At 45.7% G+C, this 139,723-nt stretch overlaps 1 protein-coding gene across 2 annotated transcripts; it reads left to right on the top strand.

Annotated features, from left to right (window-relative positions):
• The first annotated feature begins 31,674 nt into the window (after nucleotides 1–31,674).
• HNF1A (HNF1 homeobox A) lies at nucleotides 31,675–136,891 on the top strand. Of its 2 annotated transcripts, none has more exons than XM_086942841.1 (10): nucleotides 31,675–32,363; nucleotides 56,228–56,427; nucleotides 59,418–59,604; nucleotides 70,456–70,694; nucleotides 101,568–101,725; nucleotides 103,612–103,825; nucleotides 105,265–105,456; nucleotides 126,723–126,844; nucleotides 127,028–127,166; nucleotides 135,837–136,891. In XM_086942841.1, exons 1-10 carry the CDS (start codon nucleotides 32,026–32,028, stop codon nucleotides 135,992–135,994), a joined length of 1,947 nt encoding a protein of 648 aa, XP_086798967.1. In that variant the 5' UTR covers nucleotides 31,675–32,025; the 3' UTR covers nucleotides 135,995–136,891. The 2 variants fall into 2 exon arrangements, with proteins under 2 accessions (XP_086798967.1, XP_086798968.1); XM_086942842.1 differs by having other exon boundaries at nucleotides 31,825–32,363; nucleotides 103,624–103,825.
• The last annotated feature ends 2,832 nt before the right edge of the window (nucleotides 136,892–139,723 follow it).

Below are 139,723 nucleotides of genomic sequence, written 5' to 3'. Positions count from 1 at the left end.
CCATCACCTGCTGCATAATCAGCAGATTTTAACAAAAACAAAAATTGTTTCGAGCTCAAACGGATCAAAAGTTATAAAGACGTTCCTGAGTGGTGGGAGCCCCTTTGCAAAGGTTGACTAGTCCCTTTTCAGTTGCTTATTGCTGTACGTGAGTATTAAGTTGGTACTAATAGGGCGACATCTTTGGCCAGACAGTATTACCATGTGTGAAAACGACAAGATAGTGAAGTAATACTATCACAAAATGTGCCCAATTTGCCTTTTTCTGCATAATCTAGTCAGCACTACCACATACTTTTGTCCCCTCCTGCCTCATAATTTTGCAGCCCTGCAGATAACGTAGGTTTATTCTTAGATAACTCAAAGGTACTCTTTTTATCGACCTCGAAAGGATAAAATGCTGAGTGGACCCACCAAGACTCAAGGACAAGGGTATTTGGGCATACGGTGGGCAGGAGTATGAGAGTTACCAAGGACAAGGGTATTTGGGCATACTGTGGGCAGAAGTATGAGAGTTACAGAGGAAAAGATGGGGTTACCCTGGACAGAAGTAGGAGTTACCAAGGACAAGAATGTTGGCATTACCCTGAAAAAGGAGTAAGAGAGTTACCAAGGGCACAGGTATTGGGAATGTCCTGGACAGGGGAATGAAATTTACTTTTACTAAGGACACAAGTATTAGGGATCCCCTAGATTGAGTAACAGGTAGTGAGAGTAAGAGTACTGGGGCTCTCTATCCAGGGAGTATGAGAGTAACTAAGGACTTGAGTACTGGTGCTTTCTGCACAGGAGTGTGAGAGTTACTGGGTACAGCAGTACTCATTCTCTCTGGACAAGAGTTTGAGAGTCTAAGGATAATAGTACTGGGATTACCCTGGGCAGGAGCATGAGATTTATGAATGGCAAGTACTAAGGCTCTCGATACAGGAATATGTGAGTTGCTGATGAAGGAGTATTGGGGCTTTCTTGACAGGCATAGGAAAGATTCTAAGGACATGAGTACATGGATTACCTTGGACAGGATTATGGACCTTACTCAGGACAGAGTCACAGGCGTCTCCAGAAGGGAGCCACAATTGGGCCCCACCACCTCACCTGGTGAATGTGCCAGGAGGTGGCACAGAAAAACAGACAGAGCACCTTGTCACATAGATTAGATTGCATCAACACCTTTAATATTATATATGTATATATATATATATATATATATATGTATATATATATTTGTATATATATATATATGTGTGTGTGTGTGTGTATATATATATATATATATATATATATATATATATATATATATATATATATATATATATATATTATAATATTATAATAATATAATATATATATATTACACCTATATTACACCGTAGCAGTCGGCACTGTGTATTTATATGCCAGACGGAGTAACTACAGAGCGTTTTATAATTTGCTAATGTCTTTCGCACCATTTCACATATGTTCACAAAGGATTCCAACAAAAAAAAGTTAATTTACCTCAGTTCCTTTCTGAAATGCTTGGGACGAACCATCAGGCGGGAGCCGAAAAAAGGAGGGGGGCCCAAAACACTTCTTTCCTCATGTATATTCCATAGGGAAATGAGACAAGGATACAAGCTTAACAGAATTGCACCAAATTTTACAGAAAGCTATATCTTTACTCAGAAAGTGTTTTTTTTTGTGATTCGGTGTAAATCTGTTGAGTAGTTTTTGAACAATTCAGGCAAAAAAATGTGTAGATATAATGACAGTGGCTCCCCAAGACTTCTGGGGGGGCGCACATTCAAAAATTGGAGTGATCTGATTGGTCGCAAGTGCTTTTTTTCCCATTGGCCAGCTCCCTCGCGTGGGACTCACAGTCCCACTGGAGTGATCGTTCTGAAAGAAAATGTTGAGGCCGCTATTACAGTACATGGAGACTCGGTTCCCTTGTTCTAAACTAGTGATCAATTTAAGGGGGATGGGGGAAGGGTAGCAGTACCCTAACCCCCTGGCCCTTATGGGGCCACAAATAAAAACAAATGTTGGCTTTTCATGATTCCGCAGGGCACCCTCGAGGCCAACATGGCCTCCTGTGTGCTCCTGTGGAGTTCCTCAGGAACAAAAAAAAGAAAAGAGGAGTGGAGGTCTGTGGCCAGATGGCTTAAAGCAGTGCGTGATGGGGTGTTGGCTGCTTGTGGAGGGTTGGGCACAAGCCCTGCAGCCAACTCACCCCAACACAGACTATAGCTGTGTGCGCTGATGGGCTGGGCCCTGCCCCTGTGACCGGCTCCCCATATCCACTCAAGGCCAGAGGGCATATGCGCCGATGGGGTGGGCACTGCTGCCAAACTCCCCTTGCTGTGCCAAAGGAGTTGGCCGCAAACGTATCGTATTATGTTGTAGAGGTTGGGCGAAAATGTATTGTAATACAATATTACTTTACATTTAAAAAAAGCTCACATTTGCTGAAAAAAAACACAAAGGTGAAAGTGGAGTTATCCAAGAGGAAGGTAGTAAAATTTTATCTTACGTTAAAAAAAACCTTAGAAATTCCCTGGAAAAGCACTACCGTTTAAAAACAAAAAAAGCAGGGCAATTCGCCAGTTATATGTATGACATAAGTAGAAATTGCACTGCTGTAATGCTCTGCTTATGACCTCAGATATTACATCCTGGTTGACATCTGGATTCAATAGGGGTGCAAGTTATACTTATGTCAGTTACATATAACTGGCATTTTTTTTTTGTTTTTATAAATTGCAGTACTTTTTCAGTTAATTTCTAAGTTTTTAATGTAAGTTAACTTGATTAGTAGAGACTAGAATAAATGAGACACTCAAAACAGAACAGGAGTTTTGGAGTTATCGAACACTGGTTATGTCAGTAGTGCTGAAGGATGAACTGAGTTGAATGTAATTGCCTTTTGTACAGCGCAAACAGCTGCTTTACAGGAAGCGTCCTGATGCTGACCTGCAGATAGTACACAGGGGGTCCTACTTTTATACTTAAAGGAGGGTCTTCAGCCTCTGTCTGAACAGAGCTTCCGATTCGAACATTCTTAAATCAACTGGAAGCCCATCCAACAATTTAGCTGCTAAAAGCCCAAAGGAGCAGCCGCCCCACCTGCAGTGCTTAATTTATAAAATATGAAGTCCAGGTGCTCCAGTTTTTGACGTAGGCCACACCCACTTCCACAGGATCTACCCACTTCCTTCACTGACTCCACCCACTAACTCTATTGGCTCCACCCACACCCTCAACTGGCACAGCTGAAAGCCACATGCAATACCCACCCGATCTGAAATCCTACCTAGGTAATATGATGGTTGACTTGATACTTGTTGGTTTTCAAGCTCCTTGGAAAGTATATCTTAATAAAAATTAAGGCAAAGCCGCAAAAGAGACTGGATGTCATGACTTTTGGAACTGAAGATAATGAACTTTTTTTGACCATTAACGGTCTGACTCCAAACTAATTCTGATATGGTCTTAAAGACTCTAGGTACATGGCATAGTCCCTGATTGGACGAGTGAAGGCCCTCCTCGGTTGATATTCACACAAACTACTCCCATGGTAAATGGGTCCCTTTTGCCAAACCACTCAAAAGGCAATTAACAGGCCCTTGAACTGAATCCGTTCATTTACCAGCACCCTATGTAATTGCTTTAAACTGGCATGAATAGGTTGATTCCTTGGAAAGCTGAGAATGAGCCATGTGGTTACGCTTTGAACCAGCTGTAATTTATTTACCAAATAATCCGGGGCTCGAAGATAAAGTGAATTGGCATAATCTAATCAAATACAGAAGTCACTAGAGCTAGCACAATTGACTTCCGAGTCTGCGCTGGTAAACATTTTTGAACCTTTTTTTAGAGATTTCGGTATGCCAAAACAGGTCGTTGCGATTGCCCGAAGTTTGGCATAAGAGAGAGGTCTTGGTTTAACTTTACTCTTAAGTTTCTTACCTCTGTGGATGGGACTGGCAGTGTCCTGAGACCAATTGGCCACCATTGCAATAGGTCATAAGGACAATAGCTACCAAAGAAAAGTAGCTCAGATTTTCCAGAGATCATGAAGCTTTACGCATCTCAGTTTCATCCAATGTGCTACATCAGCTCTGGATCTTGTTTGTGCTCTATATAAAACTTTATATATAAATAAATAAATAAATAAACCAGAGAGACAACCCTGGAACCTATTGATCAAGAAATGGTCACTCTGCAGAAAAGAAAGCATTCATTGAGTTTCGTCTGCATAGGCCACTATATTGAAACCCCAATGTTCCACCACCTTGACCAAAGGTGCCACGTAAATATTAAGTAAGGTGGGACTGAGTGCTGAGCCTTGAGGAACCCCACGTTTTAGCTCTTCATAGCTTGAGGTAAAGTAGGGGAGATGGGGATGGCCTGCATCCTGACCACCAGAAATGATTGGAGCCATAGTTTGGTTCCGCCGACCACACCTCCTAGCTCCAGACATTCCATCAGAATGCCACCGATAAATCTAAAAGAATCACAACAGCTTCCTTCCACCAGGTCAAGATTGGATTGTGTAAACTCTTAGACCTCAACAGTGCTCCCTTAGTTCTGAACACTAGTGAAAGCCTGAATGCCTAGTAGTCAAGATGATGTTGTTCTTGATAAACTGGGAAAGCTGTTTGTTCACAAGCTTTTCGCACATTTTCCCTAAAGCTGGGAGCGGAGAAATTAGCCTGAATTTGCTCGAGGTGGAAGGGTCAGCATTCAGCTTCATCAAGTGAGGAAGGGCCTGCTCTTTTCCCCATTTATGAGGAACAGGTTCCTGATTCAAATGGTTGATTACACAACTTATTCATTACTGGATTTACCTGAAGACACCAGTTTTAGGATACTACAGGGATCCAAAGGTGACCCATAACACACCTTACAAATAGCTGATTCGGAACCACCCAAAGAAATATGCTCAAAGGTGTTCAATACCGGGCCATACCTCATGGACTGGCCATTAGGGTGAAAGTCACAAATGCCAACCTTTGTAGTAATATGAGCGGATGTATGACATTACACACATGCTTTTACCACGCATGCCTTTACAACGCGGTTTTTACAACGAAAACCTTTACAACGCATAGTGCTTTGGGGTGCTGGATAGTGAATAGTTTAATTTACTATTCCAACTCCAGTCCCCATGGACACTAGGGAAGGTGTTGGATAGTGAATTAAACGTATTCCCTATCCTAGAGCGCCCCCCAGCGCAATGTGTTGTAATGGTTTGCGTTGTAAAAGATGCGTGGTAAAGGCACTGCGTGGTAAAAGTTGCGTTGTAAAGGATGTTTCCCAATATGAGCCTGTGTGGTAGGTACACTGTTGATACCCTTGATTGCGCTGATGTAATTGCTGCCGAATACCTTGTTGTATTATCAATAGAAATGAATTAAAAATAAAAATGCCAACCCTTTTCAGATTATCAAAGTGGAAGTAAATGAACTCCAGACCCACTCAGTTCTTTTGAAGGGAAGCTATGTAAGCTACCTTGGAAAGGAGTAAAGGAATTACTCAGGAAAGAAGTATGAGAGTTTCCCTGGACATGAGTGTGAGAGTTATTTAGGACAGGAGTCATGGAGTTGTGTAGGACACTGGTTATGGGGTTTCCCAGCAAAGGTGTATGGGAAGTACCCCTGACTGGAGTGTAGGTGTAACTTAGGACAGAGTATGGAAGTTACACTGGACAGCAGTATTAGAGTTACAAAGGACACAAGCCATGGGAATGGATAGGACAGGAGTAGCGGGGTTTCACCGGAAAGTCGTGTGGGATTTACCCCAGACTGAAGTATAGTGGTAAGTAAATAAAAAATATGAGGGTTGCCCTGGATTGGGGTATTAGCTACAGAGGACACAAGTCATGGGATTGCTTAGGACAGGAGTTGCTGGCTTTCCAAGGAAAAGAGCATGGAAGTTCCCCCAGACCTAAGTATAGGTGTTACTAAGAGCAGAACATGGGAATTACTCCAGAATAGGTGTTTTTACTATGGGCAGAGTATGGGATATCCCAGATAGTACTTTGGGAGTTACTCTGGAATGGTGTGTGCGGTTAACACTGGACATGAGCATGAAAGTTAGTAAGGGCAGAATTGTGAAAGTTACTCCCGGCGCTTATCCCAAGCGGGAGCATTGAGGTCACCCAGACAGGAGAGTTACCCCAGGCCAGGGTATATAGGTTTTTAGTAGGCAAGCAATGTGTAAGGATTGCACTAGCCTGGAGACTCACTCCTCTCAAGCTACTGCCAGCTTCTGTTCATGGGGATCCTAAAACACGTCCAGGACTTTAATATACTTTAAGCGCTGTTCAGGCGGATGACCAATACATGAATGCAGGGTGCAGTGCTAGGAAGGCATGATGAGCCCAGGCAGAGGTGGAGCAAGCAAGAGAGAGCCTGTTCTTTGCCACTGATAAGTGAGTAGAAGGACAGCATCACCTGACACAGAATGGGACAGGCTGGACAGGGTCACATGTAGTCTGGATAGTGAATAGTCACAGATGTTCTCCCTTGATGAGGAATGGAATTCCATCAGTTCTGCAAAATTCCATGCCTGCTACTGCACCAAAGACCCTACATTGCCTCCAGTTCTGTCTTTGCTCTTACACAATGGTTACCTCCTGCCTAAATCGATTCCCCTTACAAAGCAAAGAAAGTCATGCTCACCCCAGGTGGGACTCAAACCCACAATCTCTGGCTTAGGAAGTCAGTGCCTTGACCATTAGGCCGCAAGAGATCCATTTTGAGCCTTGATCATTTGATGGTGAGATGGCCCTCTGGGGATGTGAAGCACAAGGAATGAAGGGGACAAGATAAGGGACCAAAGGGATAGCAGTGGCACAAATAAAGCTGTAAACTAAGGTGATTTATGGGCTTCGACTGCAGGGCGCAGTGCTTTGTATTTGAATGTAGATGTGAGCAGGACAAAAGTGAAATAGGGAAAATAAATTGGCCAGCTGGTGCCAGTACTACCTTAAAGTCAAGTAAGGGGCTGAAGTTGAGCCAACCTCATGTCACCAGAGCTGTAACGCAGAAGGAAACCTTTCTTCCCCAGGACCGAAAATAACAGGGTTTCTTCATCACAAGGGCTCTTCATTGCGAGGTCCTTCATCACAAGGGCTCTTCGTTGCGAGGTCCTTCATCACAAGGGCTCTTCGTTGCGAGGTCCTTCATCACAAGGGCTCTTCGTTGCGAGGTCCTTCATCACAAGGGCTCTTCGTTGCGAGTTCCTTCATCACAAGGGCTCTTCATTGCGAGGTTCTGCATCACAGGAGCTCTTCGTTGTGAGGTTCTTCATCACAAGGGCTCTTCACTGTGAGGTTCTGCATCACAAGAGCTCTTCATTGCGAGGTTCTGCATCACAAGGGCTCTTCATTGTGAGGTCCTTCATCACAAGGGCTCTTCGTTGCAAGGTCCTTCATCACAAGGTCTCTTCATTGCGAGGTCCTGCATCACAAGGGCTCTTCATTGCGAGGTTCTTCATCATAATGTCTCTTCATTGCGAGGTTCTGCGTCACAGGGGCTCTTCGTTACGAGGTTCTTCATCACAAGGGCTCTTCACTGTGAGGTTCTACGTCACAAGAGCTCTTCATTGTGAGGTTCTGCATCACAAGGGCTCTTCGTTGTGAGGTCCTTCATCACAAGGGATCTTCGTTGCAAGGTCCTTTATCACAAGGGCTCTTCGTTGCGAGGTCCTTCATCACAAGGGCTCTTCATTGCGAGGTCCTGCATCACAAGGGCTCTTTGTTGCGAGGTTCTTCATTACAAGGGCTCTTCCTTGAGAGATTCTGCATCACAGGGGCTCTTCATTGCAAGGTTCTTCATCACAAGGGTTCTTCATTGCGAGGTTCTGCATCACAAGGGCTCTTCGTTGCGAGGTCCTTCATCACAAGGGCTCTTCATTCCGAGATCCTGCATCACAAGAGCTCTTCGTTACGAGGTTCTTCATTACAAGGGCTCTTCCTTGAGAGATTCTGCATCACAGGGGCTCTTCATTGGAAGGTTCTTTATCACAAGGGCTCTTCATTGCGAGGTCTGCATCACAAGGGCTCTTCGTTGAGAGGTTCTTCATCACAAGGGCTTTTCGTTGCGAGGTTCTTCACCACAAGGGCTCTTCGTTGGAAGGTTCTTTATCACAAGGGCTCTTCGTTGTGAGGTTCCCCATTACAAGGGCTCTTCACTGCGAGGTTTTCCATTACAAGGGCTCTTCATTGTGAGGTTCTTCATCACAAGTGTTCTTCATCACAGGTGTTCTTCATCGCACGTTTATTAGAGGTGTTGGTTCTTGCTGGAATTCTTCATTACAGGTTTTTTTTTCTTGGCAGAGGTTCTTTGTGCAGGGGTTCTTCATCACACCCGTTTTTAGCTGAAGGAGTTCTACATCACAGGCATTCTTCGTCTGTTGCATTTCTTCCATGCAGGAATTTTTCATCACAGGGGTTGTTCATTGCAGATGGTCTTCTTCGTAGGGGGTCTTCATCACTGGGGTTGTTCATCGCAGGGGTTGTTCATTGCAGGGGTTCTTCATTGCGAGGGTTCTTCATTGTGGGGGATTCTTTATCCCAGGATTTCTTCATTACAGGGGATCTTTTCTGTCTGGGTTGTTTGTTGCAGGGGTTGGTCGTTGTGAGGCTTCTTCATCATAGTGGCTCCTTGTGGCAGTGTTCTTCCTTGCAGAGGTTCTTCGCAGCAGAGGTTGTTCACTGCACGTGTTGGTCGTTGCGCGGGTTCTTCATCACAGTACCTCCTTGTAGCAGTGGTTCTTCCGTGCAGGCAGGGGGTCTTCGTCACAGGGGTTGTTCATTACAAATGGTCTTCTTTGCAAGGGTTCTTTATTGCAAGGTTCTTCATTGTGAGGGTTCTTCATTGTGAGGGTTCTTCACTGTGGGGGTTCTTCATCACAGGAATTCTTCACCACAAGGGGTTCTTCGCTGCAGAGGTTGTTCACTGCACGTGTTGGTCGTTGCAGGGTTCTTCGTCACAGTGGCTCCTTGTGGCAGCGGTTCTTCCTTGCAGGAGTTCTTCATCACAGGTGTTGTTTGTTGCAGAAGTCCTTCATCACAGGGGTTCTTCATCACAGTCTAGAAGACAAAAACAAGGTATTAGCCCAGCTGAATACATGACTGGTGCATTCACATGGTGCTCTCCATCATATAAAACAGTGACATCTAGCAGATTCTCCAGGGCAAGACAGCTCTGGCATTACTCAGATGATGCGGATAATACACCCTAAGATCTATCCCCAGATCTGCTCATCTCCAAAGAAGCATATCCACTAATTACATTTATTTCTACCCCTATGTAGTGTGTGTGATGTCAAACCTATGTACGACGTAAGAGCGTCCCATGGGAACATTCCTATCAACTGCTCCATTCCCAGTTAGCAGAACAGAAGGAACTTCTGTCTATTTCCTGGTTTCTCTTTGCAGCAGTTCAGAGTGCTGCTGTCCATTTGTCAGTGTATACTTGTCCCAGTGCCAGAGTATTCCTATTCCAGCTTCATCTATGTAACCATTTCAGAGTGTCTCTGTCTTATTGTCAGTGTCTCTACGTCACAGTGTCCATATGTCACAAGGTCTTTGTTGCATTGTAGGGCTTTCCTGTCCCATCGTCAGTATCTCCATGTCACAGTGCCATTTCATGTAACAGTGTTTCCCTTTCCCTCTATACCACCATGCTTTAGGCAGTGGCGGCTGGCATCTACGAAAGAGAGGGGGCGGGTGCGCGTGTGCGCGAAAATAATATATTTTAAAAAATACCTGGGGACGAACATGACCCCCTCCAGTGCGGACATCTTTTTCCTCCCACAGCTGCCCAGACACCAGGTCACTCCCTTACCCTGAGGAAAAAGAAATTTTACATGGCCAATATGTCCCCTGCGTGTAGCCTTTCTGTCTCCGTTTAAGTGATTTGCAGAGCTCGCGTCCATAGAAAACTCAAGGCCCCCACGCAATGAACGAAGAAATAGATGCCCACACTGACTCTTGGTGATGAGCGACCTTTGCTTCAGATAATACATCCCCGGACTTAAGATATCAGATAATACCAGATGTGCTGGTCGCCCTGACACTGAAGGCCTCCCTACCAGACCGAAAGTCAGCTCCCCCCAGTTACACGTCAGTTGCACGTCATGATCAAGTTGCGCACACAAGTAGGGCAAAGTTCCAGCTGGCCATGCAACCCCCCTCCATGCATCCACCCACCTATGACTCACCTATGACTCCTCAAGTGAACGCTCACATGTACGCCCACATGCACGCCCACATGATCTTATCTCTCTTTCTCTTGCTTTGCTTGGAGCGCTCCTCCCTATGTGCGAAATTGAATGTATAAATATTGTACTCTGTGAATAAAGTTTAGAAGACCCTTCCTGAACCTTCGTGGTGATGGAACCGATTCTCCCCTAACTCGAGTTATTGAAATAAAGCCCTTTTGAATCGGACACCACGGACTCTGCCTCTCATTTTATACAAGACCCTTTGTTTAATTATAGAAATTATGACAGGGTAATACTTTATTTACCACATAAATCTGGCGCCCGAATAGGGACAAATCCCCTTCCCCACGCGCCTGAGATGTAGGTCCAGCCCTTGCCCCCTTCTACAGCCGTGACGGACTTCAAAGTGTACACGCCAGCGGGACTTCCCGCTTACTCCCTCAGGCCCACGGAGGAGACGGACTGCGACCAGGCATCCACACGAGGTGGTGAGGATCGCGGATCATCAACCAGAGCCCAACCCGTGAGAGAGCACGGTCCGAGGTTTCCAGAGGTCCACCTGTTCCGCGCATGCGCAGTATCAAGTATCCGAGGCCTTCAAGTTCTGCTTCCCGGTGAGTACCACTATTGGGAACGCATAAAGATAAAGACGGGTTCATTTACATGAACACGGTAAAGACGGGTTCGTTCACACGAACACGGTAAAGACGTGTCTCATTTACGAGACCGGTATGGTTGTGCTGTATTCCAGTGCATAAAGTTAACTGTTTTCAAGTACATAGAGTTAAACTGTATCTGTTTTAGTGTTTTAGTGTTTTAGTGTTAATGATTGTTTCAGTCAGACTATTTTGGTGTGTATTGTGTTTTCATTAAGTTGGTTTCAACATGCCACTGTTTTCAAAATTACGTCAGATAGGGACCAGAAAAGGCATACTAGAAGAGCCAGTTAACATCCCGCCTAGAGACACACCTGGTCATTATATGTATAATAAGCACGGGCTAGATGCCATATTGTATTTAGAACTATGGGTAGATTACACAAAGGATTTAGAGGAGAAGTACAGATGGCCTGTCTCGGGAACGTGGGATTCTGAATGCATTATGAGAGTAGAGGAAGCGCTATGGAAAAAGAAATCAAGACCCTCTCAGAAAGATGCCATTGAGTTATGGCGCAAAGAAGCACATAGGAGAACAGAGAAAGAATTCAACAAAGCAGAGAGAACTAAACAAGCAGCGGAAAAAGCCAAAGAAAAAGAGCTGCGGGAGGAGGGGGAACGGATCAAAGCAGAACAGGCTGATAGAGAAAGAAATGCCGTCGTTACTGGTATTTATCCCGTCCTCTCAGAAGAACTAGCTAGAGTGACCCCCTCAGAAACACCCCGTAGGTCGCGAACGCCACCACCTGTACCCTATAGAGTACGTAGAATAAAGCCGACAGCCTACGAGGCATTTATTTCCTCCTATCTAGAAGAGTCCCCACCTGACTACGCAAACGCAGATTTCCCTCCGCCCCCACCAGCGGAACAGCTCCAACAGCTCCAGCAGCTCGTGAAAGACGACGTAGGGCCCGGGGCCGTAGGGGGACAGGGGCCTACTATAGATGTAGAAATCCCCCACTGTATATACGATCCAGAACCAGGAAAGGGCTCAATGCTTGTGATTTCACTAAGACTAAGACAGGCCGTCGCATATTTGGACAAACTACCAGATATGAAAGACCACCTAGATAAAATATACCGTTTCATTAGAACGGGGGAGGGACCCGAGAGTATAGCACAGGCCATGCAAAACAGAAAGGTGGGGGTTAAGAACTACATCCTCCGTTTTATTATTAACTGCCTGATCAGGGAAAAAGACGAAGGAGACGGGGATGTAAAGCCTGGTTTGATAGAATGGAGTGATCACATAGATGCCGGACGGCATGATAAAACGGGACAGACAGACAGCATGATGATCAAAATACGAAAGGAAATAATAGCAACACACAAAGTAGAGCCTGACGAGAAGGGTGAGTCATCAACGGAAGAGCTAGACGAGGGGACAGAATAAATTATGTAGGCAATGCATGACGGTTTGACAGGCCCAAGTGCCTCGACTACCGTAAACAGGGGCCGGCTATAAAAGAAAGATATTCCCTTGAAAATCTATTCCAAGCTACTGAAAAAGCACTGGATCGACGGATAAAGAACGAGCGATCTCACACCCCACACGAAATGGAGTTGGCCCGGTCAGTCACCCAGTGGGTGTCCAATTCTAATATATATAGCAATGATATAGTGGCCCAAACGTTCTTGAGCCTCCCGCCGAACGAACAGCGTTTGGCCGGTATTTACATGGTCCAACATTTAATAACGTTGTATGAGAATCAATATTCCGATCCCGGTCAATTGTATAAATTACTGGACGATGTAGTTCTAGACAGATGGACAGGCCTAGGTACTGAATTAATTAACGTCATCCTGGATCAACGACATAAGTACGTAAATTTTCTGACCACATGCATGCTTCCCGCCCCACACTACGACTGAAAGCACCTATACGTAGACAGACAGAACCCCCTACGAGAGGTACATCCCGTCAAAAATGCAAACAATGAGCTTCAACGGGTGTATGTTTACACCCCCTTGACGAAATTAGAAATACTGGAAATGAAAAAGATGTTGCCCTCCCATGATAAAGACCCGGGGGGGTTTCACCGAGAATTAAAGGACATTCTCCGCATCGGAGATTATACGTACGCTGACATTCTGAAACTATTAAAAGTACTATTGCCAGCAGGCATTTATGAAAAGCTTAAAGAAAAAGACTGGGAGGTGGGAGAGAAAAAGTTAAGCTGGGAAGCATTGGAAACAGAGGATAAAGACAGGGGCCCGGGGGTTGGTCTTGGTGACAAAGCTAAAGAACTACCTGAACTCCTAATACAGGTTTTGCCGAGACTATTGACTACTAAAAAGGAAGACTGGGATGCTATTTCAGCCTGTAAACAAAAACAAGAAGAGGACACAAGCGATTTCTATTCTAGATTCGAGAAATGTTTTACTATTAATAGTGGCCTTAAGCCCGGTAGCGAATCATATCCCCATCTTTTCGTGAGCAAATTAGTAGAGAATTCCCAACCCCAGATCAAGAATAGAGTACTGAAGGTTGAGAGTACTTGGCAAGCAAACAGCCCTTCACAAATGTTGCAGATGCTACAATATCACCAGAACAGGATTAGAGAAGAGCAGGATCAGGAAAAGAGATGCCTGAAAGAGACAAAAATGAAGGTGCTGGTTGCCCAAACGGTACCGGCAAACACGAACAAAAATGGCACGACACCTGTCAAAGGGAACTGTAATTATTGCAAACAACCAGGTCACTATGTAAAGGAATGTGCTGTCCTGAAACACAATATAGCTACAGGCAAAACGAAAGAACGACCACACACTCCTAGGCAAAATAGCACCCAACAGAGCACACAACAGACAGTAGCGACTTTTCCACCCCCACCACCGCCTGTTCATGCCACACCACAAATGTATCAGTACACACAGTCAGACTATCCAGAATACCAATCATTCTCATGAAACAGCCTTGAGAGGGAAGATGGCTTGCCCCTTATTCAGGTTCCTGTAGATCAAGAGGGTCCCTATGTACATGCTCATATACTGGGACAGGATAGAAAGTTTCTGATTGACACAGGGGCGAGCAGAACTACCATCAGCCATGACGAGGTTCCAGGGGCACCTCTCTCGGGCTCACGGAATATTTCCCTGGGATTTTCAGGAAAGCCTATTGTTAATGAAGTATCGAAACCAGTCTCCCTCGGGGTTGGTCCACTGTCACGTACCACAGACTTGCTACTTACTAAATCATGTCCAGAAAACTTACTTGGTATAAAGACATTAAAAGAACTAGGAGCAGTTATCTGTTGTTCTCCGGAGGGAGTGCGACTGTTCTTACGTGATTTTAAGGGACATTATGTGTTGACAGATTTTGACCACAGACTTAAGAATGTACCACAGCACCTATGGGCACAAGGTCCGACTGACGTAGGTTACATGAACATAACACCACACCATGTCACTCTCAAAGCAGGAGTAGTATTACCACGTATACGACAATACAGAATACCACCTGATGCCGAAGTGGCCTTATTAAAAATTATTGACGAACTCATTGCACAAGGGGTGGTGGTGGAGACTGACTCGAATGTGTGTAACTCACCTGTCCTTCCTATCCTTAAACGATCAGACCCTAATGCACCACCAGTTTACAGACTAGTTGTTGACCTTCGAGAATTGAATAAATGCGTAGTCCCACAATACCCAGTGGTCCCGGACATTTCTTCATTACTGACTGCTATTGATTCTGAGGCAACGTTCTTTACAGTCATTGACTTGAAGAATGCCTTTTTCAGCGTTCCAATTCATCCAGTCAGCCAATACCTTTTCGGATTCAGTTTAAAAGGACGCAGCTTTAGATTCACGAGAGCACCACAGGGCTTCACAGAGAGTCCTAGCGTTTACAGTCAAGCATTAAAAAGACAGCTGGACAGTATCAATATGCCTACCAACACAGCACTGATACAGTACGTAGACGACATACTAATTACAGCACGATCAGAAACTGACTGCGAGGATGCATCACTGACGGTTTTACACTTTCTGGCAGACAAGGGGCACAAAGTGTCCCCTTCAAAGTTGCAATTCTGTGCACAGCAAGTGGTGTACCTTGGACACTTGCTGTCCAAGAGGGGTAGACAGCTGACACAAGAACGTATTCAGTTAATTTCTAACCTTTCACAGCCCAAGACACAAAAGGAAGTGCAGGCCTTCATTGGCCTCACTTCATACTGCAGGCAGTGGATTCCCCAGTACGCCTATCTAGCCAAACCACTCATACAGTTGACAACACAGGAGGCAGCGTCTTTGACTGTCCTCCCTTGGACACAAGAACACACCTTGGCATTTGAGGAATTAAAAAGAGCCTTATGTCAAGCGCCAGTTTTAGCGACTCCTAGTTACAGCAAACCCTTTATGCTTTTCGTAACTGAACGGGATGGAACAGCATTATCTGTCCTCACACAAGATCAAGCAGGAAAACATAAGCCTTGTGCTTATTTTTCTAGTACACTGGACCCAGTGGCCCAGGCTCTGCCTGCGTGCCTGAAATCGCTTGCGGCAACAGCCCTAGCCATAAGACAAAGTGACTCGATAGTGCTGGGCACCCCCTGACAGTACAGGTACCGCATGCAGTGGAAGTTCTCTTGAACAGGACACAGACACAACACTTGACCGTAGCGAGACTGACAGGATATGAACTGACGTTATTTCAACCACACATAGAGATCAGACGATGTAACATACTAAACCCTGCAACACTTTTGCCCTCAAGTACAGTAGACACCGCACCACATGACTGTGTAGAAATAATGAATATAGTGACGAAACCAAGACAAGACCTGACAGATGTTGCACTCCCAGACCCTGACCTAACACTCTATGTAGATGGATCATGCATGAGGACAAGGGCGGGAGAATTAGTGGCAGCATATGCCGTGACCACTGCTACTGAAGTCATAGAGACACAAAGAATAGCCATACTATCAGCACAAGCAGCAGAGCTCATCGCTCTGACACAAGCCTGCATAAGAGCTAGACACTTGAAAGTGAACATTTATACAGATTCACAATATGCTTTTGGCGTAGTTCATGATTTTGGAGTATTATGGAGGGAGAGAGGTTTCTTCACCTCTCATGGGGCCAAAATTCAGCACGGCCCGCTTATTCAGGCCCTGTTGGAAGCAATACATTTACCTGCAGCCATAGCTATCCTGAAATGCAAAGCACACACCAAAGTTACAGACACCATTTCCCAGGGTAATGACCTGGCAGACCGAACTGCTAAACTTACAGCCCAGACGCCAACAGACACGACAAAGACAGAGGTACCATTACTGACAAAAACTATGACAGTCAGGGATCCTTCTCAAGATGTACTCGACATACAGACACATGCCACTTCAGATGAAATAAAGAAATGGACTGAACAAGGAGGGGTCCAGACTGACCAGGGTTGGATGACTAAGGGCAAAGCATCATGGTTTCTTCCTGATTCAATGGTACAAGTGATCATAAACACAGCACATAGTCCAGCACACTTGGGAGAGAAGGCAATGATAGACAGCTTACAGAATATCTGGTTTAACAAGTACCTGCGTGCAGCAGCGAAACAAAAAGTAAGAACATGCATGATCTGTTGTCAATTCAATCCAGGTAAAGGCATCCCGGTGGAACAAGGCGGATTTCATCCTCCGTACCACCCTTTTGAGGTCCTCCAGATGGATTATATCCAAATGGACAGATGTAGAGGTTACAAGTATGTCCTGGTAGTTGTGTGTGCACTAACTAGATGGACAGAAGCGTATCCAGTCCCAGATTATACTGCTGTGACAACAGCCAGGCAATTGGTGCGTGAATTCTTTCCTAGATACGGATTGCCCCGTGTCGTTTACTCAGACAATGGTCAGCCTTTTTTTTCTGAATTAATGAAACAAGTGTCTCTTCTGTTAGGATATAACTGGAAGTTCCATTGTGTGCGACACCCTGAAGCAGCAGGCCTTGTAGAAAGACATAATCACACAATAAAGACGAAACTAGCAAAGATCTGTGCAGAAAAAGGCGTGGATTGGATGGTAGCCTTGCCGGTTGCCCTCTTTTACATGCGTATGGTAGCCCATTCCAGAACAGGCCTATCACCATATGAAGTGGTTTTCGGTAGACCGCCGAACATGTGGGGAACGCCTATGCCTAAGAAAATAACTGATGTTGACAGTAACATGCTTACAGATTACCTGGCTTCCTTGATGTCTGCACTACTCTCTTGTCGTTCACAGGTTGCCGCCGCCTTCCCTGACAACACCCAGGTCAAGGAGCACGCCATAGTCCCAGGAGACTATGTGCTCGTCAGGAATTTTGATCGATCAAGCCCCCTTGAGCCGCGTTGGAAGGCGCCGAAGTTAGTGTTACTAACAACGAGGACAGCCATCAAAGTCGAAGGGAGAAAAGGGTGGCTTCATGCCCATCATTGTAAACAGTACTTTGGAGACTCTGGAACTTTGGTAAAGAAAAAAGACATTACAGACTTTGAGCCCCCTTTGCTAGAAAAGACTCCACAGCAAGAGTACAGGTCCAAATTACGATCTAGAAAGCCAGACAACGTTTAATCATTTAAGTCCACTAGGTGGTGAATCGGTTGAACAAGATTTCTGACATGCATAAGATCGCGGACAATAATAGTAAAAAGAGCAAAATGAAAGAAAAATACTGCAAGATATTACGTAGTAGATGTATAGTATCTCTGATTTTTCTGTCTCTTCTGTGCATCACTATAATCTGTGTCAGCTTAATATTACATGTTTTCTTTCCTCCTATTGCCTCACATATACACTCTTCCATTAATGACACCGTAGAGCAACATTTAGTGATCTGCCACCCCATGAACTGTCATATCGACTGGCCCTGCGCAACAATACTTTTATTTAGATGTTGCACCGTTCTCATCAGACCAGCAATGCGACAGATTGCTGGGTATGTGGCCGACTCCCACCTTATCAAAAGATGAAGGGAGTTCTGCCCCTCTTCCCTTTTCCGTTCTCCCACAATGGTTCGTGCGGAGCATGGTTTGCCTTAATGACATCAATAGACAGAAAGTCCACAGTTTACCAGGGTGACTGGATATGGGGAGACTTGAATAAAGTAATGAATGAGGTATGTTTTCCAGACGAAGACGGACTCCCCCAAAGGAAGGGGACCGATCTAGAAAATGAAGAGTACGAGCAAGGAAATGCTTCCCTCAGCTTTATAATGCTGAATGTTCAGCCCATGCAAAATGCGGGTCCACCGTTTATTTCAGTCCTACCAGTAAAAGGTGAATTGTGCGTTAGAAAGAAAGGATCAATAATATGGGACACAGCGAGTGTAATGCTGTGGTAGAGTTTAATGATAAAGGAAAGTCTTCTTTCAAAGCATCTCGCCATACCTATTTCATTTGCGGTCAGACAGCCTATGTACATCTGCCTTTAGACTGGGGTGGGACATGCTATATAGCGTTCCTGCTGCCACCCGTCTTTTTGGCCCCATCCAATTATCATCGAGATTCACGACTAGAGCATGTTAGACACAGGAGAGAGACCGATGCCTCAGGGATTGATCAGACTGAGACAGCCTGGGAGCAATATACAGATTTCAACAGAGGATTCTTTTTCTTCATAGGTCCCGTCCAAAACAGTAAACTCATACGCAGGTTAACAAGGACTCTGGAAGCAGTTGTGAATGAGACTGCATCTGCCCTGGGGAACTTAACCCAGGAGCAGTCTGCCATGAGACTGGTTGTTCTTCAGAACCGCCTTGTTCTTGACGTCATCCTGGCGGATAGGGGCGGGCCTGTAGAGTGATCGGCTCCAGTTGCTGCGTTTTCATACCTAATAACGCGCCATCTGTGTACGCAGCAATATCAAGGCTCCACAAGATTGCTCACGATATACATCAAGACCCAGGCACATGGACCTGGTCCAGTTGGCTCTTGGGTGTAATATCGGCATGGGGATGGAAAGTGTTGTCGTTCCTAGGAATGATACTGCTTATGATATTCGGCTGCTGTCTCTGTCTGCAGTGTGGCCCGGCCATTTGCGGCCTGTGTGCGACTGCCTGTGTTCCACATCCACGTATACAAAGGATCAAAGATGAACAAATGATGCTGTATGAACAAATAGACGGTATCATGAGAATAGATGTGACCTGAAGGGTACAGTAGGGGACAAGGAGGGAATGAGGAAAAAGAAATTTTACATGGCCAATATGTCCCCTGCGTGTACCCCAACGTTCAGTGTACTTGCATGTCACCCATGCATTTTCCCTCTATGGCCTGCAATAATGATGCCTCTGCATTTGCGTCCCACATTAGGATGCCAGTCACCAAGTCTCCCATAAAAGAAACGTTAATTCTGCACTGAGGCCCATGTGGCCCATGTGTTTGCATTGTGCATTTTCAATGTATCACGAAAAACCCATTTCTCCATTTTGTGGCTCAGCTCAGCCAGTTCCCGAATTCAGGTTTTCATGCCTCCAGACGCTCTGAGGGCTGCAGCTACGTATCCCTGACCTTGCATACTTTTGGCTAAGCCGAGAGGGGCCCAGCCCGGGGTGCCAAGACAGTATTGTGCATAACAGTTATCTGCTTGCTCTACAGAATCACATTCCTGCCTGGTGAAGAAGGTAAACAGAACCCATCTGCAGAGATAGGGCCTAGCCTTTCTGTCTCCGTTTAAGTGATTTGCAGAGCTCGCGTCCATAGAAAGCTCAAGGCCCCCACGCAATGAACGAAGAAATAGATGCCCACACTGGCTCTTGGTGATGAGCGACCTTTGCTTCAGATAATACATCTCCGGACTTAAGATATCAGATAATACCAGACGTGCTGGTCGCCCTGACACTGATGGCCTCCCTACCAGACCGAAAGTCAGCTCCCCCCAGTTACACGTCAGTTGCACGTCATGATCAAGTTGCGCACACAAGTAGGGCAAAGTTCCAGCTGGCCATGCAACCCCCCTCCATGCATCCACCCACCTATGACTCACCTATGACTCCTCAAGTGAACGCCCACATGTACGCCCACATGCACGCCCACATGCTCTTATCTCTCTTTCTCTTGCTCTGCTTGGAGCGCTCCTCCCTATGTGCGAAATTGAATGTATAAATATTGTACTCTGTGAATAAAGTTTAGAAGACCCTTCCTGAACCTTCGTGGTGATGGAACCGATTCTCCCCTAACTCGAGTTATTGAAATAAAGCCCTTTTGAATCGGACACCACGGACTCTGCCTCTCATTTTATACAAGACCCTTTGTTTAATTATCGAAATTATGACAGGGTAATACTTTATTTAGCACAACCCAATCCTGGCGCTGCTCACATGCAGCATGTGAGCAGCGCCCTGAATGGAGAGAGCGACTCTCCACAGCGCTCTGGAGGCCTGCACTTACTCCCAAACCAGCTGTCTTAAGACAGCTGGGTTGAGAGGTTTAAAGTGCGCATGTATGGCTGTCCGTCGCAAGATGGCCGTCCAAAAAGACATGCACACTTTAAACAAGTGCAAAAGGCAGCCCACCCGCCTCCCTGCTGTTGTCACGCATAAGTGGCCCGCCCTTGTCCTGACGCTGTGTTCAGGAAGGGGGTGAAAAACAAAATGATAATGAATGACCATTTTATTTTTCATCTCTGTGGCTTTGGAGGTGATGTAAGTGGGGCGACGCTCCTCCACTCTAGGAGAAAAGGCAAGGAGAGAGCGGTGAAAATGAGGTAAAAGCAAGGCGAAGGCTCTCAAAAAACAGGGGGAAAACAAGGTGAAAGTAGTGAAAAGAGGAAAACGGAGGAGAAGGCTTTACAAAAAAAACAGGGGAATAGAGGAAAAAGGCTCACAAAAAAAGGGGCAAATAACTGGAGAAAGCTGTGAAAACGAGGGAAGAGCAAGGAGAAGGCACTCAAAAAATGGGGAAAGAAGTGAGGAGTCTATTGGCAGCTCTGTCTGACAGGAGGTTGCTGTAGGATGCTTTAGTGCAGCTTCTACTTCTTCATACATGTATATCTCTTCCTATGGTGACAAGGATTGCGCAATGTACAAGCATGGAATAGAAAAATCACAGTTCTCCGTTCAATCTCTCTGTCAGCCTACATGTGCCAGTAGCAACAGTGCCCTGGTTGTGCTTGGCAGATAACGTCGCAGCGTGCTCTCTTAAGGGCACGCTGTTAATCGTGTCGCCGCGCTTTATAAATAATTGACTGATTGGTTGATTGAAGAGCATAGATTGAAAAAGGGGTTGTGTCCTGATTCTGTCATTTTGCTTTTGCACCACAAATGTTCTGCTGATATGATGTATCCTACACTTCATCAATAATTCTTTTCATCCACTTTTTTTTTTTTTAAGGCAGACCGTATGTTTGTTCCAGCTCTGGAGAGACACAACAGTTTATTGTCTGTCCACTGTACAGGCTTCTGATAGGCCAAGACACCCTGAAGGCGTTTGGTACCCATACACACACTACTACCCTCCAAGGATGATCCAGTGCATTGCATCAATGCCATGTTGATCTATAGCTGCTGTCTAGTGGGAATTCATTAAACACATTAATGCCTGTTTGCATATTGGTGCCAAGGTGACATCAGAGGATAATGTCATCAGCAAAGAGGCCTTGCTCACACACTGATTTGGCAGGAAACATTCTGGCGCATGTTATTTTAGGTTCCAAATCACAGATATAAATTCAATGAAAGGGGGATAAGAACATGTCCCTTCTTAATCCTTTTCTGTGTTGGATAAATCTCTTCAAATATAATTTTACACAGCACACAAAATGCAATGATCATGATCCCACTCTTGATGAGACAAATGCAATTACAAATGTTGTGAATCAATAAATCAATCAATACATTTATAGAGCGCGCTGCTAACCCGTGAGGGTCTCAAGGCGCTGAAGGGGGGCGGGGGGTGTCTTTTACTGCTCGAATAGCCAGGTCTTGAGGTGCTTCATGAAGGTGAGATGGTCTTGGGTCAGTCGAAGGTGTGCTGGGAGGGAGTTCCATGTCTTGGTGGCCAGGTAGGAGAACGATCTTCCTCCGGTTGTGGTTTTGCGGATCCGTGGGACGATGGTGAGGGCGAGGCCGGCGGAGCGGCTCGCCCCCACAGCTGAGATTACTTACCTATGAGTCTAGTGGACTGTGACAGCACAGATGAAGAGACTGAAACAGAGTCACCCCTCAACTCATTCATCGTTCATAAACAGGCAAACTTGGTAGCCTCTGTGGTTGGTAGGGTGACTCCATACGGGCGGAAAGGATGTCATCAATATACAGGGCAGAGACATGCCACAAGATATACAGAACGGGGACGAAAAGTACAGGTGAGCAGATTCCGACTTGCTTATTCTGCAACCCTTACCTGGGGTATGGCAGCACAGGTCATCCTGTTAGATGAAGAAGGGAGCGAGCTCCAACAAAGTTGTGTGAACCAGCAAGGTGAAATCCATATGGATGTGGACAAAGCGCAGTGAAAGGGGAGGGACCAAGTCCTTTATACGGGGTGGGGGCAGGGTAGAAGGGAGACCAATCCTACTAAAGGGAAAGGTTTAGGATCTGGAAAAAACAGCATCCATGCCACTCAGAGGACACAAGGAAGGAGGAAGAATAAAGTAGGGGTTCCTCCTCAGTATAAAAGGCTGGAATCCAGTGGGACGGTGAGAGACAGGAGCTCATGTTCCTAACTTTTCCTTTTTCTGCCCAGGACCCTCAAGCCAGCCACGCCACAGATCCTTGGAAGAACCTTACTAATCAAAGGAACGCTTAAAGGGACCCTTAAACAACCACTCTTCACTGAGGTGTATTAGGTCTTTGACTTCACATGGCCCCAGAAGAGAAACATAGCTGGATGGACCTGCTTTGCACAAAACCTGATCACGGTCTGTGAAGGAAGTCTATGGAATATATATATGATCACATCAAACCTGGAGTTCAGAGGGTGGGCGACAAAAGCCTGCCGGAATTCCCAAAGAAGCATACAGGAAGTCGTAGGCACAAAGGCCTGGAGGTGCGAATTGAGACCAGCATGTGATTCTCTTCAAATTATGAACAGCCAGTAGTGTATTCCATGGCGAGCGTATATTTCGCAGAGGTGGAGACTGGTAGACTTGCATCTGGACCTTGCCTCAAATCTCAACTACCCGAGTATCAATATGCTACATTACCATATTACCCTTAACGCTATGAAAGATACGACTATGAATGCACTATTAGTTTTTGGTTTAAGTACGTTTTGGTGATATTCTGTTCAGCAGTTTTATATGGAGCTCCATCAACAGTTTCTTATGGAATTTAAAGTGGCAAATGCACAATACTTTTCATGTCAAGCCCTTATAGGATAAGCATTTCTTTTGGATAGTTTTGTGCAGATTCATCAAACTGCACCAAAGTGATTTGCAAAACAAAAAACTTCTTTTGAGTGCAAAGTTAGACCAAACCATAACCACTCTAGAGCTATAGCCACCTCTATCATATATATTTATTTGTTCACATATATAGTATCGCTCATTTGGACTTGTGGCACTCATTATAGTGCATGGCTCTTTTGTCTCATGCTATTATTCAGTTCGCGGATATCCAGATTCTAAAAGTTGGTTGGTTGGCTGCAGTCACTGAGCCTCCTACTAGAATGAATTCAAAATTACTTGAAATCTCATCTGATATGTTACCTCGGGTGAACGCCACAATGCAAAGGTTAGGGTTAGAGCTAGGCATAGATTGAAGGTGAGGGTGAGGGTAAAGCTTAAGATAAAGGCTAAGATAAGGCCAAGGCTAGATTTCGAATATGAATAGAGTATGCATTTGATTAAGAATAAGGTTTAGGGTCAAGGTTTATCTTTGAGCAAGTGTAAGAGCTGGAGGTAAGCATTGATTAGGGACTGGTATATGATAAGTGTAGGAAATGCTATTCTCCTATGTGGTCAGCGCATATTTTTCACCTCTTGATGGGCCCTATATTTTTAACAGGTTTAGAATGTTATGCACATTACCCCCGCCAACCAATGGTAAAGTGCTAAAGTGTCTATGCTCCCCCTTTAACATGGTGTAATTCGAATATTCCTAATTGGCATATTTAACTTGTCTTTAAGTCCCTATTATATGGTACAAAGTATACCCAGGGTCTGGAAGTTAAAGACACTAATGGACCTCAGTACCTTCTGTGCCATCCACTATACTGAGTGTAAAAAATGACTCCAAGCCTACCACTGTAGCCTGACTGTGGCAGTTTAAACACTACAATTTGGGCTGTCAAAATAAACCCTTTTAACTGGTCCACACCTCCCTTTTAAATATTAATGTCATCCTTAATGTAAGCCTTCTCACCCACAAGGCAGAGCGCTTTGTACTTAAAAGTAGGACATGTGGAAATGTAATGTTAACATGCCCTTACAGTGATTCGCACCCAACACTATTTTTCACTGTGACAGGCCTAGTTGTAATATGCAAAAAACCAGAGTGTAGATTAAAATCCTAATGCTATATTTCGTGAAGGCGATTAGGTAGAAAAATAATTAAACAATTATTTTTAATAGTAATTAGAAATCCAGTTGGATCCTTAATAAATATTAAGGAAAAGTAACTTTCTAGACATTTGCCTTTGTCCTGACTGAAGTTCCTAAAAACTAAATTTGAATTTGCTCTCCCACCTGTGCCAGCCAATAATTAGCATTTGAATAGGTGTGAAAAAGGTACGAAGTGCTTTCCAAGAGATATCATTAGGCTGACATTAATGGGCAGAGATGACTTCTCCGAACCTGCCAGAAAATGCAGGGTGGGCTGTGAGCATCTGTTTTAACGTTACTGTGTCAAATCCTGCTTGAATGTCAAATGCTGAATGACAAGTCAACTGGGGACGCACTTGAAAGGAAGGGTAACAAAAAGCCAAAATAATTATTATGTATCCACTGTTTGGTAGCTGAAGACCAGCTTTGTCCCACTAGACTTCTGTCTCTGGATCTTTACATATAACACTGGAGGTGCACTTGAAAGGAAGGGAAACAGGGTGCCAACATAGTTCTTGTGTATCCACTGCCTGGTTGCTGGAAAACCACACATTTTCTACCAGACTTCTGTCTCTGGGCTTATTGTGGGTACAGTGGCTGCTCCAAACTGAATTTAAGTTTAAGATGTGGGAGGCCACTAGGATTATATAGTGCAATCCCCACACACATGCACACAGCCCTTACAGCCCAGGTTTAGTGTTGTCGAAAACTTTTGCATCTTGGGAATGTCCAAAGTGGGTACAGTTGGCGCCAAAACATTTTACCTCATTGACTTGGGTGTGTCTACGAGTGAATACCACTGACTAGCTCATGCTAGGTATAAGTGTGGCACCTCCAGGTACCCACTTCAGCACCCTCCTGGACCTGAGGAGAATCTGAACAGGATGGAAACATCTGTCTACGACGGGAGAAGAGCCATGTAGGACTGAACCTGCTCTCTCTTTTACCCAAGAAAAAGAAGTGGACTCAAAGAGTTGTAAAGCTGACATCCTGTTCAAGCTACAAGGCACCCTATGAGACTCTAAGTGTCTCCTGTGGGGGTTTTAGAAGTGTACACTTGTGGTGGAGTGAGACTTAAAGGACTGAAGTCGGAAGGTAAAATCTTTGACCAGGAGAAATCTGGTTGGTGTATCCGACCCACACTCCACCTTGGGCAGCATCAAATTGGGCATACACCCCAGTCTACCGTGACCATTGACTATCATTGGCACTTTACAATTCGTGGAGCTATTTCTAAAATCAATATTTTAACAATCAGATCTCCGGTTCCCCTTAATGGGATTTTTTTTTCATTTTTGTGTCACTTTGCTTATTACATGTTACTCTATTTTTCTAATTTGGTTTGGGATTTTTATTGTTGTGCATTTGGACTTTATTACTGTTTTGGTACTGCATAACCACTTTACATATTGCCCTAGGTTAACCTACCTGGTCTGTGCCACAGCTACCATGGGACTGAGTGCATGTTAATTGAGTGACTTTGAGGATTCACGCTGACAAGAGCTGTGATTATTCCTTGAGGTGGTTAGTTGCACCCAATCCCCTCCCCCCCCCAAATAATAATCCAATCTTTTACAGGCAGGTTAATGGGCCGGGATAGGGTAAGGTTTCAAATTAAGTTCAGGATTAGTGCGAGTGTTAGTGTTAAGTTCAGAGATAGCTCATCTAGTAGTATGTTGAGGTAGTGGCACTTGTTGTAGTAACATACAATCATAAATTCTGCACACATTATGCCCACTGTTGTTGATATAAATTAGAGAGTCATATTTTGTACTTTTTATGAATTAATTAATCTCTTAATTTCTAAAGCCATACAAAGTCAGAGTCAATTATTGGCTTTGTGTTTTTACAAACAAATTAGTACATCCCAGAAAACATAGTGGGCATTACAAATAAATATATATTCCATATTTGCTCTTCTTTATTTGTCTACATCTGTGCATGTATCTCTATTTCCCGTTTTGCCTCTCTCTCCAAATAAACATACCCCTTGGAGACCTATTATGAAGATGCCCTGGAAGTACAGTGGGCATTAACACCTGTAATACTCAGAGCACTTTCCTATTACAGAAGGAGCTGCAGATGGTGAAGCTATTTCTTTAATATAAATCCCACCAGTGCATATTTTAGTGCTGTTTTCCTTCATTTGGAAGGGGCCTGGACCATGCAAATGATGCAACATATGTGCCCAATCTATGTCTTTTCGGATGCACTATACTATTGATGCATGCACAATGGCAGAAAGAAAGTGCTGCTTGTGATGTGGTGCTCCACTGGTGTGCATTCTAAGTTCATCTCAGTGGTGCTCCTTCGGTACGTATTCTAAGTTCACCGCATGAGTTGGCACTGAAGGTCCCAGGTACAGCCCAAGAAATCACTGAGCAAGAAGGCTGTGACAATATGGCAGGTGGGACCAAGGCCAACAACCAGGGCTCTGTTTGAACCCTGTTTGCTCCTTCGCCAACAGCTTGGATTTCCATCCACACCGCGGCTTCACAAGCTATGATCATCGGATTCCAGGACCCTAAGTCATCTTGCATTCACTTACATCATAGATGCCGAACTATCTCGCTTGACGGGGGCACACGATCTTGAAAGAGCAGGGAGTGGAGATGTGACTAGAAGACCAATAAAAACACTTGAAGGGCAAATGTCTTTGGTTGAAGAGGCAGAGCCTCAGCCTCCATGGACTGTCTATATATCTGTGCATACCTTCTTAAAATGGGATGTTGTGTATTGGTTGAAGGCTGATGTGTTGGCTCATGCGCCAAGTCTCTGCCCAATGATTAGGCTCGGTTATTAGGTGCAGTCCCACGACCTCGTATCCACTATATTGACCCACCACTACAATGAAGGCATTCCATCTGAAATATCACTACTGATGGTACTATTATATCAAATGTGGTAAGTACAAAGGTAAGTGTAAGGGGGTAAATTTAGGCTAAAGAGTCAGGTTAGGGTTAGAGATTTAGAAATAGAGGCCGGGGAGGGTAAAAAATGGGTCTGATTTAGAGTCAGGTTTAGTGATAGGAGTTGAAGCAGTCAAGGTCAAGCTAAGGGGCAAGCCTACAGCCATCAGTAAAGCTAAGCTTTAACTGGGGCAGTAGCGGTTAGTGACTTTTGAAAGTGGTTGGGCATTTCATGCTCCATGCACGATAGCAACTAGCAGCACAGACTGCACTAACCATTAACCACATCGTTTTATATACATTAAAAGATCGCTCCCAGTTTTCCGCCTGTATTCAGCCTAAATAAACTGTACCCAAGCTGATCTGCTCCACAGTCCGTGCTCCCTGCATCACGCTCAGATGGCTTCATAATCAAGTGCATATGCCGCACTCATACGTAGTTGTCATCTAAACCAATCCTGATGCTGCTTTCAACAGTATGACAGCAACAACCGGATTGGTTAGAGAGGGCAGAGACAGCGCTCGTAGGGAGATCTGTAGGCTGTGCAGTGGCAGCTCCTCTGCTAAGGTGGAGGAGCGTCACCCCTCTGCTTTTAAGCAGTGTAACTACAGAAAAATAAAATGATAATAACTTGCGTTATTATAAATTTGTTTTCTCCTACTTCCGCAACTTTGCGTGAGGGGTGGGGTGGGGCAGGGAAGGAGTGGTAGCACCCTCCTAAGTGCCCAATGACGGCTTGCCGGGCCCTCTCGAGCCATCCAAAACAGTCTTGCATACTTTGCATGTTCTCAATGCAGGCTGCATTACAGCCTACGTGGAAAACATGCCCAGGCTCCAAGTCAGTGTCTGAGTGCCGAAACACAGCGCTCAGACCAATCACAAGGCTGCTAAGGGATCATTGTGATTGGCTGACTGGTAGCCTGGGTGTGCTTTCTGTTGTTCAGGTCAGCGAGGGAGGACTACAGAGGACAGATGCGGCGAGAAGGTACGTTTTTTATTTTACATTCTCCCCTCTCCCGCTCCTGCCCCATTACCTCCAATCCGTGCTGGCCGCCAGTGTGGCTATGTCTATGTTCCCCAGGCTCACTGACACAGCGCTAGTTACAAGAACAGTAGTATGCATGTCGGGTTGGCAGTGGTTAAAGAAACAGCCAAACTGACATGCGCACTTCATTTCACAGTGACAGGTAGGTTGGCTTCCAATCATCATGCTTGGGGACAGGGCCAGACTGGGAACCAAAACTGGCCCTGGCAAAGTTCTCGGCAGGCCCTTCTCCTCCCCCCCCCTCTCTCCCGCTTCCCTGCCCGGGGTTGTGGGTGCCGCCGAGCTCTTTGCCAGGGCCGGTTTTCGGCCTATTTTGTTACAGAGCTGCAAAACGACCCTGTAACAAAATGGCCCCCAGGGGCCCCAAACTGCCCCCCCCCCCCCTCTATCCGTGTGGCGCATCCGGGAATTGCCCGGTACCCGCTACGGCCAGTCCGGCCCTGTCCTGCTTGGGGAGCAGCCCCCTTCTTCACCCTGGCTAAAGTTACGTACAAAACAGAGCAGACAGAGAACACTACTTGATCCGTTTGTGACAGCTCGCTCGCACATAGCGGGTCAACGCCCCTGGCACTCCTTAGACAAGCTGCACCTGAATTGAGGTTGGGTTATATTTAGGCTTAGGGCTAGAGTTACTGAAAAGTTAGGATAAGATTGTGGCCTACAGTCAGGTTGAGTTTTGGTTTAGGTAAGAGTAACGTGTAGGATTAGGGTTAGTTTTGGGGTGAATCAAAGGGGTTGACGTTGGTTTAAGTTAAGGGCAAGAGGTAGGCTTAGGTTAGGATCAGGAGTGGTGCTTGTGTCAAGGATGGTGCTAGGGTAGCTTTAGGTCAAGTAAAAAGTAGGGTTTGGGTCAAGTTTAGAGTTATGGTTGACGCACATGGGTAGTTAGTGTATATGTATTTTTGATGAAATGATTGATTAAATGTCATACTTACCTTGTTCATGTAGTGATAGAATTATGCAATGGTTCAATGCAGTTGTAAGTTGAGGTAGTAGTCTTGATGTAGTAACGCACAAGTGATCATTGGTCATGTTTTCGATTGCAGGGATGGTTTGCTACACTCGCTCGTTGGTCCTCGGCTCTGGCCGGCCGGCCTGTATAGTGTGGATCACTTGAAATGCCAACACACTCACACTCTGGTTCTAGAAGATTATTAACTATCCCACATGATCCTGGCTTTTGCTCAGGTGCGTGTGGTAGACCCTACCAATGCAGACAGGAGGTGGGGGTACGCCCTTAACACCAGCCCACCCCCTTTTGTACCGCTTTGTTCACCATAAGTTGGCAGGGTATGCTCAGACGTGAGTCCCTTGCTCACTTTGCCATTGGATTCAAGCAAGCCTGGCTGAAGACGGCTGCAATGCCAGAAACCGGTCCTAGGAAGCTTGAATCGGGTCCAGGGAAGGCATGGCTTGGCAGTTCGGGCTGGTCTGTTCCCATGAGGCACAGGGTCAGACTGATTTGCATATGGCCATGTCTGAACTGGGGTGGCAGAGTGGGCTAAAGAACGGTGATGGATTAAACCCAGATCTGTTGACTGGGTGTGAGTGTTTGATTGGTTCAGATGCTCCATCTATCACTACCCCCTTTTGTACAGAAAGCTTTGGAGGCTGCGCAGAGGGGCATGATATGACACAGCTGGGGCGGAGGGATTCTGCTCTAAGTCAATTTTCAAACAAGGCCCTTAAAAACTGGATTTTTATTTCTTTTGAAAAGGGTTTTTATTACTTTTTCAGGTACTGCTTCTTCTCCAGCCCTCACCATCCTCTGTTCCGCCTTGGACTGACCCCTACTTGCTCTGTCGGCCTACTTTTTGTAAGCACCTCTCTTCTTCTGTTTTGCACCATTATTTATTTATTTATATTAATATAACGCGGACATTACCCAAAAGCGCCAGAGTATGTTACAAGGGAAATAATGTTGTTACATGGAAGTTACAGATGGTTTAAGATAGACAATGCAACTATAAACAATTACAGGTGATCGAAAACAATAACTTTCGCTTTTCTCTCGCTCTGCCTGTCTCCTTTCATCATTTCTTCCAGCTGCCTTGTTCACTCTCTCGCCTTCCTCTCTAACAGTCTGCCACTCTCTCGCCTTTCCCTCCATCCTTCACTAATTTCCCTTTGCCCACTCACTGCCCCCTTTTCTCTCTGTATTGCCCGACTTTTCCTCCTCGTCTTCTGTCTCTTTTATTAATCTCTCCTTCTCACTCTCCGTCACTCGTCTTTTCCTCCCTCCTGCTTCTCCCCCTTTTTATGTCACTCTGTGTCCAGACTCCTGCTTCCTTCTCCTCCACTCACTTTCTTCTGTCGCTCCCCGTGTCTCTTTCCCTCTCTCGTCTCTCCCTCCTCACTCTGCCGTCTGACATATTATCTCTTTCCTTGTCGTTCTGTGTTAATCGGGCACCCTCCTCTCCCTCACTCTGTGGTCCCCTTTTCTTTCTCTGTCTCTTCCCCCGCCCTTTTGCGGTCTCCCTCGCTCACCTCCACCCTGTCACTTTTTACCCCTTCTCACTTCATTTTTTAACGCTCTCTTCCTTCACTCATGTCATAATCTCCCTTTCTCTCACTACCTGCCGTTCTCTCTCACTATTTCCACATTCATTTCTTCACTTATCCCTCTTCTATGTCTTTGCCCCTCTCTTCCCAACCAATTCCCCCCCTCTCCCTCTTTATCCTCATATCCCCCTTTCTTTCTTTCACCTCATCCTTCCTTATCGTAGTCAATCTTCTCTCTTCTTTTTCCTTACTTATCTCCTCCTTTTCTATTTTCTCACCCCCACTCCCCTTCTCCGTCTCTATCGGCCGTTCTCTGTCATTTCCTCAAATCTCTTCCCTTCTATGTCACTTTACCTCTGCCTCTTTCTTTCCCTCTTCCCTTTCTCTCCATCAGTCTTTCTCTCGCTCCCTCCCTCCCTCTACGGCGTTCTCCTCTTTCCTTCCCTCTTCCCTTTCTCTGCCACTTTCTCTCGCTCCCTCCCTCCCTCGACGGCGTTTTCCTCTTTCCTTCCCTCTTCCCTTTCTCTGCCACTTTCTCTCGCTCCCTCCCTCCCTCGACGGCGTTTTCCTCTTTCCTTCCCTCTTCCCTTTCTCTGCCACTTTCTCTCGCTCCCTCCCTCCCTCGACGGCGTTTTCCTCTTTCCTTCCCTCTTCCCTTTCTCTGCCACTTTCTCTCGCTCCCTCCCTCCCTCTACGGCGTGTTCCTCTTTCCTTTCTCTGCCACTTTCTCTCGCTCCCTCCCTCCCTCGACGGAGTTTTCATCTTTCCTTCCCTCTTCCCTTTCTCTGCCACTTTCTCTCGCTCCCTCCCTCCCTCCCTCGACGGTGTTTTCCTTTTCCCTGCCTCTCCGTGTCGCTCTCTCCCCCCTCCCTCCGTCTCTTTTCCTGCCTCCCTCTGCACTTTGCGCAGGGCTTCGGCGCGTAGGTCCAAAGTTCAGCAACTTGCTGCACGCGCACAAATAAATATGAACCTTTGAGAATTTGCAGCGCTCCAATGTAAACAGACAGCCGGGGTCCCCTTATCAGCGCTATCTCATGGACTCCTGGGGGGGCGAAAGCGCTTCCTCGGGGCTTGCTTAAAAAAAAATTCGGCGTGGAACACCAGCTGATGGGACCATTGTCTTTGCCACTCGGGCGACGGTGGGTGCCTGGAGCCGGAGAGCCGGGCATGGTACAAGGGCTGGGACAGCGGAGGCTATAGTCGAGCGTGCCCTACCTGAGGGCCAGGTGGCTGGGACATGGCCTCCAGCCTGAGCGATCTGCAGCAGGAGCTCCTGGCCGCCCTCCTGGAGTCGGGGCTGACCAGGGAGACCCTCACCAAATACCTCAACCAGATGGAGCAGTACGCGTTCTCCAATGATGGGCAGCCGCTGGCCGCCAGCGTCCACCAGACCCACCGGGGGGTCCTCTGTGCCCAGCTCCCCGGGCTATCCAACGGCCTGGGAGGGACGCCGCTGTCGGGGGATGAGAGCTCGGACGACGGCGAGGACTTTGCCCCACCTATCATGAAGGAACTCGAGAACTTGAGCCCGGAGGAGGCCGCCCACCAGAAGGCGGTGGTGGAAGGACTCTTACAGTAAGGACCTTCCTTCCTTGTCTCTCTTTGGCTCTCAGCAGCCTCTTGCCCCCCTCTTGCTTGCTGTTGGGGACCTCTTTCTAGTCTTGCATCAGTGGATTCATCTAGAGGTACAGCTAGAGCCCCGCGTCCTCCATGTCCCAGAGTCCAGAAACCCACCTTGCTTCTTGGTCAACTGGTTCTCTTCTGAGGTTACCCCCCTCCGGCCTTCCAGACGCAGGGTTCCCTCTCTTGTTGTGTCCTTGTTGACAGCCCTAGACCAAGACACCCCCAAGATCAGCCTCATGGTAGACCACTGCCCCATCACCTGCTTGGACCAGGAACTATACAAGAACCATCCTTGCAAGACCTGCCATGGAAGTTCTACCAAGACAACCTTGCCCGAGATGTTGTGGCCAAAGCCCCAGCTAGGGAAGACATTACAAAAGTACTCTCCAAATAAAATTGCCCCTATATAGTCCCCTGTCCTCATCCACAAACATCTTAGGCTTTGGCACATTAACATAACATAGGAACATGTCCATTCCCGCTAGTGATAGCACACACCAAGTCAGACTCCTTGAAACCTCTGTATTGTTTGGAAACACTCTCTGAACTAACAAGAGCACTACAATGCCTTACCAAAGGCAGACAGTGTGCTATACGAATGCCAATAAGAAGACACACTGTTGGCCTAGTAGATAGAAGGACAGGGCCCGCAGATGAGTAACAGAAGAGAAGAACCGCAGGCATGAATGATCACATACTAATTTTAGCAATAATGTCAGCTTATTTGGCCACCAACCTTCTTCACCTATGGGGAGGGGTGCACTCAGGACTAGCCCTAAATGACTGATCGAAGGATCGAGGGAGCAAGGGAAAGGCCATGAAATGACCCTTTCCCACAAAAAATCATACGCAAAATCCCATTTCAATACTAGAAAGAAAGGTAAATATCAGAAGTTAACTTCCCAGAGACTTGGGCAAGATAGCCCCTTTTCCCACTTCCTGGACGTCAGGTGAGAGCTGTGGGGCTAGTGGAGAGAGATTAACCCCTCAGTCACAGCCACAAAATAGAGAATTCTGCAGAAAAGGACTTGCCACCGCTCCCTGGCCTCAATCTTTCTGGCGCGCCAGCTCTCAATGGTCATCTCTCTACTGCCTTCTTTCACCCCCATGCTTCCCTCCACTCACCCCCCATGTCTTCTCCTCACCTCCTCTCTCACCTTTCCATCTATGTGCAGCCCACCGCCTCCGCCTCTGCTCTCGGTCCCTCTTGCCTTCGTCTCTCTGGAGACTGTTCAAGCCCAATGGGTTCGCTGCAGCCCCAGGCAGACCTGGGCTGGTTACTAATTATCCAGGTGCCTTATAATTTCTGTTTTGTTGTCTTGTAAATTTATAAACCGAAAAACCCTGGGAGCAATGTGATCATTAACTTCTGATGATTAATGAGGTGCGTCTCTGACTGATGGGTCATAGAGACAAGCGCGAGGAGAGCTCTGCGAGCACCTGGTCTGTCTGTCAGTAAAACACGACCTTGGCGCTGTAAAGGGTCTTTGTGATTGGGGCCCATATCTGGGGGTCAATCAATAGAGTTAATGGAGGATTCTATTGACTTAGGATCTGGAGTTTACGGTGTGGAATTAAGGTTTTCCCAATCTACTACCTTGTGTGTCTAGAAATAGCACCAATGTAGGGTGCGCTTCAGGAGTCTTCCAATTGTAAGACGCAGGAGCTTGGGGTCTATCGCTGTAGCCAATAGAGGATTGGGCTTCGGGGTCCTCTCAAGGCAGGTCTGGGCCGATATCCATACAGTCTATTGAAAAATGTGGCCTGGAGTTCATTCCAAATAAAGGATCTGAAGAATCAATAAAGGGTGTAGCTGAGGGACCTCTCATTGGAGGATATAGGCTTTGGAAACTATCAATCTAGGGTGTGCTTCTGGGTTCTTTTTCTAGGGTGAAGTTTCTTTGTGTCTATCACAGCAACCAATAGCGGGTTGGGCTTTGGGGTCTTCCCATTATAGGATGTAGGCTGTGGAGTGCTATCAATATAGCGAATGTCGGGTGTCGTACTTGGGTCTCCTTATAGCAGGATTTAAGATCTGGGACCACCACAATAATAAAAGGAGGATACAGCTATCGGTCCCTCTCAATGTAGGATCTGCGTCTTCTGTCAATAGAGTCAATACCGGGCAGGGCTACGGGGTCTTTTTATTGTAGGATTTGGGAGTCTTTCAAAATAGTCAGAGTAGAAGTGGCTCTACAGTAGACTACTCTCCATGTAGGATTGGGATATGAGGAGGGGGTCTATCAATAATAGTTATTTTAGTTTATCGATCAGGGGTCCTCTCAGTGTAGGATGTAGGCTCTGGGTGGTCTCTCAAAATTGTGAATTTGGGTTGTGATTTTGGGGTCTCACGTTGCGGGATGTAGGATATGAAGGGCCTTTCAATACAGTAAATGTACAGAATGGGTCTCGGGTCCTCCAATTGTGGGTTAGATCTGGGGAGCCACATCAATAGTAAATGTAGCATGTGGGTTAAGAGTCTCCTTATTGTATGTAGGATATTGAAGCCTTTTTATTATAGTTAATTTGACTCTAGGGTTCTCTCATTGTATGTAAGATTTGTATTTCTTATCAAAATAATCAATGAAAAATATGACGCAGAGGTTCTCTTATTGTAGGGTGTAGGATCAAGAATGTTTATCAATATAGTCTATTTAACCCCTTCCATGCTGGTGACGAACCCCAGCCGTCATGCACTACGGTGCTCGTGTGCTGATGACGGCTGGGGTTCGTCACGGCCCGCCCCTGTTTGCGTTGTTTACAGCACACCAGGGGAATCGCGGCCGCATGGAAGGGGTTAAAGTGAGGACCTAAGGTCCACTCGTAAATCTGGGGAGGCTTATTATTATGGTCAATGTAGGATGTTGCAGAGGGACTGTCATTGTAGGTTGAAGGATCTAGGGGGTCTTCCTTTGTGAGTTATATGCTCCGGTGTCTTCCTAGGGTGGAAGCAGTGAACGGTTAATAGGATATAATGACGTTCATATATGCCTCCTTTGATAGGTTGGGGGCTTGGGAGGCTGTTCATGACAGGAAAGATGCTGAGTGCAGGCTTTTTGGTTCTCTTTGCTGAATGCAGGTTTCACATGCATGTCTTTACAGGGTAACAGCTGTAGGGTATTTATAGCAGGCCACAAGGATTTGTCTTTATTCTACAGGAGGCGGAGACTGTAATTATGGGCGCTTGTTTAGGGTTGTTTGGAGCTGGTTTACGGACGCAGACCATCACTACAAAGTGTAGGCTGCATAGGTTTATATGTGTTGATGGCTGACTGAGTCTATCCCTAGAGGCAAGGGAAGAGGCTGTAGAGAACCACCCATACAAGACAATATGTTGGTCTGTATCAATAAATTATAAATGCTGCAGAGCTCTCTTTACATGATACAAGTTGGATAGGACTATGGAGTTTGGAAATGGTGGGTGGTCAGATTTTGGAATCTGGTTAGAGGCGTGGTAAATACTCTGATTATTGGCTGTAGATTTAACATAATGGGGTCTCATTGAGGAATAGAGGTTAGAGGTTGTGTGTGGTCTGAGCACAGAATGGAGACTGGAGGAAGGATTAATGGATGATGGTTGGATAGAATGTGGTCTGATTTTAGGAATGAATTTGGAGATGGCAGGTGGTCAACTGGAAGATATGGGTGGAGGAAGGAGATGGAATGGTCATGGATAAAAGGATAAAGGCTTAGGTGGTGTGTGGTCTTATTTGATTGCATACAGGGTGAGAGATTGTGTGGTCTCAGTTTGAGTGCAGTTTGAGATGATGGGTGGTCTCCGTTAATCGAGTACAGGTTGAGATGGTGAGTGGTTTCCGTTTACTGGATACAAGTTGAGATGCTGTGTGGTCTCAGTTTAATGAGTATACTTTGAGATGCTGTGTGGTCTCAGTTTAACGAGTACAAGTTGAGATGGTGTGTGGTCTCAGTTTAACGAGTACAAGTTGAGATGGTATGTGGTCTCCGTTTAATGGGTACACGATGAGATGGTGTGTGGTCTCAGTTTAATCGAGTACAAGTTGAGATGGTGTGTGGTCTCAGTTTAACGAGTACAAGTTGAGATGGTGTGTGGTCTCAGTTTAATGAGTACACATTGAGATGTAATGTGATCTCAGTTTAATGAGTATACGTTGAGATGCTGTGTGGTCTCAGTTTAACGAGTACAAGTTGAGATGCTGTGTGGTCTCAGTTTAACGAGTACAAGTTGAGATGGTATGTGGTCTCCGTTTAATGAGTACAAGTAGAGATGGTATGTGGTCTCCGTTTAATGGGTACACGATGAGATGGTGTGTGGTCTCAGTTTAATGAGTACACGTTGAGATGGTATGTGGTCTCCGTTTAATGAGTACAAGTAGAGATGGTATGTGGTCTCCGTTTAATGGGTACACGATGAGATGGTGTGTGGTCTCAGTTTAATGGGTACACGTTGAGATGGTGTGTGGTCTCAGTTTAATGGGTACACGTTGAGATGGTGTGTGGTCTCAGATATATTAGATCCAGGTTGAGATGGTGCGTAACCTCTAAATGGAATATCAGCTCCATGGCGCTGGTGTGTGGCTTCTGATTACTGAATAAAGGATGAGATGGTGTGTGGCCTCTAATTATACGGTTCTTATTGAAATTGCATCTGAAGGTGTATCTTTAGACAGAGAATAAGACTGTGGGATTTCTGATTATAGGGCGAATGTTGGAGAGGTGGGATCGCACTGATTGTAAAAAGGAACAGATGTGGCATGGATACACACTCTCTACTTTGTGATGGACAACATTGCTGGAGGTTACCTCACAGAATTAATGAATGTTTAAGTACACGTCATTGCCCTTCCACCCCTAACCAACTCCTTGCCCATTCTCTAGGCCTGTCCGCGTTCCTGGGTTCAGCATTTTACAAATCATGTAAAATGTACAGTGGCTCACCGCAGGCCACAAACATGAATATATTGCTCAGAGGTAATCCTGGCATTGACTGACACTCTTTAGTGCATGCACCCACACCCAAAGACATACCACTTCATATCACATGCAGACCCACAATCATCACATGCACACACACGTCATATGTAGACATGCACACACCGCGACATGACATAGTAACACTTGCACAAACATCACATGAAGAGACATGTGTGCACACACAACACAGAACTTTCACACACACATAAATTCCCTCCCTATTACTCATACATCAGAGACATCATACAACAAGCAGTCCTTTATGGACCTTTCTAAAAGTTGTGCGTGATTCATACATGTGAAAACAATTATCCACAAACATCGGCAAACAGCCAGTACAAAATGAATAAAAATACACTCACACCCGGAGCTATACAAAACCAAAGACAAATATGGGATCTCATGGGCGCTCTGAGGGGCAAAAGTCTTCTGTGCCCACTCATCACATGCATGCATATACTGAAATAGGCACAAACTTGCATGTTTCACAACTGTGAACACAGAAATTTACAAAGGACAACAAGCAAATAAGCAAGAAAGACTCGCATCTGGCACAAATAACCAACTAATAAAATCACACGTTCTAATACTGGGAAGGACACGTATACAGGACAAAGCTGTGTCCAGACGCATACAAAAATTATCATAGGGCACATACAACACACACGCATGCCCACGCACATGTATCCGTACAGTTGCACCTCCCCCTGGACTTTTCTGCGAACTAGCCAGTCAAATTCAGACACACAATAAGATTTCGACCCTTTACGCCCACCAAAAAGGGCATGCAGACACCTAGGCCAATACTCCTTTAGTTCTACACAGGCACAAACCTCCCGAGGTGTTTATATATCTCCACACACACAAAACGTCCACGGGGACACGCACACACCGAGGACAGAATATTTCCGTCCGTCCCGACTGCACCCCTATGCACAAACTCCCCCCGCACCGAGGCCCACAATGTTTCATTCACACCTTCACAACACCCGGAGCCGTAAATCCACATTAAATGTCTGACATGGGTTCACTGGAATCTAGACACGCGCACGTATGCACTTTTCAGCATGATTCCTGGCACAGGCATCACCGTCCCTGCACGCACACAGATAACACCAGTCACCCTCGACACACCCAGGCCACGCACTGCATTCATAACCTCGCACACTCGCCGCTCCTATAAAGATTTGTTCACATCTAAAGTCCAGATTCAAGCATTTTCCGATAATAGGCAGTGTTGAAAGTGTGTAAATATAAGATATAAGTCATCCATATGCTTCCTCGCGCTGCCATCTGGCTGAGGCCGAGTATGAAAATGAAGAGACCAGATCTGCAGACGTCACAAAGGATGCATGGAAATTTGTTCCATCCAGTCTATATCATCCGTTGTTGCCAAAGCATCTTGCCCCGCATTGGTTTCCCTCCTGCTTTCTTTCTCCCCATTGCCTGAATCCACTCTCCATGCAAAAGTGGATCCCCCAACCCTAGTAGATGCACCTACCTCTTCTGGTCCATGAAGTATTCCTGATTCCCGGCTTGTCGGCTTTCAAAAGATCCCAAATCCCAGTTTCCATAGGGCTAATGTCTTCGGAACCGCCGTAGCTTGGGGCCAACTTATCAGCCAACATCTCATTGCCCAGCTCGTGGAAGAAGAACCATGATAGTCGTCCTCACCATGTTTTGGTAGACGGTGTCGGTGAATCGGTCCATCTTAACCATAGGTCTCAAGTCCTGCACACCCAGGCCATGGACGGCGTGCAGAGATGACCACGTCCAGGCTGGCCTCTCCACTTTCCGCCTCCGGCTCTCTCGCTTGGGCTTTCATTAACGTTCCTAACTCGATATTTACTTTCCATTTAAATTTCAGATCTCGCTATAAATTATCAACCAGGGCCTTGTTCAGTTGGAGTTTATAACTAACTACCCGGGTTACTTATTGTTCAGGTAACAAAAGGGAGGTGAGAACGCCCTTAAAAAGTCACCTGAAACGGGAAGGAGAACCTGTAGGGAGAGATTTCAGTATCACCAGTAAAGGCAGAGCTGGACGTCAAGATAGCGGAGGGCCGGCCACCGATTGTGGCTGGAAGGTCATGGAAGGGTAGAGGGAGCCCGCTGAAGCGGCTGTCAGGCTCTTTCCACAGTGCTTTGATCACTGCCTTCTCTTAACCCGCAAACCCTCCACTGTCTTTACTTTTAACCAAAGGTCTGAGCATTGGATTTCACCTATATCTGTGAAGGTTATTTTTAAATTACTTTTGTCTCCACTACCCCTGTTGGGAAAGTTTTTGAGGACCTTACCACTTCTTCTGTGATAACTAACATTTTCTTCTTTAAATCATGGGCTCTCCAATCCCAGATCTTTTTCAGTAGTACAGCCTTTTAGACCTCTTTCATTGAAAAATGCTTACCTCTTGTCCTATGTTTATTTTCCAGCCAGGATGTCACACTTGCTTGTGTGTATTTCCTGTCACCCCCACCTCCCCTTTAAATGCTGCTATGATTCATAAATCCACTTGTTTTTGTAAGTTTCACCGTTTCTCCACCTTCCTTCTCAGATTCTCTTGTTTAACTCCTGCCTTAAATGCACAATGCATTTCTGTGCTAACTTTTCTGGATACTATAAAAAAGAAAAGAACATATTAATGGGTTCTGAAAAACAGAAAGATCGAAATCTTGCCCTGGGTTGAACTGGAACATTTCAAACATATGTAATTCTATTCAGGTTATACATTCTATTTCACACATCCAAAAGAAGGCATGTCACATCTCATAGGACACTAGACCATCACATGGAAGGAGCCACACTCAACTTTCCACATCCAGTCTGTCCATGGAATCCACACTCCATGTTAACACAACAACTTGTCTGTGAAATTATAGTGCAACCCAAGACAACACAACTTGTCTGTGAAATCTGTGCTGCTACTCTCTGCAACTCAATATGTCTATGGAATCCACACTGCATCTCAATACAGACAGTATTGAAGTACATTTTAAAGTACACAACCCAACCCAACAATTCCACAACTCAAATAGTCAATCAGACCCACATTGAATCTTAGCAAAACACAAACTGTGAATGGAACACGCCCTTCATGTAAGCAGAATACAACATGTCTGTGAAACCAAAACAACACAGCACATCTATGAAATCTACACTGCATCTCCCTACAAGTCCCAAAGGCCTTTGAACGCATACTGCATCTCAACACACCTATTATGTGGTTTTCACAATACACCGTCAACTAAGTTCCTCAACACCCAACACCAATAAGCTATTGTACTTACAATCGATCGCAACACAATACAACCTGTCAATGGAACCCATATTGTATCTTAACACAACACACCCGTTCATGACATCCAAACGGCATCTCAATTCTGCCCAACATGTTTATTAAACCCATTCTCCATCTCACCACAACACAACCTGTCCATGGAACCCCATTGTATCTCAACACAGAAAAGCCAGACAATTGAATTCCCAATGCATCTCAACACAAACAAAGTTGTCCATGGGGCTCTTACTGCCTCACAACACAACACAACACAACCTGCCACCTGAATCCATACTGAATCCTCACACATTACAACCTGTTCATAAAATCCATACTACATTTCTACACAACCGTTCTATGAAATCAACAGTGTATATCAATATAACCTGTCCACCCTGCACCTTATCACAAAGCACACATACTGCAAACAGACAGTCATATTAAATAAAGCTTGAACACAATGTCCACACTGCATCCCAGCACAACACAGCCTGCACATGGAGTCCACAATGCATCTCTCTACAACCAAACCAATACATGAATTCCACAATTCATAACCCAAGCTGCCTTGAATCCACCCTGTGTCTCTTGAACCTTTGTGACACTGCACCTTCACACTGCTGTGTACCCGAGACTCACACTGCATCCCATCTTTGCATACACATTGCTTATCAAGAACAACACTGCATTCATGTTTCACCCGTTGTTTTAAGTAGAACATATCAGCATCACAACCAAACACAAAACCAAAGTTATACAAGAGTGTACTGTATTCCAAGGCAAGGCCATCCTATGCAATACACAAGCAATCTCTTTTTTACTACAGATACAAAATCCATCTTAACACAACAGGACACAATCAGCACATGAAACACGCAATAGCTGAACTAGTTAACAAAACCCACACAGCATCACAAGCCTGCATAACGGCAATGGATACGTAGTTCCCTCTCCACCAAAACAATAGTCCGGCCGCTCGATTTAGAGTCAGGCAGACCAATGTTTGAAGACGGTGGAGACTACCCTGTATCCACCATGGTCAAGCCCCTCCAAGGGCCCAATGGCGTAAGGACCATCCAAGGTTTGGTTGTATGTCCGCCCATCTAGTTTAGCTGGGCAGACATACAGCTGTTTTACAATGCCCATCACCGCCAGGAAAAACCTGGCGGTACGGAGCATTGAAAAGGGCTCAATAACCCCCTCGCCATGGGGCAGTTCCTGAAAATACTAAAAATGATGGCAGGACGAGCAGAAATTTAAAAATTTGGGTGGCGGCACCTCCGTCGAGGCAACAGAGTAATCTACTCTGTCGCCCTGGGGCGAGCGGGTTACCCACCACATTATAAATCAAGCCCCAAATCAGTTATGTGAGTGAGAACTGTGTTTAAAGACAAGACTCATCATATACAACACACAACCAAGCTCATTTTCACAGCTGATACACAATTCAACTAAACACTTTCATTGCAAGGCACCACACTGCATCTTGGAAGAGTTCAACCAGTTAATGAAAACCACACTGCATCTCGAAATGAGGCCAAACTAGTTGATGAAACCGACACCCCATCTCTATTCCATCCATAGTCCACAAAACGCGCAGAGCATTCACGTACTCCGCAATCACTCTAACGAATCCCTACAGACATGCAAATCGACCCCTATTCCATATCTAAACCCAGTTTTTAGTCTTAACGCAACACCTTGGTGTTACAACGAACACCCAGTACATTACAACGCAGTGCAACACCACGTCGGCTTAAGAGATGTACACCACATCCCTAGATAGGGCTTTACCATCCCATAGAACGCAAAGTGTATCTCAAAATCAATACAAGTAATCCAGAGAACCGTCACTGCATCCCACCACAATCCTTGACCCATATAAATTACAATACTTGTCAAAGCTAAGATCAAACCAGAACTCACACCCTACAGTGCATACGGTACACTTACCCGAGCCACAGTACCCTTTCACACTACCGCCAGTCAGGAACTGCCCTGCACAGCAAGCTGGCAGGCAGCAGTGGGGCGATTAGACAGCACATTGGGCCAGATGTACAAAGGCCTTTTGCACTTCTGAACGGGCCGAATCGCAATTTCAGTACATTAAGAAATGCAAAACAGCCTTTTATTTTGTAGAAAGGCTATGTAGGGAATCTCAAAATGCGATTTCTACCTAGTTGAAATTGCATTTTGCGATTCCCTAAATAGGAAATGGCAGGTAGGGATTTCCCATTTGCAAATTTCTTAGCACATGTACAAAGCATTTCCCAAATGCAAAATGAGCATTTAGGAAATGCAATTACCATTGACTCAAATCCGATGGTAACCACGTGTAATTGAAAAAAAGCACACCAAGATGTTTTTTTTAAAGCGCTATACAGCACACACATGTCCCATGGGCAGATGTTTGCTATTTATGTGCACCGCTATTTTTAGGGTGCATTAAGGGGGGCCTTATGCCCATTGCCAGCCTTGGTTTAATATTTCCAAAACAGCAATTTCCTAATAGGATATCACTGTTTTGGAAATGCAAAACTAGCCCGTTGGTATGAATGGCGTCGGATTTCCTAATTGCGATTTCCTAATAGCGATTCCTACTCTGTATTCAGGAAATGTAAAATTGCATTTTCGTACATCTGGACCCTCATCACCAGGGACTCCGATTCAAGTACTGGTCCTTTATTCAATAACCTAATGTGTCCCAGGACTTGCAGTCTTCGCTCAGTTCATTTAAACCATTTGACTAAAACTTCAGGTCAGAAGGTTTTGAAAAACAATGCCCATTCATGGTGCATGGAGTGTTATGGAGTCATCTGCAAATACCACACAACCAATCAAAAGAACTAGAGTTGCATCACAACATCCATCTGTTTCAAAGTGTCAAACTGCACCTAAAACACACGACTAGTTTGCAAATCCAGCACTGCACTACAGTAGGAGACCCAGCAAGTCATCGGGATGAATTCACCACTACCTATGGCATTACTACCTAATACAGTTTCTATTGTTTATGTTCTAAATTGTATATGTTCAAACAGATTCCTAACTAATGCATCACAGCAAATCACTCCCAGTAGACGCAATACACATTATCAAACAACAGCGGGTGTCTTCATAGTCCTTGTGCTTCTAAAGCACTGATCCAGCTGTCCGGAAGAACCAATATTGCATCTCATTGTAAGTCCAAAAGAGTCCATAGAACCTTAGATGCCTTTGATCACAACCCCAGCAGAGTCCACTGTTCCCTTGGTGATGTGAGCATAAATCCAATCAGTCTACACAGGCCACACTGCACCTTCTAGACCCTGCACCCTCAGAGGCAGTTGCTTCTCAGCACCACTTATCCCTGGACAATATTACCCACACAGTTAATCAAGCACAACACCTAATCAGGTGTTTTTTGTGAATATTGTACTGAAAAGTCGCAGTGGCAGAGTCCCTGCTGGTGAATTCCAAGCGTTGATGCAGCATGCCTCATTTCACTGTTCTCTTCTTTAATATTTGATATGATATCTGGCTCCTCCTCTCCTTGCAGAGCTCTGCTGGTACGTGTTTTTGTTTGGTCTGAGTCCCGGGTACTTCAGCCTCCATGGGTCTGTCATGCACACCAACAGGCAGGGCTGAACTGGCTTTAGTTCTCTTTCTGAGTTGTGAGTGCAGCACCTGCCACTGTTTCCTGAATCCCCATGATGAGTGCTCACAAGGAGCTACCAGCTTGGTACTCACCAGCACCACCACTGATGCAGCTCAGTGTCAACGTCCACACAACTTACATAACTCACTTGAAAGAGCCAACCAACATACACAAATCACACTGCATCTTCAAAAAATACCCACCTGTCAACAAAACTCACTCTACCTCTCCACCAAGACTGAACAGCTGGATAACTCACATGATATGATCTCCCGAGAAGATCTAATCAGTCCATACCCCCCTCTAAAGGGAGAAGACCCATTGCGTCCACATAACTCACAAAACATCGCCTCGGCGGATGCACCAAGGCTACAGTACTCACATTACATCATATGTAAGGTCAAAGTAATCCGCATGCCTCAGACTAACACTATATCTTCATGAAAGACAAGCCTACATAATTCACACCACATATACATTTTGGACCTAATCAGTATCCCAAACTCAGAAAACATGTCCACACTGTTCACTTACATTATAATGCTTGAGCAACTGACATAACTTGCATTGCATTTCCTCAGGAAACCCAATCACAACACATAGCTTACCACATGACTAGCACCATTTCTCCAAGGAAGACCCAACCACACCACTAACACTATGTCTCAACTTACCACCCAGCAATGGATAGTCAGAAATCAAATCTCAACACAAAACCCAACCAGTTCATAGGCACCAAATTACAACCTAGTATTACACCCAATCAGGTTAGACTACATAATATCTCAAAAACGCCAGAAGTTATTTAGGAGCACATATTTAACCTCCTACCAGACACTCTTGTTTGCATTGCACTTTAACACGAAACCCATCTAGTCCACAAACCCACGATACATATCTTCACAAACACACGATCCAATGGATGAAGGATATATCTCATTAAAAAAGAACAGTCCAACACAGCGGCAGCTGCCACTGCGTAGTTATATTTAGGGCCTAGTTACCATAGAAAGAGCATTTTTTATTTGCTAATAATTTTTGTGCTGTTTGATAAATCTTCACAAAACTTTCCAAAAAATAGGTCCACCCACCTAAACTTTTTCCTTGAATGCACAAGGACTAAGCCCAGCGTCTTGAAAAAAAAAAAAAATAAGATATAAGGGAGCAGTGTAGGGCTACCCTGACCCCCTGGACCTTGTGGTGGGGGTCCCAGCCGGGGGCACATTTTACAAAAAGAGAAGAAGAAGGGCATAGTGGCCACAATGACTCCAGAGGGAGTCCAGCGAGACTGGAAAATCTTTTTGTTATAAATTGACTGTTGTGAGTGTCTGTGTTGGGTTGGCCGAATACAGATGTTTGACCCAGTGGCTAACCCATGCTGATACGGCCAAACGTAAGTGGTGGAGGGTTGGCTACCAATATGGGGAATTAAAAGCAGGACTTGGCTGCAGGCCAGGCCCTGCAGCTACCCCTGGGCTACACACGGCCAAAGGCACATTGCAATCCCACACAGGACTTGGCCAGTCCACCCAACCCATTTTGCACCTCAACACAAAAAGAGAAAAGTCAAGAGAATCCACAGTGCACCCCACCAAGATTCAGTTCACATAACTCTTTCTATCATAACACAAGAGTAAACCTAGCCTATCAAACCCATATTGCACCTCAAACCAAAACAAAACTAGTCCACACAACCCTTTCTCCATCTCCTCTCAAGGCCAAACAAGTCCACAGATCTTTTGTTCGGACACTCAACTCAACCAGTCTCCATTAGTCGGACTGCATCGCAACACAACTCCAATACATTCCAAAGTACCTTCCCATATTATTTTATCAGAGCCAATGTAAAAGACTCAGCCTACATCTCATGTGGGAACCAACCAACCCCGACACAACACGCAACAAGAAAGAGATAGCATTTACCACTTCTTAACACAGCATCCAACAACTATGAGCTCATAAAAGGCACAGATGCAAGAAATGAGCATAAGTCCCTTTTGGCCCACGAACCTCACACTGCTGTTCTGTCCAATGTAAAAATGTAAATTGATACTTGTATAGCGCACTACTCACCTGCAAGGGTCTCAAGGCACTTGTACGAATACCGCTGTGGAACCCATCCTGGCTTTCCCTGTGAGGTGTCCACTCCTGGGCACCCCCAAGGTGGAGGCCAGACATCCTTAGCGATGTGGGGGCCGTTGTGGAGATTAAGCAAGCTATTGCCCAGAGTTGCAGAGTGGGACTCCATGATTAGAATAGGCACCGAAGCGAGAATTATCAGGTCCGTGGAATTTTTGAGCCCAAGACCCGCCGAGGCGGGGAATTGAACGCTGGTCCCGGGCTAGACCTCTGCATCAGGGTCTGCCGCTCTAACCATTGAGCCACACTTCTCCACTCAACGAGTTCCAATCATCTACACTATATCACAAAATGTTATGCACTTCTCTTTACAGAACACTACATCATGATGTAGTCCACTTTTGCTCTCTGAAACCAGCTACCCATCTTATCCCATATTGACTGTGTCTTTCATCGTATACAGCACTCCGCAGCCTTTCGGCCGGATTCTCAACACAGAAATACCCCATACATACAAAATCTAAGTACTGGAGTCAACACTCTGTATGCCAAACAACATCCACTCAGTGCAAACAGTTATCACTGTTTTGTCAAGTTGCTTCACAACACTCCAGCCATGCCATGCCCACATTACCTAAACCCTCCATGACACTACCTGGAATGAACCCACCTTAAAACACCGATAACACCAGCAGCCTAATAAAATCACCCTATCGCCTCAGTGTTCCTACCATGGTTTCTTCGTTCACTCTACACCTTACGTAGCTCCACCAGTAGTAGTCATAGCGCGCTGTTTTTATGTCTTTTGTGGGATGGAAGTTGGAACCCATGAACCTGCGATGGGTGTTCATCACCGCTCTCAGCTGTAGGTTACGGTTGGGCAATATGGTGGCCAGCTTGTCAAGTATGGACAGACGAGCAGAACTACTGTCATTATATAACCTTACACCTGCAGCATCGGATATAGATTTTATGAGCCAACAAACGCCCTCCTGCTCCCATCAGAAAAACAGGGGGTGGGTGTCCAGTCCGCTCCCCCCATTCAGTTTTCTTCTCTTTCTTCCCGCCTCCCCCCACTTCTAGAAACAAGAACAGATGACATTGTTTGCCTTTAAAACACAGAGGCAGACTTTGGCCTCAAATTAGCGCCTTATCTCTGCAACTGTTCACCACCTCTGAGAGTCAATAAAGCTGAGAGATAGAGCAAAAGGGGGCGGAGACAGAGTGAGGGCAGCAAGGACAGAGCCAGAGAGAGGTTGGGAAACAGGTGGAGTATAGAGGAAATGACGTAGCAGAGAACCGAGATTACAAACGCGAGCCAGGCCCAGAATCCTCCGGGATAAGAGTAAGGAAGTGGGTAAACAGAGCCACGTGCTCCCCCTGCTGGCAGCACCTGCCGCTCTAGAATTATCTACGAGGCGCAGTTCTATTCTGGGGGTGCAACGTGAAAGGAACTAACTTGGCGAGTCGGGGGGCTTCGCGCTCCTTTTACGGGGCATCTATCCATCCTAAAGAGCTTTCTATGAGTACAACAACTAATAGGTCGTTACTCTCAGTTTTTCTACTTTTATTTGAGCACATGATCTAAGGTCCCGATTCACAGAGGACTGCTTCAAAAGTTCATTTATGGATGTCCGTGGGTATCTGTCTATGTCTGAGCGCTATTCCAACTTTTTGGGGAATTCACAAAGAATCCGGGAGGTAGACCCGCACGTGTGCGAAATTTGTGGATATCAGTTTTGTGATATAACTTCCAAAAATTGCTTTTCTTGAATTCAGGGAAAATTTACAAGCGTACATCATGCGGTGGTGCATTTGCAGATTTCACTTTGTTTTCCACAAGGAAACGATTTTCCCTCTCAACCGTCCCCATCGCCTCCGTTACACGAGGGAACAGTCCCCTACGTGTCCCAACCCGGAAATAGAAAATGCACCATCCTGGCAAGTTATTCCACTTAATACTCCTACTATAACGAGTCCTTCTTGAATTCCTCGCAAATTCAACTACAACATTATCCAACATAGTAAACTTAGTTTGCATTTGAAAAATTCAATTTATCCTGATTTAGGGAATGACTGTTCACCTGCCCATCCCCGTGGTGCGTGCAAAAGCAAAATTTAACGCGAAGACGCATCCAGGGAGGTGCTGTCTGTGTGTGTATGCGTCTGTTCTTTTCTCTTCTATTCTATCCTATGAAGCACTTATAGAGCGCTTAGCTACCCGTGGGCATTCCAGAGCTGATAGTGCGGCACAGAAGCTTCAGAAGGGAGATATTCTGGAATGATCAGGTTTTGAGCATCTTCTGGAAGCCAAGAAGCTGATTTACAGTCTGTGTGTGTGCATGCGTTTGCCTGCACTTGAGTTTGTGTGTTACATCACATGTACCACCAGTGTGTGCATAATTATCAATAAAGGCTCTTCTTACATACAAGTTTCGAGAGAGACACCCGAGGGGTGATTAACATGGCTTCACATCAAGTGGGCGAAATCTGAATTTCCATCTGCAAACTTTTTGGGAGTTTACAAATTTCGCAATGCATGCATACTTTCTCAGCTTTCCAAAACTTAATGGGCAGGTGAAATTCCTGGGAAAAAAATGAAGGAAGAATTTTCCCCCACAAAATCTAATTTTGTGCATTTTTTTCCCCTATGAAAGTCACTTTTGCAGGATTCGTTTCCTTGTGAAGCATGCATTAGGGGGATTTTTTCGACCAACAATTTAGTTTTTTAAACTTTGCAAACTCCTTAATGCTTGCAGAAGATAAACCACTCAAATTCACATCTTCATTTCAAACTGCTCCAGAAAACCAACTGGCACATGCATCAAGGTAGGCTTTTGCATTCCTTAATTGAGATTATTAAGGAATCGCAATTAAGGATTTGCAAGTCGCAATTAAGGAATGCTGTCCCATTCATTCCTATGGGTCTACTGTCCCCTAGGAATGAATTGGAGATTGCATGTGCAATTTGCGAGTACCAGTAGGTACTCGAAAATTGCTCATGCAATTTCAAGGGTGTCAACATGACACCCTGTTGCACCCCTGAAATTGTGGTGTGCACCCATGTTGCCAACACACATGCCCCAAGGGCATGTGTGTGTGTAATCTAAAACTCTAAAAATTGCATTTTTCAAAGTTTTTGTAAATTACAGACAAGTTTGATTTGTCTGTATTTGCGGTCCCAAATAGCAAAATCACTATTTGAAAGTGCTTCTAGCATTGCATTTGAGGAATCGCGAATTGCGATTCTTTACATGCAATTGCAATTTAGGATTTTTGCAAACGATTGCAAATTCTTAAATTGCGCATAGGAAACACTTTCATGCATCTCCAAAGGCCAATTTGCGATTGCAAACGGATGATTTTTGCGAATCGCACCGTTTGCGATCGCAAAAACCTTTGATGCATGTGCCCCCAAATCTTTGTAAATTGGTTGGAGGTGCCTTGGTGTTGTCGGTGAAGATTTGTGGAAGACTGCCAATGGACTGGGGTGCTCAGTGTTCCTAAATGTTCTATAATGACGGAGGGTCGCCTAAAACCATTGTATTTCAGTAGGTCATCTAATCTTGGCTTCTACAGGACCAGCTTCCTCTGTCTAGACCATGTCACCATGGAAACACACTTAGGGGCCGATCAGGATCGCGGACGGACTTGCGTCCGTCCGCGACCCCAGAGCAGGAGGGAACCTCCGCATGGGCATGCGGAGTTCCCTCCTGTGCAATTAGGATGTGACCGCCACCCTGGCGGTCACATCCTCTATTTTTAACATTGCGGCGGGTGCAGCTTCAAGCTGCACCCGCGGCAATGTTAAAAATGCACGCATTGCTTTTGCATGCAGAAAGAGGCAGGCACCGTGCGGTGCCTGCCGCTTTCTGCATGCAAATGCAGGGGGGTACCATAGGTACCCCCCATGTGCACCCTCCACCCCCCCTTCACCTAGGGGGCCCGCAACGGGCCCCCGCAGTGAAGTTCCGTATGCTTTTCCACGGCGGGAAACGCGCCGCGGAAAAGCATAATTCACTGCCCATCCTAATATGGTGGACGGTGTCTGAGAGACACCGTCACCATATTAGAGCTTTTCCGCCGCGGTTGTAAGCCAACCGCGGCGGAAAAGCTGCGGACGGAAACCAGGACCCACCAGCCATCCTAATGTGGCGGTGGGTCCTTGGTCAGTCCGCTGCGGTTTTTCCGCATCCTCGGGGCCGGCGGTGGCTTCCGCCGGCCCCGAGGATGCGGAAAAACCGCTATCCTGATCGGCCCCTTACTGTCTTCCCTGTGAGAATCTAGGATAGGAAATGGCACACAATAGCGTTTTAAACACTGCCACAGACCTGACTTTGTGTGTAATCACATGATCTTATGTACCCCTGTTCCTCACGCCGAAACACCACTAGCCTTCCCTTTCCTACAACTAACCTTTATTTGGGCATGTGAAAATCCTTAAATACAAGGATATTTCTTCATCAGTAGAATAATACAAGACAGAAACTACTTCTATCTTTATTCTGTGAATCAGTTTAGATATCATCAATGCAGACATCCTGTTTTTGGCAGTTCTACGTTCACACTTACACCTACAAAAAACAATGTGAATCGCTTCCGTAATGCTTTCCCACACCGCCACAGGCAGTCTTGTCTAGAAACAGATTCTTACTGACTTTTTCCTGGGTCGGTTCAGTCTACAGCGATGTGGAATCATGCTTCCCCCCAGTCTCTGTACTTATGCTATGTTCATAATTTTCTCTAGTAATAAACATGCTACATTGATATTTTAACAGTGCAACACTGACCATATGTGCAATGTGCATGATTCATGTATTATAGAGCCTCCATTGAAATTTGTGCAATGTGCAAAGTATGCCTGGCCCCTCCTTCAGCCACCCCAAAAGCCCGGACCCTGGGGATGCATTTTGATATAGATCTGTTTTTTGCTTCACACGTCAATGCTGTGGTCAAGGCATCACCTTCCAACTCTCCCAACTCCATTAACTACTAACTGACGATTAATTGGAACTGACAAGAGCCCTTAACCAGTCACAGCTGAACTGACGCAACATCATATACACTGCCTCCCCCTCCCAAAACCAATTATCGCCAGGTTAAAATGGGTTCAAAACCAGGCAGCCTAATGTGCACTATCCTTCACAAGCCAGATCACATCAGGCCTGCTCTGAAAGCCTTCTCTAGCTACCAGTCGAAGCCAGAATGAAGTTCTCTGTTCTGTCCACAAAGCCTTCCAGGAAAAAGACCCCAATATGTGCAATCAGCCCCACGACTAGACAACACATTAGAACCTCCGCTCATCTGCTAACAGCCTACCTTCAATGCAATTTCAAACTGATGAAGCAATCATCCCCATGACTGCAGAGCCCAAGACTGTGGCATGCACTTGTCACCTTCTTGAGATTCAAACCCAATAATCTGCCGCAAAGAAATTACTCTTTTTGTAAGTTCTCCCCCAAAGTTTTGCACTGATGCTGCTGGTTTTTCGACTCTGAGAGTGCACTGAGGTCTGCCAACCAGACCTCAATTCCAGTGCCCTGACCCTTAAAACCTGTATGTTTAATTGGCCGATATCCAATTGGCTTTAGCTAACTTGCGTCTAAGTCTCTAGGATATGGTACCAGAGGTACCCAGGGCCTTTAAGTTAGGGCATCCCCTAGGGATTGCTGCTCTTATTGTACCACCCTGAGTAAAACTGCGAACTCAACTTTCCATTTTAAGCAACGGCAAAGCCAACACTCCCGTTTTAATAGGTGTAATTCACCCCTACAAAAAGCCTATCGAGTCCTATGGCAGGTGTAATTATTTTACTATGATGGAGACTGATAGCCCCTGTGGCAAGTACAGAACTACACATCGACAACTCAGCTGTGCTAACATCAAAATGGGACTGCCAAAGTTGGTACTTCAAGGTATCAAAAAAATCATAACATTAAGCCCGACCTGATGCCCTATTGGAAATTAATGTATTTGGGGCCAGATGTATCAAAGGGTTTTACCCATTCTGTGCCTATGGGAAATTGTGTTCACACATATGGCCTTTGGTTACCAAACGCAACTTTTAGATAGTTGCCCACTGTTGCCCTGTTTTACAGTGGTTTGCTGAGGATGGCCACTAGACAGCCTTCAGCCCCCCTGGGGAGACGTGTCAATGGCGCTCAGAACAAGTAACAATAGAGGCCTGCCCCAGGAGGACTTGTACCTCCTCCTGGCAGGATGCCACATGGGGTGTTGGCCCAAATGGCGAGCTTTAAAGGGGAAGCCCCATTTGAAGGGCAAATGGTAACCACACTTGAGAGGGGCTGCTCTTTTGTCTGAGTAGATAGGTTGGTATCAGGGACAGAGAGGGGGAAACACTGTAAAACAGTTTTTTCCATCTGCGTGTAGCCCCCAGATGGCCACACCTCTAGGGTTGGCTACTGATCGCCACATACCAAGAGAGGGGTTCTATCATCTTTGAAGTGGCAGAATAGAGCACTCTGGGATACCTAGATGCCATGCCACACTTCATAAGAAGTTGTCATCAGGGGGGTGAAAACCAAGAAGCCTACTGGCTGGTGACCGTGACCTCCCTTCAGAACACTTACTGAGCATAAAACGGGCATCCCTGGAAACCAGAACCCAGATCGTGCCTGGACTGGAGAAGAGGACTGAAGAAGGACTGCACTGTTGACCCCGGAACTGGTAAAAGAAGAGGCTTTATTGAAGTTGGCCGGCACCTGCTGTTCCTATGGGCAGCGAATGAAAGGACTGTGCTTGCAGTGTCCTGCTCATGGAGAAGTCATCTCCCTAGCCCAGTCCTGATTCATGGCCCAGAGTGCCACTCGGCACAACCTTCGAAGGGTGCACAATGCATTAGCCTTGAGTGATTCACAACTTGGCCACAGAACCCCTCAGTCCATCGACTTCCAGAAAGCCTTCGACTCGGTGGATTGGGCATTTCTTTTTGAACTTTTGTCCAGAGTCAGCTTTGGCCCCAAATTTATATGGTACGTTCGGCTTCTCTATACTGGCTTGATGGCCTTGGAATGGGTCAGGGGAGTGGCATAGGATTGGTTGCCAGTCGAGCGGGGCACCCGTCCGGGTTGCCCCCTTTCACCTTTACTCTTCGCATTGGCGATAGAGCCCCTGGCGGCTTGGGTGCGGGTCGACCATCTCCTTGAAGGTTTCCAGTGATCAGAGGGTGTTTGTGTTAAGATCTTGTTATATGCCGATGATGTTCTCCTGTTTCTGGCTAACCCAGATGTCTTGGGCCCAGGGCGCTCGGGATTCTGAACATATATGGATCGTATTCTGGCCATCTGCTGAATGCTCGCGAATCAATGGTCTACCCTAATCCTCCGTGCCCTGCGGCCATGCCATGAGCGGCCGAGTTACAGGTCCTTCCTCGCGGGTTTAAATACCTTGGAATTTAAGTCACTGCCGACACAATATGCTCCCATGAACAGAATTTGGTGCCGCACTTTGTGCATCTAGGACGTGATGTCAAGTTTTGGTCCGCTTTTCCTTTCTCTCTTTTGAGATACTCAGCCTTCTTCAAGATGGTCTCCCTCCCATGTCTCCAGTTTCATCTGCAGAACCACCTCTTCCTGATAAAAAATGGCTTCTTTAAGTGAATCAATGTGCAGATTAGGTTGCTGCTCTGGAAAGGCGAATGCTCCACATAGCCCTGGGAAAGGATTGCAGGCCGGCATTTGAGGGTGGAATATATGGATGTGCTCCTATACTACTATGCAGTACATCTGCTGGTTGTAAATAAATAGTGGTTCACAGGCTTTGGGGATCCAACGTATGCTGTGGAGGGATGGTTGTTGGGAGACCGAGATTTCATTCATGTGCTCCACAGGGGCATATCCCCTCAATTCTTCCACTTGCTACGCAGGTAGTGGTTTGGAAAATGGCCCTCAGGAAGGTGGGATGGGCGGACTGCATTACATTGGAGACCCCAATATGGCAGGGTACTAGATTGCCGCAGGTGGCTTCTTGGGCTGGGGTACTATTGGCATCTCAATGGTAGGGGTCGTGCTCAGGGGTGGACGCTTAAATCTTTGCAGGTCCTGAAAGGCGAGTTTGACTTACACCGCTCCCAGTTTGTCCATTATCTACAGCTTCGGCATGCCTTTCTCCCCACAATACAATCACTAGACACTATTCCTGAGTTATTCCCATTGGAAGCCAAAATACTGCTCACACACCTCAGGAAGCATAAGTTAACGGAGGTCTATAAAATGCTATTGAGCAACATGCCAGATCCCCTGGTGGGGGTTCAGGGAGCTTGGGAGGGAGACTTGGACCTGCGGAAGACAATGATTGGAGAGAGGGGGTGGAGGCCTCTAGAGAGGCTGTGATAGTTTTCCAATTTCGGCAGATTCACCTAAAGGTGCTCCATAGGGTATATTTCACTAAGCTAGACTTCACAGCATGGGGCTCAATCCGGAGGGTTGCTGCCGATTGTGCGGTGATCCCCAGGATGATTTTCCTCATACGTTCCGGCACTGCCCGGGATTGGCCCACTACTGGAGAACTGTGCTAAGGAAACTCAAGGGGGTACTGGGATGGGCTGCCCCCCAGGATCCCAAACTTACACTTCTTCACATCACTAACAACCTGGGGGGCACACAGTATCAGAGGGTGCTCCTAAGGCTGGGCTTAATTGTGGCCAGGAGAGAAATCGCTAGGGCCTGGAAGGATGTGGAGGAAGCTTGAGCAAAGGGTATGGACCATTGTATGGGAATGGAACGCCTGATCAAGCTATCACCAGGATGTCCCCAGAAATATTTCAAGACATGGGGAGCCTGGGTGGAACACAGAGGGATCCATTTGAAACAGCATGGGGACAGGCTGTGGGAGCCAGGGAGACCTGGGGAGCACAGAATGCTCCATTTTCACCGTATGACCATAAATGAGGGGCTCATGCACTGTTGTTTTAATGTATATATTTTTGATGTCTTCTATGGGGGGAACAATTTCATATACAGTCCATTTTCATCTGATACAGTACTGTGGTGTTGAATATGGATGTTACGCTGAGCGCATTATTCTCGTTTAACTAAACTTTTTTTAAACCATGTATAGAATTAAACAAAAGTAGTTTACTTATAGTTTAATTAAAATGAATCTTACATCATTTTTTTTATTTAAAACAATTGTTACAAATATTTTGTAATAAAAAAAGTATTCTTTTTAGGTATTTTTCATAACATAAAATTATATTTATCTATAAGTTCAACAATTTTAAATAAGTTAATTTATGTTACCATTATTTCCAACATGGTGTTATTTTAAGTCCTTATCTCCATTATGTTCTATGGGAAAATGTTGTAGTATCAGTGGCTGGCAATGTGTGGTGCTGGACGTATTACTGTTTGTTTTTGGCAGTAGTAACTTAAACTTCTAAATTTAGTACCACCCCCTTTTTCAGTGGAGATGTGTAAGTCTACAATTTGAGCGACTTTACAACCACATTTTGTAAATATCTAAAAGCAGTAAAGTAACTAAAAAGTGTAAGAGTAAATTACTTTATTAAATGACTACACTTTAAAATTTCTTACAAGTGTTAGTCACGTTTGTGAATAGCCCCTATTTGTGATAAATTTGGTTAGAATATGAGGTATGCGTACACAGTATATTGAATAGAATTGTTGTGTGCGTGCAGAAGTCTACTATACTAAACAGGTGAAAAAAGCACCCTATGTGTCTCCACGTGAATAGTTGTGTGTGTGTTTAACTAAAGTACAAAGGTATGCATGGAGGATAAATTGATTAACATGGCAATGTGCGTGCATGTGTATGTGCGTAGATCTGCGTGCATACGTGTAAACGCCCAGAACTGCAATCTTTCAATAGGAGGATTTGTGTCCTGCCAGGGAAGACCCGTGGAGGGTGGCGAAGCTGGTGAAGTCCTACCTGCAGCAGCACAACATCCCACAGCGTGAGGTGGTGGACACCACGGGCCTCAACCAGTCCCACCTCTCCCAGCACCTCAACAAGGGCACCCCCATGAAGACGCAGAAGAGGGCTGCCCTCTACGCCTGGTACGTCGGGAAGCAGCGGGAGATCGCCAAGCGTAAGTATGGAGGAACGGAAGGAGAGGGTGGGATACACCCTGGGCAAGAGGGACCTTGTAAAAAGTGTGCTGGGATGACATCTCATGGAGAGAGGTTGGTGTCGCCATCTTACATAGGAACAGACTAGGTTTTCTCAACATGATGGGATTCACCCCAAGGGGTCACAGGCAGAGACATCATAAGAGGGGGACATGGCCAGAAGAGGAGAAGAGTACCCTACACAAGAGGGGTACATGGCCAGAAGAGAAGAGTACACTACACAAGACATGGTTCACAGGTAGGAACATCCAACACAAGATGAACACGGGATCACAGGAGGACCATCAGTATGAAGAGGGTATAGTGTCACAGAAGGAAGGTGGAGCCGGCGTAAGAGGGGCTCACTAGGGCTCGCTGATTGCAGTGTGTGTCTTGTGGCCCCTGATAGGAGTTTGTATCTAGGAGCTCCTGATTGCAGTTTGTGTCTTTGGGCCCTTGATAGGAGTTTATATCTAGGTGCTCCTGATTGCAGTGTGTGTCTAGGGGCCCCTGATAGGAGTTTGTATCTAGGATCTCCTGATTGCAGTGTGTGTCTTTGGGCCCTTAATAGGAGTTTGTATCTAGGTGCTCTTGATTGCAGTGTGTGTCTTGTGGCCCCTGATAGGACTTTGAAATCTAGGAGCTCCTGATTGCAGTGTGTGTCTTGTGGCTTCTGATAAGAGTTTGTATCTTGGTGCTCCTGATTGCAGTGTGTGTCTTGTGGCCCCTGATAGGAGTTTGTATCTAGGAGCTCCTGATTGCAGTGTGTGTCTTTGGGACCTTGATAGGAGTTTGTATCTAGGTGCTCCTGATTGCAGTGTGTGTCTTGTGGCTTCTGATAGGAGTTTGCATTTAGGAGCTCCTGAATGCACTGTTTGTCTTGGGGTCCCTGATCGGAGTTTGTATCTAGGAGTCCTGATTGCAGTGTGTGTCTTGTGGCTTCTGATCGGAGCTTGCATCTAAGTGCCCCTGATTTCAGTGTTTCTCTTATGGCTTCTGATAGTAGTTTGTATCTAGGTGCTCCTGATTGCAGTGTGTGTCTTTGGGCCCTTGATAGGAGTTTGTATCTAGGTGCTCCTGATTGCAGTGTGTGTCTTTCGGACCTTGATAGGAGTTTGTATCTAGGTGCTCCTGATTGCAGTGTGTGTCTTGTGGCCCCTGATAGGAGTTTGTATCTAGGAGCTCCTGATTGCAGTGTGTGTCTTTGGGACCTTGATATGAGTTTGTATCTAGGTGCTCCTGATTGCAGTGTGTGTCTTGTGGCTTCTGATAGGAGTTTGCATTTAGGAGCTCCTGAATGCACTGTTTGTCTTGGGGTCCCTGATCGGAGTTTGTATCTAGGAGTCCTGATTGCAGTGTGTGTCTTGTGGCTTCTGATCGGAGCTTGCATCTAAGTGCCCCTGATTTCAGTGTTTCTCTTATGGCTTCTGATAGTAGTTTGTATCTAGGTGCTCCTGATTGCAGTGTGTGTCTTTGGGCCCTTGATAGGAGTTTGTATCTTGGTGCTCCTGATTGCAGTGTGTGTCTTTGGGCCCTTGATAGGAGTTTGTATCTAGGTGCTCCTGATTGCAGTGTGTGTCTAGGGACCCCTGATAGGAGTTTGTATCTAGGAGCTCCTGATTGCAGTGTGTGTCTTTGGGCCCCTGATAGGAGTTTGTATCTAGGTGCCCCTGATTTCAGTATGTGTCTTTGGGCCCTTGATAGGAGTTTGTATCTAGGTGCTCCTGATTGCAGTGTGTGTCTTGTGGCCCCTGATAGGACTTTGGAATCTAGGAGCTCCTGATTGCAGTGTGTGTCTAGGGGCCCCTGATAGGACTTTAAAATCTTGGAGCTCCTGATTGTAGTGTGTGTCTTGTGGCCCCTGATAGGAGTTTGTATCTAGGAGCTCCTGATTGCAGTTTGTGTCTTTGGGCCCTTGATAGGAGTTTGTATCTAGGTGCTCCTGATTGCAGTGTGTGTCTTGTGGCCCCTGATAGGAGTTTGTATCTAGGTGCTCCTGATTGCAGTGTGTGTCTTTGGGCCCTTGATAGGAGTTTGTATCTAGGTGCTCCTGATTGCAGTGTGTGTCTTTCGGACCTTGATAGGAGTTTGTATCTAGGTGCTCCTGATTGCAGTGTGTGTCTTGTGGCCCCTGATAGGAGTTTGTATCTAGGTGCTCCTGATTGCAGTGTGTGTCTTTGGGACCTTGATAGGAGTTTGTATCTAGGTGCTCCTGATTGCAGTGTGTGTCTTGTGGCTTCTGATAGGAGTTTGCATTTAGGAGCTCCTGAATGCACTGTTTGTCTTGGGGTCCCTGATCGGAGTTTATATCTAGGAGTCCTGATTTCAGTGTTTCTCTTATGGCTTCTGATAGGAGTTTGTATATAGGTGCCTCTGATTGCAGTGTCTCTCTTGTGGCCCCCGATAAGAGTTTGTATATAGGAGCTCCTGATTGCAGTGTGTGTCTAGGGGCCACAGATAGGAGTTTGTATCTAAGTGCCCCTGATTGTAGTGTGTGTCTTGGGGTCTCTAATAGGAGTTTGCATCTAGGTTCTCCTGATTCCAGTGTGTGTCTTGGGGCACCTGAAAGGAGTTTGCATGTAGGAGCTTCCAATTGCAGTGTGTGTCTTGGGGCCCCTACTAGGAGTTTGCATCTAGGAGCTCCTGATTCCAGTGTGTGTCTTGGGGCACCTGAAAGGAGTTTGTATCCAGGTGCCCCTGATTACAATGTGTGTCTTGGTGCTTCTGATTGATGTATGTATCCAAGAGCCTCTGACTGCAGCGTATGTCTTTGGCCACCTGGTAGGATTTTGCATGTAAGAGCTCCTGATTGCAGAGTGTGTCCTGTGGTACCTGATAGGAGTTTGTGTCCAGTGGCCTCCAGTAGTATTTGTTCAGCACCCTCAATGTCCCCAGGAGTTCTGCCCAGCTTCCCCCAAGTGTACTGCATGAGCGCTGTCGCTAACAGCGGCCTGCCTCCTATGTTTCCCAGAGTTCACCCATGCAGGACAGGGAATGATGAGCGAGGAGCCCGATGGGGAGGAGCTCCCAACCAAGAAGGCGAGGAGGAACCGCTTCAAGTGGGGGCCGGCGTCGCAGCAGATCCTGTTCCACGCCTACGAGAGGCAGAAGAACCCGAGCAAGGAGGAGCGCGAGGCGCTTGTGGAGGAGTGCAACAGGTGAGAGACGAGCAACAGGTGATGGTTAGAGCAACATGTGAGGGAGCAAAACACCAGGTGAAATGAAGGCTCTTTACTGGTGGAAAACTAAAAGGTGAAGGTGGAGAAAAACAGGTGCGAGGAAGTACCTCTCATAGCCGAGAGTAATGGGTGAGGTACCAAGTTCTGAAAGAGTAGTACAGCCGGTGAAGACGGAAGCAATAGGTGAGAGTAAGAAGAGATGGTGGAGGAGTGCAACTGGTGAGGGTGAAAAGCAAGATGATGTGATGGAAGAGGGCACACAGAACTACGGGGTAACCCAAAATTAACCCGAAGGACCTGGTTAACTTATGAAACAGTAAACAATGGTCCAGTCGGAAAAAGCAACAAGAGGCATAGGAGAACTGAATATATCAAAAGATTTCCTACCACTATATGGAAAATATAAACAATCTCGTAGATTCAATCCACAGTTACGCGGTTAGGGCAGCAGTCAAGATTTTAAAAAAAACTGAATTCACAAATCATATTATTGCACATGGAAGCCTGTCCGATATACAATTTCTACATAACATATGTTGCATCTAGAAGTGGTCCAGTTGTTAATTTACTATTGCCATTCTGCACAGATATCCAAACGAACTGGGCTTAATGGAAGTGCATTGAAGTTTCAACCCCACACCTGGGGAGGGGAAGGGGCCATTGATGCCTCAAACGCGGGTCTTTATCAGGACTAGGAAGGTGAAGGAGCGACCTGGATGCAGAAGTCATCCAACTGAGTAAATAGACATGGATAATTCAATGAAGCAGAAGGGCCAAAGGCACCACTCTGATGGGTGTATAATCTCCACTTTAATAAATGGTTGTAACAGTGACCATAATGGGGAGAACGCAAGCCTTCATATTCAGCTTAGCCGCGTGGTCCAGCCTTGCTTCCACTCAACTGGCCATGGCTAGGAAAAAATCCACAATTGGAGTCTGGGGCTCACACAATGAGTTAATCACACAGGCACTGCAGCTACTAGCTGCTACTAATGCAGCCTCTCTCTTTCAGGTCGCTTCTTCAACTTCCTAGTCCTGATGAAGGCCATCATTTGAGGCATTCAGTGGCCCCCTTCCCCTCCCCAGGTGTCAGGTCGAAACGTCAACGCTCTTTCATTAAGCCTGGGTCGTTTGGGTATCTGTGCAGAGTGGCAATAGTAAATTAACAACTGGACCACTTCTAGATGTGACATTTGTTATGTAATAGGTGAGAGTAAGGGGCTGGTGTGGAGAAGTGCAACAGACAAAGGACAGCAAAAGGTGAGAGTAAGGGGCTGTTGTGGAGAAGTGCAACAGACAAAGGACAGCAACAGTTGAGAGTAAGGGGCTGTTGTGGAGAAGTGCAACAGAGAAAGGACAGCAACAGGTGAGAGTAAGGGGCTGTTGTGGAGAAGTGCAACAGACAAAGGACAGCAACAGTTGAGAGTAAGGGGCTGTTGTGGAGAAGTGCAACAGAGAAAGGACAGCAACAGGTGAGAGTAAGGGGCTGTTGTGGAGGAGTGCAACAGAGAATGGACAGCAATAAGTGAGTTTACGTTGTAGAGCAAAGCAACAGAGAAAGGACAGAACTAGATGAGAGTAAGGGGCTCTTGTGGAGAAGTGCAAAAGAGAAAAGACAGCAATAGGTGAGAGTAAGGGGCTCTTGTGGAGAAGTGCAAAAGAGAAAGGACAGTAATATGTGAGTGTAAGGGGCTCTTGTGGAAAAATGCAACAGAGAAAGGACGGCAATAGGTAGAAGTAAGGGGCTGTTGTGGAGAAGTGCAACAGAGAAAGGACAGCAATAGGCGTGAGTTAGGGACTGTTGTGGAGAAGTGCAATAGAGACAGTACAGCAACAGGTGAGATTAAGGGGCTTTTGTGGAGAAGTGCAACAGGCAAAGGACGGCAATAGGTGAGAGGAAGGGCCTCTTGTGCATCAATGCAACGGAGGAAGGATGCAATAGGTGAGAGTAAGGGGCTGTTTTGAAGAAGTACATCTGATGAAGGACAGCAATTGGCGAGGGTAGGGGGCTCTGGTGTATCAATGCAATGGCGAAAGGACAGCAATGGACGAGAGTAAGTTGTAAGGACAGTAATAAAATACAATCACACTTAAACTACTGTCTTTGAGTCATAAGATAATGCACTGGGCTATCTGATGAACTGGCTACAAATCCATGACGCTGGACAACCCAGAAACAAGATGGTTCTGGAGGTCAAGGGGCGCAGAGGGACATGGTAAGCGGGAGGAACCATGTGGAACACAAGGGTCACTGCAATGGGGAGATTCTGCAGCTGCTGTGTTCTCTACATAATTATGAATTTACCATAGTTGGGACATGAACCCGCTTCTGCGGTATGAGTTGCAGATTTCAACTCTAAGAAGTGTTTCTAGTTCAAACTGATTAAAATATACTAAATAAAAGGTTAGCAGACTTTTTGCCACGACTATCAGTTGCTGACTGCTGCATTCAAGTTTTAAAGTGGAACTAATAAGGTGAAACCTTGTCCAGACAGCTTAAAAGTGTGTTAAACTTGCAAAACACTGGAATAATGCTGCCACATTCTTTACCTTTTCTTGTCACATACTGTAATTATTCTGCTGCATTGTTTTGTCATCCATTGCTACATAATTCCAGTGGCCCTGGCAGTACCCTTCAGTGAAAGATTAGGAGCGGTCTAGTGCAGCTTCTTTTTAGTTAGGCTCATCTACAATTGTGTCCAGAATTGATCTTTGTGATCCACAGTCCACAGGAACTACAAAGTTCCCTCCCCTCCAGCTGCACGTCTCAGAGTGACAAATCACCCATGCATAAGTACCTGGAAGTCATCGCTGCGAAGAAAGCAAAGACACTCAGGGGCAGATTTACAAGCCCCTTGCGCCTCTTTTACGCCGCCGAAGCATCACTTTTGTGACGCAGCTGCGGCGCAAATCCTGCGCCATGGTGTGGGGTACTTACAACGTGACGCATCTGGAAGATGCGTCATGTTGTAAAGCCCTGAGCCACATGTGGGCATTCCTGCGCAGGGGGGGGGGGGGGGGCGTTCCGGTGCAGGAACGCCTCCTAAAAGTGGTTGAGTGAAATCTACAAGATTTCACTCAGCCACTTTTAAGCCCATGCTGCGTCAAAACCCTGCGCTTGCTTGAAGCAGGTGTAAGGATTGACGCAGCATTAACAAGATAGTACACCCCCCAAGCCTTGCCGGAGCTGGGTCGTGCTTGCGACGCAACTCCAGCAATGCGCCGCCTTTACGGCAGCAGATGCGTCACGCATCTGTCCATTTTTGCCCCATGGTGGGCCGCATTGTAAATGCGGCGCATCCATGGTGGCGGAGCCGTGACGCACAATAACTGGCGCATCCCTGCTAATATGCAGGGATGCGTCAGTTATTGTAAATCTGCCCCTCAATTTTTGCTGTCACAACTAGGCCTTGGCATGTTGTCCCCTGCTTTCTGCCTCTCCCACTTTCAGCGCGTGGACACGCCGGTGTGCGTAATCGCAGCGCTCTACAAATGTCCCAATAATAATAATAATAATAATAATAATAATAATAATAATAATAATGAAATTCCACTCCACTTGCGGAGTATTTCCCTCTCTACATTCTGTGTAGCACACGGAATTCCGAAAAACTCTGCCCCGCATAGTGGAGCAGAGTTTTTCCACGCTTGCGCTTGTCAAAGTCAAGTTGGTGAGCATGAGAGAGGAAAATCTTACACCAGACCACCTCCCGGTGTGATTTCTCAACGTGAGTGGTCGTGGATGGCCGCAACTGCTCACGTTGAGAAACCTTCCGTTTGCGTTGAGGAAGCTGCCACTCGAGTAGAAGGTTGTAATGGCAATGCATCACATCCAGAACCACTCATCCAAAAGGAAACCAGAAAATCTGTCACAAAACTGTCACTAACCAAAAGCAAGCCCAAGTTATCGCCATCTGTCTCCTATTTGACTGCCAGTATGCCTTCGGACCATGCTGCAGCACGGAACATTTATCATTGCTGTCCATAGACCTGACAATAATACACTCCAGTTGAAGGATGAAGTCTTTCCTTTTAAGCATTAGACTCTTACTCAATATCCAGCCAGTGGTATTTCTTCAACAAACAGGGGGGCATATTAGCAAGTGGCAGCGATAATTATCACTGACCGCTGCTAGCGTGAGGAAATCTATCGCCCGCTATCGCCGGCGATAATCTCCATGGTAGCGTTGTATTAACAACGCTTAACGCCATGGAGATAAAAATCCCAGCGATAGCAGGGATTATCGCAGTTTTCAATGGAATATCGCTGGTTTTCTAGCGATATTCCATTGAAAATGGCGATAACCTTGCTGATAGGGCAGGACAATCTTAGCCATGTAATCCACCTCCCATTGGATTACATGGCTAAGTACAGGTCACAAGCAGGCGTTAGGAAAGTAGCGTTAACTGTGGTTAGCGCTACTTTTCCTAACGCTCTGCTTATTAGCGAGCAGCTTGATAATAGAAGAAATGTCGCTTAGCGACATTTCTCCTATTATTTTGCCCTGGACCGCCCACTTTGCATCTCATTAGAGATGCAAACCTGGGCGTTATTGACAAGGGCGCAAAATCAGCAAAACACGTGATAGGGTTTTTATTTATAGGTAAATAAAAGGAACATTGTAACTATGCTTCCCGTGCAACATTTTCATAGTGTGTATGTACTAGGTACTATATTTTCTATTGCACTGACTTAATGGCCAATGTTATAATTTGGAGCTGCCCTGGGTTGAATTGGGGAGACTTCGGGAGTTTTGGGGTGAGCGAGCTTGCTGTCCAATGCATTTTGGCAGCTGTCCTGCATCTACTACACTTTAAAACAGGCCCAAAGTATCAGTCAGAGGAACAGAGGTGACAAAGAAAGCAAAATGTAGCATAGCAACTTTACTGCAATACATCTAGCCCTCTGTATGACCTGCCTCCGGGTCTGGTTGCAACAACTGATAACTCAAAGGGGTGAAGTCCAATATGCTGAGTTTCCAGAAGAACAACAGGAGAACTCCCTTTACCAAAAGCCCACCACTTAAACCACAAGGTTCCACTCAAGTCGGTCAATAGGAAAGTTATATGGTGCAAAGGTCTCACTATCTAGATACATATGGCTAGAAACCACTGTCCATCTGGTGCTGTTCATTTATGAGGATAGTTAAGGCCCCAACCGATCTCAAAGTCTCTTAAATAGAGACAACTGTAGTACTGTGTCAGCACTTACTGTATTATCACCCACACTTTGCAAGTCTGTTTTTCAACATTGGACCCTAAGGCTTCACTATTTCCAACTGGGACTGCACTTTCAGGTTATGAACCACCCGTGGCTTCCAAGCATGAGCACAGATGGTGTAGCCTCACTAGTGCAACTTCAAAGAAACATCTCTGCAGTTCCAGGACTCAAGTACGGTTCAGTCTGTGGTGCTTTGTTCTACTTCCAGCTGGCTGTGCTGCAGGGGTGTTGGGGCTTCTTAGGAGCTTAGAACCTCCACGCAGCTCTTCGGTCGCTTCCGCCATGTACAAGGGTTTCGGTAGTCATAGAGGGCAGCTCATCTAACAGTGCAGTCTTACTTCTCGTGTTCCCAGGTAAGAGGAACAAAGGGCGAAGTTCAGGCAACTCACTGAAGGACAAAAATATTTATATGACTTTTGTGGTCATTGAAGGAAGCCTGAGTCAAATAAATGTTTGCTTTAATTCAAATATCAGATCTTCTCCCAAGCAGGAAGAAGACCATCTTCCTCTTTTTTCCATTGTTCAAGTTGGCTCAGGTCAGACCAGCTTGAACTGGTCAAATTAGGGAAGCATTTTGGCCTTAAAGACTAGGCAAAGGTCACTGTTTCTAGGCTATAGCCACCAACACAGGAAGAGGGGAGGAGAGAAGAGTTCACTGTACTGAAGGTTCCTATTTTACGTGACGGCAATGGTTGTTATACTGGCCAATACATAAGGCGTGTTTCAGGGAGGAGGGTCGTAAGCACAAAAACATACAGGTTTTTGTGTTCACTATGGAGAAAGGACAGCCTGCAGCGAAACCAATATTTCTGTGTAGTCATGCACAAAGTACCCCATATTAATACCTTTGACTCACCCTTACCATTAAGCACTCACAAATATGCATGCAATGCTAAACTGTGGAGCACTTCCAGTGGTGTCAGGGTTGAGTTTGGTGGAGAAATAACAAATGGAAGGCAAATACATCTAACAGAGTGGAGCCACATATGATGCCATGTGGAGGGCTCTCACCCTAACACTCAGAAAGCAACTACCCAGGTCATAGTCAATGGGACTTCTTAACACAGACAACACAGGCCCTTGCTCCTAGATCCTTCTTGATTTTTCAGCAATCTTTCAACACGACAAACCCCAATGGACATTCTGTCAATGCACATGGAATGATCCAACACTTTTACTCTAAATTTACTCATATCTCCTCAGCGAGCATCAACACCAGATGGATGCCTGATCCCAGCAGAAACCAGTGACTTCCAAAGGCACACTGTACCTGAAGCCTTTCAGGTCCACCAACAAATCAAAGATCTACCAATATGCCAGATATCACACAATTCTACCTAAAAGATCCACAACCAAGCTATCTACCAACTCAAAGACTGCAGTATCCAAGCCTGAATGTCCAGTACCTACCTCAACAACCAAACCTAATGTCTTTACTAACATCATCAAACAAACTCAGCTCAGAAATGACTGTCAGACATGGAGCTCGGTGGATTCACATGCCAGATATCAACATGCAAAATCACTTGGATTCATCATTGAAAGCAACTCTCCTTCAAAGTCCAACACTAACTGTACCTTCTGCACACATTAAAACCAAGAATTGACCTAGATCCTTTCCATTTAAACGGTGGGATCAACTAGCATTGACACCAGTCAGACGTCTTTCCATCACAACAGCTGGATGAAAGCATGCAGAACACCCAGAAAAACAAGTCTATGTTCTCATAAGGCAAAAAGACTTGGTGGTTTGATCCCTTGAATCCCCGATGAGCTGTCAGTTAAATAACTGGACAATCTCAACGTCACAATTAATTTATAACTGCTCTCAGCCTATGGTTGAGAACCCAAGCATCATCAAAGCAAATAAGCAGGCAGGAAATCCAAATGATTTGGTTTGGATTTCAAAATATTTTCCGCCACATGTTTTACTCTATTCCAGAAGACGGCCACTAGCCCAAATCTGAACCATAAAATAACAGAATGGGAACAAAAGTTCATGGTTTACTCAGTTGGCATCACCTCTTATAATATTATTTGGGTAAGAAGGCAATTGGTTCTATTTGATTTAACTGAGCCATTGTGTACATTATAAATTATATGTATACAAGGAAATGTGGTCCAATGGACCCTTGGCACGCAAGAGTTTTCTTGTCCAAAAGAAATTAGTTATTTGTGATGGAAGCAACTACATCTCTGTCATCTTAGTGGCAACAGATATTGATCCATATCGGCAAATCATTAAAATGAGCATGGCGGTTGTATTGTTTGTTAGAATATCAATGCATGAGTAATGCCTTTTTTAATTAAGAATATTGATTAGGACTGTTTCGTGCACATACTTAAAAGACAATATTTTTGTAGAGCCCACTAAATAATTTCCCTAGGGAAGATCCTTGGAGGCAGCTTAAAACGGCAAAGTGTTTGGTATGGACATTGGAGAGAAAGAATTTGACACCATAAGTCAGCAGTATTACAATCTTCTATCAGAGATCAAAGGTAAGGGGCAAGATCCCTTTGACAGTATTTATTGGAATACATTTTAGGTCTTTCAAGGCACATCCAGAGAAGATCACTCTGTCCATTGTATACATATGTCCAATTGTTGCAGCACAGTGTTAGATTACAAGTTTTACATACAAGTGATTATCATTGCTGCCTAGTCTTACAGATCAAGAATCATGATCTGTTAAGAAACCAACCATCACTCAGGTGTTTGTCTTATAATCAAATGCTAAAACGTTTTTGGACACTCTATCTATAGGAACAGAGACAGACATGCAATCCTCACGGAATATTAAAAGATGTAATACCATGGGTGGATCTATAAAATTGATATTTAGTGAATAATAAAGTTCTGACTTTAATTAATGTGCAATGAAAAGGCGTATGACAATCACTAGGACACATGACTACGAAAAGGACCTGAAGAATTTGAATGTATTCCAAAAATGCGCGGAATGAATGAGTAGTGCAAGAAAGGGGAAGCAAAGTACAAAATGTGGTTCCATCAACAAATACAGGGGACTTTCCATCCAACTTATTTGTGACGATTTCATGGCTCGACTGCAAAATCCCAGAATCAGACAGTCATTCTATGTTTTTCCAAAAGTAACTTCTGTGCATTTTACCACGTTTGAAAGCAGAAAGTTAATACCTGGAAGCTGCCATCTTTCTCTCGCCTTTTCTTCTGTGCTACATTTCAAGTGAACTTTATGGGAAGTATGCATGCCAAAATACCTGCATAAACACATCCACTCCAGAATCTCCCTTCTCTGGCCAGAGGACACATCAAACAGCATCACACATACAGCAGGGTCTATGCTCACAGGGTTTGGGTGCAGGGTCTTTGACCAAGCACAGTTGGCTCTGGGGGCATAGTGTCTGGGCACAAGCCATGGCCACTGTCCATGTCTAGGCATAATAATACAGCTGCGCCTGGCCAAAAACCATGTTGAGATGTTTCTTTTTTGACCAGGTGCTAATGTCTATCGGTTTAGTTCTTTATTCAGAAGAGAATGTAATGTTTATTTAAAATACATTGAAATTCCCCTAGAAAATTTTACTTTAAGAAACATTATGCTTCGGTTGCAGCCCAAAAATATCACTGAAATTTGCTAGTTACGGTGAGCAACACAAACAAAACTTCCCCATGTGCTCTGCGTATTCAGCCTGGTGCCAGGAACCGAGTAAGGATTTTCAGTGCTGGTAGCAAAACATCATTGTGTCTGATGGAGCACTCCCCATACACTGTCACAAAAGGCAACTGTTTTGTGTGCTCCCTTTGTTGTTATTTGGCAAGGTTGCCTCGCCTCATGGAACAGCCACATTGCCAGGGACCCTGGACTAGTAATGTTCCAGGATGTCACGCCAATATCTCGACCACTCAAATAAATCCCCCGTCCCTCACACAGCATGGGGCCATCAGGGGTCTGAACTGGAGCACACGCCCAGCAGTGGGGGTCTCCGAGAGTTAAGTCAATAAAGACTCAGTGGGAATCGCCCTTCATGTAGCTCCTGTGGAGTGGGCGTGGTCAACATTTTGTACATTTGCAAAAAATGGAGCATGGCTTCAAATCCAAATGTGGGACATCCAAAAACTATTCAAAGACACAAACAGCAAACAGTTCACAAAAATATCCTTTTAATTAATTTCTTTTATCAAAAATACTTTTATCATCTTATTCTCTTTTTTATATAAAAGGTTTCTTTTTTCACACTTATAAGACACTGATATACAAATTATTCAAAATCAAAATACACATATACAAAAGACAATATCAAAAAGCATTATATACACAGCAACTAGCAACCCTGAGAAGAGAGACACTCACCAAGTTCACACAACAACTTTCATACCACACACTCACTAACCCCAACACACATCAAATCAATCAGGGAAGATCTGCTACCGAATGTTATAGTAGTTTTTGAAGACCATGTACAGCAACTGCAAAAAGCAGGGTCTTGACCAGGCTATTTTTTATTGAGGAACATGAAAAGAGAGATGAAAGACCAGAACATCTCCTGCCAAAGAAAGGCAGAGTGATTTGTCTAAGACAGCAAAGAAATGTTTGGGTTGGTTCCATGCTTCAATGGCAGAGGTTCAACTCCTGCTGTAAAGAAAGTACAGTCACCTGATGCAGTCGAATTGTCATTGACACCAGCTGAAATAAGCATGTATTGACTCAGATGGCAGGGTCTGTGTCCTGCTGTCATAAAAGTCACTTTCTAAGGTTACGCTGGGAGCTGTAAAAATGTCAATACTCCCATTGCTTAATGTATTAGACCCCACCCGTAGAAATGGCCATTTTACTATCTAAACCCATACTTTTGATTCTCAAATCATGATCTAAACTCTTGAAGAGATTTACACACACATACCATTATGTGTCGTAAACCGCCTCTCTGAGGAGGAAAGGAGCGATGCGGGAAGGGACCGTCCATAAAAGTTTTTGGGAAAACTTAAAATATTCATAATCCTTGCCGTGCTCATTCCCATTCTGGAAATATTCAGAGATTTACTCTTGTCATGAGCAGGAGTAACTCTGTTTTGAGAATGGAAAGGGATCACCCCACAAATCTTCAAAATCGAAAGAGATTAAGGGAGGGGGCTTCTCCTGTGGGGGAAAAATCCACCATGGAGAGGAAAAACGTAAACTCAAGGTTCAGTGTAATTAATGTAGTACATTTTGCCATGCGTGAATGTACAGCGTGTACGCGTGTACATTCATGCATGTGAAGATGGCTTTGTATTGCATTAACTGTGATTTCTCTCAAGTTTTTTAGGAGCACACCTAGTGAATTTTGACTATAATAGCTTTCCGGGTAAACTTCAGAAACCCTAGTAAATTTTTAAAAAGTCAGAAATTTACTGCAAAAGTAAGAGAATACCTTGGGGAGTAAATTTCTGGCTTTTTTTTCTGAATTGGGCCGATGAAATGCAGGGTGATGGCGTAAAGCTTCTGTGAGCGTGCGGTTACTTGTGTAGTTATAAATTTAGTAACTAATGCGTGCACCGATCATAGCTCTATGAAGTAATTGAAAGGACATACAAAGCCCTTTACAAAACCTCTCAATAAATGAATAGAATATTTTTTCTTCTCTAGGGCAGAGTGTCTGCAGCGAGGGGTCTCCCCCTCTCAGGCCCAAGGGCTTGGATCCAACCTGGTGACCGAGGTGCGGGTTTACAACTGGTTCGCCAACCGCAGGAAGGAAGAAGCCTTTCGGCACAAGCTGGCCATGGACACCTACACTGGGCAGACGCCAACCTCCTCTGCCTCCTTACCAGCCCACAACCCCTCGCCCCTGCAGCCATCCTCCGCGCTCTCCCCAAGCAAAGTCCATGGTAAGTACCAAGCCGGTGGCGGGGGGAACCAGGGCGCCCTGACCAATCTTGAAATGGATAAGGATGCTGGGCTGTTGTGATGCTGGGATTGGTTGTTGTGAACTTGTCATTGGGCCTGCAGTTGTGCCATTATGATTAGACAGTTGGGAGCAGATTTACAATAACTGGCGCATCCCTGCATATCAGCAGGGATGCACCAGTTATTGTGCGTCACAGCTCCGCCCCCATGGTTGCGCCGCATTTACAATGCTGCGCACCATGGGGCAAAAACGGCACAGATGCGCAGGAACGCCTACTTCTGGCACAGGGCTTTACAACGTGATGCATCTCCCAGATGCATCACGGTGTAAAAACCCCGCACCATGGCACCTCTTTTGCGCCGCCGCTGCGTCACAAAATTGATGCAACGGCGGTGTAAAAGAGGCGCAAGGGGCTTGTAAATCTGCCCCTAGGTGAATGTGAAACTCATTGATGGCGAGTTTTTTATGATGACATTCTGATTGGTTCCTAGGGGGCTGTTGATAGAGCACGCAGGTCACCCGGGTCACTAGTTTACCAATTTTCCACGCACTGGGCCCTGGCGTGCATATGATGACAGCGTTTGCATGAACCGGGTGAAACCTTTACATTTACATTTACATTTACATTTACATTTACCTTTCCACGCTACTATGAGTAATTCGGGGGGTGACTCTCACACCACTTACTATTCATGTACCTGACTTACCACAGGCACATTACTCCTGATGGATCAGGAGCTAGCAGTGGACAGGTAACAAGATTCCTAAAGGAGTAGAACTTTTATATGCTTAGTACATTTTATCCATACTTTATAATGTATAATGACCACAGACACCTGATGGGTTTTCAAAGGTTTATATAAAGAAATGATTAGAATGAATATGCCAGAATTATGAGGCAAATACAAATCAGTACATCCATTATCAATATTAAAGCCACTATATAACTATGGATTAGGGCAAGTACCATTAGAGTAATTGGGAACACTACAGGGTATGAGCATTAGGGAACATGCTATTCAGCACGAACTTAAACTAAGGCAGGGGACGTGAGAATGACCTAATCAGTGCACTAATATTCTTAAACTAATTTCTAAACCGTATGCTATTCTTACTAAGTCCACAGCAACCATACTAAAGGGAAGGGTAAAATTGGAACAAGCTAGATAAGCAGTCAGTTTAATAATCTCCTAAAGGTGGGGTAAGAAGGGGAACATCACTAATAAACAATTGCATAAACAGTCACTTTAAAAAGGTAATAGGGCAATATCACAGGCAAGAGTGCTTTATTAAGAAGAGGAAAGGTAAGAGTATAGTCAGACGGACACCCACATAGTATATTTACCTAGGACAGAATGAGGACTAACCCTGGTCACGGGTCAGTTGGGACAAGATAGGGGACAAGGACCCTCAAGGATTCAGGAATACCAGAAAATGAGCAGGTAGAGCTTACGGACAGTCAGGACAGGATACCCCTCAGGATTTGGGTCAGGACTGGGCTCACCAAAGGGCACGACCAAAACCAGCAGCTTCGGATGCAACGCCTGCGTTACCCCCTCTCTGCACGGAATCCGCCAGTAACCCCGATTGGGTTTTCGAATCTCCCAGCAAAGTGCCTCGCCAGCACTTAAGACTATTTCCACCCCTTGGAGTTTGTGGAAAGTACGGACAGAGTGCTCCGCAGCACTCTGTATCAATCACCTATAGAGTTCGTAGGGTCAGTGACAGGTCTGCTACTCGGACAAGTCGGACAATTTCTCTAAGCTAAACTAGACAAGTTATACTGTTTTGGGACCCCTAGACCACCCACAAATGTTGCAAGTGACAAGGTCCCAACTTACGATTGGTCAGGAGAGGTGGTTGTGTCATTGTCACCACCTATAATTCTGCGTTCATACCCGCCCCCTGTGTTCATGTTCCCAGGCATAGGAATATGGAAAGACAATGAGTGTATACAGAATATAGAAACATTGTAACAAATTTTAGGTAGATAGCAGCATCTTCTCCCATGACCTAGGTAGGTTCCCAGGCGCATCTTGCTTCAGGAGCCAGCTGGCTGAGTTCTGCTTCTGCGCAGTTGGGTTTTTCCCTCATCACGTGTGCGGGGAGTTTACAGGCTTCAAAATGGATTCAATCTCCCGACCCAGGCCCATGGATGTGTAATACATGAAAAGTAAGCGAAAACAAATTAGAAACACAGAAAAAATGAATACACTGTATACCATTAAATGCTTCACTGCACCCCTTACTTTATAATTTCTATAGCATTAAAGGTTAGTGCAAAAAGACAGATATGCAGAAGCAGCATGAGCTAGCAGAGAGCATGGTTAAAGACAAGCGGCCATATTTAGCGACAATGCGCATGAGCAACAATATCCCTCCAAATTGCGAGTGCGTCCCATCACGTGGGTATGACCGACGCATGCGCAGACTGGATTTCTGCGAAGCGGCCATTCAGTAGTGCAAGCTTTGTTATTATGAAAAAGACACATAGGCAAGCCTCCTAGGGACACCCGTGTGTTGGGGAAAAAGTAAAATAAATGACATACAAGTTGAATTAATATTATTATGAGTTAAGCGAGGTTCTTGAGTAAGAGCAAGTCACTTTACGTGCGAATCCTTGCTCCATCAATCCCCTCTTTGATGATATTTACTATCATCACTATAAATGGAAACAGATGCCAACTTCATTCTTCCATTTTGTTCATTTCTATTTCAACAAATTTATTGTTGAGTTTTCTTTCAGCTTCCCTATGAGAGTGGTGATTTTTAGCCTTTTTTTATAAATCTGGTTTCTTAATTCTTCTAATTCTAGCTCATCAACATTTCTCTTCACTCCTCTCTTATTCACAGTGTACTTCTTTTTACACTTTTGACATTTACAGCAGATGAATATGATCAGTACAGCCACACCTATTCCAGCTATTGGCATCAGTATTTTCCATAGAAGACTCTTACCTAAGTTAGAAAACCACCTACCTACAGAGGAGAGACCATCAGTCAGTCTCTTCCAGGCACTATCAACCTCTAATGGTTTGAGTTCTTTTTCCAGATTAGTTATGTTCCTTACATATTTCTTAATTTCGATACTTTTGTCAGGTATGTAGGTGCAACAATGTTGCGCCTTCAGCATCCTGCAGACTCCGCCCTCTTTTGCCAATAAGGTATCAAGAGCAAGGCGATTCTGTAAAACCATTGATCTGATCGCAACCATTTCAGTATTGACCAGCAGGAATCCAGCAGCAGTGTCAGTTGATAACCGATCCACTACTGTAGACAATTTGCAGATTCGGTGAGTATTCAGAACTACCCCCATTCCAGGTATCAGTGCACTAAAAATATCACCTACAATTTCTCCTACACTTTCACGTTTACTACGCGCTAAGCCATTAGTATCTTCATTGCTTCCAGCAGCGTTGTTCACATAGTATATTTTCGGGAAAACAATGCCAAAGTAGCAGCTCCCATACCAGTGATCCGGCAATTTAAAATAAGCCTTGTTCCCACATATATAATAAATTCCGGGAAACACAGGTTCCGACCCATTTTTGAAACCCCAACCTCCAATTACCTTGTAATTATGTTCACACTCGCTGGAACCGATAAATACATTGTTATAATAACTAGTCTTTTCTCTATGAAGACAGAGTTTCCCTTTCCGTTCAAAATCCAGCAACAAAGCAGGAGCAGCTTCGCCCTCTGAGGTGCTTTCCATATTCTCTGCCCACCTAGGGGTTCTATCCTTCTCGGCAGTGGCCTTTTTCTGAAACTTTTCTCTCCTCCTCTCTGCCATTTTCAAAAACATCTTTTCCTGCTCCTGTAAGGAACAGGTCAGATTAGCTTGTCTAGCTTCATTTAAGTCTATGTCACCTATAGTCAGGAAATATTCTACAATGTAACGGGTTACCTCACTTCTAATATGTACAAGGTTTAGGTTTCCCCGAACAGGAAGTTCAGAAAAGATTACGTCAGTGTTTGAGTAATAGTACTGTAAAGTGCCTCTATAGAATAAGCTTGCTAATATACTACAGGAAATTCCGTAGGTCAGGGGTAAATGGTGATATGTCACGCCTTCAGCTACTGAAGTGGGTAGCTTCATGCAGACATAACAATCTTCTATTTCCATAGCTTCTACATAGTGCACTAAAAGGTTAGCAAAAACATTTAAATGTGTCCTGTTTTTCATTTTGTGAAAATGTAGTCCACCCTCATCTGATGCTTCTAATTTAGGTCGTGTGTGTCTCAGGCTAACTGTATTGTCACGTTTTTCTACACTTCGTGGTGTTTCTTCAGTCTGTACAGCTTCTGTGTCTAAAGTCTCTGGGTTAGTGGGATACAAGTTAGGGTCTTTACTTACCATAAAAGGTATAAAGACTGTTAATCCTATCCATATTACTATTAACATGGCTATACTACATAAGCATATTTTACAGCAAGTTTTGCAACAACTAAATTTGGATCTTCCATTTACACTTGAATCAGACATTATAGCTTACAGGTGGCTTTTTCAACCCCTCTTTGTTTCTTTACACCAGAGGCTCACTCAGGTTTGTCTCAAGGAGGGTCTTCGTCAGAACTCCGATCAGCAATGGACTCTTCGTCACTTTTGCCACTGTTGTTGGGTTCGTCAATTTCTTCCAACACCAAGTAAGTCCATTCAGGGCTCCAATACAACTTGTTTTGTTTCTTCACTCTGGTGCTTTGTCTGCTAGACTGGACTCGGGCTTCTTTTCTTTCACTGGCAGCCCTTTTTCGTCTTCTAGTTTTTCTTCAACTGTTTTTATTCTTAGTCTCAGTCTTTTTATGTATCGGGGTTCACCCTTCTTCTTGAGCCTTTTAGTGGGCGAGGAAACTTGGCCTTCCTCGTGAACTCTCTTGGTTTCGCTTTGTTGTGGCACTTTGGTTTCGGCAGTGTCATTTTCCCTTCCTGTCTGACTAGTCCCAGGTCTTTCATAAGTTTCTTCTGCCTGGTCTCTAAACTGGCCTTGCTCAGATTGAAGTGGTATTTGCTCTTTACTTTCAGGTGAAGTTGACTCCGCTTTCTGAACACGTTCGTCTATTTCTATCTGTTCCTGTTCATGCACTTAGATCTCTTGATTTTCTTCCGCATGAACTTCAGCTTTAATCACTATCTGACCCTTTCCAGTCTCTGGAGTTTCAGGAGGAGTGTCGATGACTTGATCTGTCCCTACTTGGCCTATTTCCTGATCAGGTTTTATGTGAGTTTCGATGACCTGACCTTCGTCCTCTAATTCTGTCTCACCTTCACTATCCCACTCACTATCTAGGTAGGAATATTTTCTGGTTCGTATTGGATCAAGAACCTGGTCGTCGGCAGGGAACCATTCAACGTCTTGACTTGTGCTCGGTAGTTCGATGTCAGCGAGATCCGGACCCTCTTCTGGAGTCTCCTCAGCTGGACTACCTTCGGCTTCAGTCCCGTTTTCTCCGGTTACCCGCTTCGTGTGACTGGCATGGATCCACTTCGGTACGCCAGCACACTTCACGGCAGTTGTGGTGACAAGGATCACTTGTCTTGGCTTTCCCCACTTTGGTCCAAGGCAACTCTTCCGGGTGTGTTTCTTTAACACCACCCAATCACCTGGTCTCAGTTTATGTGCTGGAGTCGTAGGCCATTCGACAGCAGTCTCTCCAATCTGGTGAGAGATAGAACGCACTTGGTCACCCAGCTGCTTGCAGTATTCTAGCACCAAATCATCAGAAATACTAAGCAGTTTGTGTCCAGGTACCCATGCCTGTCGCATCACTCTTCCCATTAGTACTTCATGTGGGCTCAGGCCTGTTTTTCGGTTTGGAATACTTCTCAAACTCATCAGCACAAGGCGTAAAGCTTCTATCCAGTTCATTTTGGTGGAATCACACACTTTCGCAAGTCTGGATTTGATGGTGCCATTCACTTGTTCAACTATTCCAGAAGCCTCTGGATGATATGCACAGTGCAATCTTTGCTCCATCTTAAATGCTTTACAGAGTTCCTTGAGGACTTCGTTAGAAAAATGCCCACCTTGGTCTGTTTCAATAGTTTCTGGAATTCCAAATCTAGGTATCAGCTCTCTAAGCAATAATTTGGCTACAGTTATAGCATCATTTTTCTTTGCTGGGTAGGCCTCCACCCATCTAGAAAATAGGCAAATTATGACCAGGACGTATCGGTATCCTTTGCACATGGGCAACTGGATAAAGTCCGCCTGCAACCTGACAAAAGGGCCTTCTGCCTTTCCAATTGTACTTTGTTCCACTACTGTCCTCTTTCCTGCGTTGAACTGCTGGCACACTAGACACCTCTGACAAAGCTTTTCCGCTGTGTTCCTGAATTTTGAGTTATAGAACACCTTTTCAAACATACGACACATGGCATCCCTCCCAATATGTGTGTGTTCATGTATTATTCGGGTCATGGGGTCTACCAGACTATCGGGTAGTACAGGCACACCAGTCTGGTTAACCACAACACCATCTGCATTCCTGATTCTGCATTCATCCGTCCTCCATCTGTTCTTTTCCTCCCTGTCTGTTGCCTGTTGTAGTACTCTCAATTCCTCCCAGGTAGATACACTCTCAAACAACATAAGTTGGCAGCTGCTTCCACCTCCCCACAATTTAATTTGGAGGGACATTTTGTATCGGGCACAATATTGTGCGATTTGGTCAGCGTATCGGTTTCCGGCTGTCACATCATCATTTCCAGATCTGTGAGCCGCACACTTGACCACAGCCAATTCTTTGGGCAATTGAATTGCTTCCAGTAAGTTCTGTACCACCTTTCCATTTCTGATAGGGGTACCTGAGGAAGTCATGAATTCTCTTTGTAACCATAGCTGGCCGAAGTCATGAACAACCCCATAACAGTACTGGCTGTCAGTATAAACAGTTACTCTTTTGTTTTTCCCCTGTTTACAAGCTCTTGTCAATGCGATGAGTTCTGCTACTTGTGCAGATTTTACGTCGCATAGGTAAGATGCCTCCAGGGTTGTCGCCAATGTGACTACAGCATAGGCAGCACTCAGACCTCCATCCTCATGTCTTAAACATGAGCCATCCACAAACATCGTAATATCCTCATCAAGTAAGGCTATTTCTCTGATATCAGGACGTGGCTTAGTGCTAAATTCTGTTAAGTCTATGCAGTTATGCTCCATCTCACCCTCCGCTTCTACATCCAGAGGAAGGGGCAACAGGGTTGCAGGGTTCAAGACATTGCACCGGGAAATAATTACATTCTCAGCACCTATTAGAATTCTCTCATACTTAGTCAGCCGACTAGGGGTGAGATACTGGGTCTTTGTTCGGGTCAGTAAGATCACAACAGAATGTGGAACATATACGGTGACAGGATGTCCCATAACAATGTTTTCACTCTGTTCTAGACTAGCGCAAGTAGCAGCTACTGCTTTCAGGCATCCGGGTAATCCAGCAGCCACTGGATCTAAAGTGGCCAAAAAATAGGCCACGGGACGCCTGATCAGCCCATGCTCCTGGGTTAAAACTGAGAGCGCACAATTGTCTCGTGTGTCACAGAACAGTTCGAAGTTCTTGGAATAGTCAGGCATTCCTAATGCAGGGGCTGAGCACAGACAATTTCGCAATTTTACCCAAGCGGACATGCTTTCATCGTCCCAACTAACTGGGTCCTCCACTCCTTTCTTGGTCATTTTTATCAAGGGCTTGGCTAAAGCTGCGAATCCTACAATCCATTGTCTGCAGTATCCTACAACTCCTAGGAACATTCTTACTTCTTTCTGGGTTCTGGGTAGGTCCATAGTTTGAATTATCTTGATCCTTTCTGTAGTGACTTTTCGAATCCCTTTCTCTATCTGGTGCCCCAGATATTTCACTGAGTTCCTACAGAACTGTAATTTGTCTGGTGATACCTTATGTCCTCCCTTTCCTAGGTGATTCAGCAAGGCAATGGTATCAGTGACACAGTCAGTTTGACTTTTAGACGCCACCAGTAGGTCGTCTATGTACTGTACCAGAACAGACTCTCTTGGCAGTACTAAAGATTCAAGGCATCTTTTTAGGATCTGGTTGAAAATCGATGGACTTTAAGGTGTACCCCTGGGGGACACGATTCCAGACATAGACATGGCTGTCAAATTCAAAACTAAAAAGAAATTTGCTTTCAGGATGCAATGGGATGGAAAAGAATGCATGGCACAGGTCAATGACAGTGAACCATTCCGCATTCCAAGGGATCTGATACAGTATCACTGCGGGGTTGGGCACAATGGGACAGCAAGGTACAACAATTTGGTTTACCCTGCGCAGATCCTGCACTACCCGGTACTTTCCGCTAGGCTTTTTAATTCCAATTATTGGCGAATTACAGGGACTGCTCATTACTTCCTGTATGATGTTTGCTTCTAGCAATCTGTTTACTTCAATTGCGACTCCAGCTTTTACTTCTGCACTCATTTTATACTGTCTGGTTCTCGGATACACAGCATTTGTCTTTATTGCTATTTTAACTGGGTCTACATTTGCCATTAAGCCTACATCCCTTCCTGTGAAATCCCATACTTCAGGTACCACTTTTAGCTGCAGTTCTTCAGGAAGATCTTCAATGGACAGGGGTCTAATCTCGGTGTCAGGTCTTACCAACATCAATTGGTACAATCCATCTTCATCTGGGGTCTGAATCTCGACACCATTTGGTGTGCAAAAAATGGTGCAGTTCATTTTGCACAACAAATCTCATCCTAACAGGTTCACGGGACTGGGGTCACAGACCACAAATCTGTGCATTTCTTTGAAATTCCCTATAGAAACCTCCATTGGTTCAGTTACTGGAGTACTGATTATCTGATTTGAAACACCCACTACTTGGATTGCTTCTCCCGAGAGGGGTAGGTTAGGAACATCCACTGTCCTCACAGTGGAACGGGTAGCACCAGTGTCCAACAAAAAGGTGACGTCTTTTCCCTCAACCTTTCCTTCAATGTATGGTCCAGTCTGGTCTACCGGTAAGGAGGCACCAAGTACGCACTCTTTGTCCTCCCCCCTCAGGCCCCGTCAATCTTGATCTTCACAGAGGAAAGAATCATTTAACAAGTACTGCGGAATTGCTGCATTTCTCTCATTCTCTCCTTCCCATACCTCGGCCCTTTCATTCTGCTGACCCTGATTCTTAAACTGTTGTCTAGGAGCGCGAAGGCAATGGAGGCAGTTTTACCTGTTGTTGGTTCTTTCGTGTCCCCTCTTTCTGCACCTGTGGATTTAAACCATTTACGGGGGCATTACCAGCCTGCAAATGTGGACACTCGTCTCTCCAATGCCCTATCTGACCGCACCCGTGACAGGGGAACTTCTTCATAGCCTCTTCTCTACTCATTTTTACCCGGGGCTTCCCTCCTCCCCCAGCAGTGGGATTTTGTGCATTATTATTATTATTTAATTTACTTAACTGTTTTTCTTGCTGTTCAGCCAATTTCACTTGTGCCCACATGACCTTCTCCTTGAGGGCTTTCTTCTTGTTTTCTATCTCATCCTCACAGTACTTGGCATACTTGAGGACATCATCTATGGGCTTACCTTGCCAGCTGATTTTATTATCTCGAATCCACTGGGATATTTCAGGCCTTAATCCTAGCACAAATCTGTAACTGAAATGGGTCATGTCCTTCATGTCCACATTATCAATTCCACTGTAAGTCTTGAACACCTGTAGTAACCTTTCGTAAAAGAAATGGACGGTTTCATCGCGCTCTTGGGTAGTTCTATCTATCCGGGTCCAATCAGTTTCTTTTGCGGGCACCTTTTTCTTTAGGTACTGTATGACTTGATCATACTTCCTCATTACTTCAGGTGAGGGAGCTCCGGTCTTGGGGTCTCTCGCATATTCATCACTGGGCCAATCAATTTCAATTTTGCATTCGGTCCACAAATCTACAGGCACCACAATGTCGAAAAACCCATCTAGGTCTTTCAGAAGACATTTCTGAACTTTTATAAAGTGTTCGACCTGCCTGTACCAGTCAACTGGTTTCTCCCGCAATTTTGGGAAGTCATTAGTAAACGACACAATGTCTTGTTGGGACCAAGAGACATGGACATATTTTCCCCCAGGTACTTCTCTCATGGGACACAATTTCTCGGTGGGACCTACTTCTTTCAGCACGTATTCTGAAGCCATGGGTTTAGCCCTACTATCTTCCTTTTTCTTCGCCCACCGGGTTTTCCATTTCTCTACATCCCCCCATTTCTGTAGGATTTTCAGTAGTTCTTTTATCTGGGTTTGCTTTCCTGATATATTCATGTTCTCTAAGTCTTTGTCAGAAGAATCTGCTCTGTAGGGTTTCTGAAGGACTTTGGAACAGCTAACATCAATTCCCATGTCTGCCGCAGTGTCCATCAATCTCTCATGGAGCAATCTAGTGTTCCGGGTAAGGTTTTTGCTGATGAACAGTAACTCGTCTTCACTAAAGGAGTTTAACCGGTCCAATCCTACATTACCAGCCATTAGTTCCTCTATTTCTATCCTTAGTCTATAGATCTCTAAGGGTTTCGGTTGGGGTGTGTCCTTTTCTAACTCTTTGGTCCACCTATCCAATTCTTCCGGAGAAACTACAGTGGCACTCCTGACCCCTGAAGTGGTTTCAATCAGGACCTCTTTTGTCCTAGCCTGATTTCTTGCCCTTGGTACACTTGTTCCAGGTTCCCTTATAGGCAGATCCATTAAGGAGATCACAGACTCACATTCACTTTCTTGATCATCGACTATGAGCGGCTCTTTTCTTGGGGGAGGAATACTAGGGGTTGGTATAATTGGGGTTATAACAGGAGTTCTTGGACTAGACAGTCTATCCCCGTAAAGAGGTATAGCAGGACCAATAGTTACTGGGATAGTCAGTGAATCCGGACTGGGATTTATCTGAGCTATGGTCTGAATCAAATCAATTCGCTGTTTGTTCAGGGCTTCTCTTTCCCGCTCACGCAAAACCCTTTCTGAAGAATTGTCATGCATTACTTGGGGTACCAACGTAGGGTAAATATTTGGGGCAGTTGGAATGACCAAACTTGGTTGGTCTTCCCCAAAAGGACGGTAATTTGGAATCGCGGTACTAGGTCTGCAAAACCCATCACCATCACTGGCTTTACTTTCTGTACCAGTTACGTCTGTCTCACTGGCCCTTCGATACCTGGGATATTTAGAGAACGGGTTCGGTGGACTCATAGGCTCTGACTCTGCGACATAGGGAGGTGGATTTTTCATCAACAAATCCTCTAGGTGTTCATCTTCTGAGTCCCCCACAGCCATTAAGTGGCGGGTTTTCTCCGTACATTTTCCTTTCTCTTGTTCGAGCACCCCCATCATTGGAAACAACCCCTCAACCATCATATTCTGTCTCCACTGTTTCATTTTCTGCTCTTTGGTTTCTTTCTGCAATTTTGGATACCATTTGCTCACTCCCTTGTCCATCCGGGGTCTATCCCTTTCCAGAGCCTCAATTTCCCATTCTTCTAGAGCTTCGTACTGTGTTAATCTAGGTCTGGGATGTAATTCATTCATTCGGGTTCTTAAGTTAAACAGGATTCTGCCATTAAAAGTACCCTCAATAGGAAATACTAGGACTCCGTCATCTGCAGTATACTTTACCCAGTTTTCTAACCATACACAGGTATAATACCCTTTATCAAACATCATGAAGGAGGCAGGAGTATTGGGCGGAGGAATGATCACACCCTCCCTCGTTCTAATGGGCTTGTCTGTCTTGAAAAAATTCTTTATTTTATCGGCAAATGACATTTTTCTCTTCACTCCGTACATTATGCGCGGTCTACCTCGTAGAATCTGTTCCTTATAGAAGCCTAAGTTCTGTGGATTAGGTATAAACTCAGGATACCACATACACCTTTCCAAACTTTTCTCAAGCTCCTGTTGATTAATTTTGTTTACCTTTGTGCTTCCAATGCAAACGCGATTTCTATTTCGCAGCCACCAATCAACACAGTGACTACAAAAATCCTTGTCCAATGGGTGCGCGGCCTTTCGCGAGATGAGGTCTCACGCTCCGGCACTCACCCCTCCCTTACAATTTCAGCTCCACTAAACACCTGCTGTCTAGACCAATAACAGCGCGGCACGGAGTGACGTCAGAGCAGCCTTCCGACTGACTCCCTCCTTCACAAGGTAACGGAAACTTTGAATTTTTCCTAAAGTGCAAGTGCTAAACTTAGTCAATAACACATAACGTTCGCCGCTGTGTCTGAGTGTTCTAAAAAGAGAGAAAGTTCTTCTTTCGCTACAAGTAAACCACTTCTGTCTACTTTTCATTCACTCCGGATAGACTTCTCTGTCTAACCTCCCACACGAGCAATATAGAACCTGCTACTCCTCTGACTTATCCACTTCTTTCCGGGATATATACTAAGTCAGGCTTTCACCAGCGGACTACCTTGCTTACCATTCAAGCTTCGGAGACCCTATTACTCCTTCCGCATGTGACCCTTACTAGGTGATATCACAATGGAAGTTTTATACAAAGGACTCGTAGCTATCATTTATTCAGATACAAAAAGATCCTAATTAGCGCTTCCGGTCCTTCCTAACCATGCACTAATAACTCACAACAAGCGACCTCATCAGCTAACCGGATTCTGCTCACCGTTAGCTATAGACTTCCCCGGGGATTCGGACTACACTAAACGCTCACAGACAATTTTGTTAATATTACATATAATACTTATAGCAGTAATGCAAAAATCATTTACATATAAAATAAAATCCTTTAAAACATTTGCGCAATATTTGAAGCAATGCAATCAATATAGCAGCACTGAAATTCTCAGCAGCACATTTTTATTTTCACGGTTTATTTATTAACTATCTTGACTACCTATCTTAACTAGTCCTAACCATTTCCTCTGCTACCAGAAAATTACTGATAGAGCGCGCAGGTCACCCGGGTCACTAGTTTACCAATTTTCCACGCACTGGGCCCTGGCGTGCATATGATGACAGCGTTTGCATGAACCGGGTGAAACCTTTCCACGCTACTATGAGTAATTCGGGGGGTGACTCTCACACCACTTACTATTCATGTACCTGACTTACCACAGGCACATTACTCCTGATGGATCAGGAGCTAGCAGTGGACAGGTAACAAGATTCCTAAAGGAGTAGAACTTTTATATGCTTAGTACATTTTATCCATACTTTATAATGTATAATGACCACAGACACCTGATGGGTTTTCAAAGGTTTATATAAAGAAATGATTAGAATGAATATGCCAGAATTATGAGGCAAATACAAATCAGTACATCAATTATCAATATTAAAGCCACTATATAACTATGGATTAGGGCAAGTACCATTAGAGTAATTGGGAACACTACAGGGTATGAGCATTAGGGAACATGCTATTCAGCACGAACTTAAACTAAGGCAGGGGACGTGAGAAGGACCTAATCAGTGCACTAATATTCTTAAACTAATTTCTAAACCTTATGCTATTCTTACTAAGTCCACAGCAACCATACTAAAGGGAAGGGTAAAATTGGAACAAGCTAGATAAGCAGTCAGTTTAATAATCTCCTAAAGGTGGGGTAAGAAGGGGAACATCACTAATAAACAATTGCATAAACAGTCACTTTAAAAAGGTAATAGGGCAATATCACAGGCAAGAGTGCTTTATTAAGAAGAGGAAAGGTAAGAGTATAGTCAGACGGACACCCACATAGTATATTTACCTAGGACAGAATGAGGACTAACCCTGGCCACGGGTCAGTTGGGACAAGATCGGGGACAAGGACCCTCAAGGATTCAGGAATACCAGAAGATGAGCAGGTACAGCTCACGGACAGTCAGGACAGGATACCCCTCAGGATTTGGGTCAGGACTGGGCTCACCAAAGGGCACGACCAAAACCAGCAGCTTCGGATGCAACGCCTGCGTTACCCCCTCTCTGCACGGAATCCGCCAGTAACCCCGATTGGGTTTTCGAATCTCCCAGCAAAGTGCTTCGCCAGCACTTAAGACTATTTCCACCCCTTGGAGTTTGTGGAAAGTACGGACAGAGTGCTCCGCAGCACTCTGTATCAATCACCTATAGAGTTCGTAGGGTCAGTGACAGGTCTGCTACTCGGACAAGTCGGACAATTTCTCTAAGCTAAACTAGACAAGTTATACTGTTTTGGGACCCCTAGACCACCCACAAATGTTGCAAGTGACAAGGTCCCAACTTACGATTGGTCAGGAGAGGTGGTTGTGTCATTGTCACCACCTATAATTCTGCGTTCCCACAATGAATATTTAATTTTTCATACCCGCCCCCTGTGTTCATGTTCCCAGGCATAGGAATATGGAAAGACAATGAGTGTATACAGAATATAGAAACATTGTAACAAATTTTAGGTAGATAGCAGCATCTTCTCCCATGACCTAGGTAGGTTCCCAGGCGCATCTTGCTTCAGGAGCCAGCTGGCTGAGTTCTGATTCTGCGCAGTTGGGTTTTTCCCTCATCACGTGTGCGGGGAGTTTACAGGCTTCAAAATGGATTCAATCTCCCGACCCAGGCCCATGGATGTGTAATACATGAAAAGTAAGCGAAAACAAATTAGAAACACAGAAAAAATGAATACACTGTATACCATTAAATGCTTCACTGCACCCCTTACTTTATAATTTCTATAGCATTAAAGGTTAGTGCAAAAAGACAGATATGCAGAAGCAGCATGAGCTAGCAGAGAGCATGGTTAAAGACAAGCGGCCATATTTAGCGACAATGCGCATGAGCAACAATATCCCTCCAAATTGCGAGTGCGTCCCATCACGTGGGTATGACCGACGCATGCGCAGACTGGATTTCTGCGTAGCGGCCATTCAGTAGTGCAAGCTTTGTTATTATGAAAAAGACACATAGGCAAGCCTCCTAGGGACACCCGTGTGTTGGGGAAAAAGTAAAATAAATGACATACAAGTTGAATTAATATTATTATGAGTTAAGCGGGGTTCTTGAGTAAGAGCAAGTCGCTTTACGTGCGAATCCTTGCTCCATCACTGTGACATAGTAATTAGGTAAGCGTGCTCATCGAAATACATAGAATTTTTCTGAAATTTAATTTTCATCATACAAATACATGATTTGTTTGAGATTGAAGCTCTAATGTAATATTGAGCATTAAAAACCACAGATGACAGAATTTGTGCATTATATCATGCATGTGATATATGGCCATTACACATCTCCCTATAAAATTCATGGCAGTTCGGGTGCTTTCTATTTTTTAATCAACCGGAAATGAGTTTTATGTGGCATCGTTGCTGGGTGTGGTTTGTGACTGTGATTGTTCGTGTACTCTTGACACTGATTTGCCAATGGGATTTGTTGTGGCCCTGTGGGATGGTTTTGAAATACTGTGGTTGGGTGTTGGATTGTCATACTGTAAGTAGCAATTTTGGTCATGCAACTTTGTGGTTGGATATGTGGTTGAGGTAATATGCATGACCGCCGGGCTTGTTGTGATGTTTGATTGGCCCTGGAGTTCTTAGGACAGCTGTGATTAGGCGTAGTTTGACTGTGATGTTGTGAATCACATTAGGACTTTTGCAGCATTGTGACTGGCGATGGATGGATTGTAACTGACAGGAAGCAGTGTTTTAGTGAGATTGTAACCCTGTGTGCAGTTGTGACATTATAATTCGTCATAGCGTTGTTGTGATATTGTAATTGAATATTGGATTTCTAGAACATTGGAACTGGGTGTGGACTACTGACTTTTTAACTAGACATAGTGTAGCTGAGACAGTGTAATTGACTGTGGGACTCCTGGCATGTGATTGAAGAGGATGGTGTTATCGCACTATTATCTGGTGTCGCGAAGTTGTGACTGTTCTATTTAAATGTAGATTTTTTTGCAATATTGCAGTCTGAGAGTAGAGTTCTTGTCTTGTCACTGGATAACTGGCTTGTCATCTATTGTCATATTGTAATTGCCTGTGGTGTTGCTGAGACTTTGTGATTCAACAAGTTTGCTAAAGAATCTGCAAATGGCGTGGGGCTTTAGTGACATGATTGGCATGTGGTACAGTGGATAACCACGTGACTGCTGTCACATTGTTACATGTGATATGTCATATCACATGTGATTGTTGTTCGGTGTGGTAATTCTGACAATGTGATCATGGAGTTGTAGCGAGGTTGGTATAAGGCATAGGTTATTGTACATTGTAATTGGGCATATGGTAGTACTGACGAGGGTTTAGGTTATTGTGACTTTGCAATAGCAAATACGTTTGTGGTTGCTGTGGCATTGTGTCTGGCCATGGAGATGTTGTGACTTATAATTGAGTGTGGGCAAGTTATCTATGTTGCGATTGGGCACGAAGTTGTTGGAACTTTGTAGTTGCAGTAATATAATTAATTGTGTGGATGTGGTGACATTGTGGTATCCGTGTGGTTCTGCTGTTATAAGTGAACTTTGTGGTTTTTGTGAAATTGTAATTGGACTTGCATGAAGTTGTTGTCACATTGTAATAGAGCTTGGTGTTTTGTGACGTTGCCATTGAACAAGAGGTTGTTGTGTCATTGTAGTTGTGCATTATGTTTGGGAATGGAGATTTGTAGTTGGAAACGGGGTTCTTTGGTAACAATGACTTGCCAATAGTTGCTCTAATATTGTGATTATGTGTGGGGTTGTTGCTACATTATGATGTAGAGTAAAGATTCAGTACAATTTTTGTGTTTGCGACATAGCGATTGGCCACCAGGAAGCTGTAACTGCAAAGGGGCATGAGGTTCAGAACACTAATGCTTTTAAGTGGTAATTATCCGAGATTTGTGAAAATGCGCGGATAGGATACATTTAGCCAGATTGCATTTTATGTAACTCTAATCAGGTTTATGTGATGGGGCAACACCAACTAAAGCAGGATGATGTAATGGCTAATCCCGACAGGTCAGGGTGGGCCAGTGTCGGTCACATTTCCGGCTAAGCCTTCGAGAGGCCTTCAACAGATGCTTGGGAGAAAGGAATAGCTACACTAAAACCCTTTGCCCTGCTCCCCAGACACTCCTAGGTTTAACAGAGTTCACAGTTGTGTCCTTTCATCACAATTTATCAATATCTGTGAAGAGCTAAAATCTGGGCCAATGCAGAAAAGAAACACGACTCATATAAGATATCGAGTCTTATGCTGAGGTTGGGTAGTAACACGTGTTTATGGACGACAACCAGTAGGCCTCTAAGAAAGACCTTGTGTGGTCATCTGTAGATCAGACAGACAAGGCTGTCCTGATAGGAAGCAGATTGCAAGTTGCAGCTCATTAGCAATGGTAAACAGAGATCTTTTTTGAGACTGAGTGTGACAGTGAATAGATCAGAAGTTATCACTACTGTGCACTGGTAAGCAGATCAGATTTTGAAGGCCTTGTTTGATGTCGAAGGATCCTGGGTAATGGAAGATAGATCACACATTGGCAGATCTTTTTATGGTCTGTCTTGACTGCGCAGCTGTCACAAGACAATTATGTGAGCATTACAGGAGGGGGGCTTTGGCTCCGCCCACATTTTGGGAGCCAGCAGCACATGTTTTGATTGGGCAGAAGTTGTGCGCTTCCACAAAAAAAGTGCTTGCCTTCAAAGTAGCTGTGATCATTTTGTTCATGTATGCAGCTGCATAAGCTTGAATTTCCAGGGGTACCAACATGGCATTGGAATGCTATTAAAGTGTCTTAGATAACTAGATAATTTGATGTTTTTTTCTGTGGCATTTCCACAGATGCGAGGAGAACTGTCTTTAACCCATATGGATTTTTAGGTCTGACTCGACAGTGCAACTGTCACCTGACCTTTTAACCTACATTAATATTATTTCTACAGTTTTTACCTTCCACACAAACACATTTCTGTTCCCATGCTAATTACTTGTAATGCTCCACATCACTGCACAACATTTCTTTAAAACCAGTCCTATTGGTATTGCCAATGCTTGTTTATGGTAAGTAGACCACATTGATTGCTTTGTCCGTTGGTGAATAGATCACATGCTAAAGGCCCTGTGTGATGGTAAGGAAATCACATGTCGTAAGCCTTGACGGATGGTGATAGATCAATTCTGCAGGCCCAGGTTGATGGAAAGTAAATAATGTTTTAAGTTATGTGTGATTGAGATATAATATGTTGTGGGTTCTGTGTGGCAGGAAAAATATCACATACTGAATGCCCGGTACCTCAAATAACAGATTACATGTCAGGGTCTCATGTGAGGGTGACTGTTGTTTTATTGATAGCTGACCACATTTTTTATGCTAAATGTGATGGCAAGGAGCTCACAAGTTGTAAGCCATTTGTGATGGTAAAGAGATCACTTGTTTTGTTTTTCACAAACGTCACAGGGGTAAACAGCTTACACACACAAGGTCCCATGGCATTGTTATTATTTTGCACATTACGTGCTAAGGTAAATTCACTTGTATATCCTATGTGGTGATAAATACATCACATGTACAGCAAGTGTGGTGGTAAAGAGATCACATTATGGAGAATTTGTGTAATGGTAAAAAGATTATGTGTTAGGTTAGGTTGGGTTTTTATAGAACGCTCTATGCCGGAAGGCATCCTGGTGCGAGCTAGAAAGACAAAAAAAGCAAGACCTATCGCTGAAAAAGCCAGGTTTTTAGTAATTTTCAAAATATCGTGTAATTGGAAATAGAGCGAGTGTTGCCGGGGAGTGAATTCCAAAGGAGCGCACCATTGTACGAGAAAGCCCTGCTCCCTTGTCACAGTTTTTGATTTTAAGTTAATAAAGAGGTCTGCGCTGAGCAGAGAGGGTGAACAGGGACGTTGCAAGTAAACAAATGCTGAAGAGCAGAGGATCTGATGGAGGTGCGGTTTCGGCCGAGGATCGCCAAACCAGTATTCCGACCACCGCATTATGAGTGCCGAGGTCAGATCGAGGGCAGCAGTCCTGAGGCACCGCCAAGCATATTACGAGGTTCCGCCCTGCCTCAATTTTCATGGCAGGAGCCTGCCGTGAAAAGTGAGGTGGGGAGGTAACAAAGAGGGCCAGACAGGGCTTCATTGTGCCTCTGGGCCCACGGATACATACAGAGGGGAATGGCGTGCCCCCCTTTCTGCATGCACCCCCTGTTCCTGCATGGCATGGATTTAAGAGTTCATGCCATGCAGGAACAGCCTTTGACGTTCCCTTGGTTGCGCCTTTTTGAAAGGCACCGCCATGGGAACGCCAAAGGACCGCCTGCTAGACTTATAAATACTTGTAATCTGGCGGGCAGATAGCGGTGAGCTTTGGCGATGCAGGAGCGGGGCGGCGGCATGAAAGCTCGCCCCCGCACTGCCAAAGTCGTAATCAGGCCCAAAGGCTCTTAAACACCATCCACTTGCAGGCAACAATTGGAGATTTTTTGTATGACCCGATAAGCAAGAGGTCACTACCTTGGCTATTATCATGATTGATTGATTTTGTGAAGGTACATGGCACATATTTCCATTTTTAGAAGTTATTTTTTTTATTTGCTATCGGGCCAACTTAGCTTGAGGAACAGTGGAGTGATTTTTTTGAGGAATGATGATAAAGTTTAGTCAGTAGCCAATACTGTGATTAGAATCAATCGATCAATTAGGATTTATAAAGCGTGACAAATCACCCGTGAGGGCGCACGGTGCTGGATTTGCCATCTGCTTCGCACAGAAAGTATAGAAAAACGAGGGAAAAGCTGGACAAAGCACTCAGGAAAGCGGGGAGGAAACAGAGCGGTGCAGCAGCACGGGAGAGCTGGGCCTGGGGCCTGCACAATGGGGTCGCGAGGCTGCCTCCATTAAGTATGTTCTGGGAGGACGGAGTGGTGCTGGGAGGCGCTGAGCGGGAAGACAGACGGCAGGCGGGATCGGTAAATGAGAAACAAAAGAAGGAGAATCAGGGAAAAATGAGGGAAAAGCACTAAGAAAAATGTGTGAGAAGAAGAAGAAAGCAGTAAAAACGAGGGAAAAGTATAATCAATTTTAAATTTCTGCAGCAAATATATTATACCCCTAGTCAGTTATGTCGATTTGGGCTGAAAGAGAATGCTAATTGTGTTAGATGCGGGGCAGTAGACGCTGACTTTATACACTTGGCATGGTGCTGCACTCCAGGATATGACTTTTGGACCAAGGTGACACAGATTCTGACTGAAGTGGTGTAGGAAAAGGTGGACTGCTCTCCAAAGCTATGCCTGCTGGGACTGGGGACAACATTACAACCTAGCAACCGGAGACTGGTAGCGGTGTCGACTCTGTTGGCCAAAAGGCAAGTGGCGAGCCATGGGGGGAGGGGGTGATCTGCTCCTAAGGTGGTGCAATGGCTGAAAGATATAGTATATTGAAGAGATCAACTCAGTACGTATGCAGAGGAGCTGCCTGCAGCCTCCAGACCTAAAGACATATGGGCACCCATGACAATTTATCTGGCCATGCACCCGGATGTGCTATAATAGACAAGATTTGGACTGTCACACAGGGATGAGGCAGGAGAGGGAGCGAGGATTAGAATGAGAACTGCGAATATTAAAGACGAGAAATGTTCTACCAAATGTTTAATTGTAACTTGTATTGACTATCTATGTAAGCTGCAGTAAATGCTCAAATTGTTATACACTCCAATAGGCTGCACCCTCGAGAAGCACAGGTCGGCCCTCTTCCCTCCCCCTCCCCTGTGCGCTCCTCTCCCATGCCTTCCCCCTCACAGTGTGCCCCCCTTCATCCCTTCAGCCTTACCGCTAGCTAATACACTCCTTGTCCAACCTGCAAAGTCCCAGTACTCCAATCTCATCTCCTCCCCCCTATTCCTACCTGCCACCCCGTTTTTAGTCCACTTCTCCTCCAACCCTTTCCCCTTGTTAACTTTCCTCACGATCCCTTTATTCCTCCCTCTCCCTCTCTTCTCTACTCCCTCCTCCCCCCGCTATTTACCCCGACTTCTCCACAAACCCATTGCATCTCTCTCCGTCCCCTCACTACTACAGCAATGCTGTGCTACCCCATTTACCCCTTGGTAACCCTTTCCACTGCCCTCCCTCGGGCCCAGCATAACCACCTCCTTTCTTCAACTTCCCTATCTTCCAACCCCCCTCACTCTGCCAGTTGCCCGTTCCGTCACAGCCACCTCTCCTAGCTGACAGGACCTCTCCAACCACCTCCCCTCTTTTCCTCCCAAACCTCCTTCATTTCTATGACTCTACGCAGTCCTCCACTCTCCTTCTGCACCACTGCCTCGATCCGCACCCATCTCCCCCTAATTATGTCCTAATTCCTTTCCTTCTCCGAACGCCAACAAAGACAACTCTCCCTTCACCTCTGATACACCAACTTCCGCTCTCAACCTCCACCTTCCCCCACCTTTGAACGCTATACCCCAACACTCCTCCTGTCCCCCCACCTCTCCCTGCCCTCCAACACCAATCTCACCCCCTCCTTTTTCCATTGAGCCACCCAGCCTTTCAAGCTCTGCCCTACTCTCTCTGGACAATAAGCTTGGCTCTCTTATAACCTCCATCTCCCAGCTTGTAGCTACCATTTCACTTTTAAGCTCCAAGATTTCTACTTTTCCATTCACCTCAATTCCTTTGGAAAACCCTCACCTTCCCACAAGATGCACCTCGCCTCCTCACACCATTATAGCCAAGCATAACCGGTCGTCTGCAAACATTGTTAACTCACACAAGCCCCCGAACGCCACCCTTCCTCAATTTTCATCTCCTAGTAACCCTACTATATACGCTATTTCTACCGAGCACCCACGTAAAAGTACAATATCCCTATCACCCATCATAGCACAAGTGCCCCCGTCACCAAAACAGTCTTGACAGAGCTGCGCTGTCTGCTCCACAACTGCAGATCTGCAATAAAACATAAGCTTGAAATCTCTGACACCATCACCCTTCACAATATTGACATGCTCTTCCTCACAGAGACCTGGTTCACAGTACCTCTCACTTTATGTTTGATCTCCTATTACCCACAGGCTATTCTATATTTAGGAATGACAGAATTGACAAAGTTGGGGAAGTGTTGCAGTCATCTTTAGAAACACCCTTCAACTTAAGGCTTTTCCCGTCAGCTCCTTCAACGCTTTTGAATGCCTATCTCTTGAGCTTCATTACACCACCGCTCATCCCTCAGATTACATGCCATTTACCGCCCTTTGTTTATGGAGGAACTCACTGACATCATCAGCAACCAATACTCGCAAACGGACAACCAGACCTTCGTGGGTGACTTCTATCTCCACTGGGGCTCACCGCAAGACTCGTCTGTGAATTTGCTGACCACCTTCCTCTCTGCAAACGATCTTATCCAACACTGCAAAGAATCAACGCACTTTAAGGGCTCAATCCTTGACCTTGTTATTTCTAAAGCAGGCATGCTTTCTATCGCTACCCCTATTCACGTAGACTGGTCTGACCACCTCCTCATCCTATTTGCTCGCCACCTATCACACTCTATAACTCTTGGCCAACATAAGAGGGCTACCTCCTGGTTCCGTGACACTAAAAATATTGACGTCGATTCCCTCTGTAAATCAGCTTTGCTATCACTTCCAAGGCTATACCCGAACCTAGATGTTGACGAACTCAGCTTCCAATGCCTCACAGTCCTTGCAGTCTAAATCAATAACGTCGCTCCTCTCCAAAGCAAAAAAAAAAAGGCCCACTCCCTCAGCACCTTGGTTCAACAAATCCCTCTTTGGAGAAAGGAAGCTCCTAAGATTCCTGGAGAAACAATGGAGGCAAGCGCCTTCTAGCGATAGTTTGGCCACGCTTCATTCAGCATGATCCAAGTACCACAAGCACATCTTCCTTGGGAAAGTGTCGCACTTCAGAACCCTCCTGGACTCAGCCAAAAATAGACCCAAAAAACTATTTGATCTCTTCAAGAATCCTAACTGCTCTCCCCCAACCTCCAAGTTGGAGGATTCTACAAAGAAAGCAGCAGATTTCGCTATATTCTTTGATGAAAAAGTGAAATCACTTGTGGATCAGGTCGTTCATCCTACCCCTCTAGAGGAGCGCAAATCCTTAGCCATTTGGCAGAACTTTGACCCCATCTCTGAAGATGCCCTCCTCAATTGCTTCCTCGAAACAAAGCCCTCCAACCATTCTCTTGCCCCCATCCCTAGTGCCATTGCCATTGACTTCTATACCCATTTTCTTTCCTATTGGACCACTCTGGTCAACCTCTCACTCTGTCGAGGCTCCCTTCCTGTCTCCTTCAACACTGGTTATAGATAAGTGGGTTACCCAAATGTAGTCACTGGGACCTGGGTTAAGTAAGTACTAGGAGGAAGAGGGAACAACTTACACAGTTTAATGAATTAATCAAAGAACAATTATTGAATCCACAGAGTTTTATTCACTGAGGGATCAAGTGTAAAGAATACATGTAGCGAACAATCAACTGTATTAAAGGTCCTACAGTGCCCCAGGAGGGAGGAGGGAAGTGATAGTGGTGAGGATAAGGGAGTGGTAGGATTGTGTGACAGTAAAATCAAACATTTGTGAAAACGTTATAGCTATAATTTAAATAGCAACACAGCCATAAAAAATTGGCGACCATAATTTTAGAGAGGCATACATCACAAGGTACAACATATCTACACAATATTGGCGTGAGGTTGCCACATTAAAACAACAGTCGACGTTTCGACCCTCTTGACAGTGCAGGAATGGTTATCCTTGCTGTGGGGTCTTCATCAGGACCAAGGGATTGGGGCAGGTAACCTAATGAAAAATGAGTATGATAAACTAGAATTAGAGGGGTACTATTCCGGCCTCTCAAAGTTATCACAGCGGTAGTTTGAGCATTACTCAACATACTGGATAGGGGTCATTACTGAATGGTTTATAGAATGGAGGAATTAAGATACAGCCCATAATTACTAATTTGAAGATTATACGTCATTGTAGATCGTAACTAAAAAGTATAGACATGTCGGTAGTTTAAACATTACTCAACATCCTGGGTGGAGGTAATTGCTAAGTGGTTAATAAAATGGAGGAATTATGATACCGTACCTAATTACTGAATTTAAGGTTATACGTCATTGTAGATCGTGACTCAAAAGTACCACAGGTATAGACATGTCCTTAGCATGAAAAACGGTGGTACATGGTATGAAATTAGTAGGGAGGAAGGGCCCGAGCGCCCGGATCAGGAAAAAAGGCACGGGGATCGGCAGCACAGCGACTCACAAGTAAAGCACAATGTAAATAAATTACCTGAAAACGATTGAATAACGACTGGAATTCAAGCCTGTCGTTGGAGAGCCTGAACTGTAGTGAATAAGACTATCACAGGCTATTCTAAAATGTATTGCCATCACAATAAAAATAATTAAAATGAAATTGGGATAGGGACATACCACAAAATTGGAGGTCCTCCGAATAGTCACTAATTAAATAGGGCGGCGTCAGTAGTAAAACAGCACCTAGGAAGTAATGGTCATACACTTAGTATAAGTCTATAGGTCTGTTCAGGGGAAGGCAGTCGAGGAGTATCTCGGCGTGTACATTGTAAACCTAAAATAATTTGGCTTACCTAACGTTACATCAAGCACTCACTCGGTGCTAGACCGGTTTGCGGCATCGCGGGAAATAAATCCACTGTTTGTCAGTTAGATCAAAGGAATGGATGTGGGCATTAAAAGAAAGGCAGGTGGTAGGACACGGAGGGAGTGATACTCACTACGTTGAGGTTAATCAAAGAGCTTCGTGCGAAGGCAAACGATATGCGCTCCGTTTCCTGGTTAGTAAAATAACCATGGTGACGGGTCACGTGATAATCAAGTGAGCCATAGAACAGAAAGACAGACTACCAAATGAGTAGCGTTGTTGATATATATCGGATTTGAGGGAGCAAGGTAGATAAACAATATTCCACAACCAAATTAGCATGGTATGAATCCGAAACAATACCATAAAAGAAATGTAAATATAAGAAATAAATTGTGAAAGATCATTTAGACAATCAGATCAGATAAACATTGTGATCATGGTAACACAGAACCGACAATTTGGATCCCCTGGGCGTACCTCTCTGACATGAGGGTAAAGCCACATTAATGCCAATGAAAACATTCACCGTCAGAACATTTATTTACACAAAGTATGTCATTTAGTCACAATGTGATATCAGGCTAGCCGATCAGAGTCAGCAGGGCGTACCTCTCTAACATGAGGGTAAAGCCCGAGGCGTAGTTAATCAAAGCATTAATTTCCAAACAGTGTGTCATATGCTGCTGTAAATATAGCGTACCTCTCACACATGAGGGTAAGGCCATCATATTGAAATTCAATGATATGTGGAAAAAATTGCACGTGATCATATAAAATTGGACCCTAACCCAAGAGGGTCAAAGAGAGAATTAATATACATTAAGGGACAGGACATGGAGAGTGGAGTAAGCCTCATCAAATGGAGTAAGCCTCATCATGGAAGTATAGCTAGTTGGGAAAATGAACTATCTTGCTTCCTCGAAACAAAGCCCTCCAACCATTCTCTTGCCCCCATCCCTAGTGCCATTGCCATTGACTTCTATACCCATTCTCTTTCCTATTGGACCACTCTGGTCAACCTCTCACTCTGTCGAGGCTCCCTTCCTGTCTCCTTCAAAACTGGGCAGGTCACCCCTCTGCTTAAAAACCCACTGCTGATGCGAATCACCTCAACAACTTCCGCCCCATCACCAACCTACCCTTTCTTGCGAAGATCACAGAAAGATGTGTAGCGAAACAACTCTCTCGTCATATCAAGGACAACGATCTTCTTGACAATTTCCAGTCCGGCTTCATCCAAAACTGCAGCACTGAAACAGCCCTGCTGCAAGTGATTGATGACGCGCTGCGGATACTCGATTCGGGGGGGTGTTGTCTTCTAATTCTCCTTGACCTTTCTGCTGCCTTTGACACTGTCAATCACAACACTCTCCTCAACACTCTTCAACAGAGAATGGGCATGGAGGGCACTGTGCTTAAATGGTTTGCTTCCTTCCTCTCCGATAGATCCCAAATGATCAAAATAGTGAACAGTCTTTCATCTCCTTTGGCTGTAGGTCAAGCTGTTCCTCAGGGCTCTATACTTGCACCCACATTGTTCAATCTCTATTTAGAACCACTTGGAAATCTCCTAAGTAAATCCGGGATCCACTATCATCTCTATGCAGACGACACTCAAATCTACCTCAAGGTTGCCTCCACTCACGAGCTCTCCATCCTAAGCTCTACTCTCGACTCCATTCAAAACTGGATGTCAACTCATCAACTGATTCTGAATTCCTCCAAAACTGAATTCCTCCTCCACTCCTCCTCACTTTCTCCTCCCCCAGTTCAATCATGGATGGATCAGATGAATCTACTTAACAAAAAACCCATCATTGTCGACAGCGCAGAATCCCTTGGTGTCTCGACAAAAACTCAATCTAATCTCCCATATCAATTCCATTGCAAAGTCTGCTCGATACCAACTGCGCCTCCTTTGGGGAATTTGTCGCTTCTTCCCGGAGCAAGACCTTAAAATCCTGGTCCAATTGCTGGTCCTCTCCAGACTGGACTACTGCAATTCTCTTCTTACTGGCCTCCCCAAATCCCACCTGGCACCCTTCAAACCTGTTGTCCATTCAGCAGCTCACTTCATTTATGGGGCCAAAAGAAGTTCCCACATCATACTCATGTTATCGACCCTCCGCTGGCTTCCCATCGAGGCAAGATCTATCTACAAGACTGCCTGTATCACCCACAAAGCCTTGCACTCCTCCTCTCCTCGCTACCTGGCGAATAAACTGAAACTCTCTGGAGGCTCTAGACCATCTCGTAATGCAGAAAATCTACTGCTTGAACCTCCCACCTTCAAGAAGGAAAGATCGATGGCCCAATCCTTTTCAGGCAACGCGGTGAGAATCTGGAACTCACTTCCGCCTCAGCTCCAGACCACCACCTCCTCCCAGGCCTTCAAAACGGACCTCAAAGTTCTCCTCTTTCAAAGACACTTCCAAATTTAATTCACGCCCTCTCTATTATCTGAAGGAAGACCTTCCATTATAGGAAAGTCTATTTTCCATGACTATGAAAGTGCCTTCCCAGTGTGTTCTTGCGGTTTGAGTGTCTGCCATTTATTTCAGTATTATCCTTCTACCTGTATTTGGTACTCTTTTGTAACATGTCACTTTTCTCTTGTAACACACTGTTTGCTACCTCTTACTTTTTGTTTGCTTTAGATACTTGCACAAGTGCCAGCATTGCCCACGTAACGTTTGTTCTTGTGCTTGAGTGTCTGCCATTTATTGCAGTAGTATACCTCTACTTGTACTTTGTACGCATTTGTAACTTGCACACATGCCACTTTTTCCTCTTGTAATGTATCGTTTGCTATCTCTTGTATTTTGTTTGCTCACAATTGTCACTTTTGCCTCATGTAACTTTAGTTTGCTTTTGTAATTTGTTCTCATGTAATTATCTCCCCATGTATCATTACTGTTCCTATTGTGAAGCGCTCTGACACCTTCGGGTAAAGTCTGTGCTATATAAAACCACATAAAATAAAATAAAATAAATTGTATGTTAAATGCAATAAAAACAAGCATTTGCAATGCAATGGTCTCGGCATCATTAAAGGTAGAGCTATTGGCATTGCTCATGACATTTCTTTTTTTTTCTTTAAATCAAAAATAAATGGCCATTGTCATTAACATTGCCAATACACAGCACTCTGCACTCAACAGCACACAATGCTCTGCACACTTGCTCTGCACTCACTGCTCTGCACACTCACTCTGCACACTCACTCTACACTCACTGCTCTGCACACTCACTCTGCACACTCGCCACTCTGCACACTCGCCACTCTGCACACTCGCCACTCTGCACACTCGCCACTCTGCACACTCGCCACTCTGCACTCACCACTCTGCACTCACCACTCTGCACTCACCACTCTGCACTCACCACTCTGCACTCACCACTCTGCACTCACCACTCTGCACTCACCACTCTGCACTCTGCACTCACCACTCACCACTCTGCACTCACCACTCTGCACTCACCACTCACCACTCTGCACTCACCACTCTGCACTCACCACTCTGCACTCACCACTCTGCACTCACCACTCACCACTCTGCACTCACCACTCACCACTCTGCACTCACCACTCTGCACTCACCACTCTGCACTCACCACTCTGCACTCACCACTCTGCACTCACCACTCTGCACTCTGCACTCACCACTCACCACTCTGCACTCACCACTCTGCACTCACCACTCTGCACTCACCACTCTGCACTCACCACTCTGCACTCACCACTCTGCACTCTGCACTCACCACTCTGCACTCACCACTCACCACTCACCACTCTGCACTCACCACTCTGCACTCACCACTCTGCACTCACCACTCTGCACTCACCACTCTGCACTCTGCACTCACCACTCACCACTCACCACTCACCACTCTGCACTCTGCACTCACCACTCACCACTCTGCACTCACCACTCACCACTCTGCACTCACCACTCTGCACTCACCACTCACCACTCTGCACTCACCACTCTGCACTCACCACTCTGCACTCACCACTCTGCACTCACCACTCACCACTCTGCACTCACCACTCACCACTCTGCACTCACCACTCTGCACTCACCACTCTGCACTCACCACTCTGCACTCACCACTCTGCACTCACCACTCTGCACTCTGCACTCACCACTCTGCACTCACCACTCTGCACTCACCACTCTGCACTCACCACTCTGCACTCTGCACTCACCACTCTGCACTCACCACTCTGCACTCACCACTCTGCACTCACCACTCTGCACTCACCATCTGTCTGCTCCATCACTGTAATAGAAGTAAAATATGATGCGAGCTCTTCGCCAACTGCTGGTCTGCGGGCAATATGGTCCCCTTCAAAGTCTTGAAGCGCCTGCACATGCGGAGGTGCCTGACAAGCTGCGGATCCAAGTTCAGTGGATGGCAATGCCAGGGTGCCATGCCAAGCTGCCATGTCGTGCAAGCAGATGGGCAGGATAAAGCTGTTTAGTGTAATTATTATTGTTGAAATTAGAGGCACGTGGGAGCAGTTATTTACAGCCATCGCCCAGGCTGGGTGCCAGTGTTCTGCATGCAGTGGGAAGTCCTTTCTGTGTTTATTCGAAATGCAGAAACAGAAGATCAAAGCAACTTTGGGTGAGATAGAAACTAATGGGCAAAGGAGGACTTGAGAACCCTAACACCATATATTTGTTGTGTTTCTTGCTGGCTGGTCTTCTGCATTCCAGTGCTTCAGCTGGCTGTTGTCCTTCCTTACCTGCAGTGGGAGCATGTGTTCTCATTGATCGACAGCTGAGGCATGGTGTCTGTCTGAGTCTCCAAAAGCCCTTGAAAGATTTGTTAATGCATGCCTTCTTGACTGGAGAGGCATAACTATCCCAGTATCGTGCACATGTCTCAAGGGGTACAATGGACGACACAATTACGTTTTCTAAACCAAGAGATAGCACCAGATTCGTTACCAAGCTCGCCGCCCCGGAAGTCAGGCACGGTCGCCTGTGACGGGGGCGGGGCCACGTTCACACCGGAAGAGGAGGCAGGCGGAGTCGTAGCGTCTCGCGGCCCGGGGCTCCTGTGAGCGGTGTAGAGCCCCGGGGCCGCGCCAGCAGGAGGTTGGGCGCCGCGTGCTGAGGTAAGGTAAGTTCTGGAGCGCGATTGCTGCACTTGTGTGTGTGTATGCTCGTGTGTGTGTGTGTGTATGTATGTGCGCGACGGTGACGGCGGGGGAGGGGGGTCTGGAGCGCGATTGGTGCACTTGTGTGTGTGTATGGTCGTGTGTGTGTGTGTATGTATGTGCGTGACGGCGGGGGAGGGGGAGGGGGGGCCTCGGTGCACTTGTGTGTGTGCGCGCGCGTGAGTATGAGTCAGGGGTGGTGTCTCTGTATGTATGTATGTGCGTGCGTGTGTGTGTGTATGCGCATGCGTGTGTTGTGCTTGCGCTTCCCAGGAGACAGCGCCTGGCCACAGCGCGCGTTCCAGCTACAAATCGCCTGGAAGGATGCGCGTGACCTGGACTGTCTCCTGGGACTGCCACTCGCTGACATAAGATCTCGGCGGAGACGCGCTTACGCGCGTCTTTTAGCCGAGACCTAAAAATGAGTAAAAAAAAAAGAGGGAAAAGCATGAGAAAGCAGCCAGAACAACGAGGGAAGGCATAAGCAATAAAAATGAGGCAAAAGCATGGGAAAGCATTCAGAAAAATGGGGGGAGAGGAAGGAGAAAGCAGTAAAAAAAAACGAAGCAAGATCAGGAGAAAGCATACAAGAAAGTAGGCGTTTGTGATAGAAGATATGTAACTCCAATGTCCTATTTCATCACACATATTGTGACTGAGCGGAAGACTCTAAAATGTATCCATGATACACTGATTGCCCCCTAAGTAGGTCTTAATGTGTCAGCTTCAGACACACCGGCTTCAACACGGACATAATAAGGCAGCCACAGCCTGGATCCCGAATTGATGGCAAGAGGGTTTGGGGAAAGCCTAAAGTTGTACGGGTGAGAATGTAGACATGCTCCCATCACAAAAGTGCTGCCAGGTGGATTAAAGAAAAGACAAGTAAGTACACTAAAGTTGTGTTATTGTATTGACACTTGTGTGATTTATGCTGAATAAGGAAGCTTCAGAAAATGTGTGCTTGAATTCTAAATTCTGCATCCGGCTTGTGTTGAAAGAGCAAGGGCCTGTCCTGTGATGGGCTCCATAATGTAAACTCCGCACTTTTGCCTTGACTATATAAGAGAAACATAACCATCCAACCCATGCTGCCTTACTTCATCAGGTGTACGGTACGGCCATGAAACTCCAACTGAACTGCGATCGTCCGGTGGCAGCCAGCATGGAGGCAGTCCGATGGTGACCACCCACACAAGTCTTCATCAGGTTTCTCCCCCTGGTCTGGAGCCAAGCCACAATCTGATGAGCGCCGATACTAAACTGGTAGGATTATGTGAAGAAGCCTGGAAAACTATGGGTATTATCATTTCTAGGCACAAAATAGCGACCAAACTATGCATGACAAAGGTGGTCAACCTCTTGCCATACCATTTTCTGAATATTAGTCTTCACTATCCGACAATTCAAGGCTCTTTATAGAGGATAAAGTGAACAGTGTAGCCAATCACTGAGCAGACATGTCTCGCCCATGTTCCTACCACCCAAACTCGCCCTTCTGATCCACAATATTATCAGCATTGTACATACATCAGTTTGGCAATCCAGTGACCTATAATGCATGTAATGGTACACTTTTCTATCAACCTAACATATTTTGCTTCAAATCAATCTTCTAAAGGCCCATGAGAAACTTATACAAATACTTAAGTAATACTTATGACGATGGCTAGTCTTGCATTGCTCAGTGAGATGGTTAATGCTTGGTTCTTTGGTCTAACAATGCCCGAAGGGATTACCAGTCATGCAGATGCCCACTGAATGTCCAGTCTAGCAGTCGGCGTGTCTGTTTTAGCAATGCCCAATGACATGTAAAGTCCAGTGGCGGCTGGCATCTACGGGAAGTGGGGGCGCAGGCAAATGAAATAAAACATTTTTAAAAAGTAACACCTATCTTACATGTCCTGCACTCCTGTCCTCTTCTTGCTCAGTGCGGGGCTGCAGGCACAAGTAAACTACCTTATCCAATCCTGGCGCTGCACACATGCAGCTTGTGAGTAGTGCCCTGATTCCAGAGAGCGTCCTTACTCAGCGCACTGGAGGCCTGCAGTTACTCTCAACCCAACTGTCTTAAGACATCTGGGTTGAGAAGTTTAAAGTGCAAATGTCTAGCTGGCTGACCCAAGATGGCCGGCCAAAGAGACATGCGCACTTTAAACAGTGCAAAGACAGTCCTCTGCCCACCACTCCTACCTGCTGTCACTCAGCAGGCCCCGCCTCGTCCTGATGCTTGGTTCAGCACTGGTCGATGAAAAATAAAATGGTAATGAATTACCACTTTATTATTCATCACGGGGGGTTTCGGGTGCTTTTAAGTGGGGCGACGCTCCTCCGCTCCTGATAAAGCCTAGCATTAATACATCAGATGTCTACTCTAGAATATTTATTCCTGCTGCCACCCTTATGATGTCTGGTTTTGTAATGCTTAATGAATCAACGAGAGAGCAAAGGTATGAGGGGCTCGTCCTGAGCACCTGCACCTCATAGTATAGTAATAACACGTTTCATTTCTCATACTGCAAATGTACCTGTGTTTTGTAATATTTTAATAGTACCTGGGGCTTCTAGTGTAATAAAAGCACCTGTGACTACTAATATTATCATAGCATGTTGTATGTCTGGTTTTTGCCTACAAGGTAGAATAACTTGTTTAGCTTTCTACGCCAACCCACCCAGCTTTAAAATGCTTGGTGGGATCTTTGATTTGTGACCTTTCCTGGGAGGTCTACTCTGGCCAATATTGTTGACACCTTTAATCTTGAAATGCCTATAAAGAGAAACGCCCTCTGATAATATAGTTCCTGCTATCGCCATGCACCACGTTATTCAGTATTTATTCATTGGATATACGCATAATTACAAACATAGATCCAGTTAAATTAGGAATATTGTCATAGCCTTTGGAGTACATAACTACCTCCATTGAGGCTGTGGAAAAAATAGCAGCGATTCCATTTTTTCCGTTGCCCAAGCTCTTGGAATTATTGCACTAATGTATTATCAGTAGCTCTGCATGGGTGAGATGTGGAAGAAATGCTCCAAGATCATGGAGAAGGGATCAGACACTTACGTATTTACAGCTACAAGGCTGAAGATGGAATCTTGGAGACAACAGTCTTGGGACAGCTCAGAATGTTTGTTTTATATCCTAGTTCCCTTTTCAGATCTCTACCTCGGGTGGAACTCTGCCTCCTGTCAGTACTCTCACCGCTCTGCACAGTATCGAGAACAACCCACATGGACTCAGCCAAACGACTCAGAACCTGATCATGGCATCGCTGCCCAGCGTCATGACCATTGGCCCTGGCGAGTCATCGTCACTGGGGCCAGGCTTCACCAACACCGGATCCTCCACCCTCGTGATAGGTAAGTCATAATCAATAGAGGTCATAGCGGCTGGAGCCAGAATTGCCCAACACATGCCTTTTCCCTGAGCGTGGTCTATAAAGCCATACTAACACTGATATCTAAACCATGGGTATGAGTATGTAATCATCTCTACACCCAGCCATCACAAGCAACAACACTCAGCTTAGTAAGAATGAACTCCTTGTTTCTGAGGGTTGTCATCACCAGAACTTGTGCCTACATCTTGGCCATAGACAAGTGGGCCACTTTTACGTAACCTGCGCTCCACCTAATTGACAAGTCATAGTTTCTGGGCCAAGTCTTCACCTACACCTGTGCCTCCATGTCAGTTTTAAATAAGGGACCCTCACTACAGCCAGTCTTCACTAAGACACCCGACCCATTAGCGATCGGTAGACGCTGCACCAGAGAACAACCTTCACCACCATTGGTATCTCCAACTCAGTAGTAGTAACATGTTAAGTTATTGTCTATTGAATGAGACTTTAGCAACACTGCCACCTAAATCATAGAGACAGACAAGGCACTGCCCCCGAGATCAGGATTATTCAACTCCAGGGACAAAACCATTGTGAGCGGAAAGTCGTCTCTGGTGCCAGTCTATACTAATACGACCGCCTTACCCAAAAGGCCATTGTAAGTCATGGTCATTGGCCCTTCCTTCACTCACACCAGTTCCTTGATCATTTACTGTCCATGTTAGCAACGTCTAACATCTACTGTATTCAGGCTTAGGTATAATCAAGTCCTCTCCTGAGTCAGCTGTACTAAATACAAGTAACAGACAGGTATTGTCTTTAGGTTTAGTATGCGTCGATAACACCACCAACTTTATATGACATGCGCGTAGTCGCATTTATAAGCTAGTGTTCTTCGGTGGTAAGCATGTTCCTATCCCTAGAACTCAGCCTTCACAAACAGCAGACACTCCGTTGAAGTGATACATTGGTCCTCAATTCTAGGTCCATCCTAGTAGCATGTACAGAGGGCATCAAAGAGAGAAGAGGTTATGGAGCATTAATACATGTATTCATACTGCAAAGCGCTATGTAATTAAGCTCTTCTAGGAGCTGGAGAGAGCGTGAATGCGTGAGCTCATAGACACAGACCAGGCACTGCTAAAAGTAGCGTACAGTGCTGCAGTTTTATAGTCAAGTTAGTGCTGCTATCAAACAGCTACAGCTGTTTTAACTTCAAAGTCCGGCTGCATTGGGTATCTCTTGTTTTATTCAAATAGATTTGGTGATATTAACACCTATTACTTCCGCAATTCGTAGCCTAAAAGCATTTATTTCAAACTGAGTACAAGATGACCTTATGCTTACGGTTCCGTTTAGTTACGGTAGTTTATATATTTGATTTGGTTCTTCTGCATCGTTTTACAGTCGATCACTCGCATGTTTTGGCTTTTTACATCCCTTTTCGTTGCATTTCAGGCCTGACGTCGTCCCAAGCGCAGAGCGTGCCAGTGATTAACAGCATGGGTAGCAGCCTCACTACTCTCCAGCCTGTCCAGTTCTCCCAGCACCTCCACCCGTCCCACCAGCCTCCGCTGATGCAGCAAGTTCAGAGTCACATGACCTCCAGTCCTTTCATGGCCACCATGGCCCAGCTTCAGAATCCTCATGGTAAGAACTAAACACGGTTATCCAAGAGCTCAAAGGGGGCGTGGAGAATGGAAGCCGGAGATGCACTCTCTTAGACCAGGGAGAGGTGTGGCACCGGGGCCAGAGCGGGTGCCTCCAGAGCGTGGGGCTCACGGTTTGATCCCCGTTACCGGCGGTAGCTCAGCGCAGCATCATGTGACTCTGGGCAGTAGCTCACTTACTCTACCTGACGCCCTCCAGCACCCAGGGAGGATAAGTCGAACTTTACAAATCTGTAATTAATACCTCCACTTAGTCACTATTGCTTTGCCAGTGTGTGGCTTCTGGTGCTTACACCCACTCAGTTAGCCAGGATTTACCTCACATTAGAGTCTTCTTCCACAAGGCAGCACCCCCCACTCACACTTTGGCGATATGCGTCATCATGGGGACACTCCTTGCAAACAACAAATGTACTCAGCCGCTCTCCAGGAGTTCTTTTGGTTTCATATTGTGTATCAGTTTTGTGTGTTGTATGAGGTTTAACGTTATTCAAATTGTGTATGCTGGGGAACAAATGCCAAGTTTATTTTTGATTCTCAATATCAATTCTTTTAAAATAATAGCAATAGGCTTGAGTGACTATGTTCTTCTTACCTAGAATTTCAATTGGGCAGTATGTTACTGCCTCTATTTTTCGGCCTATCTGGTTGTGGGCATTCTTCAGAACCACACGTAACTCTTTATTTGTTCTGTGCCCCATGCTAAAAGGGGAAAACAATAGGGAAAAAAGACAAACATATGCTGCAGTACCTATCTTACGGCTTGTGTATGATTGCGGCTCGAGTACTGCTCTTAATGTTTGTGTGTTTACCTTACACACTTGATTGAATTTGTTTCAAGTTCCCAGTAGCTGTGGTGCTTGTTAATACAATAAAAGCAGCTTGCCTCTAGTTGGACTTTGCCCTCTCCATCGTGCTTCACCCACTCTCTTGGTGTTCTAGGGCTCTGCTGGGCACGCCTGGTCTCCAGCAGGGTGCCCTAGATCTTTAGGGCAGCCACACAACTACAACGGTACTGGCCTATAGTAAGACCTCTCCTACAAGGGCTTGGAAGAGTTGTAGTTCTGCCTTTACTTCCTTTTAATTGCAGGGCGTGCCTGTGCCCACACTGCTGTACCTATTTTACCGCACTACTAAGATGACAGTCTGAGTGGCACTTTTAACTATTTCATGGGATTACCTTTCATTTTATCGCTTTAGGTTGTTTTAAGTTGCCCATAGTTGTGGTCTCCAAGGAAGCCAAGGATCCAGTTCAAATGTTTTTTTCCCAGCCTGATTTTCTCACTGAATTAGTGCTCTAGCACTCTGCTGGGCACACACTTCTCCAGCATGGCACCCTATATCCTCAGAGCAGCTGCATGCCTGTGCGGAGCGGGCACGCCAGAGGATAGGTCCAACTGTGCCAGTCAGCCCCTGGATCACGCGCACTGTCCAGAATGCTGGCCCTCTGAATACTGTCTGCCTCTTTATTACTTAATCCTCCTCTAAACTGCTTGTTCTTAAGCCCACAGGTAAGCCTTCTTGTACTAACACTATCAATGTACACTATTAAGGATCTTTACTGACCCGATTTCCCACTTTACCTCCCTATGAATTGAAAATGATCTTTAGCGACATAAGATGGATCCAACTGTCCGCATTTAGGTTCTGCTGCTCATGATCCAGCCTCCACCACCACCCCTACACCCAATTGCTTTCTTATTAATGACAGATCCCTCCCCAAACATTAATGTGAAATCTTTGGTTTTTGTAAACTCTCATCAGCTGGATGCCATTTTGTTCCCAAAAACTAGCCTGCATGTCTCATCCGCCTCTGATATTGCTGCAGTTATGTCATAAGATCACAATCTTTGTAATGCGTCTCGAAGGATAGTGAGGTTAATTCCACTTTCTCCCCTAATAGGTGATCCCAAAGCCTGTATCGCAGTCCAGGAGAGCAGGGAGCACCTGTTGAGAAAAGTGCAAAAGGGAATGAGAGGTTAGAAAGAGAAATAGAACTATGCCAGTTTTGAGAAGAGTGGCTCTTAGAAGGACTGCACTCTGCAGTAAAGGATGGCAGAGCATTGCAGGCGCACACTAGGACTCACTGTCAAGAGAAGAAATGGAAGGGTAGAGAGTAACGTTTCACAATAGGTATGATGACAAAACATGGTTTACCCAGTATGAGAGGAGGTATTGCTGTAACTAACCCCAGGCAAACGTGGAAACTTGCCTGAAAACTGAAGAAGAGTTGCGCACCTAGGCAGGTATAGGCATAGTCGCCAAACCAACAAGGGGAAATTCAAAGTCAAGTCCAGAGAGTAGTTTCATTGTTGCAGAAGCCTAATCACAGAGGACATCAGAAGTCAGTGCAAAATGATAGCCAAGTAGAAAACCAAAGTCCGTCCAAGACAAAACAAGGGTCAGGACAAGGAATAGAGAGGATGAAAACTGAGGAGGAATGGAGTAACAGGTGTCAAGTACAGCATCGAGCAGTAGAGCTGAAACAACCGATGTTGCCACCCGCAATCTTCAGCGCCCACTGACTTTTTTATAGGGCTCTGCTGAAACTGATCTGGAAGTTAACTACTGGTCCCGCAGTGTCTGTGGCAGTGTGTTTCAGACCCAACCCTGGAAGCTAATGTCCTCTATGACTGTAGTCTCCATTGCCCACTCACATCTTCCTCCGTGTGGTAATTTTTATGACTCTCTGTGGTGTTTTATTGCTGTGTCTTGACCATGAGATACCTTTAAAAACAAGAGACAAGAGGCGTTTAGCAAAACAGGTACAGTTCATTTATTTAAACATTGCAGCCTGAAGATCAGTTTCAGGGACAGGGTCTGAGGTCTGTCTCAATTTACAATCGATCTGAGATGTTCTTATATACAGTTCATTGTATGACATAAACGGTTCTGGTGATCCTTGTACGGTAAAGAATGGAAGTTGCTGCCTTTGGAGTCATAAATTAATTGTTCAATGGATAATCCAGGTGGGCCTCGGCCATGCATGGACACAATGTGGCCAGTGGGTAACGTGTCCTGATGTCAGGCACAGGGAGCATTTGCTCACTGCATGTGCAGTGTTCTGATTAGCTACATGTTCCTATATTATTTGGCATCTAACTTTATGGTGTTTTAGGAGCACGCGTACCCCCTCTGGCCATGTGTACTGTATTGGCCAATCTTCCTTGACTATTGTAGTGTCGCTGTGCCTATCTGTGGGATTGAGCTAAGGTCTCCTGTCCAGGAGTTTGTCTGCCAGCTACGTACCACCCCACCTATGACTTGTCAATTAATAAACTTGGTCCTAGGTCTCTGCCTGCCTACGTATTTGAGAGGGGGGGGGGGTGATGTGGAGTTCACAACAGGAGAATTTGTTAATAAGGACACGATTTAATTCACAAATTATTGTTTCGTTTCTCATAACCTTATCCACTTTTTCCATATTAACATTCCCCCCTCTAGTTGATTTGTCAACTACACTATCTACTGCAAACTTTGTGACAGTTACTTTATTGCAGCATTTTGTTCTTATGCTTGCCTTCGACAATCACTAGTTTCCTAGTAATTAGCATTTTTCCCAGTTTGAGGACTGCGTTCTTCAGCAAGAAATCCCCAATTTGTACAGATCCACACAAAAACAAAAACACAATTAAAACTGACAACAACAATGTGTAAAGACCGGAGATCCACTGGGGGAGCAAGGAGAACCAATTCGAAATTCGTTCCTATTCAGAGAGACACCTTCCTTCACTTGTATTTCTCCTTGTTAATGGTTCTGTGCTTGGATGGCAAGAGTCAATGTTCAGTTTTAGATATCGTTCCCATGGATAAATGTGCAGCATGACACACTCATCTTGGCACACATCCCTCCCTTCCTCCACTACAGTAACTATGTGTAGTACATATCAGTGCTGCATCGCCATGAGGCGGGTTGCTCTCAGATCTTCCTTGATTGAATTAAATCCAAGCTCTGTGCTGTTCATCATTTTGCGGTACAAAAGGGGGTAGTGATGGACGGAGCATCTGAATCAATCAAACACTCACACCCAGTCAAAAGATCTGGGTTTAATCCATCACCGTTCTTTAGCCCACTCTGCCACCCCAGTTCAGACATGGCTATATGCAAATCAGTCTGACCCTGTGCCTCATGGGAACAGTTCAGCCCGAACTGCCAAGCCATGTCTTCCCTGGACCGGAAACAAGCTTCCGAGGACCGGTTTCTGGCATTCCAGCCGTCTTCAGCCCGGCTTGCTTGAATCCAGTGGCAAAGTGAGCAAGGGACTCACGTCTGAGCATACCCTGCCACACTTATGGCGGCCAAAAGCGGTACAAAAGGGGGTGGTGATGGACGGAGCATCTGAATCAATCAAACACTCACACCCAGTCAAAAGATCTGGATTTAATCCATCACCGTTCTTTAGCCCACTCTGCCACCCCAGTTCAGACATGGCTATATGCAAATCAGTCTGACCCTGTGCCTCATGGGAATAGTTCAGCCCGAACTGCCAAGCCATGTCTTCCCTGGACCGGAAACAAGCTTCCAGGGACCGGTTTCTGGCATTCCAGCCGTCTTCAGCCCGGCTTGCTTGAATCCAGTGGCAAAGTGAGCAAGGGACTCACGTCTGAGCATACCCTGCCACACTTATGGTGGCCATAAACGGTACAAAAGGGGGTGGTGATGGACGGAGCATCTGAATCAATCAAACACTCACACCCAGTCAAAAGATCTGGGTTTAATCCATCACCGTTTTTTAGCCCACTCTGCCACCCCAGTTCAGACATGGCTATATGCAAATCAGTCTGACCCTGTGCCTCATGGGAACAGTTCAGCCCGAACTGCCAAGCCATGTCTTCCCTGGACCGGAAACAAGCTTCTGAGGACCAGTTTCTGGCATTCCAGCCGTCTTCAGCCCGGCTTGCTTGAATCCAGTGGCAAAGTGAGCAAGGGACTCACGTCTGAGCATACCCTGCCACACTTATGGCGGCCAAAAGCGGTACAAAAGGGGGTGGTGATGGACGGAGCATCTGAATCAATCAAACACTCACACCCAGTCAAAAGATCTGGGTTTAATCCATCACCGTTCTTTAGCCCACTCTGCCACCCCAGTTCAGACATGGCTATATGCAAATCAGTCTGACCCTGTGCCTCATGGGAATAGTTCAGCCCGAACTGCCAAGCCATGGCTTCCCTGGACCGGAAACAAGCTTCCGAGGACCGGTTTCTGGCATTCCAGCCGTCTTCAGCCCGGCTTGCTTGAATCCAGTGGCAAAGTGAGCAAGGGACTCACGTCTGAGCATACCCTGCCACACTTATGGCGGCCAAAAGCGGTACAAAAGGGGGTGGTGATGGACGGAGCATCTGAATCAATCAAACACGCACACCCAGTCAAAAGATCTGGGTTTATTCCATCACCGTTCTTTAGCCCACTCTGCCACCCCAGTTCAGACATGGCTATATGCAAATCAGTCTTACCCTGTGCCTCATGGGAACAGTTCAGCCCGAACTGCCAAGCCATGTCTTCCCTGGACTGGAAACAAGCTTCCGAGGACCGGTTTCTGGCATTCCAGCCGTCTTCAGCCCGGCTTGCTTGAATCCAGTGGCAAAGTGAGCAAGGGACTCACATCTGAGCATACCCTGCCACACTTATGGCGGCCAAAAGCGGTACAAAAGGGGGTGGTGATGGACGGAGCATCTGAATCAATCAAACACTCACACCCAGTCAAAAGATCTGGGTTTAATCCATCACCGTTTTTTAGCCCACTCTGCCACCCCAGTTCAGACATGGCTATATGCAAATCAGTCTGACCCTGTGCCTCATGGGAACAGTTCAGCCCGAACTGCCAAGCCATGTCTTCCCTGGACCGGAAACAAGCTTCTGAGGACCAGTTTCTGGCATTCCAGCCGTCTTCAGCCCGGCTTGCTTGAATCCAGTGGCAAAGTGAGCAAGGGACTCACGTCTGAGCATACCCTGCCACACTTATGGCGGCCAAAAGCGGTACAAAAGGGGGTGGTGATGGACGGAGCATCTGAATCAATCAAACACTCACACCCAGTCAAAAGATCTGGGTTTAATCCATCACCGTTCTTTAGCCCACTCTGCCACCCCAGTTCAGACATGGCTATATGCAAATCAGTCTGACCCTGTGCCTCATGGGAACAGTCCAGCCCGAACTGCCAAGCCATGTCTTCCCTGGACCGGAAACAAGCTTCTGAGGACCGGTTTCTGGCATTCCGGCCGTCTTCAGCCCGGCTTGCTTGAATCCAGTGGCAAAGTGAGCAAGGGACTCACGTCTGAGCATATCCTGCCACACTTATGGCGGCCAAAAGCGGTACAAAAGGGGGTGGTGATGGACGGAGCATCTGAATCAATCAAACACTCACACCCAGTCAAAAGATCTGGGTTTAATCCATCACCGTTCTTTAGCCCACTCTGCCACCCCAGTTCAGACATGGCTATATGCAAATCAGTCTGACCCTGTGCCTCATGGCAACAGTTCAGCCCGAACTGCCAAGCCATGTCTTCCCTGGACCGGAAACAAGCTTCCAGGGACCGGTTTCTGGCATTCCAGCCGTCTTCAGCCCGGCTTGCTTGAATCCAGTGGCAAAGTGAGCAAGGGACTCACGTCTGAGCATACCCTGCCACACTTATGGCGGCCAAAAGCGGTACAAAAGGGGGTGGTGATGGACGGAGCATCTGAATCAATCAAACACTCACACCCAGTCAAAAGATCTGGGTTTAATCCATCACCGTTCTTTAGCCCACTCTGCCACCCCAGTTAAGCATCTCCCACCATACAATCAGGGGTTGCCCTTTCCCTTCTAGCCAAGTGCATTCGATCGACAGGTGGTGCCTTATTTGAACCCATATGGTATAACAAATAACTTTAATCTTTTTTACGTTTATTCTGCATGTTATTGTATGTGTTTTAGTATACATGCAATAGATCATAGTGCAATTTGTTATCGTGGGAGCCATTTTTCGACAGTTTTTAGCTGTTGCACCTACCTCTGTTGCTGAGCAGGACCGTGCAAAAGACACTTTATTTTAGGGCTTCATGACTAGTCCCCGGTCAGTTATGGCATGTGCTAATTGGGAAGAGGACCTGTCCTAGCTTTACCAACAATTGGAGAGAATTTCCTATATCGCTTCCACCATTTTTACTGGTTGGTTAGAAGTCTAGTCCTCCCACTCTCTTCTTTAGCTCCTGATAGCCGGAGGGTATTTTAATTCAATTGAGGGCACGGACGTGCAACACTCTACAGGTCGTGCCTCATTTGATCCCAGCTGCTATAACAAATCCCTTTTAATCTTTTTTTTAGTTTATTCTGAGTGTGATTGTATGTGTTTTAGTACACCTGCAGCAAATCACAGTGCAATTTGTTATCAGTGGCAGCCGTTTTACTACTGTTTTTAGCTGTTTACCTACCTCTGTTGCCGGGCAGAACCTTGCACCTGACAGATTATTTTAGGGCTTCACGAATAGTCCCAAATCTATCAGTGTGTGCGGATTGTGCGGAAGGACCCATCTTAGCTTTATCAACAACTGGGGAGGATTGCCTAGACCGCTTCCCCCATTTCTGTTAACAGTGTAGTACTCCCAATCTCTGCTTTCGCTCCTGATAGCCAGAGGGCTCCTTACGTCAACTGAGGGTGTGGAAGCGCTGCCATCACACATGCCAGGAGCCCTGCATCTTCCCCCTTTGTATCTTTCCATTAAAAGGTAACACAATGTTGCACCTTTCTTATTCAAGCGCTGAGCTAAGAGATATTAGGGAACACACTATTGCTTCCTGTATTTAGAGTACATGCTGCACCTACACCTTAGGTCTTGAACAAGACGGCCCCTACTTTTGTAAAATTCGCAATTTTAGATGTTCCTCGCCCTTTCCCCAAATAACGTTGAAAGCATATGCACGTAAGGACTCAGCCCAATCCTATGAGTTTCACGGTTTATATTGCAATGCGCGTTCAATCCCAAAACATGACACTGAGCTGTGGGACTTGTTGGATACAGAAAAGCAAGATGTCTGCTTCCTGACAGAAACCTGGCTTCACCCAGGAGCCTGCCCCTATATTCCTCTTGCTTTCCCTGCAGACTATAAGTTAATCTGGCTTGACAGTAAAAGAAAGGCAGAGGGTGTAGCCAATGCCTTCCATAACTCAATAACAATTTCCTTAGTAGAGTTGCTCCATATTGAGTGGGAGAAATATGTATCTGTAAGCTGGAAAAACCATGAAAGGAACTTGGAGAGGGACACTTGTATACAGGCTCCTGTGGGACAAAAAAAGTTTTGAGCAACAAACTGATGGAGTTTCTGGCCCTTCATATCATATTTTTACACCGGATAATTTTCTGCAGGTCGGGGACTTTAACTACCATGCAGAACTCACTACCGAACCTGATACCATCTGCATACCCACAGACTTGGAATATCCACGTATGCACCAAAAAGTGGTCAGACATACCTACAAAGCTGAACCTACTTGGGATTTATTATTCACAAATGCTTCCAATCTCTCGGTTGATCACAGCGCCCCACTGGTCAGGATTGGCTACTATGTTATTAGATTCAACTTTAAAGTGGGAAGGCTCCCTGATGTCAGGACCACAGCACGTAAGCTGATCAGGCTTTGGAGGAAAGTTGCACTTTCCCCCTTCAAATCACACTATTTCCCTCCATCCTTGACAGATCAGCCTGATATGACAAGCATTTACAATGCAATGGTTTTGCCTTTGTTAAAGTTAGAGCTATTGGCATTGCTCTTGACACTCTGAAGCTCCACTCTGCATTCTGAAGCTCCACTCTGCACTCTGAAGCTCCACTCTGCACTCTGAAGCTCCACTCTGCACTCTGAAGCTCCACTCTGAAGCTCCACTCTGAAGCTCCACTCTGAAGCTCCACTCTGAAGCTCCACTCTGAAGCTCCACTCTGAAGCTGCACTCTGAAGCTCCACTCTGAAGCTCCACTCTGCACTCTGAATCTGAACTCTGAAGCTCCACTCTGAATCTGCACTCTGAAGCTCCACTCTGCACTCTGAAGCTCCACTCTGAATCTGAACTCTGAAGCTCCACTCTGAATCTGCACTCTGAAGCTCCACTCTGAATCTGCACTCTGCACTCTGAATCTGCACTCTGAATCTCCACTCTGCACTCTGAATCTCCACTCTGCACTCTGAAGCTCCACTCTGCACTCTGAAGCTCCACTCTGAATCTCCACTCTGCACTCTGAATCTCCACTCTGCACTCTGAATCTTCACTCTGCACTCTGAATCTCCACTCTGCACTCTGAAGCTCCACTCTGCACTCTGAAGCTCCACTCTGCACTCTGAATCTCAACTCTGAAGCTCCACTCTCCACTCTGAATCTCCACTCTGAAGCTCCACTCTCCACTCTGAATCTCCACTCTCCACTCTGAAGCTCCACTCTGAAGCTCCACTCTGAAGCTCCACTCTGAAGCTCTACTCTGCACTCTGAAGCTCCACTCTGAAGCTCCACTCTGAAGCTCCACTCTGAAGCTCCACTCTGAAGCTCCACTCTGAAGCTCCACTCTGAAGCTCCACTCTGAAGCTCCACTCTGAAGCTCCACTCTGAAGCTCCACTCTGAAGCTCCACTCTGAAGCTCCGCTCTGCACTCTGAAGCTCCACTCTGAAGCTCCACTCTGCACTCTGAAGCTCCACTCTGAAGCTCCACTCTGCACTCGGAAGCTCCACTCTGAAGCTCCACTCTGCACTCTGAAGCTCCACTCTGAAGCTCCACTCTGCACTCTGAAGCTCCACTCTGAAGCTCCACTCTGCACTCTGAAGCTCCACTCTGAATCTGCACTCTGAAGCTCCACTCTGCACTCTGAAGCTCCACTCTGAAGCTCCACTCTGCACGCTGAAGCTCCACTCTGAAGCTCCACTCTGCACTCTGAAGCTCCACTCTGCACTCTGAAGCTCCACTCTGAAGCTCCACTCTGAAGCTCCACTCTGAAGCTCCACTCTGAAGCTCCACTTTGAAGCTCCACTCTGAAGCTCCACTCTGAAGCTCCACTCTGAAGCTCCACTCTGCACTCTGAAGCTCCACTCTGAAGCTCCGCTCTGAAGCTCCACTCTGAAGCTCCACTCTGAAGCTCCACTCTGAAGCTCCACTCTGAAGCTCCGCTCTGAAGCTCCGCTCTGAAGCTCCGCTCTGAAGCTCCACTCTGCACTCTGAAGCTCCACTCTGAAGCTCCACTCTGCACTCTGAAGCTCCACTCTGAAGCTCCACTCTGCACTCTGAAGCTCCACTCTGAAGCTCCACTCTGCACTCTGAAGCTCCACTCTGAAGCTCCACTCTGCACTCTGAAGCTCCACTCTGAATCTGCACTCTGAAGCTCCACTCTGCACTCTGAAGCTCCACTCTGAAGCTCCACTCTGCACTCTGAAGCTCCACTCTGAAGCTCCGCTCTGAAGCTCCACTCTGAAGCTCCGCTCTGAAGCTCCACTCTGAAGCTCCACTCTGAAGCTCCACTCTGAAGCTCCACTCTGCACTCTGAAGCTCCACTCTGAAGCTCCACTCTGAAGCTCCGCTCTGAAGCTCCGCTCTGAAGCTCCACTCTGAAGCTCCGCTCTGAAGCTCCACTCTGAAGCTCCGCTCTGAAGCTCCACTCTGAAGCTCCGCTCTGAAGCTCCACTCTGAAGCTCCGCTCTGAAGCTCCGCTCTGAAGCTCCGCTCTGAAGCTCCACTCTGCACTCTGAAGCTCCACTCTGCACTCTGAAGCTCCACTCTGAAGCTCCACTCTGCACTCTGAAGCTCCACTCTGAAGCTCCACTCTGCACTCTGAAGCTCCACTCTGAATCTGCACTCTGAAGCTCCACTCTGCACTCTGAAGCTCCACTCTGAAGCTCCACTCTGCACTCTGAAGCTCCGCTCTGAAGCTCCGCTCTGAAGCTCCACTCTGAAGCTCCACTCTGAAGCTCCACTCTGAAGCTCCACTCTGAAGCTCCACTCTGAAGCTCCACTCTGCACTCTGAAGCTCCACTCTGAAGCTCCGCTCTGAAGCTCCGCTCTGAAGCTCCGCTCTGAAGCTCCGCTCTGAAGCTCCGCTCTGAAGCTCCGCTCTGAAGCTCCACTCTGCACTCTGAAGCTCCACTCTGAAGCTCCACTCTGCACTCTGAAGCTCCACTCTGAAGCTCCACTCTGCACTCTGAAGCTCCACTCTGAAGCTCCACTCTGCACTCTGAAGCTCCACTCTGAAGCTCCACTCTGAAGCTCCACTCTGAAGCTTCACTCTGAAGCTCCACTCTGCACTCTGAAGCTCCACTCTGAAGCTCCACTCTGAAGCTCCACTCTGCACTCTGAAGCTCCACTCTGAAGCTCCACTCTGCACTCTGAAGCTCCACTCTGAAGCTCCACTCTGAAGCTCCACTCTGAAGCTCCACTCGGAAGCTCCACTCGGAAGCTCCACTCTGCACTCGGAAGCTCCACTCGGAAGCTCCACTCTGCACTCTGAAGCTCCACTCTGAAGCTCCACTCTGAAGCTCCACTCTGAAGCTCCACTCTGCACTCTGAAGCTCCACTCTGAAGCTCCACTCTGCACTCTGAAGCTCCACTCTGAAGCTCCACTCTGAAGCTCCACTCTGCACTCTGAAGCTCCACTCTGAAGCTCCACTCTGAAGCTCCACTCTGAAGCTCCACTCTGCACTCTGAAGCTTCACTCTGAAGCTCCACTCTGAAGCTCCACTCTGCACTCTGAAGCACCACTCTGAAGCTCCACTCTGAAGCTCCACTCTGCACTCTGAAGCTCCACTCTGAAGCTCCACTCTGCACTCTGAAGCTCCACTCTGAAGCTCCACTCTGCACTCTGAAGCTCCACTCTGAAGCTCCACTCTGAAGCTCCACTCTGAAGCTCCACTCTGAAGCTCCACTCTGCACTCTGAAGCTCCACTCTGAAGCTCCACTCTGAATCTGCACTCTGAAGCTCCACTCTGAATCTGCACTCTGAAGCTCCACTCTGCACTCTGAAGCTCCACTCTGAAGCTCCACTCTGAAGCTCCACTCTGAAGCTCCACTCTGCACTCTGAAGCTCTACTCTGAAGCTCCACTCTGAAGCTCCACTCTGAAGCTCCACTCTGAAGCTCCACTCTGAAGCTCCACTCTGCACTCTGAAGCTCCACTCTGAAGCTCCACTCTGCACTCTGAAGCTCCACTCTGAAGCTCCACTCTGAAGCTCCACTCTGCACTCTGAAGCTCCACTCTGAAGCTCCACTCTGAAGCTCCACTCTGCACTCTGCACTCTGCACTCTGCACTCTGGAATCTGCACTCTGGAATCTGAATCTCCACTCTGCACTCTGAATCTCCACTCTGCACTCTGCACACGCAATTTTGGGTGGGCGACAGGTAAAACACCAAGGCTGTCTAACCTTGATTCCACCTCATATCTCTTTCATGAACCACCATACATGTCCTGCCCATTTATTTCACTCATGCATGGGTTTTTTTAATCCCTGCTTTCTCCCTTTGTCAGCGTTTTACCGTCATTTTCTGGTGTTAAACAATAAAGTGCGGGTTTTCACATACGAGCGCTGGTGGACCCCTGCAACCAGCTCAGCTGCTCAAAGTAAGCACGGTATAATCTTCATGCCTCCTACTTTCCCTGCAGCCAACCATCTCCTCGGATGATGGGCTGCCGGCGATACCTCCCTGCAGCTTGGTTTGACCTTCATGCCCTTTCCCGGCGGGTGCCCTCAATCCCGGACCAGATTCGGGGGCGTTCCCGGCTTTCGCCTGACGTCGCGTGACGTCGGCAAAAGCCAAAGAATCTCGGGAACGCCCCCGTGTCTGGTCTGGCATTGACGGACAGGCCCCTCGTCCAATGGCTAGGCTCCATTTATGGAGCCAGCCAATGAATGACGAGGGCCGACCCAAACCCACACACAGTACTCATTAGGTTTTTGCCTGCGTAAAAAAGATGCGCAGAGCGCATCTTTTTGGCGAGGCAAAACCTAAAAAAGGCCTTGGAAGTTTTAGAGAGTGCAGTCATTCAAAGACTGGACAAGGTCGCCCCTGCTAAATTGAGCAATCTTACACCAAAGACTATGTTGGCACCATGATTTACAGATGCCTCAAAGAAGAAAAAAACTGCATGTAGAACATTGGAACACAAATGGAGGACCTCAAAAATCGTTGAAGATGGTATAACTTATAAAAGGGCTTTAAGAATATATCATAACAACATCAAAGCAGCAAGGAAACTCCATGTTGTTGATAGAATCAGCAACGCAGATAACTCCACAAAAGAACTGTATAAGATTCTCAAGGAAGTTACCAATCCCATAGCTTGCATGGAATCTGCCCCAGCCTCTCAGTCCTTGCAGATGATCTTGCTAACAGTTTTGATGAAAAATAGCTGGAATTTATAATACTTTGGCAAGAGACCACACAGGAAATGTGGGCTGCGCTCCCTCTTCCGAAACTATTTGCCCAGTTCTTTTGAAGGAGTTTAATGAGGTGACTCCCAACCAAGTCAAGGCACTGATAAACCGAGTCAAATTTGTATCGCCAGAGGACCCTGCACCACTGTATATTATGGCAAACCTGGCCCGAGGTCTCCTTCCTTTTCTTACTGAGTTATTCAATGGGACATTGGACAGAATATGGCTTCACGCCTATGCACCTGAAGTCAAAGCCACCTGTTATGTTATAACAAATTTATAAAGCGCACGTAGACCAAGGTTTCATGGCGTAGAACTGTAGAAGAGCAATTAAACAATAACAGCAGCTAATTCATTGCACTGGAATCTCATTCTATAACTAAACTAATCGAGTCACCCTTGAACTCTGCCTCCTTGAAATGAATGCCCAACTAGGTACCAAGTGCGACTAAATGAAGGGAAGGGTGAGCAAAATGGACAAATGCTTGTTTGTATAGCAAATTGCTGAACACGGAAACACATTAATTCTTGCAGTTTCATTACAGTGCCCAAATATGAAAATATAACAATTAGTCCTGGGGGTCTGTAGTCTGTATTACCATGGGGCAAGACTACAATTTAGCATAGGTGAGAGGTATTCAATAAAAGAACATAGCAGGCTCACAAAAAAGTGTTTTATCAGTCACATGTGGTGAGTGTGTTGGTGGGAAACCCAATAAGGACAAAAAAGAAACTCAATTTCTACTGTGGAAACATACCATGCAATAGTGCTCCTAATTAATTACTCTTGCAAATGTGTTTAATCAACAGGTACTGATCTATAAGGATAGAGATCAGATTATTTTATGTTCGCATTTTTAAAGTGTGCATTTAATCTAAAGGACATCCTTCCCCTAAGAGAGCATCAAGTGGGTTAGCTGGAAAGTCAGGTTTTCAGATGGTTTATGAAAGGTAAAGGATACTTAAAAATTATAAGGGAGTGAGGTAAAACAAAATTCCATAGTAAGTAGGTATAAAAGAAAGCAGACACCCGATCTGTTTTCAGCTCCAAGACACTACAGCAAGATTAGCCTACGTTGAGCACAAAAGCCATGGAGGTGTACAGTTCTGTAATTTGTTTCTGATGTTGAGAAGGCCATTGTTATTAACGGTGCCATGGACCAAAGAGAGTGCTTGAATTGTGTGTGCTTCTTGATAGGGAGCCAGTGGAGCTGCTGAAGCAAAGTCTCGGTGGAAAACGTGTCAGGTACATTCAGAACTAACCAAGCTGTGGAGTTCTGTATGGCTTGTAGCAATACGTAAGATAGTCGGTAACGCCTATATATAAGGAATTTCCATAATCTGGATGGAAGGGTATGAGAATGAACCACTATTTTCTTGGTAGACAGGGGTAGCAAAGGGATGACCTACAACTTGATTGGTGCACATGGAGAAAGTAAGTTTCTGATCAATAGTAAATTCTAAGTTTTTAGCCTTTGAATGTCCAAAAAGTATTCACTGACATGCACTTTACACCTGCTCTGAGATTTGATATTGGTTTCTGTATAGCACACTTTGGACTACTTTGATTCCAGAGCCCAGCGGTCTTAATATTCTTAAAATACTGACCTAAGCACTGAGCTTTCTTTATAAGCCTACTGAGGTGTGGACAGAGATGTCTTACTATCCCCCATAATGCAAACTCAGAAGTGAATTTCAATAGGGACCCGACAACTTTGACTTAAATTCCAGGAACATGCTATACCGACAGTGCACATTTTTTGCATGCTACAGGTACCACCTTGAATTAATTTCTCATCCAGAAAATGTGATTGCTGTGTGTGTTTGGAACAAGTTGCAAATGGAATATTTCACAATGGTTTGAAACTTTTTTGATGACCACCTCGCCAGTGTGCTTTTTCATAATCGCCATAGTTTTTGCTGTATCCGGTATATTCATAACCACCATAGTCATATTCTTCGCTCTACATTCTTCACCGTCTTAGCCTGGATTCTAGTAAGTGCTATGTTCTTGGTGCTAGTTTGGACTGGGGCCTCCTACACCACTTGCCATGTAGCTTCTACACGGCCTGCAGCTCCCGGAATCTGTACATAGCCCTGTCTGGACATAGGCTATGTTTCCTGTTAATATGTTCATGTTATAACTGTTCGGGATTTCATAATGTTTCTTTCTACCCACTGACAGATACGTTTTAAAAACCATATTTATACACATCCAGAGACTTTAAACATCACATTGTAAGCATGGGTTGGGGAGGGATATTCTTGGATGTCAAGAGAGAAAAGTACTTCTAAATTTAAGTAACAGAAAGGAGGTTTTTACATAGTAAAGCCAAACAAATCAAGAATTGCCCTAATATCTCTTGGTAAATAAACAAGGCTTCCAAAATGCCCTATTTAGGAAGAGATAGATACTCCAAAGGTCACCGTCTATGCTTGGAGATCCATTTTTATATATCAAAGCATGGAAAAGCCTTTTTAAATATCCACATAGGGTAAGCTCAGATTTAGAAATTCCCAAAATACTTATGCATATGGGCTTGTTAATAAATAACCCATCCAAGAAATGGCAGCTCTTTCTAAATGATGTCATTTAAACCCAGGCAGATATTTTAGATACCGCTAGGCAAGCTTGAATGATCAAAATTCCAATACCTAAGACAGGGCCCAGAGGACGATAGCGCAGCTTCGCACTGCCGACGGTAAGGTCAGCACTACCCCTATGGATATAGTAGACACCTTGGCCAATCATTACGAAGCGGTTTACACCCCCTCCTCAGGTATGTCCTCTGAGGAGGCACAGACCTACATTACAGATATTCAAATGCCCTCCCTTTCGGACACTGACGCCGAACTGTTAGAATCGGACTTTACGACGGATGAGGTCCTGGGTGCTATTCATTCATTGCAGTCAGGCAAGGCCGTGGGGACGAATGGGGTCCCCATAGAACTTTACAAGCGCGTCTCGAGTCACGCGGCTCCGCATCTGTTACGAATGTTTGAGGTCAGTTTGGCTACGGAGGAACTGCCCCGTGATCAACGGACGGCTACGATTATAGCCATATCAAAACCTGGCAAACCCCCGGACGACTGTACATCATATCGTCCTATTTCATTGTTAAATGCGGAGGCGAAAATACTGGACAAAATGATAGCTGTACCACTGACCCCACACTTGGAGACACTTATTCACCCGGACCGGCCTGGATTCATGCCGAACAGGAGCACTGCCCTCAATTTAAGGCGAGTCCATGCGGTGATGGTGCAGATCCCAGCTCTGTCAGAACCGGCTGTGATCCTTTCGTTAGATGCACGAATGGCCTTCGACATGTTCGAGTGGCCGTATCTCTTTGCGGTATTGCGACATTTAGGCTTCGGACCAAAGTTTTGTGCTTGGGTGAAACTCCTGTATACAAATCCAATTGCACATGTTGTAGCCAACGGCCATATATCCAAGGACTTCAGGCTGGGCCGTGGAACGCGTCAGGGGTGCCCCCTATCGCCACTGCTCTTCGCACTGATCTTGGAGCCATTGGCAGCATGGATACGGTGGGACCCCATGATCAAGGGTCTCAGCTGGATTGAGTCCTGGGAGGACCGCATATCGCTATATGCCGATGATATTCTTCTTTACTTAACTCTTCCTCGGCGTTCACTCATGGTTCTTCTTAACATCTGTGAGATCTTCGGGCGAGCCTCAGGAATACACAATTAATTCGTCCAAGTCAGTGCTGTTTGTCCTTAAGGGGCCACCGCCACGTCTTCCGGACGGCTGCCCTCTGGTGATCACTGATGGGCCCTTCAAATATTTAGTGGTGTGGGTGACACCTAGTCAGGAGATTTTTTACCACGGCAATTTGTTACCCCCACTTGAACGATTCCACACGGATGTGAAGCATTGGCATACCCTAACACTGACCCTTCTAGGTAGGGCAGCGTTATTTAAAATGATGACATTACCGCGCTTGCTGTATATCCTGGAAAATACTCAGTTTCTCGTGCCTCCAAAATATTTTACGTCCATAAACGCACTGGTTTCTGGTCTCCTTTGAGGGAATAAACCGCGCATTTCTCTGCAAAAGTTGGTACGAGGATGGTTCGATGGCGGCATAGCGCTCCCGGATGTCCAGTTGTACTACTGGGCAGCCCAATTAAAGATTATAAATCACTGGCTCCATGCTCCAGACTGAGCCTGCGTTCAAAGCGGATAGGTACGACCTGGGGGTCGGAGGAGTGATGGCTGCACTCTATGACCCTGGAGGTGTGTTGGTCAGTTTGGCTACGGAGGAACTGCCCCGTGATCAACGGACGGCTACGATTATAGCCATATCAAAACCTGGCAAACCCCCGGACGACTGTACATCATATCGTCCTATTTCATTGTTAAATGCGGAGGCGAAAATACTGGACAAAATGATAGCTGTACCACTGACCCCACACTTGGAGACACTTATTCACCCGGACCGGCCTGGATTCATGCCGAACAGGAGCACTGCCCTCAATTTAAGGCGAGTCCATGCGGTGATGGTGCAGATCCCAGCTCTGTCAGAACCGGCTGTGATCCTTTCGTTAGATGCACGAATGGCCTTCGACATGTTCGAGTGGCCGTATCTCTTTGCGGTATTGCGACATTTAGGCTTCGGACCAAAGTTTTGTGCTTGGGTGAAACTCCTGTATACAAATCCAATTGCACATGTTGTAGCCAACGGCCATATATCCAAGGACTTCAGGCTGGGCCGTGGAACGCGTCAGGGGTGCCCCCTATCGCCACTGCTCTTCGCACTGATCTTGGAGCCATTGGCAGCATGGATACGGTGGGACCCCATGATCAAGGGTCTCAGCTGGATTGAGTCCTGGGAGGACCGCATATCGCTATATGCCGATGATATTCTTCTTTACTTAACTCTTCCTCGGCGTTCACTCATGGTTCTTCTTAACATCTGTGAGATCTTCGGGCGAGCCTCAGGAATACACAATTAATTCGTCCAAGCCAGTGCTGTTTGTCCTTAAGGGGCCACCGCCACGTCTTCCGGACGGCTGCCCTCTGGTGATCACTGATGGGCCCTTCAAATATTTAGTGGTGTGGGTGACACCTAGTCAGGAGATTTTTTACCACGGCAATTTGTTACCCCCACTTGAACGATTCCACACGGATGTGAAGCATTGGCATACCCTAACACTGACCCTTCTAGGTAGGGCAGCGTTATTTAAAATGATGACATTACCGCGCTTGCTGTATATCCTGGAAAATACTCAGTTTCTCGTGCCTCCAAAATATTTTACGTCCATAAACGCACTGGTTTCTGGTCTCCTTTGAGGGAATAAACCGCGCATTTCTCTGCAAAAGTTGGTACGAGGATGGTTCGATGGCGGCATAGCGCTCCTGGATGGGCAGCCCAATTAAAGATTATAAATCACTGGCTCCATGCTCCAGACTGAGCCTGCGTTCAAAGCGGATAGGTACGACCTGGGGGTCGGAGGAGTGATGGCTGCACTCTATGACCCTGGAGGTGTGTTGGCCCTGTTGGGCCTTACGGCTCACACAGTAAGGCTATGGTACCTGGCCTCTGCTCGCCTCAAATGTAAGAACACGATCACGCAGATGACGCCACTCTGGGCATCGCGCCGCCTCGGTCGTCTCTGTAATAGTAAGGGATTTGAGGCCTGGGACCGCATAGGTATATCGACGATTGGAGACCTCTATAGGCGGGATGCAATCCTCACATTTGACCAGCTAGAGGCCCAATTCAACTTGGTGGAGGCAGAGCGTTTCCGCTACCTGCAAATCACTCATGCCCTCAGGTCTGTGCTCCCGACTGAAGGAAAGTTAGTAGAATCTACTCCTTTAGAAGATAGACTGCTTACGGAGCACATGCTGAAAAAGGCGACCTCGTTAGTCTACTGTAAGTTGATCAGTAATATGCCTGACCCTATGGAAAGACTTAGAATGACCCGGACTGCGTAAATAGGTGAATTCGATGAGTCGGACTGGCAGGCAGCGCTCCCCTCTCCTCAGGAGGTCGCTGTGCCGTCGCGGCTCAGACTGATACAACTGAAAGTCTTACACAGAGTATATTACACTAGGGTCACACTACATAGGATAGGAAGAATCACACACCAGTACTGCTTGAGGGGATGCAGGGAGGCGGGGACGTTCTACCATACTATCTGGGATTGCCCATTGATTGCTGGTTACTGGTCCAAGGTTATACAAACTATATCTCAAGTGGTTCATGCTTCGCTGCTCCCTGAGCCGCGCCGTTGTCTGTTGAACATTTGGGAGCCGAATGATCTGAGCAACCCCCTGCAGGATTGGGCAACGCTGGGTATTATGTATGCTAAACGAAATGTGGCTAAGGCCTGGGGGTCCCCCTTGTTACCGGCGCTTAGGGCCTGGAGTACGGATATGGACTCAGCGATGGTTGCCGAAAAGGCGGTATATTTAAATCGGAAATGTCCGCGAAAGTGGGCAAAAATTTGGGGAGCCTGGAATGAATATAGAGGATATATTTGTGAACCACCTCAGATTTAAAGTGATACTGATTCGGAATGATAGGGAGGGGGGATGGGTTATTCCTGGAGGGGAGGGATTGTGATGTATAGATGCCATGATTGAAATATTGACGTTCCTTTGAGATAATTTGCTGTGTCCACTATGTATCGCCTTATTAACTAGGCTCGATTGATAAGTACAATGTAAACCTTGAAAATGCCCATTGTTCACTTTTCTTAAAAATAAATCGAAAAAAATAAATAAATAAAATTCCAAAACCTAAATGTAGATGAAGATACTAAGTACCCCAACCTAAACAAGGACATAATATCCATGTTGCATATTGAGGCCTATTCGTTTTTTATACTGTAGAACTCAGTAAATCCTACACACAGAGGCAAAAGCAGGGACACAAAAGAGATAACCTTTACTGGCGGGTAGAAGATTGGGGACAAAGATGTCCGACATGGGAGCAACTAAGCTGAACAGAACAAGCATTGGACATGTGTAATCAAGAAATACAGTCCGAAAGTATCAGCACAAAAGAGGAGAAAGAAGATGGGATACTAGAGGAAAAAATTCAGCCCTCAGGGAATAGATCCGTAAACAGCTAGTATTATATCTCATGCGAGTAACTGCGGTTATTCATAGCACTTAGAAACAGCAGAAGTGTGTTTATAGTGCTACATAAAACATTATAATTAAAGCTTTCCGTTTTTACTGATTTTTACAGATAAATACAGACAGAACCCCATTTATTTTCCTGTCTGTATTTATTTTTAAATGTGGATAAAAGCGGAAATTGGGTTGCTTGTTGAGTAATTCTAAATGCTGTCAGTCATGGTAGGCAAGGGAATAGCTGTGCGGACTGACAGGCAAGGGAGTTAAAAAAAAAATAGAAAGAAACTTCAGCAAAGATGCTTAAACAGCAGTAGCGATGAAGAAGGTTGACACGTATGTGTGTATGTTCTCATAGAATTGCATTGATTTATCATTTGTGGGATTTCAGGTCATTGAAGTCTCTCAGGCATTTAAGGAGGAGCGCACATTTATCAGTCAAATACTTGTGGATATATACTAGTTTGAGCTTCATTTTTTCACAAAACCCAAAATAAATATGGATATGTACAGAAAAAATTAGCAATAATACATTTGGAAAATTAAAACAAAAAACCATAAAACCAGGAGTCCTAATTAGAATTAATAATGCTGCACAGTGAAGGGACAGAAAGGTGTAAGCATGACCGACGTGAGCTATAGAAAGTGTAGCAGAAGGTAGTTGGAAAGAAGGTGGTACTGTTAATAATGTGATGGTGAGGACAGAGCAAACACACAGAGGTGGAGACTCATGATTCTTGTGATTCCCACACAGCTATATATGGACACAAGTCGGAAGTGGCCCAGTATGCGCCATCAGGATTCTTCCCACAGACCATGGTCATCACAGACACCACCAACCTGGGCACCATTGCCAGTCTGACACCGACGAGACAGGTAAAGCGATGGGGGCGGGGAGGGGTTCCCAGTAAGTGTGTTTTCTCTTCCTGCTTGCCCAAGTGCAAGACCACAATCTAGGTTTTAAATGTGCTTTGCTGGCAGCTCCAAATTCTTGAATACAGTTTGCATCAGAATTCAGGCACTCCACAATTAATAGGAGTATATGTCTTCCATATTTAGGTGCATATAACAGATCATTCATCCCACGGTGAGCCTGGGATGCACACATCTGTGTCACAGGCCCAAGCAGTGCACCTCCAGAACCACAATGGAACAATCCACCACCTCTCAACAGGTCATCGGATATCCAGCCCCACAGGTAAATGGTTTGCAACTACTGCCCAAGAAAATAACTTGGTTACATTTGTACTCATGTTGTTGAAAGAGCAAAGATCACATGGAGTCAGCGTTATTGTAAACAACAGGACAAGGCAGAGGGGACTTTTTTTAGTTTGAGAAATATTGCTCTACATTTTACAGCAAAGACTAGGGATGTGAGTCTGTGGGGAGAGTGTGGAGTCTGTGGGGAGAGCGTGGAGTCTGTGGGGAGAGCGTGGAGTCCGTGGGAAGAGTGGAGAGTCTGTGGCTTCTGAAATGGACTCATTAACAGAGTGCCAAGCAGAAGGACATTCAAAGTGGCTTTCACTGTGGCTCAGTGATGTGCAGTGCTTGAAATGGAAAAATAAAAGTGCAGTTACTCTGTAGCAAAGAACCTGCTTGTTTCTGAGAAGTACTGGGACTCTGCAATTAAAAGTATTGCATTTCTCTTGAGAAGTGCCGGTACTCTCCTCCTCAAAATAAAAAAGTGCTGGTACTCCGTACCGGACAGTACCGGTCCATTTAAAGCACTGGTGATGTGAGAGAATTCAAGGTTTTGCATATTCAGGTGATATGCGATGGAAAAAGACTGGGGCGGTGGGACGAAGCTTGGATTCTGGTATCAGGTATGCGTAAGCTTTAGTGGGGTGGGAGTGCTGGAGTAGAACATTAACGAGGGGTTGTGGAAAGTAGGAGTAATAGATCTGGAGCTGTATTGAAGCTGTGAGGTGGGACAGAGTGCTGGCTTTGGCTTCATGGAGGAACCACAGCATGCAGAGGTAAACCGCTGCTCGTGGAGTCCTGTTACTGGTTAGTACAATTGTTGTTAAACTAAATACTGATTCCCATGTAGTGCAATTGTGTAGTAATTTCGGTGTTGCTGTGACCTGACATGATGGCTGTAGTCATGGAGGAGCCCTTGTAGGGTGGGATAGGGTTTTAGCTCTGGTATCAGAACAAGCAGAGGTGTGATCAGTGCACTTCCAGGGAGCGGTGGAGTCCCAATGACAGGTCTTGTGTTGCTTCATGGTTTTAAATTCTTTTACTAAGAGCAGAAGAGCCAGTTTCATAGCTCATGGAGCGCACATGCCAAACCGCCAGGTTAGGTTTGAGTTGAATTTTACAAAAGAGGTTGGAAGCCAATGCAAGGGTAACAAATGCACAGGGCATGTCTGCCTACCTGCTTACATAGCATAGAAAAGGAAAATGTAAAGCACCTGTTTGTAGCATAAAGTGCCGTAGATTCACATGCTCTGCATACTCCTGCCATCTAGTGTTGGGCTGTGGAATTTGCAAGTATGTTATCTTCGATGGTAACTAAGAAAGCTACCTGAAAGGAAAGAACTGTGGGGGGCAGGAGTGTAAATGCTCAAAAGGTGGCCCCATGAGCCTCGTGAGGATTATATTGAGGTTCCACATGGGGGCAGGCGGTATTTGAGGAGGTATAACTCCCCTAAATCTCTACAGCAGCAAGGTGAAGGGTGTTGACGTGGCGGAAAGGCCCGACCCCTGCATATGTAAAAGGCAGCAGGCAATGTGCTGGTCCTCAGCCTTCACAGGGTCTAGATTTTGGAAAGGCATTAATGGACAAAACATTTCCACTTCACAGCATAACAGGTCCATGTGTTGGGCCTGCGCACCTCCTACAGAACGGTCATCCCTTCCTGGGGGAGGGTCAGGTATCCATACCCTAGGACAGTCTTAATCAAAGTATGTCCCGGGGGCCGCTTGTGGCCCTCCTTCCCTTTAAATGCAACCCCCTTGGTGAGCAGTCGCACCAGCTGCTGTTTAGTTGCTAAACACTAATATTCAGAAAAAAGGTTTAATAGACAGTCACGCATTTATGAACCTGCAAATAAATGCTTGCCTGTTCATTTAACATGTTTTTGAACCTCCTTACACAATCCCTGACCCACTCACACCCTCTGCCACCACCCTGATGGCATCAGTGTAGCCCTCGGTCACACCACAAACCACTTTGTGACCCCGGGGCAAATGTTTGTGAGTACCCATGCTCTAACCTCAGATGCCATATCGCTCATTTGTGCTGCCTGGGCACTGGGTGTATGACCAGGGCTCTTCTAGGGTTGTAAAGTTCCAGCCAGAGCAGAAGCTTCTTGTGGGGGCTGGTGGACATTTCCAGAAGTACCTTGGTTTTCGGGCCCAGGTTGGATGACACCAGAATGAGGTCGCATACCCACTGGCTTCATTTTCCTCACCACATACTGGAGGAATGGGAGAGAGGAGAAAGTGTGCAAGGATCCTAGATCAGTTCACCCACAGTGCATTGGCCACAGACGATGAAGGCGGGTACCTGGAGGCAAAGTGTTGGAAATGTGTGTTTCCTGGGGTTGTAACCGGTCTATTTGTCAGGCGCCCCAATTTTGGAAATATCTGTGTAGGGCTAGTGGGTGAAGTTCCCATCCATGGAGTACTTGAAGCGTTCAATGCCAAATCCTCTGCGTTCGTGTAGAGAGCTGAAAGGCGTGCATGCTACCCTGTTTCAGCAGGTAATACATGGCCTTCTTGCTGTCTGTCTTGATCAGGACAAACTTGAAGAAGGCTTTAAGAGTTAAGCTTCTGGCCAGTAGTTCCAGGTAACCCATGGGGTGCCCTGGCTGTTGAGGGTCCAACATCTTTCGCGTGGTCATGGTGTTAAGCTGTGCTCACCAGCCTCTGAAGGAGGCCTCAGTGGGAATGGTTACCTGCGGAAGTGGGTCTAAAAAAGCCCTGCCCTACAACAAGTTGTTCCTATTCCATCTTTACAAGGGTGCATGCTTTTCTTCACCAACTCTAGATTTTCCCAGTGACCCTCTGCTGGTGACCCCTGCCTTGGCTCTTGTAGTGGGTGCATGTGGAGCCAGTTGTGAGGAACAATGGAAATTAACAAAGCCATCATTCTGAAAAGTTGTATCACGGTTTGGACTGTGAGCCAACAACTGGGCTGAAAAAGAGGCAGAAATTGCTTGAATGCCTACTCCCTCTGGTGGTTGGAGTAGACTTTCTTGTGTAAATACATTCAACACAGATCCCAGGAAGGGGTAGACCTGTTGCAGCATTTAAGGCGAATCCCAAGCTGTGAAGCAGGGAAATCTCTGCTTGAATGCACGCATTGCTGCCTGCCACAGTATTTGATCAGCCAATTGACGTGATTGGGGAAGATGTGAGTAACCTCCTCTTCACAAACGTGAAGCTACCAGTGCTCGGCACCTCGTTGACACACTTGGAGAGTACACCCCTTTCCTCTGATGATACGGAGACATCACCTCTATTGCCCCTTATTTGAGGAACACTTTCACCTCTACCATGAGGAGGCAGAAATGGTCCTGACTGAGGACGAGTCTGCGGGGTGTGATGTATGGTGGGGTTCTGAGAAACTCTCTGCATTAGCCGTGATAAACCACTGATAAAATCCACTTTTCTGAATGCAATTTCTTCCCATTGAAAGAGAAAAACCTGTTTTCTTCGCTTGACAGATGTGCCATATTTTATTGGCATTTGTGCTATCGCAAAATATGCATATGCATGTACATTTGTGTTGGTTCAATCGTGGTATATTTTCCCCTAGAACTGTTCCGTAACAAAACTATCCCCCCTCCCTCCTTGAGTTGCCTGATAATAGGTGGAGTCGGGATGACATGTACAAGGAGGTAAGCAGAAATAAGGGCCTTTATGTGTGTGGTGCAAGTTGCTCTATTTGCCCGTTGTCTGGGACCGGTGTTGCTACCCTCGAGGCGTTTCCTACACTGCTAGTGTCTGTGTCAGCTGCCACTAGTTCCCCCACAAGATCTTCCCAGGCCCTGGTCCTCTCCATTTTGCCTGTTCCCCTGCTGGCCTCTCGGAGTAGTAGTCGCCCTTCCGCCCCGCCCATCGTTCTAGCTCTCTCCTCCAAGTGGTGAATCTTGGTCCGCCCGGGGCTTTCCAGTTCCTGGCCATTTCTCGTTTAGCTAATATGTAAGCAAGGTCTTGAAACTTCCCTGTCACTCTATTTCTGGCCGTGTGAGGGAACCACTCTAAGAGGAAATGTTCTGGGGTCTGTGGGAGTTCTTTATCGATCAGGTCACTTATTGTCTGTCTGATTTCCCCCCAGAATGGTAGCAGTGAGGGACAGCTCCAGAACATATGGAGTATGTGCGCCTCCCTTTCCCCGCACATGGGACAAGCTGCAGAGTCCACACCAAAATATCTTCGAATGCGAACTAGCATTATGTATGCCCTATGCAGCACATAGTAGTTAATAAGCTTGGAGCGCGCGTTCCGAGACACTTCGGGATGCGTTCTAGGATTTTGTCCCAGTCCTTCTCAGGTATAGGTTTGTCAATGTCCTCCTCCCACTGTGTTCGCAAGCGCTCTAACAGCTGTTGCATGTCCTGCCTTATTGCTTTATACAGACAGGACACCGTCTTGATCCGTCCTGCTGACAGTGCAACATATCTGAACCCCGCCAGTGCTCTCAGCTCAGCGTCCCCTGTCTTCCAGTGTGCCCTAATTCTACGTGTTAGGGACCTGTGTCAGGCAGCAGTGCATAGTTGTAGCTCGGGTGGAGGCTCTCTTACATGCGGTGTAAACCACTAAAGAATCATGGGGGACCTGGCTTCTGCTATACAATAAAGGGGCGGGGGCACTGGATGAATGCTTGTACTTTCTCTCTCTAGCACCTTAGTTTTTACAGGTTCCTTAATATTATCTGGGGCAGATTTAAGCATGCCTTTGAGTATAGGTGCAAATTGGACCACAAGTTCAGGCTTGGAATGAGTTTCCACTAGGAAGTCCACCTTTGGCACCAACTATATGTCCACTTAGTGGTGTCTAGCTGCCCTGTGGATGACCTCATGGTAGGCCATGTTATGATCTGGTGGAAGAGGGCTTGCGTCCATGTGCTTCTTCTGTGCCGAGTCTGCAAAGAATCTGCCTCGCTACCTAAGACAGTACACTCTCAGCGTGGTATTTGAAAAACCTGAAAATAATGTGAGTCCTTCCTCAATGACCAGCAAAAAACAAAAAGGGGCCACGGGCGCAAGACAGGCAAGCTACCGAATAAAGGAGTTTAGCACATCTCAGAAATTCACCCAGACATGGTAGCCCTTTGAGTTGCTAGAGCAAAAGCACACAACACGTTCTCACAAGTGTGAATAACTCTAAATGTTTAGTGAGGACCAAACAATAGAGACACCGACTAGTATGATGGGACAGCAGGGGAGCAGAGGGAAGGGAGGATAGGTAGAGCCCTACCTAACTACAAAGGGAACTGTGGGAAGAAAGAAGAAAAAAACACAGCAAACAAGTGGGAATGCCAAACGAGTGCAAAGCGGATGAAATCCAGCAACGGTTGGCCATTGCCTCTAATAGCCGAGGACTGCAACCAATGGCTGACCCTTATGGCCCGAGCTCCGCCATAAAAAGCCTTTCCAGTTTGCATCTACCGGTTCTTCAGAACCTGCATATGGTTGTACCAACACTGGACAGCAGGCTCAGACTTTATTCCTATGGCATGACACTTGGAGATCCCAGAGTCTGACAGGTATTCCTGACATCCACAAAGAGAAGTCTTATGAGGAAGTAGCTCTATGGGCTTCCACAGAGGTGGTTTCGCCAAGATCTTCCAGGTGACAGTTTGCATGAGACACGTCTGCCTGCTGTTGAGTTCCTCCTGCAGAATCCGTGCCTCCGGCTCTTTTGGATCCGGCTGTCAAAGAAGCTTATCACATTGAGGGGATCTTCAGTGCAGGCTTCGGTAGTTTCTTTGGCGTCTACTTCAGGTGCCAGGGAGGGTGCTTGATGCCCTTGGAACTTGATGGGCTTGATAACCTGCGAGGCACCCTTCGGCAGAGGCTTGTTCGACAACAAAGCTTTTTCTTAGTGCAGACTAAGGCAGAGGAGGTCCAGTTTCTTGTGTCCATTTATGGGTCTAGATGCCAGACCCCTGCAGCAACTGTGCTCTACCATGGCTTCTGGTGCAGACTTGGTTTAGCTTCATGGCATTCCGAGACAGGCATGGTACTTACAACTCTTGGCACCGTCTTGGTTGAGGGCTAGCAATTGTCACTGTTGGTGTAACATCCGCTTCTTCCTTGTGTGCTGAATCCCTCAAGGATAACGTCTCTGGACTGGGAATGTGTGGGTTCCCGGGCTCCAGACTGACCTGCTGCATAACCACCTTCGGCACCAAAGAGATCCTCTTCTCCAAAGATGTCCAGAGTTTCGAGTTTTTTGCAGGACTCGCAGGATGCACGGTCTTAGCTGCGGGGAGGTAGAGGTTGAATATATATTGTAGTTATCGGCCTACAGATACTTGGAATTGCACCATGGGCATGTCCGTACCCCCTTCTGGTCTGCATGCTTCAGTGCCGGTCATCGATGAAGGACTCACAATTCCCAAAGAATATAGGGAGGTGTCTGGTGACCGGGGTGTCGAACAGTAGTCAGCAGTCTTCCGAAGGTATTCAGTGGAATAGAGCAACACAGTCATTGAAAAGTGGAATGCTCTTCTGAATCATGTGTGACAAATTTGAATCATGTGTGCCTGAAAAACGTGTGAAGAGCACAAAGGACTCTGAGCCCTTTTGGTGTACATCCAAATGATGAAAACAAATATCTATCTGGTGCTCTTGTGCATTGCGTGAATCAAGCACTTCTTTGGATAAAAACAACTTGCAAATGTCTGAACTCAACACTGGGCTCTACAACCACACATGCTCCGAACACATTCTTACTTCAACAGTAACACACATAACAGTCGGCTATCCATACTTATGAGGGGGCTGAGATCAATTTGAAAGAGCAGGTTTAAAGGGAGGTAGGAGGGTGGAGAAATGGATTACCTAATATTTTTTCCAGGATGTCATGGGAAAATTGGTTTTCAGTGAGAAAGGCTGTTTGTACCGAAGACAGAGCACGGGTTCCTGGTTTCCATGACCTCCAGAATCATTATTTACAAGCTTTGTGTAGAGCAGGCGCAGCCTCAGAATGGTGTGAACAGTCTTTTATATAACGCATATTGTTTTGAACTTGACGTGTGCTGGAACGGTACGCGAGGCAGAGAGAGGCAGGTTCAATTGTTGAATATGCAACATTCGATAATCAGTCAGACTAAAACATGGAAGCCAGCCCCAAGTGAGGTTAGAATGCAGTTCAAGACACCCGCCTGCATGGTGTGGTTAGTATTGATGCTTGAGACGTTCCATAGTAAAAAGGTATGTGTGGGCCAAGAGTTAGGTTTTATTCCTTGCAACCTAACCTAGTACACAGGTGCTAGGGTTATGCTTTCTGAAAGTGACAAATGGTTCAATGTAGAAACTTTAGGACATGGGTGAGAGTGGGCAGTAACAATTTAGTTGCACAGAGTATAGCCAGGCCTCAATTTGCGTTTGAGCCATGCCCTGGTATCCGAGGATGGAACGAGTCTTGGTTGAGCATGAAGTGGACTTGCATGGTCTCCAGTTATTATTTTAGATTATGTGTCAGGTAAATTGGGGAATTCACAGAGTGGGACTGACTCTTGTATCTCATGCTGTGTCATGTAGAGAGAGTTCCTTTTCTGGTATATAACCATGAATGCATGGGCTGGAGCTTCTAGTATCATGTAAAGAACAACAATGGGGGTAGCGTGCAGTGCTGAATATGGTGTTAAAACACTGACGTAGTATGGAGATCCTCAACGAAAAACCAAGATTGCTGGTGTAATATGACAAAAAAAGTGTATGGTGCAAGGGGTGGAGTTTGCACCAGTTCTGGGGCCGTGGGTGGAGGGCAGGATGGTAGCAAAATGTCATCAGACAAGGGACCTATGTTAAAGTGGAAAAGGTGGAGGTGATGGTGTCACAGAATCCGCGGGGTGTGCTGAAGCTGCCTAATCTATTGGAGGACTGTGACAAGAGTGTCAGTCTATATTTTATGCAGCAAATGGGCAATGGTCAGAGTATGGGTGGTAGACATGGAAGACATGGAAAATGCTGGCTCAGGACTGATAAATGGGCATCACTGCTGCATGCAGAGTAAATGCCAAGGGTCGCGGCTTCACGAATGAGGTGGAGAAGATTGCTCAGTGTGGGGCTGTATTAAGGAAAACACTAGTATAATGCAATAGGTCAAGGGCTCTTGTGTAATGTTAAGGAAAACGAATGGTCAGGTGGGACATAGTTTAGATTGTGGTATTATTTAACTAAGACGAGAACCGATTCACACTGTGGTACTACGTCAGAATTAGGGACTGGTAAGCTGAAAATGGTACTTTGTGTGCTATGAAGGTGCAAAGGTGGGGAAGGTGGAATTGCATCTCTCACCCTGGGGAAAGCCCAGCACAATGGAATCTCTGGCACTAATAAGAAAGAGTAGCCAGTATAGACCTGTACCTCTGATGATTCTAGTAGGGAAGACAAAAAAGCATTACTGATGCTGTGGAGGCAACAGCACAGTGTCTCTGGTGCACTTAATGAACAGTGGTTGGTGATAGAGAATAGATCTCAAGACAGGACGGGTTTTCAAGTTTATGATCAAGGATGAAGTGTAATGAGACAGAACAGACTCCCCACTTCAATTATTATAAAGCCAAAAGTAGGGAACAGGAAGGTATCCCAGTTATTTTGCGATGTGCCAGTAAGACAGGAGGAATCACTTTCAACAATAAATTGTGCCCAGTTTAATTTTACACTTTCTATTTATATATTGACAGTGTCCTCCGGAAACCTGGTTCTGTACCAGAGTTCAGAGTCGCCAGACAGCCAGAGCCACAGCCACAACCACAGTCACAGCCACAGCCACCTCCTGACTGCCAGTCAGGGTGTCATCGAGGCCTACATATCAACACAGATGGCTTCCTCCAGCCAGTGACAGGCGAAATCCACCATAACCTGGTGAAAAACAGTGTGGACAATGAGGGCTTCACTGCCTCCAGTCTTTAAAGCTGTGGCCCCAGCAGGCATAAACATTCCTGTTTCAAGAAAGAGCAACAGAGGCAAGTGCTGGAGTGCGTTGATATCCTGGGGCAATGCTGGAAAGCAAGGACATGGCCAGAGAAAGCCACTGAGACGCTAAAGCTATAGATTGCTCCAAAGAAGAGGAACAAGAAGCTCCACCAAAGAAAGGCCAAGACATGGTATCAAGGGTATAGACGTTGCATCCATAAGAAGAAAACACACCCAGAACAATCGGATTTTTCCAAAAAGGGAAAGAGAATGCCAGAGAACGCGATCTTGCTTCCGTTCTATACAAGCTAAACACAGGGAATGGATGGACCAGTCCAAAAAAGAATTTCAAATGGACCCCAAACTCTGGGGGCATCCTCCATGTATGGAAAGCCAGGCTAAGTAAGACATGTTCCAACCGAAGGACAAAAAGACAACGCATGACCAAATGCAAATGTTTAACTCAAGAAAGTCCAAGAAAACACATGAACAGAGGTGAATATGTCCAAGAAAATTAAGAAGAGTCACCCAGGACGGTTTGTTACATCCACAGAGGTATACACAGTGTGAACCCTTTTTAAATGTTATGTCAAAATCAAAGTTATACCTTCACACCCTGTTCAAGACAGAAAGAGCTAAGCAAAGACATGTGCTCTATCTAGGAAATCCCAGTGATAGTAGAATAGGTGGGCATGTCCAACCAATGGAAAATCACAGAGAAATGAAAACTTTCCATTTAAGGGAATCCTTAGAGACACCAGAACAAGAGTGTCATCTGAAGGCATTTAGAGCCACAAAAGGGAACCTGTTCTCACCAAAGAAATACAGAACAATTGCAGATAAATGCAATTCTGGGACAGAGAAAGAAAGAAAGAAAGAAAGAAAGAAAGAAAGAAAGAAAGAAAGAAAGAAAGAAAGAAAGAGGGCATGCACCTTCTACGGAAAGCCAAAGATGTACCAGAGGACCACCGTTAGCAGAGGAGTGGGATCAATTCCCTCAAAAAAAAGTGAAAGAGACAATGAAGGACCACGTTGCATCCAATGAAAGCCAAAGATGTACCAGATGAGCAGAAGGATTTATTCTGCACATACGTGCCAGGGTGGAAGGACTGTGTCATTTCATTAGCTTATCATTTGTTTTGTGCCCCCTCCCTTGAGGTATCCTTGAGCACCAAGACCAATTTTTGAATGAGGCAGCATTCTTGTATGATAGTCAATCATTGGTAGATCATTGTGCGATATCCTTACGGACAAGCCACAGAAGTTTAAAGACAACAGAGAAAGGAAACATTTCACATCCAAGCAAATTCCTTGAAGATAAAGAGGGCTGTGGGCACATACTCTATCCAACCACACTAGAAAGACACCCTAGTAAAACAAATGTGCTGAACGAAGAAGGCTAAAGATACACAAGAAAGGATCTAGACCTATCCAAAAGGATGCCCGGCCAGGCATAACGGGCACACGAAGACCACGAGTTAATAACAGACAGAAGAGAGACCTCAACATTCGAGGAAAAAAAACGCTTGCATTTAATATAGGAACAATCAAAATAAAAGGGATGCATAGTCCAATAAGATAAAAACACTCCCATCTCCTTTCCTAATCAGATCGATTTTGGAGTGCCTGCTACAAGCAACCTCAAAGTTAGGCACTAGTGAAAGCTGACTAATGAATTCCAACGGGGCAATCCACAATCACATATTTTTGTCACAATCAGCTTTCCACTAAGGATGCTTCCATATAGGTTTTTTTTTAAACTGCTAACATCATGGTGATCCTTTACTGAACAGGCAAACACAAACTAGGATTAGCTGCATGTTAAATGAACTTTCACTAATGGTTTTATCTACTGCCTCACCTGAACTATGTTTAGGAAAAAGATAATAACGGACAAAACAAAGTTTTATATATTAAAATAAATTGTACATAGCTTTGATTGTTATTTATAAAGAAAATTATAGTGGTACCCTGCCATGGAAGATAGATTTGATGGCATGTTTGAAATGCACAAGAGATATCAGCACAACTGCTACACAGCTGCATCCGAGCACGGATATACTCACCAGTACACCTCAATTCTGTAGCCACTGATGCTCAGCCAGGAAGAGTGGTGTTGGGGTATGTATTTGAGATGACCATGTATTTGAATACGGATTGAACCACAGAAGCACCCCTGAAAGTCTTTTTAGCCCTTTATATGGCAGACAACAGTTTGAAAGCAACAGGTAAAACAAAACGAATATGTTTGGTGTTTGTCTAATGAAAACATAACATACAGCACAAAGAGTAGGTCCAAAGACCAACAGATATCCAGTCCCCAATTCTAACAAAACCCACAGACTTACAGGCACCCGCTGACAAAGCAAATTATATACATGCATCAATGTATGCAGAGCAACTATCATTCACAACTCCCAGCAAGGCGATGTGATGCCCAGCAGGGTGCAAAAAGCAGTACTTTTAATATCCGGGGAGGTGGGGGGGGGGGGGGGGGGGGCACACTGGGTGATGTACAGTTCATAGGCATATGGTTGTGTGCATTATAGGGCACATGGTGATGGGAGCAAAATAGTGATGCATGTATATGTACAATAGGTGCAACACAATATAACTCATGTAATCAGGAACACTTTCAGCTAGTCCTAGCTTTCCTTGGAAGCAGCGTTTTGCTGCAAGTTTAGTTTTTAAGACTATGTTTTTCATGCTGTTATGGCTGGATTTTCCGCTTAGATGGGATCAGCCCCCAGGGGCCCCTTATGACCCAGCCAAAACGTACTCACCTTCCCTCCTTAGAACGTATTCACAATGGATAGATATACAGGTATATATACAAATCACACCTAAGGATGGGGAATAGCAATACACATGCATAGATTTTCTACAATATCTTATTCACATCGGTTGGTCTCGCGGCCACCCCGACCCAGACCGGTCTACCCTAGGGCAGATATTGCGCACAATCCGGTGCGACTACACATGGGCCTGCAGAACCCAATGCTCCCTTTTCCAAACGATCCACAATCCTGTAGATCTCCACGCCAGTGTCCCCCCTGGCGCTCTCACTTATGCAAGCCACAATCCTGTGGTTATCCGCGCTGGTAATCCTCCCCAACGTTCTCACTAACGCCGCATATCAACGACGACCACATTCCTATGAACAATCATCAGGACAATGTCTCAGTTATCTACTCGGGATAAAACTATAATAATGACTTTTGATATGGTTCCCAAATTATATAATGTACCTCCTATTCCTGGCATCAAAGGTCCACTCACACCCTCTTTGTTCGATCACCATTTACCTGATCGGGATTTCACATCCGCTCACATAAACAACTCTCAACTAGAAGATGCATTTACCGAGATTGAACAGGAACATGAGGCACACTGTAATTCTATAAGAATTAGGATATTTATTGGCAATACACACATATCACATTACTATGCAACATAATTTCTGCAAAGAAAAGGTAAAGATTAGAGTGCACACTAAATGGGAAAAGGACGGAGGTCACCTGGTTAATATGAAGTCTGGACTCGGCAGTCATCTAGGTTCCCTCCTCGTCTCTGTGTCCTGGCTCGCCTTGCAGTCACACCCCAGCCGTCACAAGTACACGTCTGCACCGCTAGGCTCAACCTCGTCTGCTTCCCT

The sequence above is a fragment of the Lissotriton vulgaris genome, chromosome 11 (assembly GCF_964263255.1).
Source record: "Lissotriton vulgaris chromosome 11, aLisVul1.2, whole genome shotgun sequence".
Classification (NCBI taxonomy): Eukaryota; Metazoa; Chordata; class Amphibia; order Caudata; family Salamandridae; genus Lissotriton; species Lissotriton vulgaris.
Note: the sequence above shows the minus strand (reverse complement) of the source record. Positions and strands in the feature narration are given on the sequence as shown.

Excerpts from the sequence above, each read along its gene's own strand:
- HNF1A (XM_086942841.1), top strand. The coding sequence starts at position 32,026 with ATGGCCTCCAGCCTGAGCGATCTGCAGCAGGAGCTCCTGGCCGCCCTC. Across the intron at positions 32,364-56,227 it reads GTGGTGGAAGGACTCTTACA|GGAAGACCCGTGGAGGGTGG; the intron begins GTAAGGACCTTC and ends GTGTCCTGCCAG. Across the intron at positions 101,726-103,611 it reads TGAGCGCCGATACTAAACTG|TTCCCTTTTCAGATCTCTAC; the intron begins GTAGGATTATGT and ends TTTATATCCTAG.